General features: G+C 46.6%; 5 protein-coding genes and 1 pseudogene across 7 annotated transcripts in view; 4 read left to right on the top strand and 2 right to left on the bottom strand.

The window, feature by feature from the left end:
* Positions 1–2248, top strand: part of AVPR1B (arginine vasopressin receptor 1B) — a 2586-nt gene extending 338 nt beyond the window's left edge. Inside the window, exons 1-2 of the mRNA XM_036273608.1 lie at positions 1–602; positions 1923–2248. The exon at positions 1–602 is cut by the window's left edge and continues 338 nt beyond it. Coding sequence (XP_036129501.1) covers positions 1–602; positions 1923–2248 — 928 coding nt within the window. The remainder of the gene's footprint in view (positions 603–1922) is intronic.
* Positions 2249–9165: 6917 nt separating this feature from the next.
* On the bottom strand, positions 9166–26844 carry RHEX (regulator of hemoglobinization and erythroid cell expansion). 2 transcript variants are annotated; one of them, XM_036272819.1, is made up of 7 exons: positions 26736–26844; positions 13396–13521; positions 13087–13187; positions 11885–12025; positions 10416–10486; positions 9731–9941; positions 9166–9358 (listed from the first exon to the last, which is right to left on the bottom strand). In XM_036272819.1, exons 2-6 carry the CDS (start codon positions 13404–13406, stop codon positions 9741–9743), a joined length of 525 nt encoding a protein of 174 aa, XP_036128712.1. In that variant the 5' UTR covers positions 13407–13521; positions 26736–26844; the 3' UTR covers positions 9166–9358; positions 9731–9740. The 2 variants fall into 2 exon arrangements, with proteins under 2 accessions (XP_036128712.1, XP_036128711.1); XM_036272818.1 differs by lacking the exon at positions 9166–9358 and having other exon boundaries at positions 9650–9941.
* A 10652-nt stretch (positions 26845–37496) lies between these two features.
* On the bottom strand, positions 37497–59759 carry LOC118637734. The gene is made up of 6 exons (XM_036273288.1): positions 59629–59759; positions 41305–41552; positions 38936–38984; positions 38555–38661; positions 38020–38072; positions 37497–37743 (listed from the first exon to the last, which is right to left on the bottom strand). The coding sequence occupies exons 1-6, from the start codon at positions 59757–59759 to the stop codon at positions 37585–37587; spliced, it is 747 nt and encodes a 248-aa protein (XP_036129181.1). The 3' UTR covers positions 37497–37584.
* A 4376-nt stretch (positions 59760–64135) lies between these two features.
* On the top strand, positions 64136–81856 carry CTSE (cathepsin E). 2 transcript variants are annotated; one of them, XM_036272909.1, is made up of 11 exons: positions 64136–64171; positions 64841–64973; positions 67506–67687; positions 70325–70481; positions 70926–71043; positions 72142–72260; positions 75558–75757; positions 78069–78191; positions 79329–79470; positions 79571–79669; positions 81542–81856. In XM_036272909.1, exons 3-11 carry the CDS (start codon positions 67620–67622, stop codon positions 81704–81706), a joined length of 1191 nt encoding a protein of 396 aa, XP_036128802.1. In that variant the 5' UTR covers positions 64136–64171; positions 64841–64973; positions 67506–67619; the 3' UTR covers positions 81707–81856. The 2 variants fall into 2 exon arrangements, with proteins under 2 accessions (XP_036128802.1, XP_036128803.1); XM_036272910.1 differs by lacking the exon at positions 64841–64973.
* A 13053-nt stretch (positions 81857–94909) lies between these two features.
* Positions 94910–95573, top strand: LOC118637562 (annotated as a pseudogene).
* A 6476-nt stretch (positions 95574–102049) lies between these two features.
* RAB7B (RAB7B, member RAS oncogene family) lies at positions 102050–122348 on the top strand. The gene is made up of 6 exons (XM_036273126.1): positions 102050–102153; positions 107963–108031; positions 108524–108650; positions 109359–109574; positions 115260–115385; positions 121944–122348. Exons 2-6 carry the CDS (start codon positions 107979–107981, stop codon positions 122022–122024), a joined length of 603 nt encoding a protein of 200 aa, XP_036129019.1. The 5' UTR covers positions 102050–102153; positions 107963–107978; the 3' UTR covers positions 122025–122348.
* Positions 122349–142293: the final 19945 nt, after the last annotated feature.

Below are 142293 nucleotides of genomic sequence, written 5' to 3'. Positions count from 1 at the left end.
GCAGGCAGTCAGCATGTTCGCTTCCACCTACATGCTGTTGGCCATGACGCTGGACCGCTACCTGGCCGTGTGTCACCCCCTGCGCAGCCTCCAGCAGCCCAGCCAGTCTACCTATCCACTCATCGCTGCCCCCTGGCTGTTGGCTGCCATCCTCAGCCTCCCTCAAGTCTTCATTTTTTCTTTGAGGGAAGTGATTCAGGGTTCGGGGGTGTTGGACTGCTGGGCAGACTTTGGCTTCCCTTGGGGGCCACGGGCCTACATCACCTGGACTGCCTTGGCCATCTTCATCCTACCTGTGGCTATGCTCACAGCCTGCTACAGCCTCATCTGCTACGAGATCTGTAAGAACCTCAAAGTCAAGACACAGACCTGGAGGGTAGAAGGAGGGGGCTGGAAGACTTGGGACAGGGCCTCGCCTTCCGCCCCAGCTGCAGCCGTGAGGGGACTACCATCTCGGGTCAGCAGCATCAGCACTATCTCTCGGGCCAAGATCCGAACCGTGAAGATGACCTTCATCATTGTGCTGGCCTACATCGCCTGCTGGGCGCCGTTTTTCAGTGTTCAGATGTGGACTGTGTGGGACAAGAATGCCCCTGATGAAGGCAAGTGTGTGGTCGGGGTGAGGGGCTGGGGCAAGTGAGGAAGCAGGCAGGGAGCAGAGGAGGATCAGGACAGGGCCACAGTGCTTCCTAGCACGCCCTTTCCTGTTGGCGGCTGTGTCCTCCACCATGGTCAGCTTGTCCCTCAGTCCCCTGTGCAGTGATTTACTGCTTACCATGTGCTTCTCTGAGCAAGGAGTGCAGGAGCAGAGTGCTATCTTATACACAATGTGCTCCCTCAGAAAAATGGAAGCCCCTTGGGGCTCTTCTAGTTGGGCTGAGATCCATTTCTTTTTTTTATTTTTCTTTCTATACTTTGTTTTTTAAGTTAATTAATTTATTTTTGTTACAGATGTTTCTCCTTTCCCCCCACTGATTCCTCCCCCCGCCCCATCCCCAGCTTTGCTGCTGTGGTACATATACACAATGGAGTACTATGCAGCTGTAGGAAAGAAAGATCTCTTATCCTTTGAGATGACATGGAGGGACCTGGAAAGTATTATCCTAAGTGAAACAAGCCAAACAGAGAAAGACAAGTATCATATGATCTCACTTACTTGTGGAATATAATGAACATAACAGTCTGAGGAATGGGGTAGTCCCAAAGATGTGGAAGTGGGGTACAGACTGACAATCCCCAGAACAGGGGGTGGTGGGGGAGAGATAAACCACAGAACTTATATGCATGTATGCATGAACAAAGGTCACAAGATCCATTTCTTTAAACTTACTTTCCAGGACACCCAGTTCCCCTCCACAGCATACTGGCTTTGTGGCTTCCTGTCCCTGAGTCTTTGTCAGAGCCTGCCTGTCCCCTTGCCCCTGCCCCTGACTGTCAGCTGAGTTTCTGCCAGGACACAGCAGGGGCCTGTGACAGAATGAGTGGGACTGCCCCTGAGGGATCAAGGAGGACAGAACCCAGAAACCAGTGTGCACCCATATCTATGACATAAATGGGCATAAGGAGTACCCAAACTTGGCCTAGAATCATGCTTATTTTCCCTGCATGTTTTATAGAAGTTGCCTTATCCTAGTCTACATCCATTAGCAAATTCAAGGTCTAGGTTTGGAACAAAGGCAATATCTCCTATTTGGGCTGGTCCTGTCCACCCCTACAGTTAACTTGGAGCAAACTCTGTAGTTAAAAAATAAGTTAGTAAGGTAAGACTCTGGAGTCAGGAGTCCCAGGTTCAAGTTTTAGCTGTGCTCCTCCCTAGTTAAAGAACCCAGGCGAATCCCTTCTTTCCAGTGCTCAGTTTTCTCTTCTCTCTCAGACCCCTTCCAGCTGCCATTCTAAGGCTTCTGGTGTTTCTCTCTTGGCAGATTCAACCAATGTGTTTTTCACCATTTCCATGCTTTTGGGCAACCTCAGCAGCTGCTGCAACCCCTGGATCTACATGGGCTTCAACAGACACTTGTGGCCGCACACCTTGCGCCATCTGGCCTGCTGCGGGGGTCCTCAGCCCCGGATGCGCAGACAGCTCTCCAATGGTAGCTTCTCCAGCCGCCGCACCACGTTGCTGCTGACCCGCTCCAGCTGCCCGCCCACCCTCAGCCCCAGCCTCAGCGGGAGGCCCGGGCCTGAAGAGTCAGTGAAGGACTCAGAGCAGGTGGATGGGGAAGGCATCACTGAGATCGGCATCTTTTAGAGAACACTCCCTGGAGTCTGGCACTGCCCGTGGGGCTACAGGAGGGTCTCTGCTCATTTCAGCACTGGGTACATGCTAGGAGGGTCAGGGTTGAAGTCAGGGGAGCCCAGTTTGAGGCTGTGTGAAAAGGCCAGAATGGCTACCCGAGGTGTCTGACCTGCCCTCATTTGCTCCCAATCTCACATGCTAGGAGACAGGGATAATCAAACAGTTTGCTCCCTGATCCTGCCATATTTGCAGGGTGTCTGAGCACACAACCTGGGGCAGCTCTAGGAGGGCCCTGTCTGGGGCTCCACAGGTGACTGGAACTCAGGCTGGTCTCCTACCTTGGCTGCTTGTCCCCAAACCAACCTGACTAGCACACCCAGCCCAACCAGGAGAGGGGAGAAGTGAAAAACTGTGAGGAGGACCCTATTTGGATCATGAATTTTAAAATTACTTTATTTTTGGTAGAGGGAGGATTGTTTAACGAAGAAAAGTGAATGGGTCTGGGCACTTCGCCTGCTATGCCCACATGTCCACTGGAGGGTGATATAGTATTTAGTACAGCACCAGGAACTAGCATTAACTCTGCAAATTCAAATTTCTCTTCTCCCCACAGCACCCCCTTTTATAGGGTGGGGCACAGTGTATGTTTTCAGTGGTATTACCCACTGAGAGTGAGTGTGAGAAGAAGGGGAGGGGACGAGGGGATGAAAATGGTCACAAGAAAATTAAGAATGGAGGAAGTCTCAGATGCAGTGGGGGTTGCTCTCCCTCCTCTTTCCAAGGCGTCCAGACAGCTCCTTCCTCTGAGGCCGCACAGAGGGGACTCCTTTGAGAAAGTGTGGGATCATGGTTCTGGATTTACTTGAGGCTCTTCAGAGCTTCCTCATGAATTGTATACATGCTATGCTGAAGTCAGGAGCCCAGGATTTAAAACTCATCTCTGCCTTCAGGTAACCATATGACCTCGGGTAGTCACCTTCCTCTCGGGCCTCCGTCGCCTCCCCTGTAGAGCAGCGATGTACTCTACAGTCTTTCTCAGCTCTGACCTTTCGTGACTTTGCAAGACTGGAAATGGCATTCCCAAAGAGAAACACAAAGGGCACTCTAACCAACAGACTCTAGAAGAATTGTTGGATTTTCATGACAATGACATGTATACTCTTTGACTCGATTATGGTGTCTGTGGGTCCTTCCATGCCATACTATCCATTTTTGCCCTTGATTCTGTGATGCAGATGCCGGGAGAGACAGCAGGGCAGGTAGAATCTGGGGCTTTGCCCTGAGTTATCTCAGTGGGGTTTATATCATGGGGTAGCTTTCCTCCCTAATCCTGAGTCTAATCTCAGAGATGGCCTTGATGGTGGAAGGCATCAGCTAAAGTCAGGTGCACCGGGTTCTGAGTTCATCACATGCCGCCACTGATGACCAACACAGGTGAAATGCTTGCTCTCTCAGTTGTGAGGGTCAAGTAGGACTGTGGGTGTACAGGTGGTTTGTAAACCCACGAGCTCTACACTATGTAAGAGATTGCTAATCTAATTAGAAGCTCCTGAGAGTAGCTCTAGGAAATAGGTTCAATCAGCCCTCATCGCCTAGGGAGGCTTTGAGGAATAACTGTGGCTTTGGGGATACACTTTTAAGAGACCACTCAGCTTTGAGAAGCATCCTTAGGTTTCTTTTAAAGAAAAGAACTAAGCTGAGTGCTGTGAGCGAGCAAAGTATCCCAGTCCTTCAGTGCTAGAGAACTGGAGGGCAGGACACAGGGCCTAGTGGGACAAAGGCTCAGGGAAGACCCACAGTCTCGTCATTGCGCATGTGAGTCCCTGACACCCAACCACTTCTTCTGTGCCCGACTGCCTCAGTGGATGTGGGCTGAGGAGCCTCCCAGGACAGTCTGAGCTGTTGAAGTTGCTCCTCTTCTTGCCCCACTGACCTTAGTGGTCAAGTACCTGACCCTAGTGGTCATAGTAAGTACTAAGTAAATCTCTGCTCATCACAATGAACAGGAAATAGAAGGGAAAACAGTCTTGTAGCCCAAACACGTGGGTTTGAGTCCTGATCTCGCCCCTTTCTACCTGTATGAACTTGGGCAAGTTATTCAAGCTCTCTGAGCAAGAGTTTTTTTATTTTTATTTTTTACAAAGAAATAACAATGCCACCTTGTTGGAGGGATTTGGAAGACTGTAGACAATAGAACACTCTACTGATATTAGAGAAGATAATGAAAGCCTGGCTACAGGTTGCATCTGGTGGATAATTTCTAGGGCACTGGGCCCAGGAGACTCTACATTTCAGAAGGGAAGAGAGGAGGCTAGGAATCAAGGCTGGCCAGAGTACCTTCAATGTCTACTCTTGCTTTCTATAGCAAATCATACCACTATTATGTTTTTGGTTGGTATTGCACATGGGGGTTTACTTGTGATGGTGATTTGGGGGCCCTCACTCTTCCTTCCATGGAAAGGCTGTGTTTGATCTTTTTTAGAAAGCTGGTGCTGTCCAATGATGAGGGCAGTGAGGGGCAACTGGACACTGGGTTGGGGCCTCAAGAGCCTATTCCAGGAGGTTCCTGAAGGATCTTGTCTGCATCTATGAATGACAGCTTTTTCAGTGTGTAGAAAGTTCTCACAGATATTCTGGGACAGCACAGGGCCTTGGATAGGGTTCAGGAAGGTTGGCCTCTGTGGGAAGCAAGGAGGTTCTGTGCATTCTGGATCTATCTCATTTTTAAAAAATTGAGTTTTAGAGATAGAGGAAGGGGGGGGGAGAGAGAGAGAGAGAAACATCGATGTGAGAGAAACATTGATCGGTTGCTTCCCGTACATGCCCTTACCGCAGATCAAACCTGCAACCTAGGCATGTGCTGAGACTGGGAATTGAACCCACAACCTTTTGGTGTAGGGGATGATGCTCCAACAAACTGAGCCAGGGCTAGATCAAACTCAGTTTGTTGTTGTTGTTGTTAATCTTAACCCGAGGATATTTTTCCATTGATTTTTAGATAGAGTGGAAGGGAAGGAGCGGGAGAGACAGAGAAACATCAATGTAAGAGAGAGACACATCAATTGGCTGCCTCCTGTATGACCCTGACCAGGGCCGGGGATCGAACCTGCAACCCAAGTATGTGCCCTTGACTGGGAATCAAACCTGCGACCCTTTGGTCCATGGGCCAATGCTCTAATTGCTGAGCCAAACTAGCCAGGGCTCAAACTCATTTTTGACAGCTCACCCCAGGAGTCTAACTCGCTGTGAAATACAGTACCGCAGTCCCTTAGAACTCGTGTGGGAGCAGGGTGTGAGGGGGCAGGCAGGGCAGAAGATGGCAGGAGGAGGATAATTGGTTGACTGTGGGAATGTTTCAGAATGGCTTTTTATATAGTTTGGTACAGGCCAGTAATTTTCCAAAGGACTCTGTCTGTGCTTTGTATATAAATAGGTCTTTTAAGCGGCTATAGACAGCCCAGGCTGCAGCAGCTCGCTCCTGGGTCAGGAACCCAGAGATGAGGTTGAAATTCAACAATAAAATCCCTTACCAACCAGGAAATTTCTAGGCATCTTTGTTTCCTAGGAACAGTGATAATGGTATAGGCAAACTAAAGTAAAAATTTGATCTCCTTGAGCAGGGCAGGGGCAAGGGAAGGTGGAGGGGTGGGGAGCCACCTTCAGAAGAAAGAAACACAGTTCAGGAAGAAAATAAGAGTATTCTGCAATTTTCCTTGGAGCCGCACAGTGGCACTGTGGAGCTGAAAGTGGGTTTGAGGCAGTAATGACCATGAGGCAGGCTGGGAAAGTCGTCAGCCTCCCAGCTCTAAGGCCATGCCAGCTTTCCCTACAGTTCGGGTTGTGGTCTCTCATTTGAACCAGTTCTCCTGCATATATGTTTCTTTCTCGCTAAGCTCACAGAGGATGTATCTGGCAGGGAACGGCAAAGAGCAGGAGGTGAAAGACTGAGTGTGGAAATTCCTGTCTGAAAGAGTGAGTGTTTGAGGGAGCTGGTGGGACCACTAAACAAAAACCCCAGATAAGATGGAGTTGTTATAACGTGTTTAGTTTAGAGGCTAGGGCTTGGTTTAGAAGACTTCTCGAGAGCCCCCCTGGACCCAGAAATCTGTCCTGATCCCAGGAACAAAAAACCCACCGATGTTGGGCATAAAATACCTCTTTACTCTAGTGGGTCTCATTGGCCAGTAAGACAGTGGAATTCTGCTGAAATTCTATGGTGGGCATTTGGGTGCTTGCTCCTTTAGAACAAGAATTCACTGAAGACAGGTCACATTTATTCTGGTCTACTGTATATTCACAGTTCTTATCACATAATCAACCATCGGCTGGTTGCCAGCAGCAAATCCGTTTCTCTGTATCTTGTTATAAGATAGTTTGGAGAGGTTTTCATCCAGTTCTCACCAGCAGAGGAACCCAGAGTGGGGCAGCAGGATTGTTCCCTAGAGGTTCTGATGACATACAACACGGGAGAAAGGGACTTGACTGTACTAGAAACTGTGCTCCTTGCAGGGTGGTTACTCATACAGGTGACTATTCACACAGATTAAGGCAGCTAACCTTCTAAACTCACAGAAGTGTCACAAGCAAAAGGTCATTTTATTCCTGGCAACATGGCTAGCAATGACTTTGAGGAGCAGTTCAAATTGTTTGCTGGCTTCCATCATCAGCTTAGTGGCCCGAACTCCTTAGGACATGAAACCACACTCTTTACTTGCCAGGGCATCTGAGAAGTCCTCTGTCTCATCGACAGTCAATCAAACCTCTGTAAGTCACTTGGAGTCACATTTTCTTTTTTAAATTATTTTTTATTGATTTTAGAGAGAAAGGAAGGAAGAAGGAGAGAGAGATAGAAACATTGATGAGAGAGAACATCGATTGGTTATCTGCATGTCCCCACTGGGGATTTGGCCCACAACCTGGGCATATATCCTGCCTAGGAATCGAACTGGTGACCTCTTGGTACATGGGTTGACGCTCAACCATTGAGCCGCACCGGCTGGGCTGGAGTCACACTTTCAACTCAGTTCTTAAACAGCACTCTCCAAGAATGCCTTCCCCTTATAGGCAATCGGGGTGGGTGCTAATGTTAACCCCTGTGATATATTTATTTGCTATAAAATGTCATACCTTTGAAGCCAATCATAGTCAAGTTCATTAGAGACCTTAATGAGATGGTCAGTGACATTCAGGTCTCTGTTCTCTTTGACAACAACCCCCTGACCCAGAGTCTCTCCGCTGTCTGAGCCCAGGCACGGACATTTTCCCATGCAGTTCAGAGAGCCTGCGTCCAGTTAGGCCTGCTCACTTTTCTTCTGCCTCTTCTCTCAACAGATTTCCACCCTTCTCTCTAAACTGAGGTCAGAAACACCTCTCTCTGGGCTGTTTTCTCTGATAAGGTCCAGCTAATCCTCACACTCTTAGATCCAGTTTGCTTAACATTGATAGGTTTGGGTTTCCTTGCTCTGTGTTAATTCCCTTCTGTCACATGTCATTTTGCTCATGTCCTTGCCTGCCTCCACAACTAGGTCAGCGTTCTTTGACCCCACCCACCCAGCTGCTCAAATCTTCTTTTTATGGATGCTCCTCCCCACCCCCAGGGCGGCGGTGGTCCCCTCTCCTGGTGCGGGGACTGCCTCGGCAGTGTCCCTGTGCGGTCTCTAGAGTGCACCGTAACATGTCTGAACCTCTTCAGTCCTCTGCTTGTTTGTCTCTTTTCGAAAGAGATCAATAAGAAGTAGAGTTTCGCTTCTGGATGCTGAGACAGTATTGTTGTCATTGTTTATTCCTCATTCTGCCTCTCTGATCAATAGAATCTCTTTATCCACAAGAAAAGCTTTCTAAGGAGATAACTTAGTCCATTCTGGCTGCCATAACAAAAGACCACTGATTGGGTGGCTTATACACAGCAGAGATTTGTTTTGCACGGTTTTGGAGGCTGGAAGTCCAATATCGGGGTGTCAGCATGGTCGGCGAGGGCCCTCCTCTAGGCTGTAGACTGCTTGTGGTATCCTCACAAGCCGGAAGGGGCTCGGGGGCTCAGTGGGGTCCCTTTTATAAGGGCACCAGTCTCATTCACTTGGGTACCACTCTCATGACCTAACCACCTCCCAAAGGCCCCACCTCCTAATACTGACTGTCACCTTGGAGGTTAGGATTTCAACATACGAATTGGGGGGTGGGGCACAAACACTCAAATTGAGCAGGAGAACAGCAATGGCAGGCTAAAGGTAAAGGGACATGTAGATCAGCAAAAATTTCCAGCCCCGGAAACAAAGCCAGAGCAGATCTTCTTGCGGGAAGAGGGGCCTGGGAAGATGAAAGCCACCCACTGCTCCCAGTACCAGGGCTGCAGAGTCATTTACAGCCAGGAGGGGGAGCAAGTTCATAAATCGTCTCTAAGATCTGAAGGCCACTCTTCTGGGGTTTGAATTTGGCTGAGTGTTCCCAGGGTTTCTACTTTTGGAGATGTTTGGCTATAGCGAACATTTTTTTTTTTTTCATTTTCTGTCTCATTTAGCTGTTGGAGAAAGTATATTGTATATTTCTGTAGTCACTGCTTGCTGCATGTAATCGATTTTAAAACATTTTACGTTAATTCTCTCAGGTTTCCTAAGACTAGGATATCTGCAAACAATGACTAATGTCCTCCTCCTTTCCAATAGTTATAGCCCTTATTTTTGTAAAGTGTTTAATTGAACTGCTTAGACCTTCACGAGCAAGATTAGATAATGAAGAAAATAGCAAGTTTGTGGACATTCTTACTTTGTTCATGATCTAACAGGACTATGACTAGGACCTTCTCGTTAAGTATCACACACCTGCTCATTTCAGATAAGCTATTCTTCATCAAGTTAGGAAAGTGTCCTTTTACTCCTAATCGATGAGAAAAAAAAAAACAAAAACAAAAAACAGCAAACCAGGAATGGCTATAGAATTTTATTAGAGTAAATTTGGAAAGATCTTTCTTGTAATAACAGATTGGGAGGCTGGCTGGCATTTACCAGGCTCTTTGTCATCTCTCATTCCTAAGAAGCAGTGAATTCACAGGCTGGGTGCCAGTGGGCTCTCTGTGTTGACTACGGAAAGTTCTGAGGGCGAGGCAGGATTGCTCAGCAGACAGCTCTGGAAGAGGGACACATGCCGGTGATGGCCATTCTATTTAAAACTTTTAAGGAAGTTGTTTATTGCCAATAATTAAATAGCTCAAAGGGTAATTTAACTGTAAGACTGCCAAACAGGATCCTACTATAGCTGATAAAAATCTTAAAAAAATTTTTTCTGTGGAGACTTCATCACTTTCTTTACTGATAGCTCCGATGTTTTTATACTTGGCCTGGAAGGTCTTCCAAGTTGAAACTTTCTTGCTGAAATAAAGCCTATTCACCCTCCCTCCCCCCGCCCTATGTCTTGTTAAAAAACAGAAAGTAATTCCCCTGCAAAATAAGTACAAGAATTTGTAGAGAACTTTGCCCCATTAAAAAAAACCAAACATACAAACTAGGATTCACATGGCCACTTGAGAGTACTCCACTGGCTCAGAGAGAGCAGGGTTCACAAAAGTCCAGAAATTGTGCTTGTGGCTTTTTGGATTGACATTGACATAATCTGTCTCTTCCTTTACGTTCTCATAGTCCAGGGCAGATTCCGTTTCTAGTCCTCCGGTGTCTGAAAAGACCACCTGTGTATAATTTACATCCTTGGTGGCCTTGGGGAGAAAGCAGAGAAGTGTAGGTCAAGATTCCTACCCTATTTGGAGAAGGCAGGGCCCCAGGACTAAACTGTCACTCAGAGAGGCCTGCCCCTAGGCTGGAGGAGTGGGGGTCTGGGTTCCAGGTAGCTGTGTCTGAGAGCAGGGCCAGGGCAGTGAGGAAGATTGCCAATGACTTTGTTCCTCCTGTCTGCAGGGCGTGGATGGGTTTAAGGAAGAAAGATGTAGAGAATCAATTCAAATGAGGTCTGAACTCAGAGCAGTGGCCCGAGGACTAGGATATGGGGGGAAGGAGGCTTCCCATCGCACTTCCGTTTTCACAGCCACTTAGACCCACTTTGTTTGGGTGATCTGTGGGCTGTGAATGAATGCCCGATCACCCTCACCTAAGGATGCTGTAGTGACTCAAAAAGCTCCTTCCTTGCTTCCATCTCTGTAGCTGCATAAGGGGTCATTAGGAGTGTCCATTACCTGGCAGGTGGGAGGCGAGCTGCAGGCTCTGTTTGAGGTGTAGGAGCTCTCTGAGGATGTGTCGCTGTCACCTAGGGAGAAAATAGAAACTGTTCTAAAGAAAGCTGGAGGGTCTTAGGAGAGGATAGAGACAACGGAAGGGAGGATGAGACGAAGACAGAGGCAGAGCCAGCAATGCAAAGAGGAGGGGGAAGCGAGATACAGAGCTCCCAGAAGGGAAAGAAGGAATAGAAGAGAGGGGGAGGTGGGAGAGAGAGCCTCCAAAAATAGGCAGGAACATGACCAAGAATCCAGGCACTGCTGCTTTGTCCAGCTCCACCTGAAACTAACTAGGCTTGTGCTCGGGTGGAATAGCAGGGATTTGCTAGGCAGTGGGGCCCAAAGCAAACAGCTCTGGCCTCCCAAGTCATGGGCACAGGTTCTAATGTAACTTGTCACTAACTCTAGGCAGATTACATCCCTTTTTGTGCCCTGGTTTTGTCTCCTATAATATAATGTCAATCCAAAAAGAGTGCTGGACGATGACCTTTGAGCTCTCTGACAGCTAAAGAGCCGCGGACACTGGCCAAGCTCTGGTGCAGCTTTGGGGTCAGGGGTCATGATGAGGATAGTCCTCTCATATTCTGCTGAAAACACTGAGTTCATGTGAGTGGCCTCTTCTGGTTCCCATGTGCTCTGAGGCCTTATCGCAGTGCTAGGAAGCCTGACAACCAGATCTCTCCAACTCAAAAGATCAAAGTTAGAAGGATGGAGCCAAATCAATCAAGAGATAAACCAACGGAAAGAGTATGATCTCTGGGGGGTGCACCGCCAGGGGGGATTTTCTCACTGCAAGAAGCAACACTTTCCACTGTGTCAACAGTGACCTGGTGGGTCTCCCAAGCCCTGAGGTGGAAAACAAGAAGGTGTTGAGCCTGTTGATCTACTTGCCAGAGGCAGACATACATTTGAATTATCACCAAGTCTCATAGTTATTAAAACACCCAGATACACATGAGGATCTAAGGCAGTAGAGAAGGAGCCTCTGGGAGTACAGCTGAGTCAGCTCCTGGGACCAGCCAATGCCACTGCCAGATGGCATGATGCATAGTACCAGCCGTGGCTGGAGGCAGGCAGAGTCACTCAAAACCTTGGCTCCACCACTCACTGGCCAGGTGAAAGAAAAGATGCCTTAGTATTATAGAGACAGGAGCAGAAACAGCCCCCAAGCCCCTCTGCTGTTGTTCACACATGACCAAACCCAGGAAAGAGCTTAGACCCACACAAACCCAAAGAGGTCTGCCCCACACGGCAGGATGAACACCTTTCTGAAAAAGGTAAGGTAGCAAGGCCGTCACTGGGGTGGGGGTGAGGAATCTGGGCTGGCTTTGGGCTGGCAGGGACAGCCTTGGGCTGCTCTGGGTGTCCAGACAGAACAAAATACACTTTATGACCACTACCCGCCCTCCACCCTCCGCCCCACTACTCACTCTTGTACTGGGGCTCAGACACAGGGGTGCTTCTCTCTCCCCGAGTCTCGTTCTTCTGGGCAGCAGGTGAGTGGTGGTGGGCAGGTCGGGGCCGTGGGGCCTGGAGCTTTGCTCTTTTTAGTAACTGTTCATTCTCTTTGGCTAGAGGGAACAGAGCATGAGGGGCCAGGGGAAGCTTCCTGGGGTAGGCACATCCCCTTTCTGAGCACAACTCTCACTAGAGAAAAGCGTTCAGAAGGATCTTAGCACTCCACTAAGTGCCCTTGTCTCACTTGGGGAAAAAGCCAACGTCCAACCCTGAGGGCTCCCCATTGCCTCCTTTCTGTCTGGCTTCACCTTCTTCTCTCACGCTGCTCCTGGGCTCCAGCCACCCCAGCCTCTGCCATGTGCTCCGGCTGCAACATGCTGAACACTCTCCTGTCTCGGGCCTTGGCAGGTGCAGCCTGCTCCCTCATTTCCTGCCCTCCAGTTTACTCTCAAATGTCAGCATCCCAGCGATGCTGGTAACCATCCAATTCCTATATCCGTGCCTCGCTTTTGTTTCTCCCTAGCACTTACCATAATCTACCCACGTCTTTACTTATTTGTTGTCTGTAACCCCATGGAATGTAAGTTACCTAAGGGCAGGACTTTTTTTGGGTTCTCTATTGTATTATATTGAATGAATGAATGACTAGAGAAGTCTATAGTTCCTTTACTGGAAAAACCTTCATAACATTATCCTGCCCAATCTCCTGTTTTAGCCAAAGAAATGTTTTATTTCCCCTAATTGTAATGTCTTCCCAGGACACAGCTTCTCTACTTTCCATTGTAAAGCAGTTCAAGAATTAAGGTGATTTCTTAGTTCAACCTAACCATACTCCCTTCTGTTGCAATTCAAAGCCATTTCTTCACATTCAGTCCTTTGGTGGTGACGAAGAAAATTAATTAGACCCAGGTTAAATGAGGCCACCCTCACGAGCATCAAGGCTTATCTCTGGGCAGAAGGTCCAGGTAGTGGAAGAACTCTGGGCCATCATTCCCAACCAGAAATAGGTTGGTTCAGAGTGGGGATTACCCAGTCAGGATGAGGGGCCATCTGGCCAGTGAATCCTCAAGATTTTCAAATGATATTCAAGGTCTCCAAAGAGAGCTGGTCTTGCTACAGGCTTGGGAATTGTCCCTGAGGGTAACCAGAAGGGAGAGAACACTGAGTCAGTTACCCATGTGCCTGCTGAGCAGGTAGTTGATGGCTGTGAGGAGGCAGGCCTGTAGGACAAGGGACACGACCGCGATCACTAAGCCGTGCCAGAGCTTCATGTCTCTGTTGGGAAAGGAGAGGGGTCAGAGTTAGAAGTTGCAGAGATGCTAATGCAGCTGCAAACCCCTCTCTGCCCGAGCCAGAGGCAGCCATCTGGTATTGCTGTGTGTCTCGGGGCAGGTCCCGTTGCTCTCTGGACACGGGAAGCCAAGGAAAGCAGTGCATGCTTGCAAGCCAGCTATCCCAGTAGCCTGATTGGAACCTCGCTCACTCTGTCAGCATGGCGAGCTCCTGGCAGGGCAGCCGAGAGTTGTGAGTGGGCTCTTCACGGTGCAGCAGGAAGAGACTCGGGCACCTCGTTTCCAAGTAGCAGTGCCAGCAGAACCATCCAGGAGACCTGCAGGAGGCAAGGCAGCTGGTCAGGTCTCCTGGCCTCACATGAACCCAATTCTCCTCGGGCAAACTCGGCTGCTTGGGGGTCATGTGCTCTCCTCTCCCCAGAGGTCAGCTTTTGAGTCTACAAAATAGGCAGTAGCACCCATTGTTGAGCCCCTGGCCCATCTGCCACCCTACCCAATTCACACACTCCTGTGACTTGGACAGCACTGCCCTCCTTGTGTACAAGCACTGTGAGGCTGGGAGAGTTGAGGGACATGTTTAAGGTTTCACAACTGGCAAGTGGCCAGGCCTGAATTTGAGCTCTAAGTTCATGCCTGCTCACTCAGTCATTCCTCTCTGCTCCTGGAGAACCTTAGCCTGAAGCACCGAGGGTTCCAACGAGAGCAATGCACTGGGAGAGAGTCTTTGAAGTCCAAACCTAAAATACACACACACACCCACACACACACACCCTACACGGCTTCACTGGGTTCTAGGAACAACACTGTGGTTGCTATCACACCTCTAGGAATAGGTTTAATTAAAAAATTAGCTTATTGCCTGGCTGGTATGGCTCAGTGTTTGAGCGTCAACCCATGCGCCAAGTCACCAGTTCAATTCCCAGTCAGTACACATGCCCAGGCTGTGGGCTGAATCCCTGGTAAGGGGCATTCAGGAGGCAGCCAATCGATGTTCTCTCTCATTGATGTTTCTATCTCTCTCTCCCCCTCTCCCTTCCTCTCTCTCTAAAATCAATAAAGAAAAAAAATTTTAAATTAGCTTATGAATTCCATCAACATGTGCTGAATATGGATTTACTACGAGACAAAGAGGATAATGCAAAGGCTTTGAAGTGGTATTTGCAGAGCCCTGAGGCGGGGCCCTAGCACTGTCTACTGTCCTGATGCAGACTGAACCTTAAACAGCCTTACTGCCATCGAGGTTGGTTTTCCCAGCCGGCGTTTCCAAGTGCTAAGGGCAGTGTGGAAAGACTTGCACATTTTGCTTCAGTTGTAGTCCTCACACTGAAGCTTTCTAGGATCAAAATTTGGAGTGAGAGTCTCGAGAGCGGGAAGGCAGCGATGGGGAGACAGGGTGTGGAGTGGCCACCACCACCTCTCCAGGCTGTGGGTGCTGGCTAGCTGGAAGTCTCAGAGAGAAATGCCACCGTCTCCCCCACACCCTTCACAGACCAACAAGCTAGTCCTCCAGATGACGTTTCTGTGCGTGTGTGGGGGCGGAGGGGTCAAAAGTTGGGAGCAACACTGACTCGATTTATTTATCCCAATTGCTGAAGCCCTCTTTCTTGCATCATAAATTCTAGACACTTCTCTCAAAGGAACCCAACTCTATCTAGGCTTTGCTTTTCAAGTTAAATGAGCAAAGTACACCTAACGTGATCATTCCCAAAGAATCCTGTTTAGTTTGATTTATAAGGATGGATTCAGGATCCAGGCATGATTTGTTTATTTTGTTTAGATGTGGCATGTGAGATGGGTGAGGAGTCGAGGCGCGGAGTGGGAATGTTCTAGATGAGAGAAGGCCCCTTCCTGCGCCAGAGTCCTCCCTCTGCTGGTCCTCGCACCCACCGCTGCGGCGCCAAGAAGCACCGGAGGGTGAGCACCAGGGCTTTCTGGTTCCTGCTGCAGGAGAGCCGCCGATTAGCTCACTGCGGTGCAGGTCGGAAGGGACCGAAAGGAGGCCAGGACACTGCCCCAGGTGGTAGCTACAGAGGACTTCACAAAGTTACCAACCTCCCACCTCCCGCAGTCTGTGGACAAACAGGCAGAAAACCCAGTATTCCCCAGTGATCGGCAAACGCCAGAAAGCAAGCTCAGAGTGACTACGCCGAATTAAAAACTGCAGAGCTAAGTAAGATGCTGGAAAGAAGACACGGAAATGATCCGGATCAATCAAGAGTGACTTTTCAGGAGGAAGAATGATCTTGAAGGATTTGGTGACGTGATTGAAAAAAGCGCATAGATATGTTTTAGCACGGATACTTACTTCTTGAGCAAATTTCAGTACCAGACTTATTTCTGGGGCATCTGCAAAAGACTGGAGTTGCCCAGGAGAGCTTTATTGTGCCACAAAAGACACAAAAATCATGGAAAACAGCCGAAGCCAGGCAAGCGTGTGCGCGAAATCAACAATGTTCCATTTTTAAGGCCCTCTAATGCTTTAGTATTGATTTACTTCGTGTTGGATGTCTCACTTGTCCTTCCTCACGGAAATCATCCTCCCTCTCCCAGATATCTACCAGGGCTGTGTTCTGATACCACACTCAAAGTTTTAATTTTTCAAGGCTCCTCTTAACCTTTACTTATTAAAAATTAAACAATGAATAGATATTTATTGTAGAAGAATTAAAAATACAAATAAGCACAGCATTTTATAAAATCACCTCAATTGTTATTCCATGAAATTGTCTCCATATTTTCATAAATATACTTGTATATGTATATATCTACATACAAAATCTTTCTAAAACATGGGAACAAAAAACAAACTAACATGGGAACATACTAATTAGCAGCTTTTTCTCTTCCTTTAATACATTACAAATATGTTTTGAGCCCGGCCGGTGTGGCTCAGTGGTCGAGCATCGACCCAGGTACCAAGAGGTTGCTGCTTCGATTCCCTGTCAGGACACATGCCCAGGTGGTGGGCAAATCCCCAGTGGGGGGCATGCAGGAGGTGGCCAGTCAATGTTCTCTCTCATTGATGTTTCTGTCTCTCTTTCCCTCTCCCTTCCTCTCTATCTAAAATAAATTAAGAAAAAAGATGTTTTGAGATCAGAAAACCCCCTCTTTTTAAAAAGCCCAATCTGGGGGCCTATAGACCGAATCTGGTGCCTAGGTGATTTTGAGGTGCTTTCAAGATTTAGGGACATGTAATCTTCAGCACCTGGATGATACCCGAGGGCATTTGAGTTTGCCACCCTTGACTTTATAGAATCATTTCAGATTCCCATTGTTCCCCTTTGTCAGTGTTTCTTCAGTCTCGGACATTTGGCACCACTGGCCAGAACTGTTTTGCACACTGCCAGACATTAAGCATCCTGAAAGACCACCAAAGTAGCAGGTCAATGCAGCAACCCAGTGACCAAATATGACCCCACATATTTCCAAATGCCCCCCTGAGGCAGGCTCTGTTGCCCACAATTGAGAATCACTGCATTAAAGAAATGTTCCATTATTTTAGACCCGATACCTTATTAGCTCCTTATACAAAACTAGGTTGCCTGGACTTCATTCCATCATTTTAAACCTATTTTTTTAAATTAATTTTTTAGAGAGAGAGATAGACATAGACGTGAGAAACATCAATCTGCTGCCTCCTGCACGCCCTCTACTGGGGATGGAGCCTGAAACCCGGGCATGTGCCCTGACTGGAATTCGAACCAGGACTGCTCAGTCCATGGAACGATACTCAATCCACCGAGCCACACTGGCTGTACCATTCCATCATTTTAATGTATTATGAGCATCTTGCTAGCCAAATGACACATAGTCCCTGTGTCAGTATATAGCATTAGAGTCAAACAGGATGAAATATGGATCCAAGTTCTGTTCCTTTCTAGATGTGAAGTACTGAACTTCCCACTGACTCAGTTTCTGCACCTGTAATGTGGGGAGAAGGATAGTATCTGCCTCACAGAGTTCTTGTGTGGGCTTAGTGAGTTATGCTGTTGGTAAAGACCTTTATATAATGCCAGGCATGAGGAAAACACTCAATAATTATTAGGTATTATTCAATCCTAAAACACTTCACCAAAATGGCAACTAGAGTAGAGCTGTTAAAATTAGCTATTTTAGCCCTCGCCGGTTTTGCTCAGTGGTTAGAGAGTCAGCCTGCTGTCCAGAGAGACCCAGGTTCAGCTCCCGCTAAGGACACATACCTCGGTTGCAGTTTGTTCCTGGCTCTGGTTGGTCGTGCGGGTGGCAGCCACTCGATGTGTCTCTTTCACGGCGATGTTTCTCTCTCTTTCTCCCTTCCTCCCTCTCTCCCTCCCACTCTATCTGAACAAAAAATGAAAAAATGTCCTCGGGTGAGGATAAAAAAAAATTGGCTATTTTAGAAAACTTACATATTCGTTCTGAGTAGAATTTGGAGATAAGATCCAGGACAGGATGATGTATGAAAATGATGACAAATGTCATTATTTTAGTGGCTGATGGCCCCTAACCACAGTGAGCCGGTTGTTCCTTGGGGTCTAATTGCAGATTGCTGATCAGACAGTCAGCAGAAACATCGGCTCATTTGCACACACCCACAAACCAAACACCTTGGAAAGGAGCAATTTAAGGTAATTGTGTTGTGAAAACCCTCCTGGACCATGTGACAGTTGGCATACCTCGTTCTGCCATCAATATGGGGACTGTCCTGCCCTCTTTCACATTGCTGAGTTTTGACACCCAGCCCCACACAATGGTAGCAACCCAGCAGGAGCCTCCGATCCACACTTCAGCAGAGTGCTAAGAGCATTTCTTCTGTTCTCTTTATTTTATTTTTTCATCCTCACCCGAGGACATTTTTCCATTTTTTGTACAGATAGAGTGGGAGGGAGAGAGAGGAAGAGAGAGAGAGAGAAACATCGATGTGAAAGGGACACATCGAGTGGCTGCCACCCGTACGACCAACCAGGGCCGGGGACAAACTGCAACCGAGGTACATGCCCTTAGCGGGAACCGAACCCGGGTCTCTCCGGACCGCAGGCCGATGCTCTAACCGCTGAGCCAAACCGGCCGGGGCTCTTCTGTTCTCTTTAGACCTGGGTGGAAATCCTGAGACTCCCAGTTCGGGCTGGATTCCATTGTAGTGTTTCCCTTCTACTGATAAAGGAGCTCTCTCATGGCCTCTCTAGTAACGAAGTATTAACATCAGAGGTGAAGTAATAACGCACATTTCCTGCCTAACACCTGCTTTCTTTGGATGCATTCATTCTAGAGAGAGTGGTTTAAAACAGGGCACAACCGAAGATGATTTACACGAAAATCACACGCACTGAAGTAATCGCAATCAATGTTGTTAAGCTGACTTTATCAATCTTTTAAAATTAAGTAGCTTTAACATTTTTAAAAGCTTTTATAAAGATTACTTTGAAATCTTCATTAATTTATTGTTTTAAAAATTAATAATTTGCCCTGGCCAGGTGGCTCAGTTTGTTGGAGCATCGTCCCGTCCACCTGAAGCTGTTGGGTTGATACCCGCTCAGAGCACACACCTAGTTGGGTTAGATCCCTGGTCAGGGCGCATATGGAAGGCAACCAATCAATGTTTCTGTCCCACATGGATGTTTCTCTCTCTCTTTCAAAATATCAATAAACATAACATTGGGTGAGGATAAAAAATTAATAATTTGAACTATAACACGGCATATGGTATAGTGGAAAAAGAGCGAGACAGGGAGATGAGAGCCTGGCTTCTGCTGGCTCTGTCACTTGCTAACTGTGTGACCTGGGACAGGTAAAAGTCCATTCCAGGCCCAGCTGAATTAAGGGGCTCAGCAAAGTACCCCTATAGCTCTTTCCAGCCCTAAGCATTCTGTTCTTTAAAGACCAGGTAGGGTAGAGGAAGGGGAAAGGGAAACGAAGGTGGATGGAAACAGAATATTTTTTAACAGAAAAAAAACAACTGTTTCCATTTTATAATTTTACACATCCTCCTCCACATTACTAGACTTTTCTCTCCTAATTTAATATACAGTTTTGAATAATCAAGAAAAGGAGAAAACATAAGTAAACCAAACTAATAATGAATGAAGATAACCACAGAAAGAGAGAGAAAAAAATGTGAGACTACTAAGGAATTTTAAAAAATAATAGAATCTTAGCCCTGGCTGGTTTGGCTTACCAGTTAGAGTATTGGCCCTCAGACTGAAGAGCCATGGGTTTGATTTTGGTCAAGGGCATGTGCCTGGGCTGCAGGTTTGATTCCCGGCCCTGGTTGGGTCCTTCACGAGGCAACCAATAGAAGTGTCTCTCACATCGATGTCTCTCTCTCTCTCTCTCTCTCTCTCTCTCGCCCCCTCCTTCCCTTCCCCTCTCTCTGAACATGCACACACACGAAAAAATCTCCTTGGGTGAGGATTAACAACAATAACAACAATAATAATAAATAAATAAAATCTCAGTAAAATTAATGATTTCCTAGAAAACTATAAATTAGAAAATTGATTCCATAAGACACAGAAAACTTAATCAGATAAAAACCAAAACGAGTCCGGCCGGTGTGGCTCAGCAGTTGAGCGTCAACCCATGCACCAAGAGGTCTCCAGTTCAATTCCCGATCAGGGCACATGCCCAGGTTGTGGGCCCAATCCCCGGTTGGGGGCATGCAGGAGGCAGCCAATCAATGTTCTCTCTCATCGATGTTTCTATCTTTCTCTCCCTCTCACTTCCTCTCTAAAATCAATAAAGGAAATAAATAAATAAATAAATAAATAAATAAAAACATTAAAAAGAAAAGAGTAAGAAAGAAGTTTGGGAAGCAGCATGGTATCTTGCCGTTAAAGGCAGACAACTTGGAGTTGGACAGCTTGGGTTCACATCTCAGATCATTCTCTGCAAGAGTTTGGTCTAGCTATTTACCCTCTCAAAGCCTCAATTTTCTTATCTGTAATATGGGAACAATGATAATTGATTCCCAGATTAATACACATGACACCTACTTCTAAGGATGAAATAAGATGAGGTGTGTGAAGTGGTCACATAGTAGTAAGTATCCAATAAATGACAGCTTTATTATTTAGAAATGGGAAGCATTATCAGAATTATCTACTAAAAATTTGTATCCATATACTAGTTTTACAAATTAATTATTTGAAACCTTTAAGGAGCATGTGATTCTTATGCTATATAAGCAGATCCAGGGTGCAGAAAAAGATGAATACAGAGGTAAATAGAGAATAATATCAAGAAGTTACTCCAGAGATACCAGGATTCAATTATTACAATGATGAAAATGAATGCTGAATATTTTCTGCATGCTTTTATCCTCTTGCTGTACAAGAATAGACGTAATCACCATTTCCTAGACAAGGATACCAAGACTTGGCGAGGTTGAGCAACTATCTTGGCCCCCACTCTGGAAGAGTCAAGTTTCAATCTCAAGTCCATCTGACTTAAAAGCCTAACTCTCAATCATTACAAGGAACTGCCTTTTATATGATATAAATACAGCATCAATAAATCAAATTTAAAAATAGAGATCTCAGTAAATGCCAAAAAATTTCATAAAATTGAATACTCCTTATTTTTAAAGTAAAATAAAAATATGAGGATTGTTTCTTATTCTAATACAGAATATCTCTCCTATACCAATAATCAATATCTTACCAAGTGGTAAACTATTTTAGCAGTTATTTGAGGAAAAGGATGTCTGCTGTAACCATTTGTATATGTATATATATATTTAATCCTCACCCAAGGATACTTTTCTATTTATCTTCAGATAGAGTGGGAGGGAGGTAGAGAGAGAGAAACATTGATGTGAGAGGGACACATTGACTAGTTGCCTCCCACACGACCCCAACCAGGGCTGGGGATGAACCACAACAGAGGTACGTGCCCTTGACTGGAATTGAACCCGCTACTCATTGGTCTGTGGGCTCATGTTCTGACTGCTGAGCCAAACTGGCTAGGGCTGCTGTATCCATTTTTAAAAGTTAGCCCTGGGAATTCTAATTCCTGGAACTTTGAAGTTCCTCCAACATCCAACCTATGATAATAAGGATATTGAATATTTATTAAGCATGTTCTGTGTGGCAGACCCTCATCCGAGTCTCACAGCTACCCTAGAAGGTAGATATATTATTATTTCTATTTCACAGAGGACAAAGCTAAGACACAGAGAAGTTAAGTACTTGCTCAAGATAACGAGAATTAATGGGGCTTTGTGCCTAGGTGGGCTGGCAATGGAGCCTGAGTTAATATCTGATACAGAAAAGTGTAGTCTTGGGCAAGAAGAAGTCAAATTCATTCTTATTTGCAAAATATGTGATTTTATACCTAGACATCCCAAAAGAATAGATTGAAAAACTAGTGAAATTAATGAGACTGCTCAGGGAAGTCCTCGGGGCATGATAAATATTCTAAAATTCCCAGCTATTCTTACCATTATTCTACTAATAGCCAGTTAGAAAATAGAATCGTGGGGAGGGGGAACCATAAGCCGTAGCAACGATCACAATAGATCTATCTAAGCATAATTTTAACTAGAAGAAAGTTATTTTGAAGGAAATCGGAATTTACTGAGAAATATAAAAGAGTTAAACTAATAGAAAGACAGATTGGAAAACTAGAAGACTAGAAATAAAATCAAATTGAAGTTGATTTCTTGGTTTAATTTAATTCCAATCAAAATTACAGTAAGAATGTTTGATAATTCGAAGTTATTCTAAAATCCATCCGGGAAAAAATAATAACAGTTAAGAAGAGCTAAAATACATTTGAAAAGGAATTGTGATGACTACCACTTCTTAAGAGTAGTGTAGATTTGAAAAAATATGCCAGTATGTACAATAAGCATAAAAATGGTTCACAAAGCAAGGGGAGGAAAGGAAAGGGCTATTTAAGAAATGTACATAGGATAATGAATTAGCTACCTATAAGGAAAGAGAAAATAATTTACATCCAGACATACGGTAACAACATAAATTTCAAAGCAATTAAGGAGGTAAATATTTTTAAATTGAGACAGTAAAATTACAAGGAAATAAGATTGGCTATTCACACATTTAATAATATTTACTAAATCCCCAGCTGGGAGAAAACGTTCTCAGCTTATGCAATGGAAGAAATTGCAAAGCAATACAAGAAAAATAGATTGGGCTCCACAATATTAAAATGTGATATGTTAAAATGAAAAGTAAAGGCAAACCAAAAAAAAACTAGAAAAAGTATGCGCAATACATAATTTTAAAACGTTTTTACATATTTTTTAAACAAAAACTAGACATGCGTAAATGGTGTGGAACAAATGATAAATGGATAAATGGCGTGGAACAGACAAATCATAAACAACCTGGAAAGAGAACAAAGCTACTATTGCAAAGCAACCATACCCACTGTTGATTACTAAAGTAAAACATGGGCAACAATCTAACTGAAAAGCAAAAATTAAATAAATGAGGGTGAAGATACAGAATGGAATGCATATAGACATATAAAATTATGTTTAGGAAAAATAAGTCTGGGGAAGAAATCTGTTCTGTGAAAAAGTACAATGCAGCTATATTTCGCTACATATAATCTGATCACAGCTCTTTAAAAGTAAACATAAAAAGAATGAAAATTTGTAAAGAAAGAAAACTCTGGGTCGTTAAACATTTTGTCTATCATATGAGTTTAGTAATAACTTTCCCCAAATCACTTGATTCAGTTCAACAAATCCAGAATAGTTCATTGACAATAACTTTGCATATAAAATATAGATTTATTTACATATACATTAATGGAAATTGGAGGTCTTATTTAATGTACTTTGTTCAAAAAGGGAAAATTGAAGAAAATATGCCTAAATGTTAACAAAACTGGGTATTGGGATTGTGGATGATGTTTTATTTAATTCTTTGTCCTATCTGTTATTGTCAACTTTTTGTGCAATTAACATGTATCTTTTTTCGATCAGGAAGAAAATATTTTAAGAGTATTGAAACAAGTTCAGAAATTCTATGTGGCTTAAATTAGCATAATACCAAAGTTACCTATATACAAATTTATTTACATCTAAATTGTATCTCACCATGTTAATAGAATATTGAGATAATCAGCTAAATGTCTGTATTTCAATCAATCAAATATTTATGGAGCGGTCTATGTACATGGTCCTGTATGAAATGCTCTGATAGACCTGAAGGAGAGAACATCATCTGAACACCAGCTTTCAAGAGCTCATGTTTTACTCAGAAAATCAAGACATTGATGTGTAAAAAAGTAAAAAAAGCAGAAGAGATGCCACAACATAGTGGATGAATTCTCGTAATATGTACAATTTTGGGGGGAAACGAGATCTCCACACAATAGATTACTCAGAGGGGGGGTCACTGAGAGGGAATTATTTGAAGAACGAGTAGGTAATGAATGGATGGTGAGTTGGGGGAAAGAGCAATCCAGCTGAAGGTGTCTCCTACCGTTGACTGTAGGGGACAGAGTTAGTGAAATTGATAGTCTTCTACAAAGATTGAAACAGATTCGATACACATGTGAACAAGACAACGTGGGAGACAGCTGAATACACCCATGGCAACCACACAAGTATGTGCAGGAGAATGGTGAGGGGCAGGGGCTTGGTGGCCCGACAGACCGGCTCTGGAATTTCAGCTGTGGCCTCCTCCTTGTGATTTGCTTTCTCTCCAGGCCTCAGGGTTTTAGCTGAGAAGTGAGGGTGACTCGTTTCAGTTTTCTTCACTCACGCACGTTGTGCGCTTACTATGTGCCAGCATCGTGCAAAACACTTTGCATAAATGACCTTACTTAGCCCTTGGAATAGCACCTTTCTGAGGTAGATGCTACTGTTGTCCCCATTGGACATATGAGGAAACCAGGCTCTAATCCCTCAAGAGGAGAAAGAATTTAAACCCAGGCTGTTGGGGTCAGAGACTTTGTCATACTGTGCACGGCATTTAAGAAATGTAGTCAAGAGTTTGGCATATACAGGTGACCCTTCAACAACACAGGTTTGAACTGTGTGGGTCCACGTATAGATGCATTTTTTTTTTTTTTTTTTAAATCCTCATCCGAAGATATTTTTCCATTGATTTCTTCAGATTGAGTGGGAGGGAGGGAGAGAGACAGAGAGAAACATTGATATGGGAGAAACACATAGATTGGCCGCCTCCTGCACGACCCTGACTGGGGCCAAGAATTAAACCCTCAACCGAGGTACAGGTGCCCTTGACTGGGAATTGAACCCGAGACTCTTCGGTTTCTTTTTAAAATAAATACTATAAATGTATTTTCTCTTCCTTTTGATATTCTCAATAGTATTTTATTTTCTCTCAGTTGCTTTATTGTAAGACTACATTATAGAAATAACATACAGAATATGTGTTAATCCACCGATTTTTAACAGGTGTGCCATAAGAATTTTTAAAACTTGCAATACCTGACTAATTAGTTAGGGGCACTGACCTCTTTTCCCTTTGATTGTGAAATGAAAAAATGACAACAACCAACACAATAGTAGCTGCCCAGTGTGAATGAATCAAAATTATACCTATTTTTTTGTCAGATCAACAGAAAATATAGTATATTTTTTGGTGTGCCGCACAATTTTAGTAATTAGTTTATGTGTGCCATGAGATGAAAAAGACTGAAAATCACTGTGTTAATCAACTGTTTATGTTATTGATAAGGTTTCAGTCAATAGAGGGCTATCAGTTTTTAAATTTGGGGAGTCAAAAGTTATACTTGGATTTTCAACTGCTGGGCGTGGGAGTTGGCACTCCTAAACCCTATGTTGTTCAAGGATCAACTAACTGTATAGGTGCTCAGACCAGAACAGAGAATTCAACCCCAAATTGGCTTAGCTGTATAAATGCACCCATATCCATAGGGCCCTGCAAAAAACTGGGCTCACTCCTGATTTCCATTTCCAATGTATAAAATCATACGGTCCTGGGAACTCTCTGGTACCAAACAGTCTCTGACCCTATGACCCCATGTCCACCCACCCAGGGACAGAAAGGTGAAAATATCCAGTCATGAGAGGGGAGGAGTGGGGTCTGCCAAATATCATGGGAAAGGGGACAACAGAAGGTTAGGGTGTCACCTTGGTTCTGGGTATCAGAGAAATCCTGTTCGGATTTCCTTTTGATGCTGGGCACCATGGCAAGGACCTCCCCGCAGGTGGTTGGGGCACATCTGGGAGAACATGAAATGGGAATCTATGTCAACATTCCTGTCTTAAAATTCAGCCACTTGGGGCATGTCACTTCCTCTTTCTGAACCTGTTTTCCTGTTTATAAACTGAGGGGGATGCGCTAAATAGATCTAATTGCTGACATTTTGTTCTAGAATTCCATCCTCCTAACATGGACATAAAGGATGATACTCAAAGTAACCAGAAACAGCAACTTTGAGTTTCAATCCAATAGGCCTCATCTCTAGTAACATATTTCTAAGTACAGGCACTGACAATTTTTTAGGAGGAAAAAGAGTTATCTAAAATTTCTAATTAGTAATTTGGGGGAAGCAGTTTTGCAAGAAAAGTACCAGAGGTGAATGCACCTTGGTAATTTGGGGGAAAGCATTTTTACAAGCAATTACTTGAAATGAATGAAACCTTGAATGCACCTTAATTCTAAGACGAAGTCAGCAAGAATACAAAGACTTGCCAGCAGCTTAAGCAGTAACTCATGGATTCCTTTTGTTCCCACAAAGCCCCAGGTGAATTGGAAGGGCCAAACTGTTCTGTTTCATTGATTGCCAACTAAATTTCAGAGAAACTAAGCACCTTCTACAGATTATGCTGTTTGTGAGTACTTTGGTGGCTGAGACCAGGTCTTGTCCATATTTTGCACTCCACCATACGTAGACATAATGTGGGGGGAAAAACACTTCTTAACATTCTATACACACTGCAATGAAATCCATTTGCATGTAATAAATACTGTATAACCTTGGGGGAGCCACTTAATGTCCTTGGGTCTCTAGTTCCTCCTCCATTAATAGGGAAGTCAAATGTCTCCCTCACAGAATTTGTCAAGAAGGGTAAGCGAGACCATGGAAACTTCCAGCACTGTTCCTCCCTCGTTGGGTGCCAAGGCCCAGCTTCATGGCTTTCCTTTTGAGGGCATGCATTTTCTGACTCCCATTCATGACATTTTAAAATTGCCAAGCTGGTCAGCTTCCCTCCACATAGCCCAGTCCTTTGCAGCTCAGAATGGATCGTAAGGAACCAACACCTGCAGGAAGATATTCTTGGGGATCTGGTTCCCAGTTAAAAAAGAGTAACAAATTAATAGCTACTACTGGCTCTAGTTCTGTCTGGATCCAAAGTCCCGCACCTCCTAGCCAGAGCCCTGACAGCCACTGCTGCTACTGCAGCCAGATCTCTCTTGGGAGCAAGAGATTAATGTCATAAAGAGCAAACTGTAATTGAATTCCACATCCTGTAATGTCAACACGTAAATGGAGAATCCTCTCTGAAATCTCTCTATATATGTTCACAGACAGACACACATTCCTCAAAATCATTAAAAATCCTACCTGCCCAGACAATACTTACCTACGGGACCATGAGCAAGGTCTGATCCCAGCCTGTGTTTCAGCAATGTCCTCATGGAAACATCTCCCAACCACCCCCAGACCCACCCGCAAGCTTCTCAGTTACTGGAGGTCAGTCACAAATGCTTCATCATTTCCAATAGGGTGGGTGCTGCTACTCAGAAGATAATGATCTAGCTCAGTTGAGTAGAGAAGGGTGAAGCCACAGATAACACCTCCTCTTTTAGCAGAGCCCTGCCCTGCTCCTTCACGCAGGCAGTTTACTAGATGGAGGAGATTAATAGTCTCTTTCCATGTGAGCTCACATTTCAATACTGCAAATATGCATACCACCGGGTAGAGTGGAAGAGCACTGGAGGAGGAGTCAAGAGGCCTAGGTTCAAATTCATCACCTCTGGCACAAACTTGCTGCATGAACTCAAACAAATCACTTTCTGATCAGCGAACTCATGTCCTTCCTCTATAAAATGAAGAAGTAGATTTCTAGATGTTAGCAAAGGTCCCTTCCAAATGGGCTCATCTCTAAATTCGTGAGTGATGCGACTGTAGATTGGGACAGTGTGTATGGGACATGGCAACTAACAAGGATAATTTTTCAAGGACAACCCCTTTGCCATTAAACGTTGAGTCAGGCCAACCTGAGATGGCTGTTGCAGCTGTACAGAGCGACTTTCTAACTGGGTTGTCTGTATCCTCTGGGTTTGCCCTGCCAATACACTCTTCTCTCTGCTTCTAACTCTGCCATGGCCTCTAAGTAATTAACTCTAGCTACAATTAACCTATGGGAATCAAGTCAAGATTCATGACTCACTACTTCGATTATCGTTCTACACGAGTCCAGTATAGACGTGGCAACAGCTAGAGTTGTGGAATATTCACACTGCTCTGCACGTCTGTGTGGACCACTCTTGGATGAGAACTTCCCATGATGGCACTCCAAGGCTCACAATATCAGGTAGCTGTTAAGGATCTTTGAACATGACATATTTTGGGTCTTCCATGTGTACTCTCATTAGGATAATGTTGTAACAATAGAAAGTCAACTTGACTTGGACCTAGTGATCTCGAGATCAGAGGCATTTGACCTCTCTGGACTACATTTTCATCACAAGGGGTTTTGATTAGATCATCCATGACTCTGCTGTAAATAGTAAAGTAAGAATTATTGATGGTCTAAGTCTTTTTCTCTCTACCTCTGGCTGCCCAAACTCTGCCTATGCCTGGTAAGTGCTCAACAAATGTTTGTGGCATGAATAAATGAGTGCATGAATATAAGTGCTCTGTTACAGCGGATGGGGGATGCCTGCATCTCACACACTGCTGAACGTCATGCACTTGCTGAAGATGAGACGATTCTCACAAATGCACTTAGCCGGCTCCTGCTGGAGGCCACTGGGAATGGATTCGCCCTGGTGCTCCTTGAAGACCTCCCCCTCCAAGGTCCATCGGCCAAGCCCTGGGTGATGTGGCCCTCCTCTCTCTGCTTAGAGCTAACAGACTCCAGCCTCAAAGACAGGATTCAAGGGGAGATCAGAACAGTGATAAACGAGGTTATAATATCTGTAACATCAACAGGAAGTTATTTTTATAGTTTATCACCTGATGGCGAAAGAGCAGCTAATGGAGGTAGATAACACACTTTCACCTCCCAGCCCCTACCCCCACCCCACACGTTTCTAAGAACATATCCCTCCCAAATCCTTTTCCCTCTACGCAATGTCTCCAACATTTGTGGGACATGACGTCTTCCAGAGAACGCAGCTACTCTCTGTAGGAGAATTACTTCTGAAAATGGTGTGGCAACAGCATGAGGAATTTTTGAAAAGAGCAGGAAAAAACCCTACTCTCTATCCAATCACCCTAATACATTTTTGCATAATGCTTTCCCTGCATAGTTTTTTTTTTTTTTAAATACAGATTTCCAAATTGTTTTCCACATAATAATGAATGAGCTTTTAAAATCCACAATTCTGGTTATGTCACTCTCTACTTAAAATTCTCCAGTGGCTTCCCATTGCAGTTAGCATGAAATCTAAGACCCTGAACAAATCTATAAGGCTCCTGCTATCTGGCAGCCACCTACCCTTCTAGCTGTATCTCAGTCACTCTGCCGGCTTTTCTCTCTTCACGCTCTTCCAAGCCTCCTCCCACCTTAGGGTATCTGCACATGTGGGTCCCGCTGTGCCCAGCAGGTTTCATGGTACCTTTAAGGGCTGCCTACTTTCCCATTTGCTGATATCATCCTAAATTCCAAACCATCCCTTGGATCGTCATTAAGTTGTTTCCAGTGTTTTTACTATTGGAGACACCACTCTGATGGATAACTTTGTACACACTGATTTTTAAAAATTTTTGGCTTATCTTAGACTATTTCTTTAGGCTTAAGGTCCAGGAATAGATCTCTAAGTCAAAGGAAGGTATTTTATGGCTTTTGCATCATATTGACCTTCTGCTTGAAGAACATGTATTCCATGAGCAGTATTTGAGCCTGTCCATTTCACTACAGTCTGGATAGCAATGAATTATTATTTTCGATAATTATATATTGATATTCCCATGGGTGTTTTAATTTATTTTTCAAGTCTGTTACAAGTTTATTATTAGTAATAAAGTGTTTTGCTATTTATTAAGCACCAATAAGGGTACCAGTTGTTTCATATACACTAGTTCATTTAATTCTCACAACTTACAAGGAAGATACTATTTTACAAAGAAACCGAAAATTGAGATAACTTGCCCAAATGTATAGAGTTGTAGTAAATAGCAGAGTCAGGATTCAAATTCAGATCTTTTATTTATTTGTTTAAAAATTTTTTAAAAAAAATGTTTTTCTTTATTGATATTAGAGAGAAAGGAAGGGAGAGAGGGAGAGAGAAACATCAATGAGAGAGAACATTGATTGGCCACCTCCTGCATGCCCCCAATGAGGATCAGGCTCACAACCTGGGCATGTTCCATGACCAGGAATTGAACCGGTGACCTCTTAGTGCATGGGTCAACACTCAACCACTGAACCACACTGGCTGGGCTCAAATTCAGATCTTTTATTATTATTTCAAAAGCCATTTGCTTTATGCAGTATTTTTCTATCTTCTGTATCCCCCTAATTGACTTTCTGCACCAGTTATGAGTTATGTAGACACTCAACATGCAATGCATTAAGGTATAGTGTAGCGCCCTAAGTTCATATGAAAACACATATGAAGCACCCAGTCTCATTCCTTTCAAGAGTTGGCAGTCTACACCAACCCTCCCCTTCCCTTCAGATTAAATTTCTTTTTAAAAAAATGATTTTAGAGAGGAAGGGAGAGGGGGGAGAGAGAGAGACATCAATATGACAGAGGCCTATCTGTCGGTTGCCTCCCTTACATGCCCTGACTGGGGATCAAATTTGCGACATTTCAGTGCACAGGGCAATGCTCCAACCTACTGAGCCACACCGGCCAAGGCTCAGATTAAATTATTTATTAATTAAAGGTTTCACTCCATAAACTGAAGTTTAAACTTAGTAATAGATGCATTAAAATGCCCACCTCACAGAATTGTTTAAGAATCAGTGAGCACACACATGAACCTCTCTGTTCACTGTAAAACACTCTACCAATGTTAGGTTTATTAGCTTTTAAAAATAACATAGGGAGAAATGAAGAATGCTGGGTTTCTTCTGGGGTGGTAAAAATGTTGTAATATTGATTGTAGTGATAGTTGCACATCTCTGGACATATACTAAAAACCATGGAATTGTACACTTTTGAATGAGTGAATTGTATAGTATGTGAATTCTATCTCAATAAACCTGATATTTCAAAAATATTCTATAAAGTATTGAGGGCTTTGCCACTATGGCCACTATGCTGTTCCCTTCAAATGGTTCTGCCATCATTCGTTCATTCATTCATTCTACAGTTATTTCTTGGTAGGTCACAATGCATCTGGCTAAGCAATTGGGATTACAGTGGTGAAGAGATAGACATGGTCCCTATTCTCATGCAGTTGGGATCACGGACTTCAGATAAAAAATTATACAAAGGTGTGATGAGTGTTATATTATGGAAAGTGAAAGGGAGCCAGGGAACATACAGCAGAGGGGCTCATTATAGTCTTGGGTCAGATAAGCCCTCAGCTCTGACCTAGGGAGGCTACAGGCAGAGGAAAGTGTGTGAGTGGAGGCTCAGTGTGGGGACAAAGAGAACCAGCCAAGACAAAGGGAGAGTGGAAGTGGGGGAGGAGGCAGGGAGTGACGGGCAGAGAGGTGGGTATGGGTGGAATCACAGAGGCCTTGTAGGCTTGTTAAGAAGTTTGAATTTATCCAATGGACAACAAGAATCCATTGATGGTACATTGATCAATTGAAAAGATCAGGGTTTGTTTTTAGGAGAGCCCTCTGTGTGCAATGTGGAGATTAGGTTGGAGAAGAGAGAAGAGGCAATTAAACAGATTTTTAAAATATGTAGGAGGGCCTTGGATGGTTTGGCTTAGAGCATTGGCCCGTGGACCCAAGAGTCATGGGTTTAATTCCAGTCCAGGGCACGTACCTCGGTTGCGGTTGGTCCCCAGCCCTGGTCGGGGTCATGTGGGAGGCAGCCAGTCAATGTGTCTCTCTCACATCAATGTTTCTCTCTCTCGCTCCCTCTCTCCCACTCTAGCTAAAGATAAATATAAAAATATCCTTGGGTCAGGATTTAAAAAAATAATAAAATATGTAGGAGGTAGAAGTGATAGGATTTGTTGAGTGAAATACTTAGAGAGGAGGAGGGAGGGGGCAAATTTCAAGGTGATGTGTAGATTTTTAACTGGCAAGTGGGTGACTGAGGGGATGGGGAGCCACAAAGGAGCAGCAGGTGCCTCCTGTTCCTGATGCAATGAGGGAGAGGACACAGCGTCCAGTACTTAGTGGTTAAGGACCCGGACAAGGAAGCCAGACTGACTCAGCTATCCTGTTGCTGTTACCTAACTTTTCTGTGACTCAGCTTCTTGGAGATGAAAATAATAACAGCTTTCTCAAGCGCTATTGTGAGGACTATATGAGTTAATACACATGAGGCACTCAAACTATGTCTGTAAAGACTATATAAGTGTTTACACATTGTAAAGATGACACATGTGGTGTCATTATTATCATTATTGTTATTATACACCCAAAAGGTGAAGTGTGTGAGCACTTAGGTGTGTGTGTCTGTCAGCAGTTAGAAGGTATAGTTTTCAATGGCAGCAGCAAGCAAATGTCACTGAAATCTGTGGGAGTGAAGTCAGAGGGCAAAGGGCCAGGAAAGAGCCCCAGGTGCTCCAATATCAGCGGGATGTGTGGAGCCTGCCAAGGGGACCCAAAGGGCATGGCAAAGACACAGGAGAGCACAGATGTTAAGCCTTAAGGAACACCCATTTAACTTGTTGGGGCTTCTGGCTGTTCCCACACGTTCATTGCGTAGTCAAGATTGCACTAGCTGGAGTGTATCCAGGAGACATCAGTGATTTCAGTAAGCCAAGTTTTAACATCTATGCCCAGAAACACATTTCCAGAGTATATTAAAGGAGTAAACTATTTTTACAAAGCCTGAAATACAACCTCCTATAAAAACAAGAATCCTTTGGGAATAAGGACCATCCCTCCACACTCCTCACTTTTGTAAGTTTGAGTGTGTCCTTGGCTTCGTCTCTGCTAGCCTACTTTGCACACAAATTTTCTTCTACTGTTTTGTGTCTGTTCCCACTCCCCACTTGGATCATTGGTGTGTCCTAGGAAGTGAAAAATTAGGGGCCAGTGATTGATTGATTTTGTTGAGTTCCTGTTTATGAGGAACTGTTGCCAAATGATACTTGAAGCAAGTTCTCAAAGAAAAAAAATGTGTTAACTGATAATGACCATTATCTTCTAAAGATGGCAAAATAATCCTGCTGATCTAGTCCATTCAACTCATCAGTGACAAATAACTCCTTATAACATAATCAGTTGTTATGTAATCAGTTGATAATGATTCTTTTATTTTTATCCTCACCCAGGGACATTTTTGCATTTATCTTCAGATAGAGCAGGAGGGAGAGAGGGAAGAAGAAAGAGAGACACATTGAGTGGTCGCCACCCACATGACCCCAACCGGGGCCAGGGACAAACTGCAACCAAGGTACGTGCCCTTAGCGGGAACCGAACCCAGGACTCTCTGGTCCGCGGGCTGATGCTCTAATCACTGAGCAAAACTGACCAGGGCAATAATGATTCTTTACATTTTCTATAGCAGAATATTGCAGAATATTCTTATCATTAGATAATACCTATCTATGAGGTTGTCATAATTATTTTTGTTTTATAGATGAGCAAACCTGGACTCAGGGAAATTTCTTAAGTTGACAAAAGTTTAACGTGGTAAGTCAACGGCCAAGACTGATAGCTGATGGGAACATGGAGAAGGGGTGGGCAGGTGGTGATGGGGGCTTCCTGTGCACCCTGGAAGCATGCATTAAAGGGATGCCTTGTCTGTAGAGGATTTAAAATAAGAAAACCAAATAAAGGCTGTCTGCTTTTTTTTTTTTTTTTAAGTTTTTTATTGATTTTTAGAGAGAGGGAAGGAGAGGGAGAGAAAACATTGATGGGCTGCCTCCTGCACGCCCCCTACTGGGGATTGAGCCTGCAGCCGGGGCATGTGCCCTGACTGGGAATTGAACCGGTGACCTCTCAGTGCCCGGGATGACACTCGATCCACTCAGCCACACTGGCCGAGCTAGGCAGTCTGCTTTTTACTCTCACCATGCACCAATAATTCTAAATAGTCAGCAATAAAGTACCCCTCCCTGCTGGGCACTGAGAAGCTCGGCTTTTCTATCCTCTGACAGAGACGTTAAGAGAACAAGTGAGCCTCATCTTCAGTCCACAGAGATTTCTCTCAGGACTTTGTAAAGCATTTCATGTTCCAAATCCCCCCCTTTGTTAAAACATATACCGCGTTTGGGGGCTGCTCAGAGCCTTGCCGAATTATGTGTTCCCGGGAGAAATAGCTGCCACATGGCCAAATGTGGAGAAGCACCTCAGCCTACTTAATGGAATTTTCCAAGAATCTTCTAGAAGAGCAGTATTCATTCACTTCTTCAGCAACACGCACTGAGCATGGTGCAAGCAGGAGCTGTGGCGCAGGTCGCTGGCCAGGAGAGGAAGACAGCGACCCCCACCCGGGTGGGGATGTGGACAACTTCTTTTGAGGACGAGCTGGGGGACTTTGTCTAGTGCCCAGACCTGGGCCTCCTTGAAGTGTACAACTCACTTCCCTCTGGGCTTTCGCTGGAAATGTCCAGAACTCTCCCATCCTGACTTGGAAGGGCAGCTGTTGGCTCTAGAACCACCGAGGCTAGTTCACTGTCGGAGAGGCCGAGAGGGTCCTAGCCCAGACCCAAGGCTTCCCTGGAACCTAGAGCTCTCAGTAGTAAAGGGGACAGTGTCAGGCAAGTCAGGATGGTTGGTCATCCCTTCTAGTGGCTGAGGTTTCTTAATCATTGTGTGGTGCTCCTTTTACCGCCGTCAGAGACACCATGGCACATGGTGCCTGGGCAACATCTTCTAGTATCTATAGGAGCCAGCACTGGGGCAGGCTCACAGGAGCCCCAGGAAGACCCTTGAGTGTGGTTCCTTTGACATCCGATGCAGGGTAATTCTATTTGGGGGCGGGGTGCTGTCCAGTTCATTGTAGAATGTTTAACAGCATCTCTGGCCTCTACCCATTACATGCCGGTAGTCCCACCCTGTAGTGACAATCAACGGTGTCTCCAGATATTTTCAAAGGTACCCTGGGGAGGGGAAACACTGCTCCCAGCTGAGCTGCTGCCCCAGAGAGATGTCTTTTGCTACCTCCCTAGGAATTTGGGGCTGTTGAGCACAAATCAAGGCTGGTAGAGGGGGCTCCTGGCTTCAGGCTGGGCCCACCCACCCCATTTGTCCACATGAAAGCCTAATGGCTATTCTGCACCCTCCCTGGGAAGAAGCAGAGTTAGCCTGGTCACTGGGGTCCCCTTGGGACAGTGCCGCCTGGGCAGGTGTCCCTGAAACAAGCTCTTCCCACTGGGTGTAACAGGACTACTGGGTAGTCTATGAGATGCTCTGTGGAGAAATAAAAAGGAGTTTCAAGAGTAATAAATACATGTCTATTCACAAAGTGCATTACATATTGAGGGCGCGGAGAAATCTTGTGATAAGGAAAATTGTTTACATTTTACAACCTGGATTTATGCTGAGGTCAAACTATCCATTCAAATGGAAATACACTGGCTCAGTCTCCAGACTGCAGGTTATTTGGAAACTCTGGTCCCCTCTCTGGGGCTTCTGAGCATTTCCAGAGGGCGTATGCTCTTGCAGTCACTTTTGGTTCTGAGTTCAGCCTCCCTCTGAATTGTCCAACTCATTCATATGGCACCTCTTCCCACTTCCCCCTTATTTCTGCTCTATGCTGACCAAGATGTGGATTTCAGTCTCCTTTGCATGATTTTCCCTTCCCCTAAATACCTGCACTGACTGCTGAGGTTTGTAGCAGTGGGAGTCTGTTCTGTGATCTTAGGCCCGTTTTCCTTAGAAACTTCCCTAGTTATCTCCCCAGCTCGTCATTCTTCCAGCCTCCTCGCCTACCCAGTGCCCTTCTGCTGCTTTACTGTACCGAGCACCGCTTTCCCTTCCTTGTTTGACCTCTCAGACCGACTTTGGCACTTGCAAAGCCTTGTTAACAGGTGACCACATAATGTAGTGTTCAAACTATGATACTTTTGAGAGTGAAAGGGGACCTTGTAACAATTTTCCCAGGACAACAGGCATACTCCAGGAAAGTCCCCAGCAAACCAGGGCACGTGATCACCATACATCTCCGCTCAAACAAAGGGCTCTCTATTCTGGGAGGTGCCCCTTATGAACACACAAAAGGTGGCAGAGGCTTGGAAATGGTCGTGTTCCCTTCCCACCTTCTCCTTCCCTAGCCAGTCCCTCTAAGTGGATGGACCTATAGGGTATGTGTTTTCTTATTGGTAGTGGCTTCCATCAGCTCTGGTTGGAAGTGAAAGCTTTGTTTTTGTTGTTTTTTTTCTGTGGGAGACCATTTGCATGGCATCCATCTTGTTAAAGTCTGCTCTGCTGTCTCCGGCCCCAGGGCGGGGGTCTCTTTGAATACAGTGTCTGCATTCCTCTAGATAATTGTTTACTCCATTCTTTGCTTATTTGTTCCACCTGGGGTATTTACTGGAATTTGCTTCAGGTGGGATCCTCATTAACTGTTTCACCTGTTTTTCCCCTATATATAATGTGAACTCCCCCTGAATAAACGAGACTTGATCAGAATCCTGTCTTGTCTCCATTTCTCGTGTCTCTTGTCCCTCCTCATCTTCACTCCCCCTCTAGAGTCCTCGTTGATCGACCTGCGGGCCGGGTCATTTTTCTCCATTACTCTTTGCTTGTTCATATTCCCCAAACTTATTTAGCCATAGATCTCATTTAAGCTCTTCATCCCAACACCCATGAACATCGCCCATAACTAGAAGAACACACTTTGGGGAACATTGAGTCCAGAGGGAGGGAGGATTGTCTGTCTATGTTGCCACTGAAGTTGCCTTGGGTGATGACCGGAGTAGGGTGGAGTGGAGATCAGGAATCTGGCTTCAATAAAAGAGAAATCTGGAGATTAACAAGTGAGAGTGGCAAGGGTACAGAGAGTGGTACAAGCAAAGGCACAATCTCCAAAGGACCAGGGGGCTCTGCACTAACATTCCACAGACAATGCTATGGGAAACTGCCTTGGATCATTGATTCCCAAACTCTGGAGCTGATTTGCTTCGCAGATCTCATCTTCCTATGCTACCCCCTCCACTCCAGACACACTCACCTGCTTGCTATTCTTGGACCATGTAAGGCTCACCCCACCTCAGGGCCTTTGCACTTGCTGTTCCTTCTTCTTGAATGCTCTTCCTCATTTATCCTCAGGTCTCACTCTCTCACTTCCTTTAGGTTAAATGTCTGTGAGGCCTTCCCCAACCATCTAATAGTAACTCACTCCCATCCTGCGGGCCCCACCTGCTAGGACTGGCTCTATTTTTCTCCTTAGTACATGCCACCATCTGGCAGTCTGTGTATTTGCTTGTTTATTTGGTCATTGCTTGTCTTCCTCTCCTAAATAGTAAGCTCCATGAGGACAAGGATTTGTTTGTTGGGTTCACTGCTATAGTCCCAAAGTCTAGATTATGGTGGTGTTTAACAAATGTTTTTAAATGAAGGGAAGGAGTGAATCAACTGCAAAGTTCAGACATCTCCCAAAGTTCCCGCGGGTGTTGTCCCTCGTCATTGGTGACATGTAGCCCACTTCCACTGGGTACTCCTTCCCCAACTCCTTCCCTAGGTGGGAACTCACTCTTTGTGCTCATCAAGTCTCACTCCCTCAGTAAAGAACATCCCTCCACTCGGTATATTATCCAGACATTCAAGGTATCAGCCATTCACGTCTCCACAGATATGGCATGACTCGTAATTAACTCCTACAGGGTGCTAATTCCTGTCAGGGCAGAACAGGAGAGGCAAAATCCAGAAGCTGGGCCCTGACTAGTATGAACTCCCTCCTTAGCCCTAGCCTGAAGTGGAGCAGGAGCTGGAAAGGGCTCCTTTGTTGCCCGGTCTGTCTCAGAAACCTGGGGTTGGGAAGAGCACGTCCCTTGTCTCTTGCGTCACTCCTTTCCCTTAGACATGTACTTGGCTTCCAATAAATAAGAAGATACACATTGACCTCCATCAGAATATTTTTATGCATTTTTTAAAGTGCGCGCACACACACACCCCTAAAGCAAAAGCAGTATCGGGGTCCAGCAGGGCACAGGTCTGACTCTCCATCGGCTTCCCATCAGTGGAATACAATGGAGGCGTATTCCACTTGGTCTGGCGATGTCCTCCTGGGGCCATTAAAAGGGGGCATGTTGGCATAAACAGCGAAGTTATCCTCTTTCCAGGGAGCCAGGTTGATCACGTTGGAATATATGGCGTCAGCATGGCAGGAAAGGTCCTTTAGAGATAGGAGACCTGTTAAGAGTCACACGGCTGGGCACAAAAGACGCCCAGAGACAAAACCCGCTACGAGGCTCCCTACAGGACAGCAAGTGGAACACTGGGGTGTTGCTGAGCAAGGCCTGGATCCCCCTTGATTTTCAAAAGCATTTCTTTTAGAGCTGTTCTCTGCCTCACCTCACCACCCCCTGTCTAGGGTCTATCTCAGACAGAGCATGGCATCGTGGTGGAGATGACTGGGAGCCTTCTAGGTAAGACTCAACGTTTTCCTTACCGAGGATCTGTGGAGAAAGTCGGTCTGATGCCTCAGTTGTTTCTTAAAAAGTCCTACAAAAATGAATAAACTCAGAGTCAGCCTGAGTTGGGGCAGTTACTATCATTACTTGATCGATTGCTGAACTTAGGGTTGAACTTGGAAATTCAAAATCCACCATGTTCAATCCATTGTTCCTCTCTGAGACTGAGCTAAATGCCCAAGAAGAGCCAGGGAGAGTATTGGTACACTTCATAATTTTGGTTATTATTTCGATGAGATTATTTGGCATCAATATTTCTTTTAGTTGATACACATAAGAAATAAGTGTATATGCAGATTGCTCATATATATGGCTTTCAGCATAAGAAATTTGTGTCATAAATAAATCTTACTGCTACATGCAGAGACCATGGCGACTCCAAAGAACAGACCCCAGAGCTTACCCACCCTTCCCCTTCCCCAAAGCTGCCCCACAGGAAACACACCCCCATCTCCAGCCCCAGTTCCCCCCCTTTCTACATTTCCAGATCCAGGGCCAACTCATTCAACTCACTCTCATGCTTCCATTTCTTCAAAGTAATGGACAAGAGACCCACTAGGAGCAAGACGAGGGCCATAGCACCAATGGAGATGCAGACAGCTGTGGTTGCTGTGCCGAAGCTGAGGGAAGCGAGTAAGAGAAGTGAGGACACTCTAGCTGCCCTTCTAGCTTTGGTGGTGATCACCGGCAAAATCGCCCTGGGGCCTCCCCGCTCCCGTAGGAGCTCTCCCACCTCTGGGCTTCCATCTCCTGCCTCCACTTTGAGCCTTTCATCTCGGCCCCAATCACCATGGTCATGGTCCCATTCACACCAATCTCCACATGCAGGTCAAGAAGACCCTTTCTCCAAAATCCTCAATACTCCTCCATAGGTCCAGCCCTTCCCTCACCTACCTGTTATGTTCTTCAGGAGGAGTCTCTGGCTTCAGGGTGGTGATGTTCTCTGAACAAAGGGACAGAGAGGAAAAGAAAAGGAGATTTGGGAGTAATTTTTACACACAGGCTCTATATTGAATGTTTGTGTCCGGCCAAAATTCATTCATTAAAACTTAAGCCCAATGTGATGGTTTTAGGAGATGGGGCTTTTTGGAGATGATCAAGAGAATGGACCTCTCATGAATGGATTAGTACCCTTATAAAAGAGACCCTCACATTAGCCAGTGTGGTTCAGTGATTAGAGCATCGGCCCATACATCAAAGGGTTATGGATTCAATTTCCAGTCAAGGGCACGTGCCTGGGTTGCAGGTTCAATCCCCAGCCCCAGTCAGGGCATGTGCAGGAGGCAACCAATTGATGTCTCCCTCACATCGATGTTTCTCTCTCTCTCTCTCCCCTCAATACCTCCCTTCCACTCTCTCTAAAAATCAATGTAAAAAATATCCTTGGGTGAGGATTAACAACAACAACAAAATAATAAACATAAATAAATTAAATAAATAAATAAATAAGGCCCTGGAGAGCCCCTTTCCCCCCTTCCACCCAATGAGGACACGGTGAGAAGACAGCTGTCTATGAACCAGGAAGTGGGCTGAATGTGCCAGTGCCTTAATCTTGACTTAATCAGCATCCGGAACTATGAGAAATAAATTTATGTTTATAAGCCACCCAATTTACAGTAATTTGTTATAGCATCTGAAACTGATAAGACAACACACATGCAAATGACCTCTACAGGATCCACATGGATCTTTATTGGGGACTTAATATATGTTGGGCCTATTTATTATCTCACTTAATCTTCATAAATAGGCAATGAGATAGGAATGATTCTTATTCCCATCTTACAGTAAAGAAACCAGCTCAGGGTCATAGTTGGACTTGAACCCATGTCTCTCTGACTTAAAATTGTGCATTTAAGCACATGACACATTGCTACCTTTGTGTGAATGTTTTACTCTTGCGTTCTATGATTCTTGCAAAGGGGTGAAGGTTTCTATACATGACAGGATGTCCAGAAAAAATAAAACCAAGATGGCGCAGCTCTTTGGTACCCTGGAAAGGTATGTGAGGGGGTGGAAAGGGGTCAGGACATCAGCTAGTTGGGCTGGAACTAGGTGGAAGAGGCAGGTGCGAGAGCCTGCCCATGCTCTGGTGGGGGTGGGGCTTCTATTATTCACACTTTGCAAAAACTTCTGCTTCGGGGGATGGAGACCCCAAGCCCACCCCCTCTCCAGCCACGTCTATCCCTAGATTTGTAGAGTTAGAAGGAATCTTATAACATATCTAGGTGAACTCTCCCACTGTACAGGTGAGGAAGCTCAGGGTAAGTCACTTGTCCCAGCTAAGTGCCGGATCCAGGACTTGAGTCCATGTTATCAACTCCAACCCAAAAGCTCTTTCCTTGACTCAGGCCTCTTCCGATTTCTTCCCCCATAACATGGAGCTGTGTGGTTCAACACCCCACAGCAGGCCAAGGTGGGGTGAAGGGGACATACAGGGTGGCGCAAAAGTAGGTTTACAGTGGTTCATATGGAAAATACTACAATCATTAGTAAGTAATGATACAAGAATACACTGTTTCAAGTACTCACAGCTGTAAACCTATTTCTGCCAAACCCTGTTGTACAGGATCTCTAGGGCAATCTGACAATAGATAGCAGTCAGGGGAGGGAGCAGTAAGAATGACAGCCTCCTGCGGCACTAAGGCCAGATGGAACTGTGTCGGGCACCTAATGGCTCACTTCCTCTCTGTCTCTTTTCATGTCCCGCTTCTGAGTAAGTTGGCTGACCTCACCAAGTTTCTCTTTGACAGCTCCTGCCCACCTTCTGTGTGAGGAGTAGGGGGGGACCTTAGAAACCAGATCGTCCCAGTGCCCACAGCACTGACACCCAAGATGAGGTATCAAGTCACAGGACTTGATGGGGGGGGGGGGGGTGGAGCAGGGTGGGGAGAAAGATGTCACATGTAAGTCTGGAGCAATGAGAGAGAAGTCTGGGGCACCAGCTGCGAGAGCTGAGTGGGGTAGGGCGCACCTGTTCACAGCAAGAAGTACAGACAGCATGAGAATGTCTGTCCATGGTCAGAAGACAAGGACATGCCCTGGGAAGGCAGGAGGGTCAGTGGGGGTGAGATTTAGAGTCATGGGTCTCAGGCACTTTCTAACTGTGTGATCTTAGGACAGTCACTTAATCATCTGAGCCTCATTGTCTTCATCTGTGAGATGGACATAGCATGAATACCTACATTGCAGGGTTAAGACCTAAGTGTTCAAATGATTATTTAACAGTAATAGCCACTTTGCCTATTTTCAGCTGGTCTTACCCAAGTAGAGCAGTGGGGTGGGGTTGGTCAGGGAGGCATTGCTGGCTCTGGAGTCCTGGAAACTAGAATTGGTCCAATTCATTTTGATAAGAGGTCCACTTAGGAGGTTCTTGTCCCAGGTACTGAGGTTCCTGGGACAGGTGGACCCCTTTATGTGAAAGCAGAATTTCTTAGATGTGTCTCGCAGCAGCTGGCAGACGCAGGACCCCAGGAAGCTGGCACCCCTTTTTTCTTCCACCTCTTTATCCCTTCACAGGAACCTGTTGGATGGGGAGAACGTTAGAATCGCACCCCCGGAGGGGAGGGCCTCGAAAGGCATTGAGACAGCATTCCTCTCTTAAGGAAGGCATCTTCGGATAGAGCTTCCCCAGCACGTGAGCCCAAGGCAGCTCCTCAGCCTCTCTGCCACATCGCCCTCTGATCCATCAGTAGATGGATTTACCTGGATCACTCATTCGTTTACTTCATTATTGTCAGACTCTCTTCACAAGAATGTAAGCTCCATGAGAACAGTGCGTGTCTGTTTTGGTCATCACTCTGTCTCCATTGCCTAGAGCAATGCCTCACGCCATGAATAGGTTCCATGTACGTGTGATGAATGAATGAATGAATGAATGAATGAATGAATGAATGCCAAAGACTCCTTTACAGCACCCTGACCGGGGCCCCTCAGCCTCTGCCGGATCATGGCGAGCCTCCGCCACAGACTTCTGAATCCCTTGGTTGTTGGCAAATCTTTAATCTCTGAAGAAGTGAATTCGAAACAACTGAAAGTCACTCTGAATCAACCAAATTATGTCATAAGGTAAGAAAATTGAACTGGGTAATGCCACTTTTGGAGAAAGAGGAGCTGTACCTACCAAACAGAGCAATGTCCTGGAGGATCCTGGAGGAGGGGCCCTGCCTGGGCATGTGGGTGGCCTGGGGAGAGCGTGGAGAAGGTGCAGACCCAAACCTTATGTCCTGCCGTGGCCTACAGCCTCTGCTTTAGGTGGGAGGTGAGGAGAGAGGTGTGGTTGAGACCAAATGAGAGGATCTGTCCTCCTCTGTCCCCCCAGCCCCTGTCTCCTCCTATACACACACAAAAGATATCTGCAGGACCCGTTGGGAAATCCCTGCCCAACACGAGCCCAGATGATTTGGATAACTCATCTGGACCCCGTTTTCCTATTTGTGAAGCAAGGCAAGAATGAGAAGAATAAGGCACGGTTACAAAAACGACTAGTTCTTTTAGCATATGTGTCCCATTCTGTCCTAGTGTCCCTTTGCACGTCACCCTATACAGTGTACATTTCTTCTGATAATCGGACGATTCCTCAAGGACTACTAAGAACACTTTTTGGGACGATAAATGTTAGGAATTGTTTTTATTTTTAATTTTGGGAGAAGGGGAACTATCATCATTTTTTTCAGTTTGGGGCTTCTAAACGTGTTTTTTTTTTTTTTAATTAGGTACCATTCATCGAGTTCAGAATGTAAAAGGTACAGAAGGAGAGTCTTGAAAAACTGCTTTTCCACCCTTTACCCCAGCCAGCTGATTTCCCTCCCTGGAGACAACAGCAATTCGAATGTACATATGTACATATGAGCAAACACGTAGACACGCACAGACATACAGACACGTACAGAACACAGTTTTTTTCCTACAGATAATCGCATGCTATATACATTGTTCTGCCTCTTGCTTTTTCACTTAATATATCTTGGAGTTAATTTATTATTAATATGTACAGAACTTTCTCATTTTTTTTCCCAGCTGCTGACTGTTTTATTCTATAGATGCCTACGGTTTATTTAATTGATCTCCTGGTAGTTGACATTTAGACTGTTTCTCATTTTTGCCCTTCAAATGATGGTGCAATTATTAAATATGTACAAATATCACTTTGCACATATGTGAATATATGTGAAGCATTAGGGGAATTGTTATTAAAGTAGTTTTGCAATTTAAATTGTAAGAAGTCAGTGTTACTTTTTAAAAATCTAAAATGGACTACTCATCTCATTAACCAGCTCTCACTCTAAATGGCCTTTGGCTGTTTCCAAAAGGCAACATGATCCTCCAGGGTCAAAGATCTGAGACCTCTGAGGGGATCCCACAGGACCGCCAGCCCCCTCCAGGCTGTCCTCCAGCAGAATCCAAATGCTGGCGGCAGCAGCAGCGCTAGAATAGGGGGTTATGTGTCTGTGGCGGAAGAGGGATGGCTGGGTGGGAGGGAATGGGCACGAAGAGTAAAGGAGGCCAAAAAATAGTAAATAAATAGAATATAAGAGCCATGCACGGACCCATGATGGCAGTGCCACCAACAGAGGAGTTTGAGACTGAGAAGCTAAAATTAAGGGGGAAAAATCCAATCCAGCCAGTGTGTGTGTGTGTGTGTGTGTGTGGGGGGGTAATCCAGCCAGTGTGTGTGTGTGTGGGGGGGAGGGTAATCCAGCCAGTGTGTGTGTGTGTGTGGGGGGGGGGTATGTACCCAGCAGGGTAAGGCTGCAGAGGTAGAGAGAACCTGTACATGGGCCCTGGGCTCAGAGAGTGCTCTCCCACCTCACTTCCCATCCTAGCCTATCAGGGGAGATATCCATTGACCCCCAACAGCTGTAACAAAAGGCAGGTGTATGGTACGTGCTAAAATGAGGTACAAATAACTATTGGATCGGAAAGAAAGACAAGTCATTTCTAACTTGGGTGATAAGGGAAGGCTGCATGGAGGAAGTGGCATTTGTGCTGGTCCTGAACAACGGGAAGGATTCCTATGGGCAGTGCTGAGACCATGGACATACCAGGGTGCTCGGGGTGCTATGAGACAAGGCACAGCAGTTGGAACATGAAGTCATCTTCTCCTGAATGAACATCTGGTATCATTGGTAAAAGACACACTGGGCACCTGAAAATGAAGGGAAGCTGTCTCCTTGGTTGGCAGAAGTAAGGAGGGACAGAACCTTGGGAACACGGTACAAGAAAGACTGTTCAGAAACCAGACTTCAAGAGTTCTGTGTGAACCAAATCATGTCTGATCGGACTTATCGTTCCAGCACAGAGGCCAGTGCCTGGAACGTAGCAGGCCCACAGTAAATGCGTGATGGATGAGTAAAAGGTTGGCTACTCCCTGTTCCCAGGCTGGCCACACAGATGGACTGCTGTAAAAGCAGGGCCATCGGGAACGGGGGGAGGAAGATGTTCAAGCAAACTTCCTCTTGGCTTCCTCTGAAGTAAACATTCTCACCATCTCTGGGACTTTAAATGTTTTTCTGGTTGTTTTTGCAAGATTTCATTTCTCAAAATAGAAACACTGTGTTTATAAACCTCTTGAGGTTTAAAACAGAGTCATTTACTGGTTGGAGGTTGCTTGAAAAATCACCTTAATGTTTTCAGTTTTCACCGTGGCTTCTTGGCAGCCTCGAACAACTGCCTTCACATTTAGCTTCCTAAGAAAATCAGAACGTCAGCCTCTTGGGCTCCTACAGGAAAGGTCACCCGTGAACATGGGAAACTAACAACTGTCCAGAGGTGACTTAACAGGAACTGATCCCAAATTTACCAGAATGACGACCCGGTACTGGCCCTGCACGTATACGTCATTCGATTTGGAAAATGTAATACAATTTTTTAAGAAAGCACATTTTTTTACATTAACTTATTTTTTGTTACAAATGTCTCTTTTTCCCCCATTGACACCCTCCTCCCCATCCCCTTCCACCCCTCCCCAGCTTTGTTGTTCATGTCCATCGGCTATGCGTACATGCATATAAGTTCTGTAGTTTATCTCTTTCCTCTCCCCTCTCCCCCCTCTTCTGAGGGTTGTCAGTCTGTACCCTACTTCCATGTCTCTGGGTCCACCCTGTTTCTCAGACTGTTATGTTCATTATATTCTACAAATAAGTGAGATGTGTGATACTTGTCTTTCTCTGCTTGGCTTGTTTCACTTAGGATAATACTCTCCAGGTCCCTCCATGCTGTCTCAAAGGATAAGAGATCTGAGAAAGTATTTTATCAAGTGCCTAATAAAACCTCATGCACATCTCTTAATTCCATTCACTGCACAGAACTGGGGACATCGCCTATGGCCTCCAGGTAGCAGTTGGAAGGGTTAGGTGTAGTTATTCCCATTTGTAGAAGAGGTGACTGAGAATTCCCAGGGAGAGGTGAGTAAATCACCCAAGGTCGCAGCAAGTAGCACGAGGAGCACCCGAACACAGGTCTCACGATGCCTTAGACTTTCCTCCATTTCCTCCACAGATTGTTTTCCATGTGCTTGGAACCACGTTTTAACTCTAATGGCCACACAAATGTTTAGATTAGCCAAGGACAGTTATTCAGGTTGTTTATTGCTTAAGGACATGACATCTAAGGGGACTACCCATATCATAGACTTTGTTATTATTTTGAAATTTTTCCACATTTTTATTTAACTGCTAACTAAAAACATAGGTGAATTATATCCTTATTATAATAATTTTATGGCACATAACAATAAAATGTCTTATCTAGCAAAAACTTATTTATTATAACTTGGTGGATAGAATAAGACTTTTTTCTAACAGTGTTGACATTTACTTGCTTTGTAATTTGAGGCAGAATGAATTTGATAAAGACCTTGCTGATTTATTTATTTTTTTAAACTTCACCCCAGGACACTTTTCCATTTATTTCAGACGGGGGTGGGGGTGGGGGGGGACATAGATGTGAGAGAGACACATCAACTGGCTGCCTCCTGCACGACCCCAACCAAGGCCAGGGACTGAACCACAACCAAAGTACATGCCCTTGACTGGGATCGAACCTACAACTCTTTGGACTGCAGGCCGACGTTCTAACTGCTGAGCCAAACTGGCCTTGGCTCAAGACCTTGCTGATTTAAAACATCTTATAGTAACTAGTGCTTCTAAACAAGGAGCTGCTTTTCCATCTGTTGTTTTGATTTTTACCTAAAATTTTTAAAGATCCTCTATTAGTATTTGTATACTGGTTAACTTTGAAATCTTGCATTATAATTCATACTGTCTGCCGAAAGGGTAGCTCAAAGTTTTTCATTTTAATCTATCAGATTTTTATTATGATGTAACTCACTTTTGTAGTAATTAATGTCCATTACCATTGCATATCCACAAAGTAATTACTTTATATTCATAAATTAGAGACTTCTATGTAATGAACTGTTAGTTAAAGCATAGCTATTGTTTATGGATTGTTAAAATTTTCTTCAGGACAAATTAACTGCAAATAAATTTCATAGATTGTTACATATTATTTTTTAAAGTTACAAATTCTAAAATTAAATATTAAGCTCATATATTATTTCTCCCAAGGTATTGGAAAGAGAAAAATATATCAAACCAAAAACAGAAAATGAAAACTTGCCTATCAAAGAAATGAAGGAATCTGAAATAAACATCAATAATAGTATTGTATATCCAAATTTCAAATCTGATTTGAAATACATGTAATTATTAATGCCATAAAACAGGAAAATGAGAAAAAGATTGGCATACTCTTACTGAATACATGACAATTTTTTGACAACATATATATCAAAATAAGCAAAAATAAAAATGTACACAATGCCTTTGAAACCATCAATGGGTTTACAAAACTCGGGTAAAATACAAAGTTTTCTCAGTTCATTAAACACAGTTTATGAAATATGTATTATTGATGCTAAACAAATTTTAGGCTCTTGACATTGATGCCAACTTCTCCAAAATAGAAACTACTAGAAACAGGAAAGAGAAAACTCATTTTAACTGTGAATCCTATGACAAGTCCTTTTATAATCCAAAAGCCAATATCAAAATATTATTTTTTCTGCATTGGAAACAGCAATATCTCTTTTTAAGAAGAATGGTTTATGATACGCAAAGGATCTCTTGGCTTCTTTAGTATTCTAGACAACATGTGTAATTTGAAAAATTATGATAAACATGAACTTCTACAATCACTAAAAATACATGATTAAGCCCTGGCCGGTGTGGCTCACATGGCTGGAGCATCATCTCATATACTGAAAGGTTGTGGGTTGGATTGCCGGTCAGGGCACATACCTAGGTTGTGGATTCTATCCCCGGTTGGTGTGATTACGGAATGTTTCTTTCTCCCCTCCCCCCTAAAATCAATAAGCATATATATGATTGAAATTGAAGAACATGGAAGAAAGTGCCATAATGATAAGACATTGATGTGAGAGGGACTAAAATCCTTAAGCCGCTTTCTCAAGTGTAGTTGACTTGTGTAGTGCCTCAATCTATTTGCAGCAATAATATATCAGACATTTTACTAAATCCATTGCAGCTCTCAGGATATGTTAACCTTGGCAGTATCAGCTACTACTGGAAATTGTAGCTTTTCACATTTAAAATCAATTTTAAAACTACTTAATATCCACAATGTCAAAGAAAGACTGTCAAATGTAGTGACCATTTCTACCGAAAATAAGACATTGGAACAAGAAGCAAGCATTGAAATTAGCACAGAAAGTTTGGTTTTCATGAAAATTATTTTGTGACTGAAATTAATTTTCTTTTGTGAAGAAATCTTACGACAAATTGTTATATCCCAGAGATACTGTGTTCCTAATGATTGTGACCAAAAAACACTAATTTTATACTATTTTGTATTCAACAATTCTATGTATATAATTTACGTAGAATCAACCTACATTTGCTTTGTTATTATTGAGAAGTACATAATCTACTAACTCAAAAAAATTTTACTTGAGAAACGGAACTTTGTTATTTCTACAAATGTGCCATAAGGGCCAGCAGTAACCCTGCATCTCCTAGTGATTTGTGAAAAAGTGACTGGGATAGCCCTGGCCAGTGTGCTAAATGGTTAGGGCACCAGCCCCCCACACTGAAGGGTTGCAGGTTCAATTCCCAGTCAAGGGCATGTACCTGGGTTGCAGGTTCAATCCCTGACCCCAATCATGCAGAGGCAACCAATCGGTGTCTCTCTCATATTGATGTTTCTCTCTATCCCTCCCCCCGACCCCCCCAACCTTCCTCTCTCTCTAAAAATCAATGGAAAAATTATCCTCGGGTGAGAATCAAGAACAACTGGGGTAGAGGTCAGCCAGTGAAGCATCTAGTTCTCTCCGAGGAGCATGTTGCCTCACGTATATTATTATTGTGCATAAATCTGCCTGACTGTGGCCAACGACTCGCAGCCTGCTCAGGGTATTGTCCCAAAAGCCTTACACATCTGTAAAAAGCTTACCATCAGGGCCCTGCCCACTTCCCAGCCTTGTCTCTTAGCAGTTCCTCTGTACTTGATACTATCACCAACTCGAACTTCTTACAATTCTCTAAAACCTATGCTCGTTCATGCCTGTGCACGGATCCCAGGACACCTTTCCCTGCTCCTACTCTGCCATGAGGACTAAGTTGAGATGTTCCCTCCCCCAGGACGTTTTCTTTTCTAGTCCTCACCTTTCAAGGTCACTAGGCTGGGTGATGCTCCCACACAGCACATTAGACCGCAGCACTTGTCACACACAGCTGTAATCTGCTGTGACCTTGCCTGGCTTCCCCACTAGACTGCTGCCCTCCAGGCAGGAGCCATGTGTGAGCCTGCTGCTGGAAACCCAGTCTTTGGCACCTAACTGTTGCTCAATAAACGTTTGAACAAAGACACCTGCAAATGGCCAGATGCATACATCTATAAAATGAGTTCCATCTCACTAACAGTTCAGGAAATTAAAAACAATTTAAACCCATTTTGAAAACAGATGGGATTTCATCAAACTAAAAGCTCTGGATAGCAAAGAAAACCATCAACAAAACAAAAAGACAACCAACCAAATTGGAAAATATATTTGCAAATGATATTTTAATAGGGCTAATATCTAAAATAGAGAAAGAACTCATACAACTCAAAAATTAAAACAACAAACAACCTAATTAAAAACTAGGCAGAGTATCTGAACAGACATTTTTCTAAGTAACATAAACAGATGGTCAACAGGTACAGGAAGATATGTTCAACATTACTAATTATTAGGGAAATGCGAATTAAAACCGCAACGAGATCTGACCTCACCTCACACCTGTCAGAATGGCTTTTATCAAGACAAAAAATAACAAGTATTGGTGAGAATGTGGAGAAAAGGGAACCCTATTGGTGTGATTGTAAACCGGTGCAGCCACTATGGAAAACAGTATGAAGATTCCTCAAAAAATTAAGACTACAACTACCATATGACCCATCAATCCCACTTCTGGGTAGTTATCCAAAAAAATACTGAAACACCAATTCAAAAAGATGTATGTACCCCTATGTTCATAGCAGCATTATTCACAATAGCCAAGAATGGGAACAACCTAAGTGTCCATTCATAGACAATTGGATGAAGAAGATATGGTACATATATAAGTGCAATATTACTCAGCCATAAAAAAGATGAAATATTGACATTTGTGACAACATGGATGGATTTGAGGGTATTATACTAAGTGAAATAAGTCAGATGGAAAAGGACACAAATCATGCAGAATATAAAACAAAAAAGGAGCAAACGAACAAAACAAACTCATAGATACAGACAAGAGAATGGCTACCTAAGGGGAAGCGGGTGGGTGGAGGGCAAGTGAGCAAAGGGGGTCGAATATGTGCTAACGCTCGGAAACTAGACTTCTGAAGGTGAGCACACAACAGAGTAGACAGACTTATAAAGTTGTGTTCTGAAAGTTACACAATGTTATCAACCAACGTTACCTCAATAAAAAGATATAAATATGGCCCTGGCTGGTTCGGCTGAGTGGTTCGAGTGTCCACCTGTGGACCAAAGAGTCTCGAGTTTCGATTCTGGTCAAGGGCATGTACCTCAGTTGCAGTTTGGTCCCCGGCCCTGTTGGGTTGTGTGGGAAGCAGCCAGTCCATATGTCTCTCTCATATCGATGTTTCTCTTTCTCTCTCTCTCTCTCCCCCCCTCCTGCCCTCCCTCCCTCCTGCTCTATCTGAAGATAAATGGGAAAATATCCTCAGGTGAGGAGTTAAAAAAAAGTATGTGTGTGTGTGTGTGTGTGTGTGTGTGTGTGTGTGAAATAAATAACAAAACCACTTTTTAAAAAAAGAATGGCAATGTTCAGCCCAGCAGGGGTTCTAGGGACGAACACTCAGGCAGGAAGGCAAACTGTTACATATCACCAAATCGCACTTCTTAAAGATTGTATCAGAAAGCCCTGAAAATGTCCATCCTTTGCCCCAGCAATTCTATTTAGAGGAATTTACCCTGAGTAAATAGCCAAGGGCATGTGTGGAAAGTGTCGCTGTAACATGAGGTGGCTCGAACCATTTACAACAGTGCAGTTGAGAAACACCTTTAATACCCAGTAATGGTGGACTGTTGTGTCAATTTGGGGACATCCATAAAGTGGATAGAATTAACCATTACATTGACTTTGGGAAACACATTTATTGACAGGGGAAAATGTTCACACATATTATCAATCAACAAGAGGCAGGTAATAACAGCATGTCAGCTCAGAGGCAATGAAATCGCCAAAGACAGTCTGGGCACAATTTGAAGCTGCCTGTGACCTCAGCGGGGGGTGGAGGGGGGGGAATCTCATGACAGTAAAGCTTTTTTTTTTTTTTAACCACCCTAGGTTTTCCCTTCTATTTACAGAGAATTCGTCCTTGCTTCTAACAAATCTCGTAATTTGTCTTGGCGCTCTGACCTCTTTCTAGTAACATCTGCTACTTTCAATGTAGGTCAGTGAAGCAGCTTTGCAAGCACCTGTTCTTGTGCCATGACTCTATTTTGATATGTGACGGGCACGGGTGAGACTGTCTCCACTTTCCTGGGCTTCTATTTTAAAGCACACTTCAGTAAATGTCACCTTAATCTAGTGCACCCAGCGCCTGAGCCTCATTACAGTCACTTTATATTTAGCTCATTTTGAAATTCAGTGCCCTGTGCAGGGTAGATGCTAAATAAATACACGTGCAAAGTAAAGAGAGCCAGCCAGAGTCTGCTGCCCAGAGCAAGGACGCGGGGTCCCAGGCCCAGATCCTTCTGCCCTCCTCTCTCCAGTCCGCACTGCCCCCCCCCATCACCTGCCGGACATTCCAGCCAGGTTTCCTTGGACTTTTCTATTCGTGCCACTCGTAGGAAGGGCTTCTGGATCCAACCATGGTCCTCTGGACACCTTATGTCCAGGCCCTTCAGCCCCGTTGGCTGCAGGGAAAGTGCTCCCCCTCCCAGGAGCTCTCCTCCCTCTGTTCCCTCTTCTCCATTCCCTCCCTCATCTTCATTCCCCTGCTGGGCACATCCCAGGGCAGAACTGCCACCCCTGTTCCATCAGGAGCCTTAGATCCAAGAAGCAGGAATGGCCCTTTGCCTTTAAGAAGGGGTGTTTGGCTTTCTCTCCGGCTGTTCCGTTGACCACTAATGGGCATGTGTGTGTGTCCCCCCCCCCCCCCCTTTCCTCTAAGCTCCAGGGGAGGCAGGGCCCTTCCAGGTGCTTTAGGGCTAATCAGAGTGGCAAGTCAGCAAAGCTGGCTCCTCACCACGCCCTGTTTGTTTTGCATTTATTGAGTGCCTACTATGTGCTCCCTGACTTGAAAGGCTCTTGACCCAGTTAAAAGTGCACATACAGCCCAGCCCACGTGGCTCAGTGGATTGGGCTTCATCCCACGGACTGAGAAGTCCTGGTTCAATCCCCAGTGAGGGGCATGCAGGAGGCAGATTATCGATGTTTCCCTCTCACATCCATGTTTCTATCTCTCTCTCTCCTTTCCTCTTTAAGAAAAGTGCACATACATTTGCCTCCATAGTTTCTGAAAGTGCCACACTGTTCCCTGGGGTAATGACATGTCCTTAGAGCCTTATTCAGATTAAGGTAATTTTTGCCTTTGTTTTTTTCAGACATAACCCCCATTTCTGGAGGTCATGGTCTTTTAGGCGGGCATAGAGCTTTTTTAGCAAAACAGAAAAGCATCTTTATCTTGTTCTTCCCATCAAAGCTGCTGCCTGCAAGGTTCGGCTACCCTTCAATGGGTTTTTCTTACGGATTTTCACAGAAAAAAATTAATTGGAAGGTAACTTGCATGCCTTGACAACTCCGTTGTCAACATGTTCAAAGACCTTTAAAAGGGTTTGCTCTTTGTTTTCCAGAAGTACCTTAATAGGACTTTTGTTCATATAAAAATTTCCCTCCTTTGATTTACTGCCACACAGTGTTAGTTTAGGCAAGGGTCCGACCAGTTAGTAGTCATTAAACAATAGACAGACACTTATGCTAATAAGCACATTAATAAAAAAAAAAGGTTTTCAAATCCTTACTAACAGTTTTTCTGTCCCTTTCCCCTACCCCACCTTGAACGCAAGAATCAAGGTTCAAAGGGATTCAGATAAAGGATGTATTCACTGACTCATTTTTTTTAAAAGAAAAACATCAAGGTGTCAAAGACCAGCAGTGAATTAATTTATGGCTGTTCCAAGTTGGACAGATAAAAATGACCATTCGCTCTGAAATTCCTTTGGAAGAACTAACTACCGCAGGACACCTTAATTTACACTCCAGACACTGAGAAAGAGGAAGGACAACTCCTTTGGAAAATTTAATCTTCACAGGCCCCTTAGCAGCAATTAGTGGGCACTGAATGGAGAGGTTTGCGTCAGGCCTGTTTTGGGGAGGGGTGTGGGGCTTAGGGAGCTTATCTGCCTGTAGACTAATGGGAGCAGCAGCTGCAAGAGCCCCCGGGGTTGGGCCTCACTTCTCTTTACATTCAGCTTTGAAAAGGGGAGAGGCTGTCAGGGTCCTAAAGAGTCCCCCACACACACACACACCCGCCCCAGGCGCCTCAGCTTTGATGCTGCTCTTATAAAAGGGCTTTTCAGGGAGGATTAATAAGCAGGTTTATGAAGCGACAGGGCATTCCTCTTGGATCTGCTAATCAGATAATGAGGATTTCTAGTCATTAGAGCAATGATACCAGATCGAAATTCCCGAGGCATGTGCTGTATGAAGCCGAGTGGGCATCAGAGCCCCCTAAATTCTGGAAAGTGGACTTGCGGTTCCCTGCTCACTGCGTAATGTGAACTCCCTTGTCTGGAATTTCGTTTCCAACACGTTCAGCAGAAATTTGGACATGAGGAAATCACAGGTTCTCAGAGTGTTAGAAGGAAAATCCTATTTGGAACAAAGTTCTCTAGTTCCAGGTGAAACCCATTAGGGATTCAGCAGGAGGGCAGCCTGATTCTGTTTCTCCAGCCAGCAGGTTTGGGATTGAAACTGTAAAGGTCCTCTCGTTTCACAGGGGCAACAGCTGCTTGTCCTGGGTAAATTAGGGCCCACGCCAGGACTAGAATGCAAACAGGTGTTCTGAAGACCAGCTCTGGGCTCGTTCTTCCCACGATCTGGAAATCTGTGGTGAAGAATAAATCATCCAGGGTCTCCTTAATGAGCCCCTTCCACGTGAGTCATAATAGGACCTAAAATAACTGGGGAACCCCTGTAGACTCATTTTAAATGAAGCCGCATGCTACTGCTGGTGGTGAGTGGGGGGTGGGAGAGACTTGCCCTTTAGCCAGGCACACCAGGGTTCGAGTTCTGACCCTGTACCTCTTACTAGACGGGTGATCTTGGGTAAGTTATTAAAGCTCTCTGAGCCTCAGCTTCTTTATCTAAAAAAGTAAATAATACAGAGCTGTCATGAAAATAAATTTGAAGGTGATAACATTTATAAAGCTGGTAGCCCTGGTGCTTAATAAAAGTTGGTCCCCCTCCTATTTGCTGCCACCTGAATTCCTTTATCTAGAACAAAGGGTGTGATTATAGATTACTTGGCATGAGTAATGCCTTTGCTAAGGTGTAATCGGTGATTCAACAAGTATAAAATACACAGGAGATCCTACTCTGGCCAATAAAATATTTCTGATGGTTTTAAATGCCCAGGGAGAAGGGCATCGCTGGGCCGATTAGACAGCTGAGGGACGGGAGAGGGTGGGAGAGGGTGGGAGAGGGTGGGAGAGGGTGGGAGAGGGGGGCCAGGGCAGTAAAGACCAGAGACGTCCACTAGAGATATAATGCAGGCCACACTGTCATTTAAAATGTACCAGTAGCCACATTGAAAAAGTAAAGAAACAGGTAACATTAATCTTAGTAATGTACTTTATTTAACCCAACATATTGAAACTATGACCATTTCAATCTGTACTAATATAAAAAAGTATTAATGATCTAGTTCATGTTCTTTCTTCCTATTAAGTCTTTGCCATCAGTATGTGTTTCACACCCACAGCACATCTCAATTCAGACTAGCCACACTGTAAGTGTTCACCGAGTTGGACCACACAGGGATAGGCAAATCCCCATGTGCCAACAACCACTGTGCCAGGTTTGGAACCAAAAAGTTGACACTAGAGCACGGTTCCTACCCTCAAGGTGCTCACTGTCTAGTTTGGGATCTTGGACAGATGGGGGAAATTTTATCTGACAATATATATTCACTGTAGGTTCCCGAACTACTTATCATAAGGCACTAAACCTGTAGGTCAATCCTTCTCTAAGCCTTAGACATACCCCAACCACAAGGACAATATTCCTCCCCATTGTCTGCATAAACCATAAACCATGATCATACTGGGCCTCTGAGTTGGAGGTTGGGATGTACAGCACCCTAGGAAGCAGTTTAAGGGAAGGGGGTGCCTTGTTCTCCCATTCCTTAGGCCACAGCATGCCTGCTTTACTGGGGCGCCCAGATTCCAGACCAGGAGCAAAGGAGCTGCAAGCCAGGCATCAGCCCTAGCGGAGCCGGTTACCTGTCTCGGGGAGCAGCCGAAGCGGAGCCGTCCAAGTCGAAGAGGCAGCTCTCTCTACGGGCAGGCTGCACGCCGCCAGCCCCAGCCTTTCCTCGCCCCTCCCTTGAGAGCCCTTCATTTCCTCCAAGGCCTGGCTGGGCTCAGAGGGAGATTCACCCCGACATGAAAAGCCAATGGCTGAGGCTGCTTGCAGAGCAATCTCTATGCCCTGCAGGCGTGTGCCTCAGCAAAACCACAAATTGAGATTTGCTTTAGATTCCCTAGCTTGTTTGGAAATTCTTTCCCCCTTTCTGCACCCCCCCCCCCCCCCCCCCCCCGTGCCTACCCTAGGGTCCCTCCTTAACTACTCCTGCACTCCTGCTGACAAACTAATTCATATCAAAAAGGTAATGACTCAGTGGGCCATCTTTCATGGGGTTATTTACATTTTTATTTTATTTTATTTTATTTTATTTTATTTTATTTTATTTTATTTTTTTAATCCTCACCCGAGGACATTTTTGCATTTATCTTCAGATAGAGCAGGAGGGAGAGAGGGAGGAAAAGAGAGAGAGAAACATCGATATGAGAGAGACACGTTGACTGGCTGCCACCCACGGGACCTCAACTGGGGCCAGGGACAAACTGCAACCGAGGTACGTGCCCTTAGTGGGAACCGAACCCGGCTCTCTCTGGTCCGTGGGTTGACGCTCTAACCGCTGAGCCAAACCGGCCAGGGCGATATTTACCTTTTTAAAGACAAAATAATAATCAAAAGAATGGCTAAAATTTATTGAGTGCTTACTATGTTCTAGGCACTGTGCTAAGAGGGTAAGGCCTCCCTCCAGGGAATGACTGAGCAATGACACTAGCTGGAACAGAGCTGCTTTTACAATCATCCGTAGTATACACTTGAATGCAACCCTACCTATGAGGAATACTGTCAGTGGAGACTATAGGAGGCCTGCACTGTTTAAAAATAATAATAAATTTTATAGCCGTCACCTTTGTTGAGGGTGGAGGGTACAGGGATTTTTTGTTTTCATTCATTCACTCATTCATTCAACAAGATTATCGAGTGCCTACTCCAAGCCAGTCACTGGCGTGCTGGGGACACGGCCATAATCCAGACTTCCAGAGATCTGCTTTCAGAGCTCACAGCGAGGGCAGACAGGTAGTAAAGAAACAGTAAGAGGGATTTATAGCCCTGGCCAGTTGGCTCAGCAGTTAGAGCATAGGCCCGTGGACTGAAGGGTTGTGGGTTTGATTCCCGGTCAAGGGCATGTACCGGGGTTGCAAGTTTAATGCCCGGCCCCATTCAGGGTCATGCAGGAGGCAACCTATTAATGTGCCTCTCTCACATCAGTGTTTCTCTCCCTCTCTCCCTCCTTCCCACTCTATCTAAAAATCAATGGAAAAATATCCTTGAGTGAGGATTAACAAAAAGAGAGAATTATAGATGTGCTCATCCCTGCAAACAAAATGGACAAGGGCATGTGATCCAGAAAAACTGGGAAGTGGGGTGGGGACTCCTTACATCTAGGCGGTACATTGGTGTTCCTACACCACCGCCATGCTCTTTGTCGGCCTCTTCTGCTCATTTTTTCTCTTCCACCCACCTGTGGGCCTCAGAGCACAGCCCTGGGGTTTGTGCTCATCTACATCCCTGCACTTTTCCTCAGTGCTCTTGGCCAGTGTCCTAGCTTCAGCCCCCTTCTATATGCTGATGTCTCCCAAATTTATATCTCCATCCCCAGTAAGTCTTTTGAGAGCACCAGACCAACAGACTCAGGTGTCAATCTGATAGGGCCTCTGGAAAGTCTACCAGCGTCTAAGAATTAATGTGCCTAAAACACACCTCAGTTTTCCACCTCCCTCAACCTGTTTCCTCTGATTCTCTGCTCAGTAAGCAACACCACTCTGCACCCAAGAGCTCAAATCAAAAGTTTGAATTTTTATTTTTTCTTTATTTTAAAAAAATTTTGAATAGGTCATTGTGATCGGCAGGATAGCCCCCATAGATGTCCAGATCCTAATCTCTGGATTTGGTGACTGTGTTACCTTACATGGCTAAAAGGATTTTGCAAATGGTATTAAAGTCCTTGAGAGCTGCAGATTATCCTGGGTTTACTGGGTTGGTCAAATCTAATCACAGGAGTCCTTAAAAGCTGACAACCTGTCCAGACTGTGGTCAGATTTGACTATGGAAGAATGGTCAGAGACCTGCAACATTTCTGGATTTAATGATGGAGGAATGGGCCATGAGCCAAGGAATATTGGCAGCCCCTAGAAGTTAGAAAAAGCAAAGCAACAGATTTTCCTATAGAACCTCCAGAAAGGAGCACAGCTCTGCTGACACCTTGATTTTAATGCAGTGAGACCCAGGTCAAATTTCTAACTTACAGAACTATAAGATAACAAATTGCGCTGTTTTAACCACTGTGTTTGTGATAATTTGGGATAGCAGCAATAGAAAATTAATAAAGTAATATATCACATGATTCAAAATTCAAAAAGTACAAAATGACACACAATGACAAGCTTCCTCTCCCCCTGCCCCCACCCCCTAATTTCCCTCCCAAAACATACCCTCTGCTACCAGTTTATTGGTATAACCTTCCAGAGATATGTTATGCTATATAAGTGAATGAGACTATATATATTTTCTTCCTTTTATTTTATACAAATGGTAGCATATTGTATATACTGCTATTCTTTTTTTTTTTTTTTTAACCCAACAATATATACTAGAGGATTTCTTTGGAGCATTTTTATTGTTTTATTATAGTGTGAACAAAAAATTTAAAAAAAATAAAAAGGGAGGGGTTCTATGGAAAGTAAACTCAGGGTGATCTGATTATAAATTCCTAAATAGACAGGTCAAGGTCCTGTCCCAGGCCTATAACTTCTTTAGTAAAAGGTTTATCTTTGCCTTAAGTAAGCCCTGTCCATTGTTTCTGTGCACCTTTGAAATGCCTCCTTTCAGACCCCAAAGAAAAACTACCCTCGAGAGAGCACAGGATCTTGTCAACTATCCTATAACCCAATCCCCACCTTGTTTTCTCTGACCTACAGATAATCTTCCTTGTGTTCTCTCTTTAATTCCAGATGCATAAAATAAGCTGCAAACTGTCATTCTGAGAAGCAATTTCTCAGTCTGCTGAGATCTTGCTTCCAGGAGTATTCTGTTTGGCTCAAATAAACCATGGCCATCTCACTGTTGGTACCAGGAAACCGATTTCCTTGTATTAAGTGCACTTCATGTATTCTAATAAAACGACTTTCCAGAAAGTGAAATTTGTTATGTTCTGGCTTTTAAAAGGTGAAATATATTCTCCAAAGAGGACACACAAATGGCCAGGAGACATAAAAAAAAAAATGCTCAACATCACTAATCATCAGAGAGATGCAAATTAAAACGACTATGCGGTATCATCTCACACCTGCCAGAATGGCTGCCATCAACAAATCATAAAACAGCAAGTGCTGGTGAGGGTGTGGAGAAAAGGGGACTCTAGCACACTGCTGGTAGGAATGCAGACTATGAAAAACAATATGGTGCTTCCTTAAAAATGAAATTGCCATTTGATTCCACTTCTAGGAATATACCCTAAGAAGCCTGAAACACCAATCAGAAAGAATATATGCACACCTATGTTCATAGCAACGCTATTTACAATAACTAAGATCTGGAAATAGCCCAAGTGTCCATCAGTAGGTGAGTGGATAAAAAAAAGCTGTGGTACATTTACACAATGGAATACTATGCAGCTGTAAGAAATAAAGATCTCTTACCCTTTGAGACAACATGGAGGGACCTGGAGAGTATTATGCTGAGTGAAATAAGCCAGACAGAAAAAAAAAAGTACTACGTGATCTCATTTATTTATGGTTTATCATGAACAAAACAAGCTGTCGATCAAAACAGATTCAGAGTCAAGGAAGTAGGGAACAGACTGATAAACCTCAGAGGGATCGGGGTGAGGAGGGTGGGGCTGGTAGTAAGAGATAAACCAAAGAACTTTCATGCATATATGTACAACCAATGGACATTAGTTTGGGGAAAGCAGGAGGGGGAGGAAGGGGGCAATGGGGGAAAAAGGTGGGACATCTGTAATACTTTCAACAATAAAAAAAAAGTGAAATATAAGTAAATTTCCTAATTTATCAAAAATAAATAAAAATTCTCTACAAGTTTGTGCATTGTGATGTTGACAATGTTTCTACAGCAATGCATGCACGGTACTGTAATTATTTAGCCAGTCTCTTCCTGATGTCTATTTCCAAGTGTTATCAAACCCAAGTTCGTATGCTCAGCATTTTAAAAGGCCAAAACTCAAAATGTCAGAGTTTGGAGTAAGGAAATGTTTATTGGTGGAGAAGGTGCCAACCAAGAAGATGGGAGACCTAATAGTGGCTCAGACCCATCTTGCTCAGTGGACTAGGTCAAGGGCTTTTAAGGGGTTAGGGGGAACACGTTTACAGAAGCATTGGTGGAGCAAATTTCAATTGGGGAACCTTGGAACTTGGCCATTTACGGTAAAGGGCGTCAACACCAGATCTTCTTGGACAACGGATCCCTCACCTCTGAAGGTTTCCAGTGTTCAAGTTCTGGTTATACCCCTGTTCTTTGGTTCCGTGGGGGGGCTGGGATGGGGGGTGGGAAGACTTTAGTTCCAGGTGCGGCTGGAAGTCAGAGTTCTCTTTTCTGCGCATGTTTCTGTTGCATGACTTGCAGTTTTGTTCCGTTGTCTCTGAAAAGCAACTCATTATCTTGTTAAAGAGCTGGTTCTGCGGTTACAGGACTTTCCTATCACAGACAATGCTCAATGGCTAAATAACCTTGAACCAGCAGCATTTTTCACAGGACTGTTTCTGTGGGACAAATTCAGGAGTTGTCCTTGATTCTCCCTTTCCTTCCTCCCCATCCAATTCAGTACCCTGTCCTGTGGGTTCTAGCTCCAAAACAAACCTCAGCCCACCACCTTCTTTCCTAGTACTCCACCTCCACTCATTCCAAGTCCCCACCATCTCTTTCTGGGGCCAGACCAGTGGACACGTCCATGTGAGAGGCTGGTGTGGATGAGACAGGCCAGTGAGCCAGGACAAGTGGAATAGGGAAACTGAGACAGACAGCTGAACACACTGAAGGAGCAATTTCCAGCAGATACAGAAGGTCACCTCCCTAGAGACAACATCAAGGTCTCCGTTGTATGTCAGCTCCAGACCCAGAAGAGCAGCAAAACCAGGTGGGCGACACCAGGACCAGCTGCAATGACTAACAACCCCCTGCTCTGACAATGACCCATCAGTGAGGACCATGACCTGAAGGAGCACACCTAGAAACTGATGAATGTTCTATTGAAACTCTGCTGAGAGCTCCCCTAAGATTCCCGCCTACAAGAGAGAAATAAAAGCCTCAAGACAAAGGCCCCAGTTGGAGCTCTCCTTCCCAGGAGCGTGCCCCTCCTCATGTCTTCCCCCACAGGCAGCACCTCCTAGACTCTAAGGGACCCCGCAAGCCTTGCAACCGGGGCAGCAATGGGCAGTGGCAGCTCATCCCAGGCAAACCCCCTGAACCTGTCCCCAAGGCCCCTTTTCTGACTCCTTAGTCAGCCAAAGCAGACCAGCCTGGGTTCATTCCCCATCCTTTCTTGTTTCACTGTCCCCGGCTTTAATGTGTCCTCTAAAATTCACCTGGACTCATGTTGTAAAACTTCTCCTGCACGAAGTCAAGAAGCCACACACGACCAGCCCAGCCCGAGGCAGACCTGTTCAGGGCCAGGTCCCCTTTCTGGTAACATGGAGGGCCTCAGCTTTCTGTCTTTGCGCCTTGCCCTTTGGGGGAAGAGCTTTCTCGGGGCCTTAGATTTCACATTTTTGCAGTAGGATCTATGAGACCAGGCATCCTGATTTTTCTGTAAATAAATCATGGTGTTTGCCAAGTCTTTAGTGATGGGGCTTCATTTGGAGGCTCTCAGATAAATGAAGCTTGTTAAACCTGGAGGGAAGACCAGACAAGTACTTTGGTGCCTGGGAATGGCCATGATCTTAACTGCATCGTCAGTACGTGTTTTCCTCCTGTGGTTTCCAAGGCGTTTAACGGAGCAGGAACAAGACAGGAGTTTTTAGACATGGAGACAAATTCACTTTCTTTTTTTCTCTCCAATTTTTATTAATTTATTTTTTTTACAGATGTTTCTCCTTTTCCCCCCCTAGACCTCCTCCTCCCCTATCCCGCCCCCACCCCAAGCATTGTGGTCTATGTCCATTGGTTATGCATACATGCATATAAGTTCTTTGGTTTATCTCATCCCTCTCCCAGCCTCCTTCCTCTGAGGTTTGTCAGTCTGAACCATACTCCTTTCTATGTCTCTGGGTCTCAACCCCATTTTAGAGATAAGGAAACTAAGGGGCAGAGAACATTTTCATTTTCTAGCCTTTATTTTTTTTATATATATATTTTTTTATTTTTTATTTTTAATCCTCACCCGAGGACATTTTCCCATTTTTTTGTTCAGGTAGAGTGGGAGGGAGAGAGAGGAACAGAGAGAGAGAGAGAAACTTCGACGTGAAAGGAACACATCGAGTGGCCGCCACCCGCACGACCGACCAGGGCCGGGGACAAACTGCAACCGAGGTACATGCCCTTAGCGGGAACCGAACCCGGGTCTCTCCGGACCGCAGGCCGACGCTCTAACCGCTGAGCCAAACCGGCCAGGGCCATTTTCTAGCCTTTAAATTGTTGAGTCCTTGATTACACATCAGGAGCTGAGGTCAGATGGAAACCTTGACCACTTTCCTAACAATTAAAATGCATATCAAGGTAAATGATCTCCACAATGTATGTTAGTCAGTTAATACATACAGTGACGTACATAGAAGCTACAGACAGCAACCTACAGTTGTGTAAGATCAGACTCTATAGAGAAACTTCCTGGGGTCAAGCCTGATTTCATCATTACCAGTTGTGTGACCTTGTACAAATTCCTTTATCTCTTTTGGACCATTTACCTTAAGGGTTGTTGAGAAAATTACATGAGCAAAGATAATTAAAATACTTAGAGCAGTGTGTGGCATAAAGTGGGCACTCAGTTAATGGCAGGTGCCTGCCCTGGTACCCATGCTTTAGCCAGGTTCCAGTACGGAGGGCTTACTTGATATCAAGTGCTGGGCTGAGGAACATAAAAAGCATTCATCTTGAGGGTGGTCTCCTGGAATCCTCACATCGTCCTGCACGGCAATCATTCTTTGTAAGTCAGGGAGCTGAAGCTCCAAAACTACCCAGATGTCACCCATCCAGTTAAGGGGCAAGGTTGAAATCCAAACCCTGCTTTGTGTGCTTTCAATACCTGGGCTCAGTAACAGCACAGAAGCTGGTGGTGTTAGTGCGCGGTCGGCGCTCTGGCAAGCCGGAGGCATGAGCGGCTCTTCCTGCTTGTAGGTGCTCTTCATGTACAGCAGATGTACGCACAGTATTCAGGTGAGAAACCTCCCCATACCTGTGCCCTCTGTTGACTGGACTGCCACGATTTCTAGTCTGCAAGACACTTTCCCATGGTATGGTTGACAGTGGTTTTGGAAATGACTCAACATAAATGCATTCTTGACATGGTCAGATGCTGGGGACATTGGGTCCTTCTTATTTCCAGTTGCAGAAAAACAAGAGGCTTTGCCAAACCAAAGCAGATCAAGCGATGGGGAAAATTTGCATTTGTGCCAGTTATGCTCTCTTAGCAATAAACAAGTGGTTTGATCGCCTTAAACTTTTTTTTTATATATGACTCAGTACCTGGGTGGGGATAACAAGCAGAGGGGTGTATGGGAGGGGGATTTTTACACCTGTCAGCAATACAGTAATGATCCTTGCTGATCCCTGAAGGCAAAATAGAAAATCTTTGCAAAAATGAGCAATGACAGGATTTCTCATTCCACAGTTCTGCGCCACCACACTCCACCCTGCACACACCCTGGTCTCTCCTTACCATAAAAAGGCCTCAAATTGTCCACCATGCAGGACATTATTCTTGCTCCTCCTTTCCCTCTTCTCCTACCTCTCACTCCCTCTGTCTTTCTCTTCCAGGAAGACATTCTTCAATGTCAGGAAGACATTCCTCAATGTCAGACCCTAGAGGTCATCTAACACTTTAGAATCAGGCAAATCTGAGTTTGAATTCTGGCTAGGAAACCTTATGAAAGTTAGTTAAACCCTCTATGTCTCCGTTATGGCATATGTAAAATGGGCTTACAAATAATACCTACCATAACCTGGTGTGAGGGTTGAACGAGCTACTGTTCTTAAGGTCCTTAGCTCAGAGCCTGGCACGTGGGCTGCGTACTCACAAAGTTTCTTGTTGCTATCATGTACTCCAACCTCTTCATTTTACAGACGAGGTAACTAGCATCAGAGAAAAGTGATTTCTCTGAGGTCATATGGACAGTTAGAGGCAGCCGATCCCAGTCCTCTTTCTACTGTACCACACACAGCATAGCCGATTTTCCTGCAGAAAATCTTCAAGCAGAATGAGGTCGGGACATTTTCCACTTGGTCCTGTTCACGCTGAGCTGGTAATGTTTTCAGAGCCGGGGCCGAGAGCATCCTGGACTGCTGGCTCCCTGTGATCAGCAGCCAGCTGAGCACAAAGGGGAAGCAGCTGCTCTTGTGCTACATCGGCACGGTCTCGGGGCTGTCGAGCCCTGATAAAGCTGATTTGCACAGAGCACTAAGCAACCGTCCTCTCATTACAAATTTATCTTTTGGAAGCTGAAGCTCTGGAAAAGAGAAGTTGATTGGATAGTGTTACCAACCAAAATTTTCAAACGTTTTGGAAACAGACAAATCTTTGTGTCCAACCCACATCCCAGAGAGTCTCTCTCTCTCTCCAAAGCTCTTCTCCCAGTGCTGAGAGACTAAATCATTGCCTATACTATGCCCCTCTTAGGCAAAATGGCTTCTGGTGCGTGACGTGACCGATGACATCTTAAGAAGCAAGTTGCTATCAGTGACGGCCAGTTCACTGAGATATAGTCTCCGGGTTCCTGGAGACCGTATATATATATCAAGCCCCCTTCCCCTTTTCTGGTGGGGAGATCCAACATCTTGCTGTTGCCCAGGACTGCTCCTGTCTGTAAGTTTCTTTAATAAACTTTGGTTTAATTCTGGGGTTGTCAGGCACTTTCTCCAGTGGCTCCGCCCTATATCCTTTGGAGATCGGTTCCAGGACACCTCGGAAATTTTTCACAACAGCCCTGTTTTTGCCCACATGGTACAGTTTTACCCCAAATGCTCCTCCCTTTCCCTTTCTTTTTTTTATCCTCATCTGAGGACATTTTTCCATTTTTTGTTCAGATAGAGTGGGAGGGAGAGAGAGGAAGAGAGAGAAACATCGATGTAAAAGGGACACATTGAGTGGCTGCCACCCTCACGACCAACCCGGGCCGGGGACAAACTGCAACCGAGGTACGCACCCTTAGTGGGAACCGAACCCGGGTCTCTCCGGACCGCAGGCCGACGCTCTAACCACTGAGCCAAACCGGCCAGGGCCCTTTCCCTTTTCTTAAAGGACACACACACACACACACAAACACACACACCATCACACATGTGCCCACAGGCTTTTGTTCCCTAGGGAAAGTATTTAAATTGTCCACAGCAATGTTTAATTCCATCATAGGAAGACCCAGTAACCTACAGCCAGGGCAGGTCCAGTTCCTGATGTTTCCAGAGAGAACAGAACCCATTAGTTCAGACAAATGTCCTCACGCTCCTGCCTCTATTCTTTCCAAAACCCAACCAGACCCTGGAGCTCCTCACAGACCGTCCAAGCTGTCTCTGCACCAGTCAGTAGCTAGGAGGCCCACAGCTGCCCAGACCAACCAGCTGTTTTTCAAGCCTGAGCCAGCCAAACCCTCTACATTTAGTAAACAGAGGTAAGGAGGACCTGGGGAGGGGCCTGCAAGATGGGAGAGAAGGGAGGGGTCATGTTATGCTCATTTCAACAGGTCAGTGATAGTGATGATAATTCCGCTGAAAGCTCACTGGGCTGGAAGTGAGGAGGCCTGAGTCCTAATCGTGGCTCTGCCACTAAATGAACCCCGTGCTCTTAGGCTGGTCACGGTGCCTCAGTGTTCTGTGTTCTGTGAGCAGGTTTGCCTTCATGGTCTGGAGGGAGTCTCCTAGCACAAGGTCTTTATAGTGACAATCTTCAAAATCTATAATGACACATTATAGTTGTTGTTTTTTTTAAAATTTTTTTCTTTATTGATTTCAGAGAGAGAGGAAGGGAGAGGGAGAGAGGGATAGAAACATCGATGAGAGAGATCATTGATGGGCTGCCTCCTGCATGCCCCACACTGGGGATCAGGCCCAAACCTGGGCAAATGCCCTGAATGAGAATTGAACCAGCGACCTCTTGGTGCATGGGTCAATGCTCAACCACTGAGCCACACCAGCCAGGTGACACGTTACAGTTTTTCAAGTCCTTCCACATACCTTATTTTATGTATTTAACCCTCCTTAAATCTCAACAATGTAGGTAGGGTATTTGGCAAATGAAATTAAGGTACCTATTGGTTGGGCAAACCATGGCCGAGCTGAGTGCTAAAATGAATTATTTCAACTTCCAGCCCCTGTGGCTCACGCTGTGACAGTCACAGCGTAGACTGTGTCCCCAAGGAAAGGTCAGAGAGGAGGACTCCTTGTAAGTGGGCAAATGCTAAAGAGAACCCTTGTTCTCTTAGGGTCAGGGGTCAAAAATCTGGGCTATTCCCCGAGCCCATTTGATGTCCTTTTAACATTTTTGGAGCCCAAGACGGGGTTCAACTCAACTCCAAACTCTAAGTTTCTTGGGCTTCAGAGATAGAAAGCAGAGCTGATCCAAACCCAGGTCCCCTACCTCCTAATCCAGAGCCCAAAATATTGTCACGCATGACAGCAATGTCGGCCTCTGCTGCCCTCACTCAGAGTGTCCCAGGAACTTGGGTTAGGGTTAGAGGCAGGTGTTTGTTCTGGTCCCCTCCATCTCAAGGAAATAAAGTCCACCCTCTGTGTAGTGGGTGGCATGTCCACAGAGATCAGCGCATGCGGAGGGGTCTCACATGCTGGGATAAGTAAGTGCTTTTACCTGCCACCCCCCAACCCCTGGCCTAAGTCCCACTGACAGACAGGATCCTGCTGCTCTTTGGCACGGTTATGGGCTAAAATGTGTCCCCCAAATTCATATGTTGAAGCCCTAACTCCCAGTACTTCAGAATGTGACTATATTTGGAGATGAGACCTTTTTTTATTTTTTATCCTCACCCAAGGACATTTTTGCATTTATCTTCAGATAGAGCGGGAGGGAGAAAGGGAGGAAGAAAGAGAGAAACATCGACATGAGAGAGACACATTGACTGGCTGCCACCCACACGACCCTAACCGGGGTCGGGGACAAACTGCAACTGAGGCACGTGCCCTTAGTGGGAACCGAACCCGGGACTCTCTGGTCCTCAGGCCAACGCTCTAACTGCTGAGCCAAACTGGCCAGGGCAAGGAGATGGGACCTTTAAAGAGGTGATTAAAGTTAAATGAGATCCTGTGTGTGGGTCCTAATCCAATATAACTGGTATCCTTTTAAGAAGAGGAAATCTGGACACAGACACGCACAGAGGGAAGACCGCGTGAGGACACAGGGAGGAGAAGGTGGCTCTTGACAAGCCCAGGAGAGAGGCCCCAGGAGAAACCAACCCTGCTGGCACCTTGATCTTGGACTTCTAGCTTCCAGAATCATGAGAAAATAAATTTCCGTTGTTTAAGCCACCCACCCAGTCTGGAGTATTTTGCATGGCAGTCCGAGTAAACTAATACAGGTCCCTGCTACAGAACCCCTCACCCTCAACATCTCCCTGCCCTCAAGGGCTGCCTGTGTTTTCTCCTCCGAACCTCCCCCTACCCTTAGCCCTGGATTCATCAAGTCCTTGGGATAAAACAACTGGCTCCATAATCCACAGACAAATCTTCCCACTTCAGGGGCTTTGGAGAGCTGGTTTCTGTTTGGAAGTGGACCAGGGACGTTAACTGCCCTTGGGGCTCCTAAGGGAGTGAGCAGCGAACAGGAAATACAGACAAAACAAGCTGATTAATATTGAGCTAGAAGCCTGCCCCACCAGTGACAGACAGATGAGCTTCCACCCCCCAGGAGTCTTCAGACAGACTCGTGGTAACAGTACAGTGGGTCCCACGCGTTCAGGGGCAAGGTGCTCCTTCAATCAATTAATATGGGGCTTCTTGAGATCAGGATGGATGCCAAAGATTCTTGGAGATGCTGAGCTTTGGACAACTCTCTTAGAGGGCACACAGATCCCCACGTTCCACCCCAGATTTCCCCTAGGAGCTGAGAGCTGGACGGGGAACGCCCATTACACACTCTGTGTTTGCTCTGGGCCTGGCCATTGACTCCAGGGGCCTTATCACTGTGTCCTCAGACTGGGCTAGGCACGTCTGCGTGAGGCGACCGGTCCCACTGCCCTGTGGTGCAGAAGAAAGGAGAGGCGGAGGGAAGGCCATGACAGAGTAAGAAGGAAGCCGCTGGCTGTACAATGAAAACATTCATTCTTCTGCTGCTGGTGCTCCCGGACCTGGCACCAGCCCAAGGACCACTCCACAGGTGAGGCCATGTCCCCAGCACTGTCCAGTCGGGGCTGTGCCCTGCTCCCGAGCTTAAGGCTCCCCTGGGAGAAGAAAGCTGATGGGGACATAGAGAGGTGGAGAAACTGAGGGCTCAGAAGAGGTTTACCAAGTGGCCACCGTGTGTTAGCCTTAGTCTCCATGACAGCCACCCCTTGCCTCCACCTCTGATGGGCTGCCTGCCGGAGCCCCAGGGGCCTTCTCATGGAAACAGCAGGGTGGTGCAGCTGTGATTTACAATTCAAAGGACACAAGTACTTCCCCAAGGGACTGACCACTGCCCCCAAGAGTTTTTCAGTCCCTTTAAATTAGCCCCTCATGAGGTTCATGTAAAAGTGCAGACCATCCCACATCCCCATCTTCCCAGATCTCGAGGAGCCCATCTCGGGGAGGGAGGGCCACTGCAAGTCTAAAAGTATGAGAGTCTAGTATGGACATTTTAATGATGTTAATTCTCCCAATCCATGAACAAGGTATGTGCTTCCACTTTTTTATATCTTCCTCTATTTCTTTTTTCAATGACCTGTAGTTTTCTGCAAATAGGTCTTTTATTTCTTTGGTTAAGTTTATTCCTAGGTATCTTAAATTTTTGGCGCGATGGTAAATGGGATTGTTTTTTTAGTTTCTCTTTCTATGAATTCATCATTGGTGTATAAGAATGCCGTCGATTTCTTGACGTTAATTTTGTATCCTGCTACTTTGCCAAATTCATTTATTAAGTCTGATACATTTTTGATAGTCTTTGGGGTTTTCTATGTATAATATCCTGTCATCTGCGAATAATGACAGTTTCACTTCCTCCTTTCCAGTTTGGATCTCTTTTATTTTTTCTTCCTGTGTGATTGCTGTGGCTAAGACTTCCAGTACTATGTTAAATAAGAGTGGTGAAAGTGGGCATCCTTGTCTTGTTCCTGTTCTTAAGGGAAATGCTTTTAATTTTTGCCCCTTGAGAATGATGTTGGCTGGTCTTTCATATATGGCCTTTATTATGTCGAGATATGATCCCTCTATTCTCCGATTGCTGAGCGTTTTTATCAGAAATAGGTGCTAGATTTTGTCAAATGCTTTTTGAGCGTCTATTGATATGATCATATGATTTTTATGTTTCATTTTGTTTATGTGGTGTATCACATTTATTGATTTGTGAATATTGTACCAGACTTGCATCCCTGGGATGAATCCCACTTGGTCATGGTGAATAATTTTTTTGATATATTGCTGGATTTGATTTGCTAGTATTTTGTTCAGGATTTTGGCGTCTATGTTCATCAGGGATATTGGCCTGTAGTTTTCTTTCTTTGTAGTGTCTTTATCTGGTTTTGGAATTAGAATTATGCTAGCCTCATAAAACAAGTTTGGAAGTCTTCCTTCTTGAATTTTTTGAAATAGTTTGACGATAATGGGTATTAGTTCTTTGAATGTTTGGTAAAATTCCCCCATGAAGCCATCTGGGCCTGGGGTTTTGTTTGCTGGGAGAGTCTTGATTACATCTTCAATTTCTTTTGTTGTTATTGGTTTGTTCAAGTTTTCTATCTCTTCCTGGTCCAGTTTTGGGGGACTATTTGTTTCTATAAATTTGTCCATTTTACTTAGATTGTCGAATTTGTTGCCGTATAATTGTTCATAATATTTGTTAACAATCCTTTGTATTTCTGTGGTGTCAGTATCACCTCACACCTGTCAGAATGGCCGCCATCAACAAATCACCAAACAACAAGTGCTGGCGAGGGTGTGGAGAAAAGGGGACTCTAGTACACTGCTGGTGGGAATGCAGACTGGTGCAGCCACTATGGGAAACACTATGGTGTTACCTCAAAAAGTTAAACATTGAACTGCCATTTGACCCAGTGATTCCACTTCTAGGAATATACCCTAAGAAGCCTGAAACACCAATCAGAAAGAATATATGTATCCCCCATGTTCATAGCAGCACTACCAATAGCTAAGATCTGGAAACAGCCCAAATGTCCATCAATAGACGAATGGATAAAAAAGCTGTGGTACATATTCACAATGGAGTACTATGCAGCTGTAAGAAAGAAAGATCTCTTATCCTTTGAGATGACATGGAGGGACCTGGAAAGTATTATCCTAAGTGAAACAAGCCAAACAGAGAAAGACAAGTATCATATGATCTCACTTATTTGTGGAATATAATGAACATAACAGTCTGAGGAATGGGGTAGTCCCAAAGATGTGGAAGTGGGGTACAGACTGACAATCCCCAGAAGAGGGGGTGGTAGGGGAGAGATAAACCACAGAACTTATATGCATGCATGCATGAACAATGGACATGGACAGCAAAGCTGGGGACAGGGTGGGAAGGGAGGGGGAGGGGGAATCAGTGGGGGGAAAAGGAGAAACATCTGTAACAAAAATAAATAAATTAATTAAAAAAATAAAATAAAATAAAAAAATAAAAGTATGAGAGTCTACAGGAGTAGACAGGAGGCTGGGCAGGCTGGGGCAGGGACACAGATTCTGGCTAAATCCTGGCATACTACCTTGCAGATCCCCTCCTGTGAATTTCCCTATTAACCTGGAAAAATGGGGTGGGGGGTGGAAGTCAGAGCGGGGCAGAAATGCATCTCTTCCTCACACGGGGCTTTGTCCTCAGGGTGCCCCTCAGGAGGCATCAGTCCCTCCGAAAGAAGCTACGAGCCCGGGGCCAGCTCTCCGAGTTCTGGAAATCCCAGAATTTGGACATGATCCAGTTCACCGAGACCTGCACAATGGACCAGAGTGTCAACGAGCCCCTCACCAACTACTTGGATGTGAGACATCGTGGGGCAGGGGCTGGGAGTGGGGACAGGGGAGGAGGGCTCAGCTTGGGCCATGGCTATTGGGCAGTTGCACTGAAGGCCAGTGTGGATTTCTCCTCCAGGCTGACCCGGATGGCCTGATCCTCTGGGTGCCTGTGGACTTGGCCCAATAACCCTCAGTGCACCTGAATGTGTGGACCTCTCTGGGAGGAAAGGGATGAGTAAGGCAGTCCCTCTGCCTTTCTCACAATGATTCACATAGTAATGAGAATCAGGATAATGATTTGATTTCCTCCCTCTCAGCCCTTTCTCTGCTCCTTTTACCTCTGATTGGTACTTCCCGGGGTCTACAAGCCCGTCTGTGCTAGCCCAGGCACTGGCCCCACAGAGCTCTTCCTGGGTCCCTTGCCCCTCCCCAGCACCCACACCCTGTTTCCTTCCCTCCCTTGCCTGCAGATGGAATACTTTGGTACCATCTCCATCGGCTCCCCACCGCAGAACTTCACCGTTATCTTTGATACCGGCTCCTCCAACCTCTGGGTCCCCTCAGTGTACTGCACCAGCTCAGCCTGCAGTAAGTGGGCCTGGAGCCCCAACAGGGACTAGCTGGAGGCCGGTCCTGGGACCCAAAGCCTGGCACTCTGCAGGAAGTGGTGGGGTTCCCGTAACTGGCCATCCTTGACAGCAGCCTCCTTTCTCCGTCTCTGGGTCTGCCCTGGGACAGCCTTCAGCAGAAACAGGCCTGGATCAGGAAGAAAGCTAAAATGTGTTTGCTAGCCAAGCTGACAACTTCCATACTGACCAGAATTAGTAGGGGGAAACTCCGTCACCAAAAAAATACAAAATTTTGAATAGGTGGTGACTCAGTGCCTATGGAACAACTAGAAGAATGTAGGGAGAAGTTCCATTCTAGTGGCTATTTCTGGGCAGGTAGGTGGGTCAGATTCCAGTGAAGACTGTTCACCTGCTTCAAAGAGGCTTGGTGACCCACCTGCCATTATACCAGAGGTGGGCTGGTGGGACACAATTGGTGAACCCCTGTACCCAGAGATAACTCAGAGGTCTTTGTGAATATTGGAAAAGGAAGAGCTAAGGACAGATGTCTTAGTCTATGCAGGACAAAGTTTAGAGACAGAATGTCTCAGGAAACCCAAGACTAGGTGTCCATGGGTTGGACAAGGAGTTGGGAGTGATTTCCTGGAATGGCCATTGTTTATCCCTGAGTTTCTTTTGAATGCCAGGCTCTGACCCACCGTGTTTGGCAGAGGCTGCTGCTGGTGCCTGATACCTGGCATTTTTTGGTGTGCATCATGAGCTCACAGGGACAACTATTTGGTCCCCTGTTAGCCCACTACATATGTCCAGAGGGGAATGCAGTAGCTCACTTGGAGGACCATGGCTGACCTTCCCGGAGGCGCCTGCTTATCATTGTGTCCTTGGACTTGTCTGGGCAGGTCTGAGTTAGGGAGATTTGGTTCCACTGCCCTGTGGGACAGAAGAAAGCAGTGGCAAGGTAGCTGAGGCAGAGTGAGGGCAAAGCTGCTGGCTGGGCCAAAGGCTGGAAGTTGAGGGGAGAAACCCTATACTTTAGGATGTCAGGGCAGGGATGAAGGATGAAGGATGAAGGCAACAGGCTGATGGCCGAGGCAAGAGCGGCATCCTTGCTTTCCAGAGACACATGCCAGGTTCAACCCTGCCCAGTCCAACACATACAGTGCAGTGGGGAGCCATTTCTACATTCAGTATGGGACCGGCAGCTTGTCTGGGATCATCGGGGCCGACCAAGTCACTGTGAGTATAATCCTTTCATTTTTTTCTCTCTTGGTCAGAACTTGGGAGATAGAACACTGTTCAGAGCCCTTAGGGGAGCAGTTTCAGGTCTGCCCCAGGAAGAGGTAAAAACAAGGAGCTGGCTTCTAGGGAAGGGGGGAGGCCTGGCCAGATGACAGCAGGCCTGTCTGCTCAGTGTGCTGGGTCCTAGAGAGGTGAAGGGGGACTGCAGCGGGAACACGGTGCACAGGGCTGAGAGCCGAGTGGCAGGGTTCACAGCTGGATCTCTGGCCCCAGGGGCACCAGGGAGACAGCACTAGGCCCCCATCTTGAAGGATAAAGATGTCCAAGCTGGGACTGAAGGTGGAAACTCAGTTGCTGAAATAAGACAACAAGGTAGGACTGGGAGTCCAATCAGGGAGACAAGCCAGAATCCTAGTTGTCAAAACAAGTTCAAGGTCAGCATTGAACTCCATACTGAGCTCATGAGCTGCTCCTTAAAATCCTTTGACCAAAGGTCCTGTGGGCCCAGAGCTGTGGGAACCTGACCATTGTAGGGACAGAGAACCAGGAGGGCCCTGGCCCTGCCCTGTCCGGGTGTATGGGCACTAGTACAGTAGTACCCCCTTATCCACAGTTTCCCTTTCTGTGGTTGTAGTTATCCTCAACCAACCACACAGTCAGAAAATATTAAATACAAATTTCTAAAAATGAACAATTCCTAAGTTTTAAACTGCGTGCTGATCTGAGTAGCTTGATATCTTACACCATGCCTCTCTGTCCCACCCAGGATGTGAATTGTTCCTTTGTCCAGTGTATCCACACTCTATATGCTCTGCCTATTAGTTACTTAGTAGCCAATTCAGTTATCAGCTCAGTTATCAAAGAGAGAGAACCCACATTTAAGTAACTTTTATTACCCTATATTGCTTTGTTCTATTTTATTATCAGTTATTGTTCATCTCCTACAGTGCCTAATTTATAAATTAAAGATCATAGGTATATATAGGGGGAAAGTATATATAGTGTTCAGTAGTATCCTCGATTTCAGGCATCCACTGGGGGCTTTGGAATGTTTACCCCTTGAATAAGGGGCGACTACTGTATACGCATAGTGGTAAATTCTTCCAAACATTTAAGGAAGAAGTAGCACCAACCTTATACAAATTCTCCTAGATAATTGATAAAGAAGGAACACTTCATAATTTATTTGTGAGGCCAACATAAATTTAACAACAAACTTGAGAAGGTCATTATAAGAAATAAAATTTGCATACCAATCTCTTTCCCATGAATGTAGATGCAAACGTTCTGAACAAAATGTTAGGAAATAAAATCCTGTGATGGAGGAAAGGATAAGGTATCCCACCCAAGTGTCCTTTTCCCCTAGGAATTTATCATCTAAGACAATAAAAGAAAAAAAAATCATATAATCTTCTCTATTAATAAAATTCAACATCTGTTCATGACTTTAAAAGCTCTTATAAAACTAGGAATATAAAGTAACTTCCTTAATCTGATAAAGAATAGACACAAAGAAGCCCACAGCAAACTTTAGACTTAATCACGATTTACTGAGACACTTCTCTCTGAGATCAAGAGTCAAGGATGTTTACTCTCAATGCAATAAGGCAATAACAAAAAAAAAAAGAAATTAAGAAAGATCTACTTAAATTGAAGCTAAACCATGCTTATAATTCAGTATTATAAATAGGTCACTTTTTCCCAGATTGATCTATAGAGTCAATGTTATCTCAATCCAAACAAGAACAACTATTATTAGAAATTGACAAGCTAACTCTAGAATTTATATAAATATGTAATACACAAAGACAATCTAGATGAAGAAAAATACTGCCAAATATTAAGACTTATTATAAAGCTGTAGTAATTTGATATGTGGTATTAGCACAGGATAGGCAAATAGACAATTGGAACAGAATAGAAAATTCATAGGCTACTCACACAGTCACCTGACTTAATATTGAATATGATACTGCAGTGAAGGAAATGATGGTGTCATTATTAAATGGTACTACGTCATCTGAATATCCATATAGCAAAGAAAAAATGAACCTTGACTCCTACTTCACACATTAAAGAACTTCTCATAGACTATAGATACGAATGTGGAAAGTAAAACAATAAAGCTTTTAGAAGAAAACATAGGAAAATATCTTTATGACCTTAATGTAGGCAAAAATTTCTGAAACAAGTTACAAAACTACTAATTAAAAAGAAAACAATTGATAAATTTGACTCTATTAAAATTCATATCTTAGGTTCATCCAAAAACATCATTAGGAGAGTAAAAACACCAGCCACAGTCTGGAGATGTTTGTAATACACATAGCCAACAAAGGACTTGATTCCAATCAATAAGAAATATGCAGACAACCAACCTCGCAGAAGAAGATATCCAATGTCCAATTTCCTCAGTCATCAGGAAATACAAATAACAACCAAAGGTACCCCTTGCATCTCACCAGAAGACTGAAACAGAAAAGAAGGCAGCATCCAGTGTTGGTGAAGATATGGAGCTACTGGCAACTGGAACTCTCTAAATATTAGTATTGAAAACATCAATTGGTACAAATCACTTTGGAAAATTCTGTCAATATTTATTCAATTCTGTCAGTATTTATGCTTACCCTATGATCTAACAGTTTTACTCCCAGGCATATAGCCAATGGAAATATGTACACATGTCTACCCAAGGACGCATACAAACAAGGACACATACATTATTAGCAATAGTCAAGTACAGGAAACAACCCAAATATCCATCATGGTAGAATGCATAAATAACGATGACATATTCATACTGTGCAATACAACGACAATGAATGAATTAGAACAGCATGCAACAAGCATAACGTTGAATGACGGAAGCCAGATACCAAAGAATTCATACTGTATGATTCCATTTATATAAAATTCAAAAATAAGCAAAGCTAAAATATGCTGTTAGAAACCAAGAGACTGGTCACTCTTGAGGAGAGGGGCAATAATCGAAGGGGCTTCTGGGGGATTGCAACTTCCTCTTTCTCAGCTTGGGAGCTTGCTCACGTGGGTGAACACAGTTAGTGGACACTCATTGAACTGCACACGTACAATTTCTGTATTATACTTCAATAAAAAAAAAATGTTTACATTAAAAAAAATTGAATGGGACTATGGCAAAAATTGTTGTGCTCATTAAATCAAGAAGAGTTGAGTCAGAGAAAAATTAGCTTCAGGACAGAGGGAGAATCCAGGAATCTGAGACCCTTTGCCAAAGATCTCCTGTGCAAGTTTCCTTTGGCTTTCTCCCCTCAGGTGGAAGGACTGACTGTGGTCGGCCAGCCATTTGGAGAGAGCGTCACGGAGCCTGGCCAGACCTTTGTAAACGCAGAGTTTGATGGAATTCTGGGCCTGGGATACCCCTCCTTGGCTGTTGGAGGGGTGACTCCAGTGTTCGACAACATGATGGCCCAGAACCTGGTGGATGTACCCATGTTTTCTGTCTATATGAGTAGGTAAGACCCATCAAACACGCCAGGCTGAGGTCAGTTATATCTCCAGGGAGACAACATGGTGCAGCTGAAAGAGAACTAGATGCAGCCATCACACACCTGGGTTGGCTCTCTTGTTTGTCCAGCTGTGTGATTTGGGGCAAAATACTTAACCTCTTTGACTATTGAGAAAATAGATTTGCCTCATAAAATCATTGTGAAGTCACTTTGTAAACTGTAGTATACTGGACTAATTTAAGAAATATCTGGAATTAGATATTTATTTATGCAGCAAATAAATACTTCTCAAGCCCCTATTATGTGCTTAGCATAATGCCAGGCACTGGAAACACAATGAAACAAGAAAGACAGTCCCCGTCCTCAAGTTTAACCCAGCTGGGGGAGGCAGGAAAACATTTTAAAGTAAGCTGACAGTAAAATAAATACATGTTAATGGATGGATAAAAAAACAAAACATGGTATATACTTGCAATATATTCAGCCTTAAAAAGAAAGGACATTCTAATACATGCTACAACCTGGATGAATCTTGAGGATGTTATGCTACATGAACCAAGCTTGTCACAAAAGGATCACTTGTATGATTTCACTTATATAAAGTACCTAGAGTGGACAAACTCGTAGAAATAGAAAGTAGAACGGTGGTTGCCAGGAATTGGGAGAAGGGAAATGAGAAATGATTGAATGGTTGTAGAGTTTGGTTTTATAGAATAAAAAGGTTCTAGAGACTGGTTGCACAGCAATGTACATTACGAAGCTGTACATTTAAAAATGATTAAGATGGGTCCTGGCCAGTGTGGCTCAGTTGGTTGGAGCATCATCCTGTGCACCAAAGAGTTTCGGGTTCGATTTCCAGTTAGGGCATATACCTGGGTTGGGAGTTCAATCCCTAGCCGAGAACATACAAGAGGCAACCAATTGATGTTTCTCTCTCACATCGATGTCTCTCTCTCTCTCTCTCTCTCTCTCTCTCTCTCTCTCTCTTATTTTCCTCTCCCTCTCCCTCTTCTTATCCCTCTCCCTTCCTCTTTCTCTGAAGTCAATAAAAACATATCCTTAGGTCAAGTGTTTTTTTTTTAAGCCAACTATTATTATTATTTTAAGATTAAGATGGTAACTGTTACATTATGTGTATTTTGGAAAAGGTCATAAGGCTCATCTGCCTCTGGGCACTCTTGCCTGGGGTCCTGGGAGGGTCATCTCACCTTCCTCCCCTTACAGGGAAGAAAACTTCTTACCTTTCTGACTCCTTCCCAGTGAGACCCAGCCTGAGCTTCCCTCATTTTTAGCATAAGCTCATTTCCTTTGTTTTCTCTCCCATGTGGAGCATCTTAAATGTCCTCTATCAAGTCTTCCTCTCCAGCATGGCCCAGGCAGAACTGTAAGTAGGAGGCTGTCTAGATTCCTGCCCTTCACCCTTTCAGAGGCTCCTGCTCCCTTCCAGCCTGGGAAGACGTGAGCTGTGATGGGAAATAGCCAATGTTTCGCAGTCAGACTGACCTAGATTTAAATCCTACCACTGACGTTGCCTCATCTCCCGGAGCCTGTTTCCTCAAATGGACACAAGGTTGGTGTGAGAACTGAACAAGATTAGGCAAGTAAAATTCCTAGCACAGTGCCTTGCATAAAGGCCATCAACAAACGTTGGCTCTTTCTCCCTTGCCTCTCTCAAATCATTTCCCACAGATATCCAGCTCCCGACTCCTTTATTACCTTGCCTTGCAATGCCCCAAGTTTTGTATTTTTCTGATCTTTTCCTACTGAAAGTGAATCAGTTTTATGTTCTATTTCTCCACAATCCTGTTAGGTGCCAGAACATAATATGAGAAATCACCGATAAAAATTAATAAATATTCAAGCACTAATAAGTCATGTTGGGTTCACATTAGCTTCTTTGCCTTAACACAAAAGACTGCATAATGTGGAAACAAACTCCAGGCACAACAACAGTGGAGAAGATACCTGGGGGAAAGGTGTCTTTGGGGGGTGCCTCCAGTCACATGGTGTGTGCACACCTCAGGTGGTAGATTCATGCATGACCAGACTCATTGTCCCCACTTCTCACCTCTGTACCTCATTTATCCAAGAAGCAGGAGGACATCCACAAGTCATTGAGCAGAGCTGTCTCTCTTCTTTTGCCCAAAAGGTCCAGACTAACCAACTCACGGTAGTTCGAAGTCCTGGTCTCGAAGCCCAGGCTTATATTTCTGCCTGTCTAGGTACTTGGTGTGAGTGATCAGACCAGAAGTCTGAAGCTCGTTCCTAGGGTTTTCCAGTGGTCCTTCCTTGGCAATCTGCCTTTCTCTCTCTGTAGTGACCCAGAAGGTGGTTCAGAGAGCGAGCTGATTTTTGGAGGCTATGATCACTCCCATTTCTCTGGGAGTCTGAATTGGGTCCCGGTCACCAAGCAAGGCTACTGGCAGATTGCACTGGACACGTGAGTAACCTTCACAAAGTATGGTATTGAGGGAAGAACTCATAACAAACACAACTCAAGTGGGATGAATTAAATTGACCCAAATGAAAGTGCTGGTGACTGGGAGAGGATGCCAGGAGCCTGCTGTGCGAGGCTAGCGGCGTGGTGGTGCTGAGGAGAGGTGCAGGAAGGAGCATCAGTAACCAGGGTAACAGGCACCTGGTACCAACTTTCAGCTTCCTTCCTTGTACAAGTGGTGTGCCTTCAACTCAACTGATGGTATATACAAACACTCAACCAGCTGCTTCTTGTTCACTCAACATTAATGAACACATAGACAAGGGCGGAGTGAGATGGGGGTGCAAAAGTGAATTGGACTCAGATTTTGCCTTCACAAAGGATGTAAAGAAGATGCGACGTACATACAAAAGACTGCCTGTAAAGTGGTCAGTGTTCCATGAGATGTGCCTCCAAAGTGGCCCAGCAGGCAAAGCAAGACAGCTTCTACCTGAAGAAATTCTCACGGGCTTCACAGAGGTGGCAGCATTGATTGAGCCTTCACACACATGCGCACACGCACACGCACACCTGAGCATGCAGCAGTTGGGGAAGTGGGACTAGACGCCTGACACATTCCTGGCTCTGTAGTAGACAATGTGGAAATTCAACAAAATGTAACTCGAGTGTCAATTCAGCCAGGAATAAGCACCTGCAAGGTTCACTGTCCATTGAGGGTTTCTCAAACCACAGGGATTTATCCATTTATGGATCATAACATCATTTTAGGGGATCATGACTTACATTTTTTAATGAAATAGAGTAAAATAGAAAAGAACAGAGTGCACATCACATATTAAGGTCAAACACTGTTTCATGAAATTTTTAGTGTGTGTGTGTGTGTGTGTGTGTGTGTGTGTGTGTACTGGGCCGGGAAGTAAACGTGTTTCCTGCTAGGATCTCAGTCAAAACATAAATTGAGAAACACTGATGCGGTGAGAGAGACTGAAATGGAAATCGTTAATGTGCCCCAGGTATCAGAGAGCCCAGCAGGGGGTGAGAGCTGCTGGGGAGCCAAGGGATGTTAGGGGCGAGGAAAAAGGGGACAAGGGGACAGGAAGAGAGGAGGCGAGGGACTGCTGCTACTTCCTTTGCCCTCAGAATCCAGGTGGGGGGCACCGTGATGTTCTGCTCAGAAGGCTGCCAGGCCATTGTGGACACGGGCACCTCCCTCATCACAGGCCCCTCGAATGAGATCAAGCAGCTGCAAAAGGCCATTGGCGCAGAGCCCATGGATGGAGAAGTGAGCACCTGCCTGGGAAGGGGAGAGGTAGGAGCAGGGGCCCTGGGCCTCTCTTGGGAGATGAGAGATTTCTAAATGGATGCTCTGTGTTGTGTTTTAGTATGCTGTGGAGTGTGACAATCTCAATGTCATGCCGGATGTCACCTTTACCATCAATGGAGTCCCCTATGCTCTTCAACCAACTGCCTACACCCTGCTGGTAAAATTGTTTTCTTATTTGGGCTAGTGAACACACAATACAATATATAGATGGTGTATTATAGAATTATACATCTGAAACCTATACAATTTTATTAGCCAACAAATACATTCAACCAAAAAAGGGGGGGGGGCACTCACATCTATACAATATACCAGAAAAGAAAAAGAGGAAGACTGATCCTCATTCTGCAAGTCACAGGGCCTTTCCCATATACCTGCCACTTCCCCTTTCCAACAGTCGCCCGCACTCAGGACACATTTACCCAAGTCCCCTCCCATCTTACCCTGCACTGAAGTGGCATTTCTTCTGCAAAGGACGCAGCCACCTATGTGTGGTGGAAAGACCACCGGGTGGTTCTCTAATTTCCTGTTCTGCCATGAAGTAGCAGCAGACCTGGAACAAGCCATTCAGTGAGGTTTTCCAAAACTGTCATTAACCACAACCACCAAACTCCTCTTAACCACCAAGTCAGACTGAGGATGTTGTTATCCTGTTTTGTAGACTGGGATTTTGAGACCCAGAGAGTTAATGGTTGTAGATATGAGTTGCTTGGGGGTGGGAGGTACAGAATAAGGTTATATCTCCACTAATATATGTTCAAGTTAACATTCTCCTCAAACCAGAAACTGCCTTGGTGTAGCAGATGCCCAAGTGTGAGGGTGAGGTAGAAAGGGAACTCCCAAGGGTCTGAGAAATCCATGACCACTTCATACCACAGTCGGCCCAGATTTTCAGTATCATAGCTCTTTGGTGACATACTTTAATGCACTAACTTTGCCCAAGAGTCGCCCACAGCATCAGGGTGACTGCACAGAACTGAGGTCTTTAGGGCTTTACCTGCCCCACACCTTGGTCTCCATTAACCCCTTCCCTAAGCCACCAGATATAAACATACAGTAAAAGTCAAAACAAATTCACTTTAAAACACAGCTTCATGTCAAGTTCTCTAAACTCTTCCAACAAAGGAATTCTGGAGCTGGCACTGTGAACTCCACACCGAGGACAAGCTAGACATTCCGACTGCCCAGTTCATCAGTCTGGACACCCATCACCACTCCAGCACCCCCACACCCCCACCTTCACCCTACATGAGTCCCTGCTCACCCCTGCCCCCTTTCCCGTACCCAATATGGTGCCAGCAGATTTCAATCAGAGCCACTCAACCTTTCTCAGATGCTGTAATACCTTTGCCTTTTTATCCCTTCCTCTTAAGAAGGCTCTTCAGTCCTCTGCAAATTTTCCCACTCCCTCATCAGCAGCATCGAACTTCAGGTGGTTGTTGGAAAGACCACCCCTGGCTGTTAGATCCAACTCTTTGCCAAACTATAAATGAAGGCTGGGGAGGTTACACTCTTCTCACAGAACAAGGGATGCCTTCTTGCCTTCTATGTAAAAGGAGCCACTCAAACAATTCTTCCCAGAACAGGAAAATAGCAGTGGCTAGCCCTTTATATAGAGCAATTGCTCTCCCTTAAAAAGAAATTGAGTTGGGCTTCTCTAGAAACTAAAGAAACCAGGATTTAAGTCAGGATGTTTTAATGCCAAGCCCTTCGCTCTTCCAGCCACGCATCAAGGTTTTGGTTTCCCCAACTGTAAAATGGTGTTGAGGGGTGGGGGCATGTAATAGGTGAACAATTCTCAAAATTGTAGAACGTAGAAGCCCAGGCCCACATCTATGACATTGTTCAAACACTTTATTGAATACATAGGTAGAGGTTTGTGATGTAGGAGGAAGAACCAGTCAACCCAAACTGTGAAGCAGCTGTCTCAGGCCGTTCAGTGTGGCCGTCACCACTACACAGTGTAGCTCCAGGACACACTACTTCCTTCTTGCCCTAATGCCACTTACATTCTTCTTTTCAACCCCAGGACTTTGTAGATGGAATGAAGTTCTGCCCCAGTGGCTTTCAAGGTCAGGACATCCCGCCTCCATCTGGGCCCCTCTGGATCCTGGGCGATGTCTTCATTAGACAGTTTTACTCCGTCTTTGACCGAGGGAATAACCGTGTGGGGCTGGCCCCAACTGTCCCCTAAATAGGGGCCTTGTGTCTGTGCCTGCCTGCCTAACTCCCTTTGGAAATACAGCTGGGCCTGTTAGGTTGGGGCATTATTCACACCTGTCAAAAAGTCATTTTCAATAAAATGCATGTTTCAGAACTGCCATTTGAATTAGGACCAAACATAGCTTGAGACCACACACATACACACACACACACACACACACACACACACACACCCTCACAGATTTTGATATACCCACCACCATCATGATAGAAGAATTAAGTTGTATGCCCATACCTTTTATTGCTTTTTGCTAACATTTTACTATGGAAATCTCCAAACATGTATAGAAGCAGATTATAGTGCAAAAAATCCCTGTGCACAACCCAACCGCACATGGCCAGGACTGTTTTATCTGCACCACCATCCACTCCTCTCTCCAGGCCCACATACTTGGATTATTTTGAGGCAAATTCTTAGCATCACATCATAAATCATCACACCAAGGATTTATCCACAAATCCTTCTAACTTCCTAAATGTGCAGTCAGTGTCCAAATGTTTGGTCATGTTTACAGTTGACTTGTTTGTATCAGGATTCCCAAGTCCACAAATTACACTCATTTGAAATGTCTCTTATCATCTGTAGAGTTGAGCACATTCTGAACTCTGCTGGTTGAAATCCAGAGGTGTCATGTAACGTGGTTCTCTGGGCTCATCTTTCCTATAAATTGGTGGTTAGATCAAGATGGTGCTGGGTACACCCCACTGTAACCCATCAGAAGACAGGTAATGCCTGGCACTCCTTATTCAGAGTGTTAGGACTGGTGAGAGGGTCCCGGAGTTCTTGGCCTCATCTATCCATTTATGATGAATTTCCCTTTGGTATTTTACTTCAAGGTTTTAGCAGCCATTGATGATCAGTGCTTAGATCCACATTGTCATTAAGGGATGCAAAACAGGGATTTAAAAAAAAATTCTGGTTTTCCTCTTGTACTTGTTAGCTGGGATTCTTCTATAAAAAATAACTCAAGCTCTGGCCAGTTTGGCTCAGCGGTTAGAGCGTTGGCCTGTGGACCAATGAGTCTTGGGTTCAATTCCACCCAAGGGCACATACCTTGGTTGTGGTTCGGCCCCCAGACCTGGTTGGGGTCATGTGGGAAGCAACCAGTCGATGTGTCTCTCTCACATCGATGTTTTTCTCTCTCCCTGCCATTCTATCTGAAGATAAATAGAAAAATATCCTCGGGTGAGGATTTAAACAAAATAAGAATAACTCAAAACTAAACAAAAACACCTCATTTACTCACAGACACAGAGAACAGACTGACGGTTGCCAGAGGGGACAGGGGTTGGGGGACTGGATGAAAGATGAAGGGCAAATTGATGTCACAAAATAGTCACAGGGATGAAAAATACAGCTTAGGGAATATAAGCAATATTGTTGTAATAACTATGCATGGTGCCAGGTGGGAATATAGGGGGGACACTCTGTAAAGTATATGATTATCGAGCCACTGTGCTGCACACCTGAAACTAATAGAAAATAATACTGAATGTAAACTAGAACTGAAAAATAAAAGGTTTGTTTTTGCCTTATTTTATTATTTATCAACTATTTGCTCACCATGAAGCACAGGTCATACAGAAAAGGCAGAATTCCACCCCCCCTTATACCAGTTTCCAAATAATGAGTTTTCAACTTATTGCAGTTTTTTTAATGCTCAAATCACCCTACCTTTATGTAGCCAGTGGGCCCCCTGAACTTTTGACTTCACACCACGCAAAGAGTTTTTCCAGGCCCATTTTCCAAGGAGCCCCGGTACCTTGTAATGCGTTCACACGTTTGTGGTAAATGGAGTATTTCATAGTATGGGGTGGGGTTGGAGGGAAAGAGATTGGGGGTCGGATTGCAGTCCACAGAGCGAGGCTCTGAATGAACCGCCCTCGGAGCGCTTGGGTCGGTCCGTCCCGAGGAAGCAGACATCTGGTATCCGGGTCTGAGGCCATCCCCACTCCGGTGCAACCTGCTGCCACCAGAAACAACGTGGCTTTTCTTTCTTTCATTTTGAAAAAAGCAACAATGAAAGAATCTTCTCCTCTTCTTATTATAAAACCTATGAAAGTCCTTCATGCTCCTCTCCCTCAGAGACCAGCATAGTCGACAGTTGCAGTTGTTTGATGCAGACCTGTTTTTGCCCACAGAAACAGAGATGGATGTTGGAAGAAAAGCTCGTTCGTTCTTCCAAAGCAGGACCCGTAGCCCACACACTCGTCTCTAAACCATTCCCCACTGAGCAGCAGGCTTCGAGTCAGTACAGACAGCTCGTCCCTTCTCGTATCCGTACGGTGTCCATTTATTTGTCAAAGCCTATCTTCATGAACCTTAAGTTGATTTGGGGTTTAGTTCAACCCAATCCAATAAACACTGAGTGTGTGCCTGTGCTGAGAGAGGCACTCTGAGCTCAGCGAGATGACGGTCGCTGGCTGTGGCTTTGGGCAACAGGGGTCACGGAAAACACACCAGGCTCACGGACAACCGAGATGCACATTTGGGCTCCGCCTCTCACTAAACTGGTGACATTGTCTAATGACTTCACATCGGTCAGATCCACCTCCCAGAGCTGCTGGGAAGAGTCAAAGGGCTGGCATCCTGTCCCCTTTGAGTATCCCAGTCAAAGTAGATCATGGCTAACGCGTGTACACACTTGTTTTGTTTTTACTTATTTTTTTTTTCACTGAATTGCTTTAAAAAAAAAAGATGTTTTATTGATTTTTACAGAGAGAAGAAGGGAGAGGGAGTGAGAGAGAGAAATATCAGTATGATAGTGATACACCGTTTGGCTGCCTGCTGCACGCCCCTACCAGGAACTGAGTCCACAACCCAATCATGTGTCCTGAGCAGGAATTGAACTGACAAACTGGACGATGGCCAACAAACTGAGCCACACCAATCAGGGCTGAATTATTGCTTTTAGATGTAATTGAGAACAGCCTGACCCAAATAAGCTCTCAAAGTGGTATCATAGAGTGGTTAACAACACGGGCTCTGGAGTCAGACAGGCTCCTGACACAAGTGTGAGACCTCTGCACCTCCGTTTCTCCATCTGCACAATGGACATGGTAATAATAACTACCTTGTGGGTTATTGGGAGGGGTTAATAACATGATGTATGTGTGTAAACATTTAACTAGTTTATATACTAGTGCTCGCCCAGGGACCTGACTGACCTACACTCCGCATATGCAAATCATAGAAAAGGCAAAAGCCCTGGAGTGAAGAGGCTTAATGACTTTTCCTCTAAAATAAAACACTCCAAGAACCAAGTAGGAGCCAACTGTTAGCATCCCTGCAGGCTTTCTCCCCGGGTGATTTCTGCAGGGCCTTCAGTCTCCCTGGTGTGTTGAATGTGCCGCCTGGTGCCAGGAGCTTGAGTAGTGGGGGCCTGGAGTAGGAAAGTGATACTTAAACCACATGCGCAGGCCCTGGCCGGTTTGGCTCAGCGGTTAGAGTGACGGCCCGCGGACCAGAGTCATAGGTTCAACTCTAGTCAAGGGCATGCACCTTGGTGTGGTTCGTCCCCGACCCTGGCTGGGGTCACATGGGAGGCAACCAATGGACGTGTATCTCTCACATCAATGTTTCTCTCTCTCTCCCTCTCTCACACTCTATATAAAAATCAATGGGCCCTGGCCAGTTTGGCTCAGCGGTTAGAGCGTCGGCATGCGGTCCGGAGAGACCCGGGTTCGGTTCCCGCTAAGGGCACGTACTTCGGTTGTGGTTTGTCCCCGGCCCTGGTTGGTTGTGCGGGTGGCAGCCACTCGATGTGTCCCTTCACGTCGATGTTTCTCTCTCTCTCTCCCTTCCTCTCTCTCCCTCCCACTCTATCTGTACAAAAAATGGAAAAATATCCTCGGGTGAGGATAAAAAAAAAAAAAAAAAAAAAATCAATGAAAAAAATATCCTCGGGTGAGGATTTAAAACACAAAACCACACGTGCAGGAAGTGAAAGCACACTCAGTCCCAGCCTGCCCTGACCCACTTCCACTCTGAGCACACTGGTCCCTCAAGGCAGAAGTGACGATTTCTGTCAGCATGAACTAACTCCCAACGGCTGCGTAAACCTACTTAGCCCTATTAGTTGCTGTGGGTTTTCCAAAATTTGTGATCTTCATATCAGTGGTGTTCGCCCTAATTTCCAGGTCCTTGTCCCATGACCCGCGTCTGATTCTAGCTAACCAACCTCTCAGGGATGGACCAAGAGCTTTGGCCAAGCTTCACTGTGCCATGGGGATTGCCCGAGGATGCTGTATCAGTTTCCCAGGGCCGCTGTAACCAAGTACCACAGATTGAGTGGCTTGAATCAACAGAAATTTATTGTTTCACAGTTCTGGAGGCGAAGGCCCAAGATCAAGGTGTCAACTGGGCTATTCTGGCTCTGAAACCAGTAGAGGAGAATTCCTCCTTGGCTCTTCCTAGCTCCTGGTGGTGCCCAGCAATCCTTGGTGTTCCTGGCCTCATAGCTACAACCCTTCAATCTGTGCCTCCATTGTCGCATGGTGTCCTGTGTGTCTGTCTCTGTCTCTATGTCTTTTCTCCTCTCTTGTAAGGTCATCATTACATTGAATTAAGGTCTACCCTACTCTAGTATGAGCTCATATTAACAAACTGCATCTTCAATGACACTATTTTCAAATAAGGTCATTCTGAAAAACTGGGGGTTAGGACTTCAACATATCTTTTGAGAGAGACACAATTCAACTAGCAGGTGCTTTGCTAACTAACTGCTCTTATATTTTAACTTTGGCTTCTTGAAGTCCTTTTAAAAGTTTTTTGATATTTTTTGTCTTCTCCTGCCCACCCCCTCACAAAAAAATCTGTGAATTAGACAGAACAGGTTGTATTGCCCAGTTTTTTAATAGGGAAATTGGAGTAAAAAACAATGAAACAGTTTGTTAAAAGTAGACGTGACCATAGAATCCATGTCTCTTGACACCTAATCCATAGTTTCTAATTCACACCCTTCCCCCAAGCCCAGATATTTGTCAGCTCAGGGTTTCTCAAATACCGGGATGGCAGGTAGATTCTAGTCAGTCCCCAGAGTAACATTTACTTTTAAAAATAAAGATGCAGCCCTGGCTGGTTTGGCTCAGTGGTTAGAGCGTTGGCCCTTGGACCAACAACTCAAGGGTTCAATTCCAGTCAAGGACATGTACCTTGGTTGCGGTTCATCCCTGGCCCTGGTTGGGTTCGTGCGAGAGGTAATCAGTCAATGTGCCCCTCTCACGTTGATGTTTCTCTCTCTCTCCCTCCCTCCCTCCCATTTTATCTGAAGATAAATGGAAAAATATCCTTGGGTGAGGATTAAAAAACAAACAAATAAAGATACATTTGCAACTGAAAGGTCAATGGTTGCTGATCCCAAGAGGATCCGAACAGCTTCCTCCTGTCTGCTCCAGTAGAGAAACAAGGCCCTGCTAAGAGAATTCCAAAAACCCTGATGTTGTGTTGGGCCTCGCTTCCTTAGAGGAATTGTCCCTCTCCTGTTCCATGTGAGCCTGGTGGGCTAACAGTCTTAGGCTCCTGTCACCACCAACATTCCAGGGAAGAACACAGGCCTTAAGTTACACCCATCAGATTCTCTCTCCTGGCCATTGAATGTTGAGTGGGCCCCCACAGGGAAGACAGGGCTCGGAGCTGAGTCATGCGTGGCAGGCACATGGGGAGATAGCTCCCAAGTCGCAGTGCTGAGACTGCCAGGACTACTCAGCTCCTGTCCTCCCTACGCCTTGTTGCTCATCTCTTCCCATTGTTCGCAACTGAAGAGCCGGCACATGGCTCCTTCTGTAGGAGGGAGACCAGATGACTGTCCTGCCGTGGGATTCAGCAGTCTCGGGACCGTGAAGTCTGATCCCTCCTCTAAGTAAAGCTTGAGAACATGGCTCAGTGACTTCGGCTGGGGAGCTCATAAAAGAACTTGTGCTTAGAAGGATGGTATAGAGAAGACATGTGGAACTTAATACCCCACCGACCTGGGCCCTGTAGAAGATACCAGGACTTGGAGCTACAAGTTCAGACCTTAGGACCATAATAAGCTCCTACTCTGCATTTCAACATCTGCCTCTTGTTTTCTCAACTCCTGTAACAGATAAACCCCCAAATCACAGTGGTTTAAACAACAACGGTTTATTTCTCATTCATGAAGAGTCAGTTGAAGCAGCACATGATTCAAAGACCTGGGCTCTTCTGTCTTGTAGTTCCCCTGGGACCTCAGAGTCATTTTTTATGTCCTACAAACTGGGAGAGAGTGTGGCAGATCCTGCAAGAGGTTTGAACATGCCAGGTCTGAAAGAGGGTTCAAGCAGGGCATTTCCTCTGCATCTACTCGACTTGAGCTCCATGAGGACAGGCACTCTGTGTTGTTCACCATTCTGTCCATTCACTGAAACACAGTCCATGGTCACGCCTATCTGCAGGGGCAAGAAATGCAATCTAGCTGTGGCCAGGAGGTATAGGGGGCTTTGATGAACACCAGTAGTCTCTGCCTCACAGATCTCCGTGGTTGTCTTTTTCTTTCTCCTACTTCTTAAATGTGAGTGTGTCTCAGGTTCTGCCTCACCTCTCTTCTTTCTCTTTGTCCCCTGCCCCTCTTGCAACTCGGAGAGGAGGTACCTCTCTAATCTATGGAGACAGCCCTCACGCTGACATTTCTAAATAGTCATTGGAAAGCTATGAGGCTTTCAAAACAACTCCTGTATCTTTGTTTCTTGTCCTGCACTCTCTAACCTGAGGTCTAGTCCTGCCACTCATTCATTTAGCTAGCAAATATTTATTGAGCCCTCTCTGGGTCCCAGTTCTGCAAGGGAAAATTTTTTTAAGTGCCTGAGTCAGAAGCTTACATTTCACATATTATTGAGAAGTCAATTCAAAGGAAGCAAGAGATGAAAAGGGGGGAGTGAAGGAGATAGAGAAGGGGAATAAGTACAAGGAGATGAGTTTCCAAGCTGACTACAGATTTGCAACAAATGCAGCTGTTGCTCAGACCAAGGACATCTCCAGCAAGGCCGTGTGGACGTGTGCAGCTCAGAATGGTCCAATGGCAGGGGGGCAGGGTGTGGGGTAAGTTTGAACTTCTACTTGCTGGTTTCTTTTTTCTCTCGTCTTAGTTGATCAGAGCCTTGCCTGTAGGCATTTAGTCCCTACACTTCTTTTTTTGTTATTGTGAATCCCTTTTCAACATTGATTTTTAGAGAGAGTAGAAGGAGGGTGGTTGGGAAAGAAAGAGAGAGAAATGTCAATGTGAAAGAGACAGATCAATCAGTTGCCTCCCACATGCACCCTGACTGGGCCAGGGATCGAACCTGCAACCCAGGTATGTGCCCTTGACCAAGAATCAAACCCACAACCTTTAGGTGTGCAGGCTGACACTCTAACCACTGAGCCACACCAGCCAAGGCTTCTGCAATTCTGATTTATATTCCTATATTCCTGGCCTCCTCAGGCAGCTACTGAGAAGCTAGGGTCCCTGGAAGACCACCAGCGCAGTGCAGGCCCAGCACCAGCTTCCTCTCGGTTGGCTCCCTACTTGTGGGCTCCTTGGCCAGGAAAACAGCACAAGCCATCACCAGAATGGGCAGGAAGCAAGACAAGGGGCTGGGGCTGGGTGGGGTGGAGGGAGTCAGGGCCAAAGCGTGAAGCAGTGGTCTGGGGACAGAATCGTGAACAAAACAGCTCTCAGTGAGCTTACTTAGCGTTGTGGAAATGTCCTGCTGGTACATCAACCTCAGTTTAGAAGAAATAGGAGCTCTGTAAGCCCTTCCCCCTTACTGTGTTTCCCAGCTCAGCTAGTGGCATCACCGTCCCCTTGGCTATGCAGGCTCCGTCCTCCATCTGCCTCACAGTCCTTCCCACTCCCCCAACACACCCTCGGGTTCAGTTACTATTTACTGAGAGCCCTCGAAATGCTAGACGTGCAAGAACAAAGGATGCCTTGCTCCCCACCAAAGACACAGCCCCCAGCTCAGGGCGTGACACACAGTAGGTTCTCTGTAATAGCTGCTGAATGATTGAACAGATCCGTCATTTAATCTTCACAACAGCCCCGTTGGTTATGTCACAAAATCACTTCTGTGACTTGTTTTCTTGTCCCCGTGCCCCTAGTCATTACCTTTCACCAGGAGTATTTCAAGCACATCTTGGTGCTCTGATTCTGGCCTCTCCTCCTTTCTGAAACTTGGCTCCACGCATTTCCTCCCCTGCTCCAAACTTCCCACCGGCGCCCCACTGTGCACCAATGAAATCCGAGCTGATGGACTTCCAGGGCTCCCCAGGGCCTTGCCTCAGTTTGACCTTCGCTCTTCACTCATCTCTTCCCCCCTGCACCCAATAAAATCACCCCCATGTTCTCATTTTCACACTATTGCTCCGAGGATCCATTCCACCCTGTTCACCAGAGAAGCACGCTTCCCAACACGACCCCTTGTCAACGATTGTGAAGATCACAGTGAAGAGATGCCAGACACAGTGCTGAGAAAAACCGGGTGGAAACCTCAGCCCCGTGGGGTGCGTTCTGTGAGGCAGTCTGCCCCCTGTGGAGCCTTTCTCGTGCACTGTCTCTTGTGCCAGGCTGAGATTCAGCATCTCCTCACCACACCCCAGGTCACTCCTGGTATTGAACCTGACTCCCACCTCCACTTACCACACACCTGCACAGGTTTAGATCCTTGCATCCTTCTGATTCAAATCCCTCCTTTCCATAAAGTCTTTCCTCCTCTAGAAATCTTCTAAATCCCTACAACCCTTTCTCACACCGCTACATCTCACACTCCTTATACCAGTACTAGCACCATGTTTACTTCCACTGATAAAATGTAAGTATCCATTTTGTGTTCCCCAAAGGGTCTGACAGACTCAGATAATTAAATGACTGCTGCATGCAAGAGGGAAGGAAGGAAGGACATTCGATGAATGCAGCGTCAGGGCCTCCCTCGCAGGGTGGAGTCTGTCCATCATTCTCCACTGGAGCATTGGTCATAGGAAGAAAAGGGAAGTTGCTGACTCTAGATTCACGTGGACAGAGGAAGTGGGGACTAGAGTCTAGGATGGTTGGTGACTTGGCTGCCAAAGGTGTTAATGATAGTTCTGCAAACATCCCCTAAAGGTGTAAGTTTCAGTCCCATGTGCAGAGGCTGAGGACCAGCTGAGGATAGCACACTTCCCCTACCCTAACTGTAATAGGCAGTTAGACAGATGTGAGCAGAGCAAGGGTGATGGGCCAGGTACAGAAGGTCACCAGGGCAGAAAATCCTGCATGCCTAGCAATTGGAAAAGCTGGGAGAAGAAGGACCTTGCCCCAAGGTAACCTTTCCTCCCCTAGCATATCACTGGTCATGCAGTTTGGATCTCCTGACTTTTTTTCCCCTAAAGATAACATCTAGGCCTCACCTATATTTCAGCTCCAGGCCCAGAAAAGCAGCAAAACCAGACAAGTGAGGCTGTGGCTGCCCCAGGATCAGCTGCAGTGACTAATAATCCCCTGCCCTGGTGCCAACTAATCAGCAGACACCAGGACCCTTATAGAGCACACCTGAAAAGCTGATAGTCCATTGAGACCCTCCCCTGAGATCTCCCCTACGATTCTCACCTGCAAGAACGAGATAAATACCCTCAACACAAAGGATCCAGAGCACACTCCCCACCAGGGGAGCATGCTTACACCATTCCCTTCCCCTGCTTCTTCCCTCTAAGGGACTCCACAACACTCGAAACCAGAGGAGCTTTGGGCAGTGGCAGCTCATCCTAGGCTAACCCCCTAAACCTGCCTCCAAGGCCCCTTCTCTCTGATTCCCACTGAGCCAGAGCAGCCCAGCCTAGGCTCGCCCATTGCTGCTTCTCGTCCTTCCTTGTTTCTCTGTCCTAAGCGTGTTTTCGCTGAAGCCAATAAATTCTTGCTTGCTTTGCTGCTCTTTGTCTCTTGACTGAAATCTTTCTTTCAAGAAGATAAGAACCAAGGTCTTGTCAACTCACCAGTAACATGTTTGATGCCATAACTAGTACTGTTTTGTGACTGGTAAGCCAGTCGTCCTTACCACCTTGGCTTGAAGGACGTGACTGTGTTTTCTCCCTCCTTGCATTGTTTTATCTGGACATGAGGTACTCTCTCTTTCTCTCTCTCTCTCTCTCTCTCTCTCTCTCTCTCTCTCTCTCTCTCTCTCTCTCTCTCCAGATTACACTGTGCGGGCACAGGACGAGGACTTAAAACCTGTTAGGGTGCTCACTGCTAGAAGACTCCTGTAACAGGATGAGTTGGTCATGGAATGGAGAAGTGTGCACTAAGCACCCTGCTGACTGCAAGACAGCATCCATGGACCCAGGAACACTGTAAAATCACACCACGCCCTTCCCTGTGGCTCTCCCCTGTCAGGTTAGTAGTTCCAATGGAGAGAGAGAGGTCTGGGGCCCTTTGGCTGGAAGAATGTTCTTTTCTTCCCTTTTTCTTCTTTCCTTTGAGTCTGGAGTTTAATTCAGAATGACTTTCTTTGAGTTTTTTTTTTTTTAATCCTTGAGGTGGAGCTAAAGGTTAAGGATTGGGAAGAACCTAGACTATAGATAAGGATTGAGATAACTAAGAACAAGAGAAACAAAAATAGATGGCTGGTTTTAAACTTTGGCTTTTTGATTGGAATTGCTTTTTGAGGGTCTGAAAAAAAAAAAACTGTTAACTCATAAATGAGGGCCTAAACTTGTTTGGCTTCAAAGACAAGGGGCACTTCCTCCTGCCAGCTTGAATTTCGGGCATACTTAGGTGACTAAGAATCTTTGCAGAGGATTCCCCATAGGGAATCTCAACTCAACTTTAATTAAATATTTGACTCATCTGAGGACACACATATAAATGTTGACTACCTAGTGTTCAGAGTCCTCACAACTGTATTAGACAGTGGGTAGAGAAACCAAGACACTTAAGGTTTGAGATGACTCAGGACATAAAAGCCCCTTGGAGCTCAACCCACAAACAGCACACTTCCAACCCACTCTGCAACATTACTAGAAAATGTGTGCAGAGCCTGCAAATCCCAAAATAAAACTAAAATCAACAAGTGAAATTGTGCCTCCAAGGTTGGAAACCCCCAACCTCCAACCCCCTTAATACTTCTGCAGCTATACAATTAATAAAAAGCTTTTACTTTCAAGTACTTACATAAATGGGAAGAATTAACTAGAAGCAACTTAAGATAGCCAAAATATAGCTCTTTTGATGCCTAAATTAATTTTTGCATGCAAAATTAGAAAGAAAAAAAAAAAAAAGCCAGCTCTAAAACTAAAACTGAATGAATGAGAAGCTTTTCTTGATTTGAAATTAGAGGCTACTAGGAGAAGCACAGGTAGATTGCACTCAGGATAGAAGAACCAGCAAGACCAGTCTTAAGCAAGAGGGGAGACAAGAATTGTATACATTCCTTGTATTAGAACAGAACTAAGGAATAGGTTTGCAAAAAAAATTTAACTTAACTGTTAGAGAATATGGCCCTGGCTTTTCTGACCTATTCCAATTAATATACCTACTGGTTTCTGGGAGCAAAACAACAGAATAACTAAGTAGGGTGTGCTGGAAGACTGCTGGGGGAGCAGTCTGTTTTTACTGTAGAGAGCCAGGTCACTTTGAGAAGGGTTATAGAAAACTGGAATGGAACAAAAGAGAGCCCCTGGGCAGAAAGTGACAGAACTTCCTGCACACTGTTAGTCATCTCCAATGGGTCCACCACTTTTGGGGGGAATTACAGAAATTAATGAAAGAACAACAAGTCAGATCTTTATTCCTGATGTCAGGAGCTGCCCGGCTAAGCCTCCTTATGCATCTTGGGGAATGAGAAAGTTGAGAGATAGACTGGCGGGCTCAGCTACTCAAGGCTAGGGTGTGTACCCAAACCCCAGCAACATGGGGTCGGAAAGGAAGGAGATGCCATCATTGAGTTTAGAGACACTGTCTCCAGCACAAGACTGGGGGTGGATTATATGGTAAAACTAGCTGAGTCTGAAAACCCAGGCACTGAGCAGGGGATGCTCTCCTTCAAGCTCATTATAGGTGAGGGAAAATGGAGATACCTGTTCTTCCCATACTCTCCTCCTCTATTCTCTTCCAGATGGGAAACTAACCCTCCATTCCTCTAGGATGCATCCTCAAGAACTGATCAAAATCTGACCCCCAAAAGCTAAAGAAAAAAATATTAGTTTTCTTTTGCAATACAGCATGGCCCCAATACGAACCGGGGAACCAGGAGACCTGGCCCAAGAATGGAAGCCTTAATTACAATACCATTCTCCAGCTAGATCTGCTAGATTTTTTCTGCTGTTGTCAGGGCAAATGGACTGAAGCCCCATACATCCAAGCCTTTATGGCCATAAGGAACAACCCAGACCTTTGTAAGACTTGCAGCTAGACCTATTTTGCCGGTCCCAGGGAAATGGATGGAGGTCCCATATACCCAAGTCTTTATGGCTTTCAGGGATGACCCTAACTGTGTACTACCTGTAAACTACGTCTCTCTGTAATTGCTACAGAGCCTGAAAGAAAAATATACCCAGATGGAGAAAAACAAACATTCCAAAAATGAGTGAATAAATTTGTCAATTCTTTGCCAACATTTGGGTGGCAACCCAGTTCTTTAGATATTACAAACAACTGTCCTTGTTTTACAAATGAAGTCTTTATAGGGCCAGAGGTAGGGCTCCAGAAATAATTCAAAGGCCACCAAATTTTATCTGGGGCATCTTTTAAAATGCAAGTTTCTGGGTGGCAATCCTTATTGAAAGGGGGAAAAAACCCTTAGCCATCTGAGCAAATCAAATTAACTTATTTCAGCTGGTAAATATTGATTCTGGGCAAGCCTAAGTTCACCTACTTTTGGCCTTTTATTACAAAAAAGCTAGAAAATAGATTTGGATCTATTAATAAATAGCTTTATTAGATGTGTCTCTCAAAGGTACGAGCGTGCTTGCCAATGGAAGAGCCTATGTTTCTAGAAGTCATAAAATATATTTGCCCATATAAATCATGCTAATTGCTTACTTTTTAGTTGTCACTTAAAATTTAAGGTTTCTAAAAGTTAAGAATTTTAGGGGGCCCGAGAAGGGACACGCCAGAGTGAGGCCGCAGGGACTGAATGAGTGACAGACACTCTACACGCAGACGCCGTGGCCACTTGGGCCTGCACGGACCCTTTGCCCGAGTGTAGAATGAGCCAGGGAGACTCAAACCCAGAAGCCATCCCACATGCAGCGGAAGATATTCAAGGAGATGACAGATGGAAGTCTCAGCACAACAGATTTGTCCTGGATTGTAAAGACAACGAGCCTGACGAGCTGTTTGTGGGGGACTCCACGGTGCAGTTAATGCAGCAACATGAGAGATGGCGAGAGCTTTGGAATTGGAGGAGATACAACAAGACATGTTTTGTGGAGGCTAAAGAATGGAGAACTGGAGAATATGAAACCTAAGGTCATCGTTGTCTGGGTAGGAACACACAACCATGAAAATACGGCAGAAGGGGTAGCAGGTGAAATCGAGGCCTTCGTACAACTTATCAACACAAGACAACCACAGGCCAAAATCATTGTATTGGGTTTATTACCTCCAGGTGAGAAGCCCAACCCTTTGAGGCAAAGAAATGCCAAGGTGAACCCACTCCTCAAGGTTTCCCTGCCAAAGCGTGCCGATGTTCAGCTCCTGGATACAGATGGGAGCTTCGTGCGCTCGGACGGTGCCATCTCCTGCGGCGGCCTGTTGGATTTTCTGCATCTCACAGGAGCAGGCGACACAAAGATCTGCAAAGCCCTCCACGAACTCATCGTGCAGTTGTTGGAGGAAACACCTGAGGAGAAGCAAACCACCATTGCCTGACTGGCTCCCATCAGTGTTAACTGCACCCGGCTTCCTCAGATCAGTTATGTCACTGGCACTACAGAGCCCTTCTCTTTCTTACGGCACTTCGCACTGTCGAATGTTCCTGGATGTTCATATCTAGTGTTTGAAAGGGAGGAGGGATTTAAACCGGGCCTGTACATGGGTTTGTTTGACACAGGAGAAAAATTAGTCAAGGGAGATTGTTTAAATTTATTTGAAACCAGCCCTGGCCTGTTTGCTCAGCGGTAAAGCGTCGGCCTGCGGTCCAGAGAGACCCGGGTTCGGTTCCCACTAAGGACACGTGGCTCGGTTGCAGTTTGTCCCCGGCCCTGGTTGGTTCATGCGGGTGGCAGCCACTGGATGTGTCCCTTTCATGTTGATGTTTCTCTCTCTCTCTCTCTTCCTCCCTCTCCCTCCCACTCTATCTGAACAAAAAATGGAAAAATGTCCTAGGGTGAGGATAAAAAAAAAATTTATTTGAAACCAGAAGGGGACTTTTTAGTTGTATGTGTGACACACAGTCTTACCTAGAACAACATCGAGCCTAAGTACTGAACAAAATGAAGATTCTTTTCTTGGCCTTTCTTTCTATGGATTATGTCATATATAATAATGAACAGAATCATACCTGAAAAAAAAATTTTATTCAGTTGGCAATAAATTGTATTGTTTTGGTAATAAAAAGTAAAATACGAAACTGTTTTTGAAGGACAAGGATTGAAAGTGAGTTGTTGTAAAGCTGGGTATCTCTGAATGAGTAAGAAGATTTGTGACCCTCCCTTCTCCACCTTCTTAAAAGCTATCAAAAGCGTATGAGAAAAATCTTGTGCCTTCTCTACAAAAATTAGTAATTTGAATTATGTGTATGGTCTCTAGGTGACATGTATTTGTCTGTGTGCTATATGTGGTGTGTTTTCTGCCTCCACATAGCATAACTAGGGCATAATATTTATCAGCCTAAAGAAATTAAATACTTATATACATTAAGCAGGTGGTCTGGAAAAAATGTTTAATATTAAAACCAGTTTAAGTTTGAGTAACGCCTTTTAAAGTTATTTCCGTAAAATAGATGTTTGTTTTACCTGGGTTTACAAAAAATTATATTATGATCTTTTGGTTAAGTTTGTTTGACAACCTTCTCAAAGTTTAAATTTTAAGATACTTTTTTTAACTGAAAAATAACTGAGTTATTCCAATGGGCCCCTGGAATGCCTCAAATATTTTTTTTCTCTCTTCTTATAAAAGAGAAGTTTTTGAACTAATTAGTCCTATTTAATATGCTTGAAATTACATAGGGAGCTTTGCCAAATAATTGAAATAATTTTAACTATGTTCTACTTGTATACATATATTTTTATTAAAATGGATGTTCTAGAAATTTCAGCCTGCCCTAGGAAAGAATTTACAAAGATTCAGAGCCATGTTCAAACAGGAAACTCTCAGAAGTAGCAGGTGTCCTGTCAGTGACACCAGCCAAGCCAAGAGTGATGCTTCTCCATGGGGGCATCCGGCAGTTGTACTCCAGGTGTTCATGGTCCACACAGTGGAAATTTATGAATTGTTTCCAATGCATACTTTGGATAAACGATGTGCCGCATTTTCAAATCTCGCATATTATTTGTTCTTTATATAATGACATTGTTTAAATCTAAATATGTGGGTTTTGTATTAATAATTACTATGAAATGACATAAAATATTTACCAAGAAATAGTTATCTTGGAATGTTATCTCTTACAAAAAAGCAAAGTTCTTCATCAATTCATTATAGTCAGATCTATAGCCATATCATTTTTTTTTTAAATCCTCACTCAAAGACATTTTTGCATTTATCTTCAGATAGAATGGGAGGGAGAGGGGGGGGAAGAGAGAGAGAGAAACATCGACATGAGAGAGACACATCGACAGGCTGCCACCCACACAACCCCAACCAGGGCCGGGGACAAACTGCAACCGAGGTACATACCCTTAGCAGGAATTGAACCCGGGACTCTCTGGTTCGCAGGCCGATGCTCTAAGCGCTGAGCCAAACCAGCCAGGGCTATAGCCATATCATTTTTAATTGGGACCTCAAGAACTTGAGGGATCCACCCACACCTATAGGTATTGCAGGCAAAGCCAGATGGCAACTGTGTGGTTTGGCTTCTGTGCCCTAGGAGGCTAATTAAAGTTCAATCTAAAAATTCCTTATGAGATTCCAGCAAAGCAGATTTAAGAGAGCCTATATGATCAGTTGCTATTCTTGTGTTCATGCAAATCAGGCCAAATTGAAACTAGACTTAATAAAGTAAATAAATCGGTCTTAATTTGGCTCTGATAAAAAATGAGGATGATTTTGGAGAGAAAAATTGTGTTTCAATAGACTCCATAATACACAGTTGTGGATATTAGACTGTAGCTCAGCTAATTGTCTTCAAAGTTTTATTTTCCACCCAGGAACTAAACTGAACTAGATCCTGAATTTTTCTAGTTTTCGTAAATATTTGACTACAATCCTGCAAACTAATGTTTCCTTTGTCTCCCATCCTTTGACTGGGAATTATTATGAACTAAAACTTTTCCTTTTATCAGACCATTTGTCATAACTTTTGTCATTCTAGCTTTTGCCCCAGTAATACTGAAATTTGTAACACAGTTTGTCTTCACCAGGTTCCAAGCTGTACTCGTACCCAGGAGGTACACCACCTAGACACCATCACAACCTCCTTTTGTGCCGGGCCCCATTACCCCTCTGACAGAGAGCAAGCATCTCTTGGCTCTGAAGGAGAGCATCATTCCTCTTCAGCAGGGAGCAGTTACAGAAGGGACCCTGCACCCCTTTTTCTGAAAGAATTCAGAGTCCAAATCCTTGAGGGGGGATGTAATCGGCAGTTAGACAGACATGAGCAGAGCAAGGACGATGGGCCAGAGTGTCACCAGGGTGGAAAGCCCCAGGTACCTAGCAAAAGGCAAAACAGGGACCTCGCCCCAAGGTAACCTTTCCTCCCCCAGCACCAAATGGGTTGTTGGTTCAGTTCCCAGTAAGGGCACATGTCCAAGTTTCAGGTTCAGTTCCTGGTAGAGAGAGTACAGCAGGCAGCTGATCAACGTTGCTCTCACATCAATGTTTTTCTCTTCTCCTTTCCTTTCTCTCTCTCTCTCTCTCTCTCTCTCTCTCTCTCTCTCTCTCTCTAAAATATCAGTGAAACTATACTTAAAAAAAAAAAAAAAAAAAAGCTGGGCTGGTGTGGTTCAGTAACTTGAGCATCCTCCCATGGACTGAGAGGTCCCAGTTTGATTCCCAGTCAGGGCACATGTCCGGGTTTTGGGCTCAATCCCCAGTGAGGGGCATGCAGAAGGCAGCCAGATGATGTTTCTATCTCTCTCTCCCTAAAAATAGATGATAGATAGATAGATAGATAGATAGATAGATAGATAGATAGATAAAAACATATTTAGCCCTGGCCAGTTTGGCTCAGCAGTTGGAGCGTCGCCTGTGGTCTGGAGAGACCCGGGTTCAGTTCCCGCTAAAGGCATGTACCTCGGTTGCAGTTTGTCCCCGGCTCTGGTTGGGTCATGAGGGTGGCAGCCACTTGATGTGTCCCTTTCATGTCAATGTTTCTCCTTGGGTGAGGATAAAAACTAAAAGTAAATAAATAAAAACATATTAAAAAAAAAAAAGATAATGACCTGGCCAGTTTGGCTCAGCAGTTAGAGTGTCGGCCTGTGGACTGGAGAATCCCAGGTTCGGTTCCCGCTAAGGGCATGTACCTCGGTTGCAGTTTGTCCCTGGTCCTGGTTGGGGTCATGTGAGAGACTCGGTGTGTCTCTCTCACATTGATGTTTCTCTCTCTTTCTCCCCCCCCCCTTCCTCCCATTCTATCTGAGGATAGATGCAAAAATGTCCTCAAGTGAGGATTTAAAAAAAGGGATAACATCTAAGCCCTAGGCCTCACTTGCATTTCAGCTCTGGGCCCAGAAAATCAGCAAACCCAGTCGAGTAAGGCTGTGGCTGCCTGGGAACCAGCTGCAGTGACTAATGAGTCCTTGCTCTGGCGCTGACCAATCAGCAGAGACCACAACCCTGAAAGCGCACACCTGAAAAGCTGATAGTCTATGGAGGCCCACCCCTGAGACCTCGCCTAAGATTCCCACCTGCAAGAGAGAGCTAAATGCCCTCAACACAAAGCACCCAGCATGCACTCTCCTGTAGGGGAGCACACCCACCGTGCCATTCCCTTCCTCCATTCTTCCCTCTAAGGAACCGCACGAGACTCTCGCAACCAGGGGAGAAGTGGGCAGCAGCAGCTTGTTCTGACCAACCCCCTGAACCTGCCTCCAGCCCAGGCTCGCCCATTGCTGCTTCTCATCCTTCCTTGTTTCTCTGTCCTAAGTGTGTTTTTGCTGCGGCCAATACATTCTTGCTTGCTTTGCTGCACTTTGTCTCTTGACTGAAATCTTTCCTTCAAGAAGATAAGAACCTAGGTCTTGTCTTACTGGTAAGAAAAGTATCCACAGTAGCAGGCTCTGTGACAACTACTACATGTTCCCTTAAATAGGCTCACATGTATCTCTACAGCTCTAGAGGCTCTGGGTCTCTCTCTCTCTCTCTCTCACACACACACACACACACACACACACACACTCACACACGTTGTTTAAAACTTGGTCTCAGAAAAGTAGAAGAGCGGGGGTCGGGGATTCTATAGGGCAACACTTCAAGAACCATTCCGCAGGCATAAATCAGTGGTTGTCCTGAGGGTGGAATGATGTACCCTTTCCCAAGTAAGCAACATAGACTATTTGGGGAAAACATGCTCTGGAGTTTTTCCAACTTCAGTGGAATATTATTAAATATTAAAGTCCAATATTACATTTCATAAAAATCATTGCACTCCACTCCAGGCATATTTGCTAATTAGAATAAGAAAAGGACCTTCAACTAGAGCTTTTGCTCTATCAAAAACTCCACTCCAAGGCCTCTACCTGGTGCTGTGGCTGAGTGTGAGGTTCAAGTTTACTAGCTCTGACCTTGAGGAATGTGTAGTCTAGTTGACAAGAAAGACTTAGACTTGTAGCAAATTAGGCAGCATCAGAGATTCATATTGGACACAAAGGAGATAATTTTGACAGTAAAGATTATTAAACAAAGAAATGGGCTACCAAGGAGGAAAAATCCCATCTCAGAAGGAATGGGGGGTGGGAGGTGGGTAGAAGGTACATTGACTGTATTGAGCCTTAAGGGGACCCCCTGGGATCTGGTGACCCAGTTAATTTGGGTATGTCTAAACTCACTTTGTTCCCCTTTTATCTGAGAAATAGAGTGAAGAAATAAAATGGAGTCACTATAGTCAAGCTGCTCAATTACTAAAATCAAGTAGGATGAGACATGAGGCAACAATTCTATTCTTGTTTTAACAACCTGAGAAATTAAACTTTTGAACTTTCTAATCCTTCATCAATGCCTGGATATACATCAGACCTCCTGGGTATACATCATACCCCCCGGGAGACTAGGGAAAGAATGTTCCCATATCCAGACCACCTGAATTCCACTATCCAGACCACTGGTCATCTAGAAGATTACCCTCTCAGACCAATCCAAAGGCTAAGAACACAGAACTGATTCTTCTCAACAGTGTGCTTTCTACTATAGAAACTGTTAGCTTTCCTTTCTTCTTTGGAACACTCTGAGTATTGCCTAGTTGTGTCTCCAGTTTGCAAACCCTAAGACCCTTGAATAAATCTTTATCGTTTATCTCTAGCCAAAGCCTCCATACTCTTTTTGAGTTTGTTCGATATGTCTGCCAACCATAGTTACCCAAAGCATGGTTCCAGGCAACTCAAAGAGAAACCAAAATTAGACTCACAGTAACAGCACTTTAAATTGCTGTAGTCTCCTGACTACTTCAGGTTGGGTCACACATCCTCATCTGAGAGGCCCAGGAAGATGTCAGGACTTGCCTCCCATAAGCATGGGTGTGTGTGTGTGTGTGTGTGTGTGTGTGTGTGGCGGTGTGGTTTGAGGTGGTGTGTGTACAGGGCGAAGAATCAGGACCAAAACTTCTCCTGACCAGGCTAGTGGTGGTGCCAAATTTACTACACAGGTGAATCTAATACTTCAACAAACAAAAGGGCCCCTTTGCTGAGTAGCTTCTAGCAGCAGAAGCAGAAGTTCCTAAAACCAGGCTTTTTTGGTGCCCACAAAGGCATTTTACCTTCCAGGTCCTCCTGTCCACTTTCCCCCTCAAGCCTTCCATTCCTCATTTCCCCCTGGGGACAGAGTCCCTGTGAACTGAATTCTCACAGGGTCCCAAACCAGTCAGCTCCGAAGTCAGGCTTTTCCATTCTCCCCCACGCCCTCCACCCACACAGCTGCGGTCACTGGGCCCAGCCTCTTTTGCAACTTTCCCAAGTCGGTGCATGAGAGGGAGAGGAGGAAAACTCAGGAGGAAGTCACTTGGCCAGCAAGCTCTTTTGTTTTTGACTCCTAAAGCCTTTTTCTTCTGACCCGGCTGAGACTGTTGATAAGACGAGACCCCCAGACGCAGAAAGAACTCTCACCTGGCCCGGAGGCTGGATGCTAAGCAACCACAGCTGTAAGTGCCCTGGAAGGTTTTTGTTTTGTTTTTTCTTCTCTTTTGGTTCTTCTGTCTGTCCCGGCAGCCCCCAGACGATTCTGTGTTTGAGAGGGGAGGAGTGGAGGCAGGCGATACAAGGATAAGGCTTAGAATCTGGCAGCTGAGGGCTTGGATCCAGCCCACAGACCCTCACACAGGAGAGACTCCCGGGCATGGCAGAGAGCCAGGCAGAAAAGACTCCCCATCCAGCGCAGGGAAGTGGGGCCCCGCTCGGGGCTCTGCACAGGCCGACGCAGCTGCTGGCACAGCCAGGGGAAGGACAGCCAGAAACTAGAGTCTCTCAGGAGGGCTGAGTCCCGCTAGCACGGGGACTCATAAGTCCCCTGGGCACATCCATAAACTACCTTCTGGGATGAAACCATCTCATCCAAAGAGTCTCATTGGGAAGGGGAAAACCCTGCAGTAGGAAAGTTTTCTTCTTGTTCTAAATCTTAAATATGTCTCTTAGCACAGCGCTGCCATGCTAAGTGAGCCAAAGAACCATCAGACAGACCTGGGTTCTAGTCTCAGCTTGCCTCAGGAATCCACTGGGCTATGATGGCATTTTGTAGATTGCAAAGTGCCCTGTAATTGCTAGGCATTATACAGTAATAAAAATAATTTATTTGGGCTTATCTATCAAACCCACCACACAAGTCCCATGGAGAGAGTACCTTGTCTGTACCCTCAGTCTTATATAGTGCTGATGAATACTAGGCCTACAGTACATGTGCTGGACAGACAGACAGATGGATGATGAGTGGGTAGATAAATGGAGATGGATGAATGAATAGAAGGATGGACAGATGGATGGGTAGATGGAGATGAATGGGTACATGGACAAATGACTTTTAAATGAAGATTCAACATTCCCAGCATGGGTCGGGCTCTTTGGAGGGATACAGAGAGGCGTGAGGCACTGTCTACTTTGGGAGCCGGACTAATACTCCCAAGGAACTTAAAGAACGGGAGTGCTGAGCCGCTTGAACCCAGCACTGCTGGTGCACTTCCCGGAGGGAGCAGGTCTAGACCCGCTGGGGTTTAGGGGGTAAGGCAGAGTCATGAGCCTTCCCGGGAAGCCATGAAGCCCTGTGCTCCCCAGATAGCCTCTTCTCAAAGACACACTTTACTCCCAAGGTTGCAAATCCCACTATATTTTAAAGTGGATGCAGCTGTCATTTCCAAGGCATAGGAGCCGGGGAGAGGAAGCCCGGAGAGTGGTATAAGATAGCACAAGGGAGTGGAGAAACTGCCTTAATTCTCTCCTCCCCTGCTCACTGGTCTCCCTCCTCCCTCCCCCCTGCCAGCAGAAATACCCCTCACTCAACACGAACAGGCAGAAGATGCTGCCCAAGTCCTGGTCGGCCCAGTGGGACAGGAAGAGAAGGGCATTTGTGAGAGCGCAGCAGGTCCTAGAGTTCCTGTATGACTTGCCCCAAGACCTAGGGCTTTTTAAAAAAAAGTGTGTGTGTGTGTGTGTGAGGTGGTGGGGGGCGGAGAGAGAGGCATCAGCTCAGTCTTCCGTACTTCCCCAGGGACCGAGCTACCCCAGAGCTTTGGCAGATGGGCAGGGCCAGGGCTCCAGGCTTAGAAGAGCTGCCAGGCAAGAGGAGGAGAAGAGTTAGTCACATGCGATGGAGAGCGGTGGCCCGAGTCTCTGCTCTGTGTGGACATGAGCTGGCCAAGGCGGGGCCCTGCATTCCAAATCTGCTTTTTACTATAATCTAACCATGGAGGGTGATGACTCAGCCTGGCTGGAAGATGCCCAGGTTTGAAGCAACCGAGTGATCTGAATGGGTGGGAGGAGGCTTAATGCCCTTCCTTGCCACAGACACGGTCCTGGTCACCCTTGTGTTGCTGCCACTCGTCCTGGGCCCAAGTACCAGGCTATTTTAAAGGGCAACCTCAGCACATCCCTGCCCTTCTGGAAGTGGGGTCAGGAATCTGCTGTGGCAGCTCACTTTAAGGGCACATTAGGGGAAGGGGACTGGGATGGGATGAGCGACGAGAATCTGGAGAAGAAAAGACTCAAGTAAAATTCAAAGACAAGCCTTTAAACCTCAGAAGGGCTGGCATGGAGGGGAGTATTTTGTATGCACCCCCCACCCAGGAGAAATCCACCCTTAGTGGGGGGAAGAGCTCTGTGGAGGCGGGTCTGGCTCCATCTTTCCGTGGAAATGCAGATGGCTCACACTAGGTGGGAGACTGGACTAGATGGCCTTCCTACAGGGTGCTGGGTGGAGCAGGCTCCCCTGGGGTTTGAAACAAGCCATGTGGGAATATTTACACCGTAGAAAGTGTCAGGCACAGCGAATCCGCCGCCTCCTCGCCCCACCCCACGCCCAGTTGTTACTCATTTATCTGGGTCTTCCCCAATTCGGGGAGCCAGTTCTGCTATGAGAACATGACACGCGCCACTGTGCAGAAGAAGCCACAGGCATGAGTGATGTCCATTCCACCCACGAGGGAGCAGACTCACCAAGGTTAAGTAGCCCACGGCAGATGTAGCACTGAGATGAGAACTCACGAGCACTCCGTGGGACTAGGCAGCTTCCCTCTCCTGCCCGGGCACAAAACGCTTCATCCTTACAGAGGTCACACTGAGATGACTTTGGACTGCTATCCATCTATGTGCTCTATTCAGAGAAATGCTGTCTTTATTTGACAGTTTTTAATTATAATAATTTAAATATAAGACATATAAAACAATAGCTCTAACCTCTAACCTACCTTTCCCCACCTCCTAGCAAGTATTTAGTGTGTATCCATCCATAGCTTTCTGTTTATTTATAAGACAAATGTAAATATAATATTAAACAGTCACACATATAGGGTTGCTATTTGTTTTTATACAATGAAGGTCATACTGTACAAAACTTTCTTTTTTTAAACTTATCATATCTTTCTGCTTCATTACTACTTCGGTCCCTGTTCCCTCCAATCCCACTGTACCTCTTGTCACTTTGGCTGTCTTTCTCTCGATCTCCTCCAACTCTACTAGGGTTTTGTTACACTCACCAAACCTGAGCCCAGTGTCCTGGATCCTGTGCATACAGGTGTTATGGGTTTATGCTTAGGAGGTGGGGAGGCTACAAGGCACAGCTGGTCCATGTGCTCCCTGGGTGCGCCTGGATGAATGACCAGTGAGTTGGCTTCTTGGAGCCTCGGTTGCAAGCATCTCATAAGGCTTTTGGGAGGACTCCCTAAGCTCCACAGAGGATGCAGAGCGGCCCCCTGCAGGTTTCTTTCCCACTTCTCTCTGCCTCCCTTTGGTTCTGACTCCCTTTCTAAGGCACAGTATTGGCTTTTTTAAAACTTAGTTTTACTGTTGAAAGTATTACAGATGTCTTCCTTTTTCCCCGTTGACCATATTTGCTTCTGAAGCTAAGTTTGCTCGTTGTAGCAAAGCCTTTAGGGAAGAGCTCATGATTGATGCTGTCCCCCTTCCCAGTGGTAACTGATGCTTAGAGGCCTGTGTCTTTCAGGAGCTCCTGAGCTGCTGCTCCCTCGGCTGGTTTCCCTGTGGGCAGTGGCACCCATGACAAATGCCAGCCCCAGTCAATAACTTGAATTCTCTTCCTCCCATGTCTGGAGCATAGGAAGTGTCTGATGAATGAATGAACGAACGAACGAACGACAGGATCCTTGGTCTGATATTTATGACCCCTCAAGCTTGCTCCCTCTCCAGGCTTTCCTCTCTCCATACCTTTCGCCTCATCCTTCCCTACTTTTCACCTCCACCTTCTCCACTCCACTGTCCCCAGGTCATTCCCTTTCAGAGGATCACTCCCTGCCTCTGAAATATCAGCCTCCAGCCACGTCTCATTTCTTCAGGGCCCAGTTCAATTGCCGGCGTCTCTGCTCACTGAATTCCCACAGCACTTCCTCTGTGCCTCTGCTGGGGCACTTGGCACTTTCCCTCTGGCGTAATTGCTCATCCCTGTCCTCTCTGCCCTGATGACTCCATGGTGGGAGGGTGGGAAGTCCTGTCTGCTTCATCTCTGTGCTCCTCCAGTGTCCAGTGCAGGGCTTTGAATGCAGTAGACATGTAGGCACTTGCTGAATGAATACATGAACCACCAAGAAGATGTGTTGCCCACCACACCTACCCAACCCTTCTGGGTAGAAGGTCCAGTGCCACAAACTCTGGCTTCTGGGACAAACAGCTCTGAGCAAAGCCTCAATTTACCCTTGGGCCATAGCATGACTCGTGGAGGGACACTAACAACCAGAGGCCTCTAAGGGTTTTCTATTTTAACTTTGCGCTTACTAAGTGTGCCCAGGCAGGGCTGCTGTGGCCCGGTGAGTTACAGCTCCAGTAGATAAAGCGTTTTTCCACCGGAAGGGACCTTGAGTCTTTGGGACCCAGCTGGCTCCTTCTCTAGATGGAAAGCCAAGATTCAGAGAGGAGAAGTAACTGGTCCAAGATCACACAGTAGTAAAGTGAGAACTAGAACATCCAGTGCCTTGGGACATCCAATCTAGAGCTTTTTCCAAGTACCAGGGGAAACTCAAGCTGGCCAACTTTCGACACTTCAGCCAGGCAGAGTCAGATTCAGGTTTACTCAGTATGCCTCGTGCATCCAAGGATAGAAGACCCAGGAGTTGGGAATAGTGTGTGTGTATATGTGCATTTAAGGGTAGAACCAACAAGCCAGTTAAGAACAATCCCCCATAATAGTTTTGCTTTATCTTGTTAAATTAAATAAAATGAATAAACATATATAAACTTATATATAAATATATATATAATGCACACAAGTGCGCACACGTATTTTTCTCTTATAGAAACAATACGCTTGACATGTTTATTGTAAAAAAAAAAAAAATGGAGCATACTAAAAAGCATAGAGAACAAGATTAAATTAAATCATATAATTTCCCACCACTCAAAATTAAACACTTAAATATTGTTATATATTTTTTCGGAACTTTTGCTATGCAAGTGGGAACTTATTTTAATATTCGGGGTGGTATTGTTTGTACAGTTTAGTGCCTTCTGTTTTTCATTTAGGTCTTAGGCATCACTTTTCTACGTTATTATCATTTGCTCAAAAACTCAACTTGCACGACTGCTTCATAATTCATTGTGTGCCATGGTTTATTTAACCACTTCTTCATTGTTGGATGTTTATAAATAATCCTGTGAAGAACATTCTTGAACCAGAGTCTTTGCCTGCATTTTGGATTATTTTCTTAGGACAAATTCCTAGTAAGTGGAGGGCAGGAACATGTTTAAGACTCTCACTACTTGCTGCCAAGTAGCTTTCCAGAAACATGTACCAATTACAACCCGACCAGCTGCCTCAAAGAAGAGCCTTTGATTCTGCAATTGCAGCAATACCTCGGGCTGGGGGAGGGGCACTCTTTCATCCAAAGCCTCTTGGGTAGTCCTGACAATGGACCCCTTGTCCTGCCCCCATCTCCTCTTCCCATACTGCCCTCCATCCCTGGCTCCAGGCTTGACTGTCTGTGAGGCCTCTGTTCAGTCCCCTCTAGCCTTCCTGGCACCCCAGGCTGCCTCAGAGATCAGGGCTGGTAGAGCAGAAAGGTGAGAGATGCAGCCGTCCTGTGGGGTCACCGCCCTTCCAGCACGGGAGGAAACCCCCAGGGGAAGTGAGGGGAAGGTGTGTAAGGGCTGCTGAGTCATTCACCTGTCAACCTCACCTAAGTCCCCAGCCTAGGGCAGTGACCTGCACATCTAGGAGACGCAAGTAGAAGCCAGCCTTAGTGACAACAGCCACAAGGGACTCTGGCCAGCTTGTGGATGTCTTCTGTTTCCCTCCAGGCTCTGAAGTCCCTCCATGAATCCCCGGAAGAAGGTGGATTTGAAGCTCATCATCATCGGAGCTCTGGGGTAAGCCAAGCTCAGTTTGGGTTCGAGGGTTGGGAAGCAGGCACCTAGCCAAGGGTAGTGAGAGCTCCTCATAATGTTTCCACCTCCCCTGGGCACCTTTCCGATTCAGTGTGGCACCAGAGGGGACATTCCACCCAAGGAAGGGAGCTCAGTAGGAGAAAGAGGCTGGGAGTCAGGCTACCTGGTTTCTGATCCAAGCTCTGAGGTAACAAATCACTTAGCATCTATCTTCCTTCCCACATGCCACGTACAGAGAAGACCTGACCATTGCTTTGGGGCACCCAGCTCTCTTCAAACCTCTCTGCTCACTGTGACTGGCCCCTGCTTCTAGAAACCTTGCGACTCAAAGTATGATCCTTGGACCACAAGTGTTTGAAACTCAGAATCTCAGGGAGAGACAGTGGCGAGAGGTGCATGATAAGATTTTGACAATAGTATATATGTGTGTGTGTGTACATTCGTGTTCACATGTGTCTGGCTTTCTTCCCTCAGTGTAGGAAAGACCTCCCTCCTCCACCAGTATGTGCACAAGACGTTTTATGAAGATTACCAGACCACGCTAGGCGCCAGTATCCTCTCCAAGATTATCATACTGGATAACACAACTTTGAAGCTACAGGTGAGCAGGTCTCCCCTTCCCTCTTCAACATGCATACCTGAGAATCACCCCACATGCTCTGGATGGCTACTCACAGCAATGTGTACCAGACACTAGAATGATTCAGAGCAGACATTAGCAAACTTCAGCTAATGGACCAAATCTGATCTCTCACCTGCTATTGTAAATAAAGTTTTATTGACACACAGCCATGCCCATTTGTTTACTGATGGTCTATGGCTGCTTTCACACTAGAGCAGCAGAGCAGTTGCAACAGACAGTATGGTCTGCAAAGCCTAAAATATTTACTATGTGGTCCTTGACAGAAAAACAAAGTGCTGTCCTCTGATCTAGAAGGATGAGCTCAAATCCAGGAGTCAGGAAGTCTTACTTCTAGTCTTAGGTCCCTGGAAAACTTGGCGAGGGACCTCGGCAAATCACTCTGTAGGTCCAAATGTATCTGATGGGAATGATAACACCTGCCCTGATGGCCCAGGTGAAGACAAGAGAGCAGATATGAAAGTATTCTTGGATGCTAAATGTGAATGCCAAGATACTGCAGTGTACAAGGTGACTGGGTCGAGATACTTGTGTGTGAGAAGAACACATGCACCTGTGCCAGGGCTGGCTGCTCCCTGCCCAGAGACAGCTTTGGCATGATGTCATCCAGGTAGGCCAAACCTCCAGCCACTCACCCCAGCCCTGTGGGACGGCTGCTTTTTCCTCCAGATCTGGGACACAGGTGGACAGGAGCGGTTCCGCTCCATGGTGTCCACGTTCTACAAAGGCTCTGATGGCTGCATCCTGGCTTTTGATGTCACTGACCTGGAGTCCTTTGAAGCCCTGGATACCTGGCGGGGGGATGTCCTGGCCAAAATCATTCCAGTGGAGCAGTCCTACCCCATGGTGGTGCTGGGGAACAAGATTGATCTGGACGACCGGCAGGTATCATTAATTTATTTATTCATTCACCCAACATTATGTGAGCACCAACTAGATGCCAGACACTGTGTAGGTCCCACACATACAAAGCTGAATCATAAACAGTCCTTGCCTTAAAATTTTTACAGTCTAGTAGTGGAGAGAGGCACTTTAAAAGGTAAATATGATACAATATGGTAAATGCAATGGTAGAGACAGACCTTGGAAATTTGAAGGCCACAGTGAAAGCTCATTTACTAAGGCCAAAATCTAAAAAGGGCTTCCTGCCTGGCTGGTGTGGCTCAGTGGATTGAGCATCGTCTCATGGACTAAGAGGTCCGGGTTCGATTTCTGGTCAGGGCACGTAGCTGAGTTGCAGGCTCGATCCCCAGTTTGGGGCATGCAGGAGGCAGCCGACTGATGTTTCTCTCTCACATAAATGTTTCTCTCTCTAAAAAAATAAGTGGGGAGCTTTCTATAGTAGGTGGCATCCAGGCTAATAAAACAGCATGAGCAAAGGCAAGAAATAGCATGATATGAGCTGAGAATTGAAGACAATTTTGTCTAGAGACAGGAAGTACAAGAATTAAGGCACCAGAGGTAGGCAGGTAGAATTTGAATTTACCTGTAGAACAGTATTTCTACCCAGGGGTCAGGTAGAGGGTCTGCAGTTATAAATTCTTTTTTTTTTTTTTTTTTGGTACATGCTCCTAGCAGGAACCGAACTCGGGACTCTCTGGTCCGCAGGCCGATGATCCAACCGCTGAGCCAAACCAGCCAGGGCATAAATTCTTTTTAAAAATATATATATATTTTTATTGATTTTTAGAGAGAGAGATAGAAACATTGATAAAAGAGACACATCAATTGGCTGCCTCCTGCACACCCCCAATGGCCGCGGTTCTCAACCTGTGGGTGGCAACCCCTTCCACAGGGGTCGCCTAAGACCATCGGAACCATATTTCCGATGGTCTTAGGAACCAGGACACCGCTCTTCTGTCCGTCTCCAGGCGGAACAGGGGCTACGAGAAGAGGGTTAAAGCCAGGGGCTGAAGTGGTTGAAGTGGAAGAGCAGGACAGAAGGAATGAGGACGTGAGGAGCTGGAAGGGAAAGATGATTGTGGTCACGGAGGGAAGACCAGGTTTAGTATTATTTACAGAGGTCCTGGGGCTGGCCCTGGACAGAAGAGAAGGTGAAGTCTGTTGGAGGGGAAGGAATTATGAAGCTCTCGTGAGGGGTGGAGGCTAAGGGTGAGGCGGAGAAGAGATTGCAGGAGTTCAGTGGATGAGGGGGTACTGGCAGGGTGGGAAGCAAAGGGTGGAGGGGTCCAGTCCAAGCTGGGGTTGGACATGAGCTTTGCTCTGCAGAGAGAGAAAGATAAAGGCTTGAAAGAAGCAGCAGAGCCCCAGACAAGCCCAGCCCTTCTCTGGGACATGTGCGTATAGTTACATCCAGCCTCTTCATCTGTGAAACGAAGGCCAGACACAGATTTCATGAGGTTGTTTGAGGATGAAAGAAAATGATGCCTATAAAGCACATGGCAAGCTTAATGGGAGTGGTTGTTATCCTTATTATCTCCAAGGCATGGGCTGGGAAAACACTGGAGCACCTCCTCCTCAATAAAAACAAAATAAATAGCGCCCTGGCCGGTGGCTCAGTGGTTAGAGCACCGGCCTGTGGTCCCGAGAAACCTGGGTTGGGTTCCCGCTAAAGGCACGTACCTCGGTTGCAGTTTGTCCCCGGCCCTGGTTGGGTTGTGCAGGTGGCAGCCACTTGATGTGTCCCTTTCCTGTCGATGTTTCTCTCTCTTTCTTTCTCTCTCTCCCTCCCACTCTATCTGAACAAAAAAATGAAAAAAATGTCCTCAAGTGAGGATAAAAAAAAAAAAAGAAAGAAAATAAATATTTAAAACTCTGCTGCTGGAGTTTAAGAAAAAGTTCTGGAGATGGATGGGGGAGATGGTGGCACAACAATGTGAACGTACTTAATGTCCTTGGACTGTGCACTTAAATAGAGTTAAAATGGTATATTTCATGTCTGTGTATATTTTTTTCCACAACAAAACATATATATTGCCAGAATAATTTTAAATAAATTACTAGATTTTTTTAAATCCCTACTTTTTTCTACAGAAGGTGATAGAGTGAAAAAAAATATTAGTTTGTTTTAAAGAACATCTCTGCCAGCACCTATGTTACAAGAAGTGTATTCACTGCCACGTGAATTCTTTGCTCTGAATTCGGTAGGCGCTTTGGGACTCGCCACTGATGCAGAATGTTGGGATTATATTTTCTTTATTTTGACAGTGATTTAAGATGTATTGGACACGCTAATTTTAACACATATAATTGATCATTTTAAATGTATATGAGACCGAAGAGCATCATAAATAAACTGGAATCGTTTTGTCGAACTTTTGGGTTCTGATGAACCATCAAAATTGAAACAGGAGCCCTGGCAAGTGTAGCTCAGTTGATTAGAAAGTCGTCCCATGCACCAAAGGGTCGCAGGTTCGATTCCCAGTCAGGGCACATGTGCAGTTTTGAGTATGATCCCGGGTCAGGGCTTGTATGGGAGGCAACCAATCGATGTTTCTGTCTCACATCGATGTTTCTCTCTCACGCTGATGTTTTTCTCTCTCTCTCTCTCCCCTTCTCCACTCTTTCTCTAAAATCAATAAAAACACATATTCTGGTGAGGACTAAAAAAAAAAATTGTAACAAGAGAAGTAAAATGTAAGTAGTATACTGTCAGCCAGAAGCAAAATTAATAGAAGTAATGCTTCCAAAGTTCTCATACTTCCCTTATCCCCAAGTATCACACCTGAGTTTATTTCCACAGTCAGAGCCTAAGTTATAAATAACCATTATTTCATAAACAAAAGGCAAAATGATTTTTTTTTTTTATCCTCACCCAAGGATATTTTTCTATTTATCTTCAAATAGAGTGGGAGGGAGAGAAAGAGAAACATCGACGTGAGAGTGACACATTGGTTGCCTCCCACACGATCCAACCAGGGCCGGGGACAAACTGCAACCAAGGTACGTGTCCTTGGCCGGAACTGAACCCGAGACTCGGTCTGTGGGCCGATGCTCTACCTGCTGAGCCAAACCGGCCAGGGCAAGACAAGATGATTTGAAAAACCATGAAACTGTAGCTAGAATTAGAAAAGGAAGGTGAACGGTGCTGTCTGCGCTGTTTTCTTCCCAGGCCAGCTTTCTGAGGTTCAGTGGGACAGGTTCTAGGAATAGAAGAAGAAGGCTAATTTGCAACACAATCTCCACTGATACTTTGGAGTTGTGTGTTTAATCACTGCGTGTAAACAGAACTGAGAAAGGGTGGAAAAAAGGAAATACAATATCTGTCATAACCTGGTCACTGTCCAGTAGGAGAGAAGGGACAGCTGAGATCAGCCAGCTAGGGTCACAAACTTCTCTTCCGAGCTCTGTCACTGGGTGACCTTGGGCACCAGTCCTGGCTTCTGCCTCTTGTGCCAGAAAATATAAAGAATCTCCCGGCCCACTGGAGAAGCAGAGGTACTTGACTTCATTGCTCCACTGCGACTTCTACTGCAACTCCTGAGCACCCGTGATGGGCCCAGGAAAATGCTCATCGCCTGGTGGGGGCGGGGCCGGGGCCGGGGGGTGGGGGGTGGGATGTAAAGAAAACAGGAGCGCTCTGGCCGTTTTGCTCAGTGGTTGGAGCATCTGCCCGAGGACCAAAGAGTCACCGGTTTGATTCTGGCCAAGGGAAGGTATCTCGATTGTGGTTCGGTCCCTGGCCCTGGTCAGTGTCGTGTGGGTGCGGGAGGCAACCAATTGATGTGTCTCTCTCGCGGATGTTTCTCTCCCCACCCCCCTTCCTCCCACTCTATCCGAAGATAAATGGAAAAATATCCTCAGGTGAGGATTTAAAAAAAAGAAACAATCAGCAGGGTAAATGTAGTCTTTGTCCTCAAGGACTTTAAAAGATACAATGCCTATAATATTGTACATCAACTGTAATTGAAAAATTTTAAAAAAAATTATCTTTAAAAAAGATACAAAACCCTTGTGTCCCTAAGATGCCATCCAGGTATAATGTGTTAATTTCTAATGAGTATTTATTTGCATATTACTAGTGAGGATAACAGTAATTGGTAGCCTGGCCATCCTTGATTCTTCCCCAAAATATAGTTCAGGATTTTCCCTAAACTATAGGCTTCTCGGTGACTCACCGGGACTTGGTATCAGTGCTCCAGAGAAGGAGCACGCATGGCCAATTCTGGGGCGCCTATCCCCCAAGGCAGGAGGATCTTAGAGGTCAGAGGCCAAGACCAGGGCCTGGGGTTTCTCCCTGCTCTGCTCAAGTTCAGCAACAACTGGGAGACTGACTAGGCAGAGCCTGGACAGGGAAGGTAGAGGTGTCATCAGGCTCCCCAAAGGGCAGGCTGCTTAGCCGACCCCAGTCTCTACCCTCCAGTGCCAGGTAGCAAGCTTCACAATGCCAGAGCAATGCCGGGCACAGCAGAGGCACGGGAAAGAGCCATGAGCCAGGCCTCTGGTGCCGCTGCTGAGACCAGGGACACAAAGAGCAAAGGGACAGCAATGGAACCTTTCATCTCAGTAAGATGATTCCAGACCTGCAGGAGCAAGCGAGGCAACTCCCTGCCACTCGGTGTTCTGGGAGCGGGGCACAGTGGTCCTTTCTGCATGAGAAAAACCTTGGCTCCCTTAAAGTCCCAGGTACAGCAAGTGTTCACTATATGGTCATTTCCCCCTTCCCGAAATAATTAGACATTAAACTCAGTAGTACCAATGTCTTTGAAAGTAACTTGCAAGCTGCCAGAATATTTTCCAACCCAACATCCTCTGACTGGGATCAGCCACTGGCGTGTGGGTAGTGATATACTCAGTCAGCCTGCACCGAGGGGCTCACGGCACCAGGCCAAGAGCTAAAAAGACCCTGACCCTGAGCTCAAGGAACCCACAGTCCAGTGGGAGAGACAGGAAAGCAGCATAGGTCTCATGCAGTGTCCTGCACAGGGCAACTCAGATGTCATGGGAGCACTGAGCTGGGTTTCATCTAAACTCTGCCTTTCTCAGCTGTGTGATCTGAGGCAAGTTGCTGAACCTCTCTGAGCCTCTGTGCCTTATCTATAAAGTAGAGCTAATAAGACCCATCTCACAGGGTTACTGAGGATTGAATAAGTCAATATGACAAGATATCTAACACAGTGTCTGGCCCATAGTAGAAGCTTATCAACTGTTCTTAGGACTCTACCCTGGAACAAAAGGGTTAGCAGGGACCAGAGTCTCTGCCCAGCAACAGGCCTCCTGGGTCATCCAGCTCACAGAAAGAGTCCTCCATCCCTGGCTAGTGTCTGTCATGCCCATCTCCCTCTGAAGGACTGAAGAAGGAGCCAATGGCAGGGAGAAGCTCCTAGCGTAGGCCTTCGGACAGGAGCACCACGCAGTGGGGTCGAATTCGACCGAGCTTGTGTTCAAATCCTGCTCAGCCCCAACAATCTACACACATGCTTTTATTCTCTAGTCCTCGGTCTCCTCATCTGGAAGATGAAGCTAACAATAGCCACCTCATACATTTATGTCGAGAAATAACATGTGTACAGTTATGGACATATGGAAGGTTCTCAATAAATAGCAGTGGTGACAGGGATAGTGGTGAGGACGATACAGAAACAGTGACCATTTCCTCCCTTCATCCAGGTACCACAGGAGGTAGCCCAAGACTGGTGCAGAGAGAAGAATATTCCCTACTTTGAAGTCAGTGCCAAGAATGACATCAATGTGGTACAAGCCTTTGAGATGTTGGCCAGCCGGGCTCTGTCAAGGGTGAGTGGCTGCGGCGGCAGCACTGGCCGGACCGCCCGCTGGCTTGGGGCAACTTGGGAGCTTCCAGAAAAGAACATATTGGGCACAGGTGGGGATGTGGGTGGAACAGAACTGCTCATTGTCTTAATCCCTGAGGGACCCCAGTTCTCGACCACAGAATGCCAGAGGTACAAAGCCCCTTGATCTAGTCGGTGGTCCCCCATCTGGTTATCAAAATCATTTGTGGCGTTTCTAAAAAAAAAAAAAATACCGTCCAGGTCCAGTACCCCACAGCTGGAGAGTCTAATTAGTAAGGGTTTGAGAAGTGATTAGTTCAGTCCTTCTCAGTGGGAGAGAAGCCCCATGGGGCTAAGTATTTGTCCAAGTAGAAAATCCAATGTGCAGAAGTTGCTGACATTTTCCAATAAAAAAGATGGATGGATGCAGACCCCCCGAGTGACATTCAACAAGCATGTGTTGAGGGTGTCACAAGTGCTAGGCACTGCAGGGCTCGGAGGCCCCTCACTCTCAGGGGGACAGATAGGCATATGAGTGGTTTCAGCATAGGTATTATAAGGTGGGGAAGGCCTTAGTGATGGGGTCCCAGAGGAGGAGAACACAGCCTACACTGTGGGGGGCAGGGGAGGAGAGAAAAATCAGGTAAGGCTGCCTGGAAGCAGTGGTGAGGTTTTAATGTCATTCTGGTGTGGAGTTTGGAGACTCTGAAGAAGGCTCATGAGATCCTAGCATGGGAGGGGCTCAGCTTGTTTCATTATTCTGCTGCGTTTAATCAAGGTGGGCTTCTTGGAAGAGGGGAGATCATTGCGGCAATGATTTTGAATTAAGGAAATGCGTAAATGAAGGTGGGAGATGGGAGGCTTGTCCTATGTGGAAGTGCCTGCCACCCTGTGGGACACCAGCCTGCCTGGCCCTGCTCTGCCAGCTGCGCTGGAGAGAAGCCTAGAGGTGTCCATGACGAGAGAGGCAGCAGCCCCTCTAGCAGCTGCCCAGGGACAAGGCTCGAACTTCTATCTTTTTCTTTTTCTCCTCACCCGAGGACATTTTTGCACTTATCTTCAGATAGAGTGGGAGGGAGAAGAGGGGAAAAGAGAGAGAGAGAAACATCGATGTGAGAGAGACACATCGAGTGGTTGCCACCTGCACGACCCCAACTGGGGCCGGGTACAAACTGCAACCGAGGTACGTACCCTTAGCAGGAACCGAACCCGGGACTCTCTGGTCTGCAGGCTGATGCTCTAACTGCTGAGCCAAACCGGCCAGGGCTCGAGCTTCTATCTTTACACCTCAGAGCCTTCATCCCAGGGTTTACCCCCTCGGACTATTCTCATAGTTCCCCTCCCAGCCCCCCGCACTCACTGTCTCAGGTTAAAGGGAAAAATGGGAGCTGGGGGCGCAGTGGGGGGTGTCCATCTCTAGCGCACAGTGGAGAAGTGTGGCTCTATTACATAGTCCTTGAAGTTGGCCTCTAAAATACAGACTTGCTGCTCATGCCGTTCCCCCCGAAGGCAGAGGAATGTTGCTTGACTTTGTACAGTGATACACGATAAATGACCCTCCACAAACAGAGCAATGGTCACCAAATGCCCAGTCACAGGGAAGCTCCATTGGTCCCCAGGCAGGGTCTGTATGAGGCTAGTATTTGTCCTTTCAGGAGAAGGACTGTCCTTTATTCTTGAAGTTATGTCCCTCCTGCTGTGTCACTTTTAAGATGTGGTCTAAGTAGAGGGCAGCCTGTCTGCTCGGTATGTAACACCCTACTTGGCAAAAGAATCGATTGGCAGTCCCATGTTTGTCCCTCATCTTAACGAGGGGAATTTACTGGTGAGAAGTCTGAAAGTCACAAGCGTGGTGTCTGCAGTCAGACCGACCTGGATTTGAATCCTGCCCCGGTGCTTTCAAGTGGGCCCCTGCGCAAGACACGTGGCTTCTCTGAGCCTCAGTGTCCTCATCTGTGAAATGGAAATAATTCAATCCCATGAACATTTCTTGAGTTGTCAGGCTAGGGCTGGAGGTGTGCACCTCAGTGTCCCCAAGGTCAGGCAGAAGGGTGACACAGTCACAAAGAGACTGTCGTGGAGTGGGATAATGCCACGGGGGGGAGTGGGCCAAGGCGCCGAGGGAACTCCTCGGAGGCACTGGCAGAGAAGGTGGCGAGGGTGGCGAGGGTGGCGAGGGTGGCTCCCCAGAGGCCCAGCAGGTGAGCCGGTGTTGAAGGACAATGTGCAGTCTGCAGGTGGACAGGGTTGGCCACTGCAGGAGGAGCAGGAGCAGCAGAAGGTGGAGGGAAGGGGATGGCCAGAGCCCAGGCGGGAATCCACGGGGCTTATGTAGGAACCAAGGGCGGGTTCCGCCTGTAGGAGAAGGAAGTGCGGCCCGCCGGGGAGCAGGCTGTAGGGCCTTGGCGAGTAATGACGTTCACAAGGTCAGTGGCACCAGATCACAAAGGCCCAGCGACCCCAGCCGGGACTCCAGACTTCCAGGCTCTTCACAAACAGCAGGCCCTTGTTTCCAGGGTGACTGCTGGGCCCCAGGGCATGCGGCGGCTCCCCTGGACCCCGAAACCCGACAGGGCACGTCTTTCTTCAATGCCTCTATGACTCAGACATTTGGAGGAGGAACATTTTCCCATTGAAATAACCACACCTACTAGGGATAGAATGTAAAACTCACATGGATTTTTTCACTTGAAACCGGAGTTTGCAAATCTATATTTTAAGGTCAAACAAGAGTTTCTGAAGACTCTCCAAGGACCTCTCCGCTCCTTCCCAGGGAAGTTGTGTGCTCATTCCCACTGGCCCAGAGTTTTTTCAGAGGAAAACGTGAGAGGTGCTCCTGGGGTAGGGAAGGAATCCCCAGACTGGAGTGGGAGGAGCTGGGGCCCTGAAGCTGGATAGACCTGGCTTTAAATCCTGGCTCACTGTGTCCTTGAGCCAATAAAACAGCATGGTAGCAGAGAGAAGGCATGAAATACAAAGTAAGTATTTTTAAATGAGAGCTATCTATAAAGGTTTTTAGCGGGGCGTTTCGTCTGCAGAGAGGATGGGCTCTCTGTGGTTGAGAAGGTACTGCCACAGTGCAGGCATGAGACGTGAAGATGGCGAGGTGGTTAGAAGAGACTTTGGAGGGAGGACCATCAGGGGCTGGGATAGGAGAATGCAGGAGAGAAGGAATCGGGAGCTGTTCAGGTTAATGAGCAGGTTTTTAGCTTGGCAAACAGAGGGACGATTCACTAGGGATGCTCTGGACCAAGACAGAGAAGAGAGGAGAAAGCAGGAGCATCCCAGGGAGCAGGGGTAGTTCAGGCCTTTGGAGCACGTGGCATTCAAGGGTCCCTGGGGCTCCTTGAAGTGTCTGAGTCCTGCAGTGGGCTCTGGACCGGAAGAACGATTTGCAAGTGGAGCGCCTTTGGAATAGGTACTCGGTTCATATTTTGAGAGGAAAGAAAGTAGGAAGTTACTTTTGGGTCCCGCTCTGGCCATTTTCAAGGATTAGGATGGTTATTGTAAAATATAATTAAGAATGCCCTCATGATCAAAGAAGGGGCACCCACATGTTTTGCTCTCACCAAGTTGGCAACACCTGGGCTGGCAGGCCTGGCTGCAGTGGGACACATGGGCCGCAGCATGGAGGGCCAGCTCCCTCCAGGCCAGCGGAGAAGGCAAAGCTGCCATGTCCAGGAGGGAAGCGGGTATCCTTGCTGAAATGCTGGACCTTTCTGAGGTCCTCAGGACACAGGATGTGAAGGCAGGGCCGTGGAGGTGACCAGGCTCAGAGGGACAGACATTGCTGATCCCACCCCACCGAAATGATGCGTGTATCTGGATACTCCGTGCGAGTCGACAGTGAGATGCACGTATTTGCCAAGAGGATCCGGGCTGGAGAAAAGAATCGCACAGAAAATCTAACGATGGCCTGCCAGTCACTTGGACATTTTACAGGGACTCTGAGGAGCGAGGTGATGTCATATTGAGTGAAACGATGTCGTACATGGGGAGCGCTCAGGGCTGACTTGGACGTGGGAGGATGTGAATGTAACTGGGTGGAGAGAGCTGACCTGAAGCCCTCAGCTGTGCCAGTGGGTGCGTGAGGGCGTGTCTCACACCTTCCGTCCGGGGCAGCATCCTTCATTCCTAGAATAAGGTGAAAGGCGCTCAGGAAGCCCCAGCTTCTCCCAGCCAGACTCTCCTTCCACGCTGGCAGCGTGCACAAGGGCGCGGGGGCTCTGGGGTCCGGGGGGTCTTGCATGGACATGAAGGTGGGTTCCAGCAGGCCCTGCCCCTCGGCACAACAGACTCAATTTACAAAATTCCTGATCCTGACCAAGTCTCTTTGGCTGTCAGGGCGAGAGAGGGACCAGGAAAGGACCGTAATAGGAGAATCCTGTCTTGCTGGGAGAAATGGATCATCTGGTGTTAAAAAAGGGACTTAAATAACAACAGCCAGCTCCTCCCTGTCCCTCACTGTGAGGTCCAGGAATGACAGGGTTTTAACTGCAATTAGCTCAGTGGAGTGAGCGGGCCCGGCACATAGCCGAGGGGCCAGCTGGAGGACCGGACAATGCCCCGGCCTGGGCGGTGCTGGGGACAAGGAGCTACTTGGCCCGTTTTCTCTCCTCGGGCACCTCAAGGTAGAACTGTTCTCCCTCAGGGTGAGCTGGGGCAGCCTGGGGCGGGTCTGTAAGGAGGGGGCTCAGACCCTCCCCAGGAGAGGGGACACTCGTGACTGACCTGAGGTGTGGAGACGGCTCCAGGGGACAGGCTTTCATTCACAGAGACTTCCTCTCACCCCCACAGTAGTCCTGCCTGTTAAATTATATACATATAATTTAAATTACATACATTTAACAGGCATATATGTCCCATATATTTTATATATCATATATATATAACACAAATAAAATTCTAATAACTCAAAAGAATTTGTTGAGGGGTAGCCGAGGCCCACCATGCAGGCTGACTGAGGGCGGCTGGCCCCAGGACCCTCTCAGGGAGGGGTGAGAAACGGGGGCTCTCCATGACACAAGCCGTGTGGGGAAGGGCTGGACCCCCGCCAGGGCTGCGAGCTGTGTGCCACCAGCTAGATGACTGCTCGGTCAGGGCGTGACAGCAGGCATCAGAGGACCTTCTCCTGTGTCTTGGGGGCCACCATCATCAGGGTGCGGCACGTGGGCCTGACACCATCTCCTGGGGTCCAGGATCATGGGCGTTAGGGTTTGGTTGACATTCACCATCTGGGCACCCAGCTGGAGCCGGGGAGCCATGGAGGAGAAAAAAGCAGAATCTTAGACGTTGTCCCCTCTGAGAGGAGCACTAGAGACAGACACCAGGCACAGGTGCACCTGCCACACAGGAGGCTCTGCCCTCTCGGGCCCACACTGCACACAGGAGGGCGCACCTGCCACACAGGAGGCTCTGCCCTCTCGGGCCCACACTGCACACAGGAGGGCGCACCTGCCACACAGGAGGCTCTGCCCTCTTGGGCCCACACTGCACACAGGAGGGCGCACCCGCTCACTCCCCTCACACATGCCACACCCGCGGGGAGAGGAACATGAACTCGGAAGCTCGGGGATGGGAGCAGCAACACAGGAAGGAGATGGGATGCCTTTAAGAAGAAACCTTTCTGCATGCAGAACCCATCTTCTAGCCCTGGCCAGTTTGGCTCAGCGGTTAGAGCGTCGGCCTGCGGTCCGGAGAGACCCGGGTTCGGTTCCCACTAAGGGCACGTACTTCGGTTGCAGTTTGTCCCCGGCCCTGGTTGGTCGTGTGGGTGGCAGCCACTCGATGTGTCCCTTCACGTCGATGTTTCTCTCTCTCTCTCCCTTCCTCTCTCTCCCTCCCACTCTATCTGTACAAAAAATGCAAAAATGTCCTCGGGTAAGGATAAAAAAAAAAAAAAAAATTATTTGGAGAACCCATCTTCTAGAAAGGAAGGCTCCCCACCCTCCACCCCCCACCCCCTCCTGAACCAAGCAGGGTGAGTCCCAGGTGGGAAGTGGCCAGCTGGGTGGAGAGGGGCTCCTCAGGCTAACCAGGGGCTTTCTCTGGACCTTGTAGGGACAGGAGAGTTCGGGAGGGTGGGCAGACAGGCCAGAAGGCCCAGTAGAAACATTGAGTCTGTTTAGGGAGGCCTCCCGGGACATGGGAAGAACAGAGGACTTGGTGGGGGGGGGGGGGAGGTCTTGGGGAGAGAAGGTTGGAGTGCAGGATGTTTGTGGGGAGAAGTCTGGCAGAAATGAGGAGCAGGCTGCCATCATCTCTGCTGAGGACAAACGTCACTTCAGTTGTCCCCTCTAGAGGATGGAAAGTTATGGAACCTGGTTAGAGGTCAGGAGACCTGCATCCCTGACCCAGCCACTCAATTGCTCTAGGTTCCTGGAAGAGCCTGGAGGAGGTGAGGAAGGAAGCGGGTGATGAGACCAGCGGCTTCCCGCTCTGGGCCTCAGTTTCCCCACGGCACAGTGGGGAGGGAACAACAGGCCCAAGCAGGGTCTGCAGAGACAGGCAGCCGGTGCTCTGTGCCGCTCAGGTGTGAACGCGGCTTCTCTTTCCTTCCCAGTATCGGGACATCTTGGAGAACTACCTCACAGACTCCATCAAGCTCTCCCCAGAGGACCAGTCCAGGAGCAGATGCTGCTGATCGTCCAGACTCCCTCTCGACACCGGACACACAGCGCGCCCTGCGCCTGGTCATCGGCGTCTCCCACCAGCCCCACCACCTGCCGAGGCGCAGCCTGGGCTCGGCCCAGCCTCTATGGCAGAGCCCCTGATCCCCGTGTCTGTGCTGGGCCCAGAATCAGAGGGCAGCCCCTCCCTCGGGCGAGTGAAGTGAGCACAGGGCTGGGTCCTCAGGGGTCCTGATGAAACTCAGACTGTCATAGTCAAAGCCTGGCCCGGAGGAGTCACAATTCCTTGCTGTTTCCAGCTTTCCTGCACTGCCCTCCTCAAACACGCTCCTGCTCCAGAATGCTCATCTCTGCAGACAGACAGGCCGCTGCCTCCGGAGTGCTGTGGGCGGGTCCCCCCCCACCCCCACCCCCACCCCCACCCCCACCCAGCCCTCCCGGCCCTCCGGCCCAGCCTCCCCCAGCAATCAGGGCCAGGAAATGTGGGCCTGGACCTCCAAGGGCCTGTCTCAACCCATGGCCCAGCTGTTCACTCCTGGGACACCCTTCTGTCCCCTCCGGAGTATAGGACTGAGGGAGCCCAGAGAAAGCCAGCAGGGACTGGCTAATTCTTCCTTGATGGGTGCTCAGGCAACTCCCATAAATCTCTCTGAGCCTCAGCTTGTTCATCTGTCACATGGGGGTGGCATATGTCTGGCCCATATCAGAGTGGGATCTTGAGAACCAGAACTCCACTTAAATCTCAGTCACCTTGTTGATATGCATTTATTTATTCCTCCAACAAGTATTTTTGAGTATCTACTACCTATGATGCACTGAGGCCCAGTGACAAACAAAACAGGCAAGGATGCTGTTTTCCTGGACCCTACTTTCTGGTTAGAGAGGCAATAGACAGAATTTACACAGATATATATATTTTTTTAATCCTCACCCAAGGATATTTTTCTACTTATCTTCAGATAGAGTTTCAGAAAAACATCAACATGAGAGGGACACATCAACTGGTTGCCTCCCACACGACCCTGACCAGGACTGGGGATGAACTGCAACTGAGGTACGTGCCCTTGACCAGAATCGAACCCATGAGTCATTGGTCCACAGGCCAACGCTCTAAGCGCTTAGCTAAACTGTCCAGGGCTACACAGATATTTTCAAATAGCAAGTGAGTGCTTGAACAAAGTGAAACAGGGTAATAGGACAGAGAGACACAGGGGCTGCGTTTGAGTGCTGTTTCCGACAAAGTGGTCCAGGAGGGCTTCTCTGAAGAGGTGATATTTGGTCTGAGGGCTGGACAGTAAGAAATGGGCTGCCACCTGAGATCTGGAAGAACATTCGGGAGAGAGCAGCAAGGGTCAAGGCCCCAAGGCGAGGATAAGCTTGCTGTGTTCCAGCAACAGTGAAAGGACAGTCCTTTACCTGAGCACTCAAAAGCTGCTGTCCCTGAGACCGCAAAGGGAACCCGCCTCCTGGATGGTTCCTCCATCTTCCACTAACTGGCCACCAGAGGGCAGCAGTGCTCTTCTCGCTCAAGCTGAGTGAACAGTGGCTGTTCCAAGGACACTTGAAGAGCGGGCTCTGGGTTGTTCCAAGGACACATCAAGATTTGTGGGGCAGGAGAATCTCAGTGGGCAAACACTGCAACAGTGATTCAAGCAAGAAATCCACCTCAGTAACAATAGGCTGAGGGGCCTGAGAGCTCGTGGATTCTCTGTGCCTACAGGCTCTGAGGCTATAATTTCTTCTGGCTACAGACAGCACATTCTGAGGGGGTGGACAAGATGACCTCACGGCCGCAGATGTCTCCTGTCTGCACAGAAGTATCCTTCCTGAGCTGTAAGCAGAGCTGGGGATGTTAGTGACTTCTGAGCATCACCTGACTCTGAGGATACACCTAGAGGTGTGTGTGTGGGGGGGGGGGGTCAGGAGCCCCTCTCTCCTCCCCAGCTGTGGAGTAAAAACGGGCTTGTCCTGGGCAGCAGCATGGACCTGGCACAGGAGCAGGTGGCCTGGAGCACAGCTGTCTCTGTGTGTGGCGTGGGCTGTCCTGGGAGTCGTCGGACTGGGGTGGGATGTACGGAGCTTGGGAGCGTCCGCAGCAGCTTGTGCGCCACAGTGGACATGTGGACTGTTTCTAACCGTGTACAATAAATCATGCATGTGTCCTTTGTTTTTAGCCTTTGTGGGGTTTAGTTATTAAACAAAAAAGATACATCTCCATGTTCAAAATTCAAACGATACTAAAGGGAAGACAACAAAAAATAAATAGGCCTGGGCCAGTTTGGCTCAGTCGTTAGAGCATCGGCCCACAGACCAAAGGGTCATGGGTTTGATTCCCGGTCAAGGGCACGTACCTGGGTTGCAGATTTGATCCCCAGTTGGGGTCATGTGGGAGGCAACCAGTAGATGTGTCTCTCTAACATCAATGTTTCCCTCTCTCTCTTTCCCACTCTATCTAAAAATCAATGGAATAATATCCTCAGGTGAAGATAAAAAAAAAAAAAAAAGTAAATAGGACCAGCTATGTAACTGGTGGGGCCTGGCACAAAATGAAAATGCTCAGTCCTATTCAAAAATTGTCAGGAATTTCAAGACAGCAACAGTGAATCATGGGCCAAGCACAGGGGCCTTCTGCGTGCAAGCTGCACCCTGTGACGCTGTCCCTGAGCGAGGGACGATGTTTTCAGTGCCTCCAGGATGACAGCCCTGGCCAGGCCCCCTGGGCTGCAGACGCACAGTAGCTCGCAGGCAGGAGGCTGCCTTTGCGAGAGCCCCGTGGAGATCCCACCCCGGCCCAAAGCACCGACGGAAAGTTCCACGTGGAGTTGGAGAGTGGAGGTCGGAGGGCCCACAGCACCCCTCCTCATGACGAGGGGATACAGGACCCATCCGCAAGGCAGAGGGAGCTGACCCGACAGACTGCAGACTGTCGCCACTGTCCACTCCACACCCACCTCTGAGCGGGAGATGGGCCCTGAGGGGCAGTAGGGGCAGTGGGGACTCCTGCCGAGTGGAGCCCCCTGGGGCCTGGACGGGGTGGGGCAGCACTTCCAGGGTCCCATCGGCACCATCCATTCAGAGAAGACAGATTACCAAGGCGCTCTGACCCGGCTGCTCTGGGGTCCACCAGAGCCCTGCGCTGAGGGCAGCTCTGGGAGCTAATAAGTAACAGGAGCCGGGCCAGGGCTCTGGGTGGCACATGCCCTTGAGGCTTGAGAGAAAAACAAAACCAAATCTAATCACCAAATGTACCTCGATTGGGCCAGGCTGGATGCCACATGCCCGCGGGGACTGGGGAAACGCTGACTTTTTCTGCTGTGTGCTCCCATCCACCTGCCAGGCAGCTCCCAGCAGGGCAGACGCATGGCTGGCAACCTCGGTGCCGTCTTGTTCCTAGGAGTGCACAGACCAGCGGTGGCCACGGGACAGCCATGCAGGCGGCAACACCCACAGGGAACCAAGACCAGATAGCAGGCCCAGCTGTGACAGTGGTCCGACATGAGGACCCGCCTGCTCTGTGCACACCTGGACACTGCCTACAGGATGTGTGACGAGGGAGGGAAGGAAGGGGACCAGGCGAGTGGGCAGTGTAGCTCAGTAGCAGGCATTGGCCTGCACCAGGACTGTGTGTGTGCGTGCATGTGCATGTGTGTGTGTGTACTTTGCGGTGTGTGCCTGGGAGGTGTAGGGTGTTTGTGGGTGCAGTTTGCTTGTGTGTATAGTATGTGTGTGTGTGTATGCATGCTGCAATGTATGTGTGTGTGTGTGGTGTGTGTGAAGGTGGTGTGTTGTGTTCGTATGTGGGCTGTGTAGTGTGGGGTATGTGTGTAGGGGTGTTTGGGGGGGTATGAGGTATGTGGAGTGTGTGGGGGCTGTGTAGATAGTATGGCACATAGTGTAGTGCGGGTGTGTGTAGAGTATGTTCCGTGTTTGTATGGGATGTGTGTGTGTGGTGTGTGTTTGTATGGGGGGTATGGGATGTGTGTGAAGTGTGTGGGGGGAGGGGTGTTGTGTTTGGGATGTGTATGGGGGTGTCTGTGGGGGGGTGTGGGATGTGTGTGAGGTGTGTTTGTGGGGGAGGGGTGTTGTGTGTGAGGTGTGTGTTTGTTGTGTTTGTGTCTGTGTGCTGGTAGGAGTAGGGACATAGAAGGTCAGACTGTAGGGTTCCCTTCTTAAAATTACCAAAAAATTATAAATATGCTCATAGGTTTAGAGAACAAAAGAACAGGAGCAGGGGTGCTGAGGGTCAGGGTGGGGGGACAGAGCTCTGCTGAGAGGCTCTCTGCACCCATGAATCCGCAGCCCAGCCCCCAGGAGGGCATTAGCCTCGCTTTCCAATGAGAAGACGGAGGCTCCCTCTCCCTGCCCCTCACACCTCACCAGACCCTGTCCATGGCTGCCCATTTCCTTCCCCACCCTCCGCTCCACGGGCCCTGGGAGCCGCACACCTAGGCCACTCTGCCTCCTGCGGGCTCCCGCCTGCCCGCCCTCCCATCCTTCCCAGCCTTCCACTCAGCAGCCATCCCAGTGATGTCCATGGAGATAAAATCCTCCTTGTGGTCCACAAGGCCTTCCCCCATGGGCCACCACCTGCTGTCAGGCCTCAGGCCCCTCCCCCGCTGCGCCACATCCAGGAACTTCCCTGGGTCCCCAGGGTGCTGACTGCCTCTCCCCGCCTGCCGCCTGCCGTGGCCGCAGGGAAGCTCCGTGGAAAACCCGGCCCCCCTCTGGCCCTCCGCCTGGTGCATCCCACCTTAGCTGTTAGTTATGGGATGTGTGTGTGTGGTGTGTGTTTGTATGGGGGGTATGGGATGTGTGTGAAGTGTGTGTGTGGGGAGAGGCTTCCTCCAGGGAGGCCTCCCTGATGCCCAGACCACGCTAGGGGCCCCACCGTTAGACTGCAGTCTCCCTGAAGGCAGGGTCTGCTTTCGGCACAGAGGTTAGTGCCCAGTAGATGATAAATGAATACTGGGGAACATGACAGAATACTACACGGCTGTTTTTAAAAGAAGAGTGATGAAATGGTCCACGTGGTGACATGGGATAGACAGATATCTGAGGGGCGCCATTACGTGAAAAGGCAACGGCAGAGCCCGGAGTGTAGTCGGCTGTCTGTTCTGTAAGAGGCTGCCTCTCACATTCACTGCTACTTGTACGTAAAGAAAACTCTAGGACAGTGGTTCTCAACCTTCCTGATGCCACAGCCCTTTAATACATTTAGTTCATGTTGTGGTGACCCCTGACCATAAAATTGTTTTCGTTGCTACTTCATAACTGTAATTTTGCTACTGTTATGTCTTAGGTGACCCCTGTGAAAGGGTTGTTCGACCCCCAAAGGGGTCGTGACCCACAGGTTGAGAACCACTGCTCTAGAAGGATGGATAAGAAATAAATAAAAGTGCTTGCCCTCCCGGCGATTCAACCTCTGGGAATTTATCCACAGAAACCTGAAACACTAATTCGAAAGAATAATATACATCCCTATGTTCATTGCAGCATTATTTCCAATAGCCAAGATTTGGAAGCAGCCCAAGTGTCCATCAGTTGATGAGTGGATAAAAAAGCTGTGGTACATCTACACAGTGGAATACTACTCAGCTATAAAAAGGAAGAAAAATTTACCCTTTGCAGCAGCATGGATGGACCTGGAGAGCATTATGCTAAATAAGCCAGTCAGAGAAAGACAAGTACCATGTGATTTCACTCATATGTGGAATTTAATGAACTAATTGAACTACCAAGCAACATAGAGACAGACTCAGATAGAGAGCATGCAGACAGCTCTGGTGTTGGGCAGGGGCTTGGGGATGGAGGGAATGAGCAAAAAAGAGAGAGAAGTCATGGCCCTGGCCAGTGTAGCTCGCTCAGTGGTTAGAGCATTGGCTCATGCACCAAAGGGTTTTGGGTTTGATTCCAGGTTCGATCCCCAGCCCTAGTCAGGGCTCATGCAGGAGGTGACCAATTGATGTGTCTCTTTCACATCTATGTTTCTTACTCTCTTTCTCTCCCTCCCTCCTTTCCATTCTCTCTGGAAAAAAAAAAAAAATCATTGGAAAATATATCCTCGGGTGGGAATTAACAAAAAGAGAGAGAGAGAGAGAGACCTCATGGACATAGACACAGTGAAGTGGTTGTGGAGGGCACGGAGGGGGCTGGGTGGAGGTGGAAGAGGGCATAGGGGGATAAATGGTGATGGAAAAAATAAAATAAAATCATTTTTAAAAAGTGGTTGCCTTTCACGGGGCAGTGCATGTCAGGAATGGGAGCAAGACGTTTCCTTATATAATTTTACACTTTGAATTTTGAACTCTTTGACTATTACGAAATCACAAATGTATAAGAAGGAAAATGAATATTGGTGGAAGAAAGAGAAGGAGGAAGAACAGGCAGGGGCAGAGGAGGAACTCCAGCCAGGACCTAGCTGCCTCCAGCCAGTTACACTCCCGGCCTGGAACTCAAGGCTGACAAATTTGGATTCTGTTGCAGACGGACACGCACCTAAGATTTACCCCACGCCCACATGCTCTGGCCAAGATGCCAAGTCTCCCGGGTGGGGCAAGATCACCTTGACTTTTCTTTGTTCTCCCACGTGCTAGAGGAGAATCCTGTGACCTGGGATGTCAGTCAGTAACTGGGTATTTCCAATCTCAGAGGCTCAGCTCTGGAGATAAACTATCAAGTGTGTACATTGCTCTGTGAATTACCATGTGAATCACTACATTTGGGGGTTGGTATTTCCCAAGGTTATTCACAGGGTCAACCAGTGAGTCAACACTCTGGAGACCCCTTTCCTAAGCCCACCACTGATCCCTGAAAAGATCCTCCTCCAACTGAGGGCTTCATGGTAAAGAGACACAGGCTACTTTTTGGCTATCGAGTAAAAGGTACCACATACAGGCCCTATGACCCTGCAATTTCACCCCTAAATGTATGCAACCCTCACTGGTGTGCATCAGGGGGCACGATCAAGAATTTTACTAGTAGCATTGTTTGAAAAACAAAACAAAACTGGAAATGACCTAGGTGTCCTTCTACAAGAAATTCAATACATAAAATGTGGTATATTCAAACAGAGGAATTTGACAGCGGTGGAAACGAATAAAATAAAGCCGCATGCTTCTTGGCCAGGTGAATCGCACAAGCATATGGAAGACAGCACGCCACAGAAAAAGACATGCTGTATACCATCTATGCAAAATTCAAAAGCAGGGAAACTAAGCAGTTTACCCTCACACATGTTTATCACAGTGCAGGTGATGAAACAACAAAAATCATACAAACAAGGGGATGGTGAACCCCAAGTTTAAGACCCTGGATGGAGGAAAATGGAACAGGGACCAGATGCTCAGGCAACTGGGCCACACTGGGAATGTCCTCTTCCTCCAGTTGGGTTGTGGGAACACAGACATGCATTTTATTACTACACTTTGCATCTTAGATATATGTTACACATATTCTTTTTATGACTCATATATTCAAATTAAAAAATTTCCAGCACAGCCTGAGCGCTGGAGTCAGGCTCCCTGGGTTTGAATCCTGACTTTCTTTTCCATAGCTGTGTGACCTTGGGCATGTCACCTGACCTCTCAGAGTTTCCACTGTCTCCCTTGTACAATGGGGATAATAATGCTTTTACCTCGAAGACTTCTAGTTATGTATGTATTGTGCCTAGCTCATAGTAGGTGCTCAATAAATTGGGTCAGGGGCAGCTGCAGGAGCGTTTATTTTAAAACTACTGGTGAATAAATGTGTAGGACTCTGGGATCCCCACTGTAGGCTGAGGGCGCAACAAGTGAGAATTAAATGAATGAACAAGTGAATGAACAAATGAAAGAACTCATGAATTCTTTTCCTACCTCCACTGCTCTTCCCTGAGTGACCTCCGGGACTCAAATCATCTGCTTAGCATTGTAGTTGCTTAAAACAAAATTTAAAATACAGTTATCTCACCTACCCGGAGTTCCTGGAAGCAGACAGCTGGCAAGTTTATTCCCAGGAAGATTCCACCTTCAGTTTCCAAATTGCACCAAAGGTCCCTGTGGGAAGAACTCACCGTGCCGTCCCTGCCCCCATGACACCGGGCACCATTCTGGGACCACAACAGCTGCTCATGAAGATGCTGCTCTTTCAGAGGAGAGACCTTTGCTCGTCTGGGAGCCATTGCTCTTGAACCTGTAGGAGTTTCCCTCGACCTTAAAGTCTTCGTAACAATCATCTTATATCCAATGACAGCCTATGATTAGAGGAAATTGAGTGGTTTCCAAACCCTGAAAATAGGACAGACTGATATTTATAGGCCTTCTGAGAATCTCTGCCAAGTCTCTGATTTTTTTTTTTTTTTTTTCCTGTTTCAGGTTAGATCTGGGGGAGGAAATTATTTGTGGAATCTTGGACCGGTCATATATTTAAATTCAGATCATCTTAATCAAGGTCATATATTTGAAGTCAGATCATCTTTGTGTGAGCTCGAGCCAGTATCATTTTAGCCTCAGTTTTCTCTCCTGTAAAATGGGGACAATAATTCATTCTTGCTTATTTCACATGGGTGATATAAAGGTAAAAATAAAATCTTGACTATGTTGTTGATTGGGGAACTACACAGCTCTACATCACATGGTGAAAGAATATTGGATTTGCAGTGAAGTCTGTAGAGAAAGAATACTGGATTTGCAGTGAAGACTGTAGAGAAAGAATACTGGATTTGCAGTGAAGACTGTAGAGAAAGAATACTGGATTTGCAGTGAAGTCTGTAGAGAAAGAATACTGGATTTGCAGTGAAGACTGTAGAGAAAGAATACTGGATTTGCAGTGAAGTCTGTAGAGAAAGAATACTGGATTTGCAGTGAAGACTGTAGAGAAAGAATACTGGATTTGCAGTGAAGTCTGTAGAGAAAGAATACTGGATTTGCAGTGAAGACTGTAGAGAAAGAATACTGGATTTGCAGTGAAGACTGTAGAGAAAGAATACTGGATTTGCAGTGAAGACTGTAGAGAAAGAATACTGGATTTGCAGTGAAGACTGTAGAGAAAGAATACTGGATTTGTATTGATTGGTACTTAAATTACCAAATACGTATTGAGGCTTATTATGTACCAGGCACTACTCTGACTGCTTTATGAATGTCGACTCATTTAGTCCCCACAATGATCCCATGAAACAGGTGTTATCTTATTATCCCTATTAGACAGATGGGGAAACCAGGGCACAATTAAGTAACTTGCCCAAGTTGCACACTAGCATGTGGCATCGCTGAGACCCAAACCCAGGCGATCGGTCTCCAGAAGCTGGCCCTTCACCAGCTCTTGTGCCTGCTGCTCGAGACCTTTGAAGCCTAGCTCTGCCACTCACAGTTCTTCCTTCTGTCCTCCAGCCCTTCATCCCACACAAACTCACTGTGTTCTGTGTGTCAGGCACTGTTCTGGGAGCCGGGGAGGGAGCGGGAACAGAACGGACGTCGTGGAGCGTGTGTTCCAGTGTGGGAGATGGCCCTGCGCGAATAATCAGCGAAGGTGTTCAGAGGGCCAAGCGCTGTGGGCAAAGAACACGTGGGAGTCTGAGTCCGTTCGGGCTGCTGCAACAGAACACCGTATAGCCTGGGTGGCTAATAAACAACAGACATTAGTCCCTCACAGTCCTGGAGGCTGGAAGCCCAAGAGCAGGGTGCCAGTGTGGTTGGGTTCTGGTGCGGGCCCTCTTCTGGACTGCAGACTGCTGACTCCTCACTGCGGAAGGGGCGAGGGAGGCCTCTGCCGTCTCTTTCTTAAGGGCACTAACCCCATTGGCAGAGGCTCCACCCTCATGACCTAATCACCTCCCAAAGGCCCCACTCCTAATAACATCACCTTGGGGTTAAGATTTAAAATGAATTTGGAAGGACACGAGCACCAGGGCATGTGACTTTGGGCTAACAGTGTCACCTGTGTGAGCTTCTGTTCTTACATACACCGTAAAATGCCATTGCATTAGGACTGCAATTTGTTGTTCTCGCCTCTCTGTTCCTCTGGTACTCGGTTCCTAGCTTTCTTTAGTACGTTCACCACTGTTTCGGAGTTGGCCATGCAGGTCTCCGCGTCTCTCAATAAACGGAATCAGTGAGGGCAGAACAGATCCATGTATGCATTGAGTAAGAAACAAAGGTATAATTATTCATATCAATAATCTCTATTTAATGAGCCCTTACCGGTGTCAGACACTTATACACGATGCTGAATTCAATCTTCAATATATGTAATTACTGTCCCTGTTCCCAGAAGAGGAACAGAGGCTGAGAGAGGTGAGTGATTTGCCCATGGCCATTCACCAGCGGGTGACAGAACCAGGATCAGAACTTGCATTTCTCTGACTCCAAAATCTATGATCTGTTACCAACCCCGCGCTATCATGTTGATGTTATTATTCATACTTATCCGTGCATTCGATGGATGTTTTGTGAGCACCTACTATGATCTAGGTGCTTGGACACATGGAGATGGAAAAGGCCGGTGAGGTTTTTGTCCATATGGGAGACAGAAAGAGTCAGTTACAAATAAATCGGACAAACTGATTTGATACACGGGGGGTCCTATGAGGGCGGAGGAGGGTCTGTACATGGGGCGATGTGGAGAGGGAGCGGAGTGTAAATGAGCTAGGAACGTTCTCCAAGCAGGAGAGAGGCCGGTGGACCCAAAGAGACATGGAAAGGGGGACAGTGGTGAGAGGTGAGGAAGGAGAGAAGGCTGGACCCACATCATGCAGGGCCTTAGAGACCGTGGAAAGAAGCATGGGGGACCATCTGAGGTGTCCAGGCAGAAGGGATGTGAGCCGATTTGTGCTTTAAGAGAGATATTATTATTAATAATAATTATTTAAATAGCATTGAAATTTTCTAATAATAATCATAACAATGTTTTTTTTAAAACTTGCTTAGAAGATGAGAGAGTGAACAAGAAGAGGGCCGGGAAGGGAGGTAGGCTGGGAGAGAGGACATCATTCAGCCAGCAAATGACTTTTGCAGGGGTTTTAACTTCAGCTGAATTAAGCCTTATTTATCTTATATATAATAATAATGGGCTGTAAATGAAAATAACTAAGTAGATTGCCAGGGCGCTGCTGTGAGAGGTATCAGATTTCTTCCCCTTCTCTTCCTACCCCAGGGAGAGAGGTGGCCAGAACCCTGGGGGGAGGGAACCCATTTGCTGCTGGGTGGAGTTCGGTGTCTGATGAGCAGATGCTTTTGGAGGATGCTTCTAAACCAGCCCCTTCGATCCAGGAGCCAGGTTCTTAATTTCTAGATGCAGTTCAGTCTCTGCCAGAACGTGGCCTGGGAGTCAGGCCCTCTGGGTTCTTATTATTTAGCTCTGGCTGCCCCGTGGGAAATGGCACCCACGCCCAGCCTCATCCCTCTACTCCCATGGACGGCTTTGAGAGAGCATCCCACATGCCTCGGGATCCTCGAGGTCCTGGAAGCAGGAGTTGGAAAGGGAAGAGGCCCTGCTGGGTCCCCATAGAGACCTCAGAGGTCTGCACTGTCTGTCTCTCCCTCAGCTCCTCACCATCCTCCTAACCGAGCCCTCTTCTCCCGGCTGCAGAGGGAGCCGTCTGCATCTTAGGAAGCCGGCAAGAAGCAAAGGAAAGAAAACCCCTCATACAAGAAAGAGGAACTTTTAGGAAACAAAAGGATTGAATTTGAGAATTTCTGGAAAACTGAGTAATCCCACTCATGCAAATGACATCGAATTATGCAAATTGTAATGTGAATTAGCACACCGTCACATTTCCTCCCCATCATTTCCAGCCCCAGCCTCTGAGCCTCTGGAGGTGTTGGGGTGAGGGTATCCTGGCAGAGCCCCCTGTGGTTATGCAGAGCTTGGAGAGGTGAACTTTCCCCTCCCTCTCGCTCAGGGGTTCCAGATTTCCTACTTGGCTCTTTCCCTCCATTCCCAAGGCACCCCTGGAAGGGACCTAGCCAAAGCCCCTTTCCCAACTCCCTTCCCCTCTCCATCTCAGACTTCCCTCGTCCTAGTGACCGGACAGACATGTGTGTAGCATGTTCAGAGAAGTGAGGAGCTGAAAAGAGACTCATACAAACAAAGTCTCTTTATGCTAATGATATGCAAATACACCCTGATTCCCTTCCTTGGCCCCCTGGAGCCAAGAAATGACTTGTCTATGTGCAGTGGACCAAAAAGAGGCCGAGAGAGAGTGAGAGACGGAGAGAGAGCTGGAGAGAGGCAAAGGGAAGAAAGAAAGGTCTGAGATCCCTGGCTGACCCCCCAGACTCAAGTGACCCCCTGGGCAAAGGACAGCTGAAGAGGCAGTCCAAGCCACCTGGACAGAACTGCAAATTCTGGCCACAGAGCTTGGGACAGGTGGGGGAGTGTCTGCTGTGTCCTGAGCTTTCAGGACAGGTGCTGTCCCCCTTCATCATACCCCCACTTCCCTCCACCTGTGTAGAGATTATCTCCCTCTGCGCTATTATCTCCTACAATTGCTCATAAATGACAACACCCCCAGCGGCCTGCCCAACACTTGAACCCCTTCTGACCAAGGCCGCTTGCCTGCGGATTAACTCCTGTTGGGAGCACCCACAATAGCTCTCATATCCTTTGTGCCTCTGTTTGCAGCAAATATTGAAGCTCTCTCCTGAAACCCATTACAGGCCGTGGGGACAAAGGCTTTCCACGATCTCCAGGACAGAGCCAGTGCCAGGATGTTCCTGGCTACCGTACCTGCCGCTTCACCTGCCTTGTCTTCTCCAGTTACCCCCAGAGGGAAATAATCTGCATTCACACCAGGCACCTCTGTGTCAAGGCAGGGGGCAGGGGGGTGCAATGGTGCCCACACCTGGGCCTGCCCACTGGAGGGGAAGTAGAGAGCTGGGCTCCTAGGAGTGGGAGAGGAAAGGATGTGGGTGAGGACCCTGGGGTGGGGCTGAGGACATGCTCTCCTTTGCCATCGGGTCTTCCCCAATGCTGTTACCTCTCCCTGGAACATTCCTCCCTCCCACTAATTTTCAGAGGCTACTTGTATTCACCCTTCTGGTCGCAGCTTAGACTTGGCCTCATCACCTCTTCCAGGAAGCAATCCCTGCCTCCCACTTGGTATTCTAAGTGCCTGCTCACTGCCAGCTCCCCGTGTCCCTCTGACACCTCAGCCTCTGCACTCCCGGGGCGTTCATTGTTGCACCCACACACGGCTCATCTGCTAGAGCGTGGCAGATACAGATGGTTAAATAAATAAATGACTGAATGAATTAACAAGGGTGAGCTGTGTCTGGTACTTGAGTCCTCAGAGTTCTTACTGAAGTGGTGTTGAGTCACGAAGGTGCTGAGGAGGGAAGTACCCAGAATCGCTCCTGGTTTTCTGCGGAGACCCTCAGTGTCGTGCAGAGTGCTGGGCTGAAAGTCCACCACCAGGGTGCGCAAGTCTCTGATCCCAAGCCTCAGTCCTCTCATCTGGCCAATGGGAAGAATAACACTGGGGAAATGGAGGGAGAGAATGCTCTGAAAACAGCAAAGGGGGGTGTGCGTGAGCCGCACACAAGGCTGGGAAGGACCCTGGCTCCGGGGGGCGGGACACCACGGAATACACAGGACGGTCCTCGGGCAGGTGGGGAGCTCCGGCAGTCACTCGGCTGCCCCCGGGGACGGTGCCAGGTGGGCAGACACAGGGGTTCTGCTGCCAGGTCTCTGTGTGGAAACCAGGAGGCAACCCCAGGGCCTGCGGGCTGCTGACCCTTTCCCTCTGGTCACTGTCACGAGCCTGGCCAGACGGGCAGGGGCTGAATCCAACCACCTAGTGGACATTCCTCATTTCACTTTGCCTCAGTTTCCCTTTCTATAAAGTAGAAGTCATAACAACGTGACTGCTTGGATTGCTGAGAAGCTTCAATGCGGTAACCATATAAAATACTTAGCAGTGCCCTGGCCGGTTTGGCTCAGCGGTTGGAGCGTTGACCTGCGGACCAGAGAATCCCGGTTCAGTTCCCGCCAGGGGCACATACAAAAATAAATAAATAAAATAAAATACTTAGCAGTGTTACCGGCATGGAACAAGTGCCCGATAGAAACAGTCATGGCCCAGCCTGTCCCTCGACTCGCCATTGCCACTTTACGGGGGGAGAATCCAGCGGGGTCCTGGACTCGCCACAGGTTACTGGTGACTCAGGACCGAGAGCTGGACACAGACCCAGGGGGCCCTGTTTCTACTCCCATTTCCTTGTGGTTTTGGACTGGAACCATTCTCTCAGTATTTCATGTGTACAAACCCACGCCACCCTCGGAGGCAGAGACAGAGGTTTCGCCTGGGTCCCTCTTACCCCTTGGCAGTGCTGGGCTATAGAAACCCTCGAAAAATAAACAGTGGACTGGCTGATGTGTTGAGAGATGGGTGCAGAGCAGAAGCAGTTCCCTGACCCCTCCTGGCTCCCCAGAGAAACCTGAACCACACTGAGGAGCCCAGCACGGATCGGGGTGTGGGCGGGGCGCCTCACAGGCCTGGCATGCAGGGCTGGGGCGCTGGCTCCGGGGGCAGCTCTCCCCAGCAGGACCGTCAGAGGGCAGGGCGGGCTGCCAACAGGCCTTCGGTCCCATGGACGGAGGCTCCTGTGGAAAGGCGGGGACATGCTTGAAAGCTTGAAAGCTGGTGGCTGGCCGAGTCTAGATGTTTCCCTGCAGAAGCAGTGGGGGCCGTTGGCAGGGGTGACACCCCAGGGGAGGGGTTTCTTCACAGGGTGGAGGGAAGCACGACAGAGGGCATCTCAGCCTTCCCCCCCTCCCAGCCTCACCTCCTAATCCCCCGCAGGGATCCCAGCCAGGCGGGCTGTTTGGGCAAAAACCACACCCTGCCCTGCTCCCCAGGCTCCCCAAGGAGAAGGCTTTCCAGGCAGGAGGGACTTTCCACCTGACCTGGCTCAGAAGGGCAGGGGCTGTGCATCCCTGTTCTTGGTTCTCCTTCCTGCACCAGCAGGTGCAGCAGGCATGTCTGAGGGACAACTGGACGACCTGCCCTCAAAATCCCCAGCACAGAAGCGTCCACGGCTTCTTCCTGGACCCGAGTCCTCAAAAGTCCCTTCCTCTCATCTCACCTCAGTCCTTTCCGCTGGCGTCTAATCTCCCGTCGTGGGGTCAAGAGTCTCATAAATAAGGCTCTCCACGTTCCTGGGTGGAGATAAGTACCCCCTCAGCCTTTTCTGGAATAAGTAATCCTAAAAATATCTTTCTTCACTTCCTTGGCGCTCCTCTTGGCCCATCTCCAAGCCCTTCCTCGGGTTTCCTCCTTGGACCCGACGCTGGATCCTGGCGGGCCCAGCGGAGGGAGCGGACTCTTGTGTGAAGAAGTCGGAGGCTGGGGCGCATGGGGGAGCTTGGGGGCGGGCACCGGGGGGTGAGAGAGCAGTTTTCCACTTCAAGGGCCTCCAGCCAGGGCACTGCCTTCCTGCCCGGGTTTCTGAAACTCGGCTCATTCAACCGGTCTTATCTTACCGCCACCAACCCAGACTCCTTCCTGGCATCCCGGGAGACCAGCCCCTCCCGCAGCTACGGAGAGATGATCTCAGGGGTGGCTCTACCCTTCCTGTTTCTGAGAGCTCCCCAAGGGAGCCTGTTAGAGATCCCTGAGCCCCATCCTCAAAAATTCTGATGGTCAGGATCAGAGGTGAGGCCCAACCAGCTTATTTTTAACAAGACCCCTGGATGCTGATGGCCCAGGAATGCTGCTCATGGAACATCTCACCAAGAGACCAGAGGATCAAATGAGAGGTGGACGACTCCTGTAGGAGGCAGAGAGCAGCCATGCTGCCCACGTCAGACAGGAGGCAGATGGAGAGAGGTGGACCTTGGATCTGGCCACTGAAGAAACTGGAATCTCTACCACATCCCCAACCAGGGCCCAGAGCCAGAGGAGACAGGGCCAGGAAGGCCCCAGAAAAGAAAAGAAATGACACTGTCTAGCCAAGCGGCTTCTGCAGTGACAGACGGTCCACCTGGTCCCTAATGGGCAGAGACTGGCTGGCTGGTTGGTGATGAAGTCTGATTGCTGGGTGAGGCCCACAGTGAGTGGTCCCTCAGTAACCTGTAAGGCTGGTCAGTTGTCCCTCAGGTCTCTGCCTCTGTTTCTGAGGGGTCTTTTTAGCCCCTGAAACTGAGCTCAAGGATTCTGAACTTCCCCCAGCTTAAAGATGAGCAGCAAACACCCCCCTGGTGCCCTTCACCCCGTCCAGCCTTGGGACCCACACCACAGTCCTGCAATCCAAACCCCTAGATTCAATCAGGGTCTGTGAGGGTCTGCTGCCCACTGATCCCACCTCAGGGAAGGAGTTCTGGGCAGCCCGATCAGGACTTAGGGTTGGGAGGAAATTCTGGGGCTTCTGGGCCCACCACTAACTAGCAGAGTGAGCTGTGAGGGCTCCTGGCATTTCTGAGCCCTGGTTCTATATTTGTACAGTGGGGCCAGCAATCCCCACGTCCCAGGGTACCCAGGAGGGTCCAATAAGATCACCAAGCACAGGTACCGAGCATGAAAACCTCACTTTGAAAGCTCTGTGTCCTACCACAGCCCTGTCCAGGGAAACAAGAAAAGAGACATCTATTTAGCTTCTCTGGTGTCCAAGGAGGTGTCTTTCGAAAAAAGACGCCCTCACCAACGTCCTCTTTCGGGTGGTATCTGGTACCCTCCGGAAGGTAGTGTTGATGGATCCAGTGCATGCTCTGTTAACAGACGTGGCCTGCTCAGCCTCAGCTGGCCTGACCTTGTCACAGACCTCAGGAGCCCCACCCTCTGCACCCTCACACGCCCGCCCTCTACATACCCTAATGTAAGCATTTCCCAAGCCCGCAGACTCCACCCACACTGAGCTCTTTCCTCACGCCCCAAAGCAGGCCCAGCGGTGAGTCCTCAATCCCCAGCTGACCCCACACTCCCCAGAGCAAACGCTAGGACTCGCCTGTTTGATCCCAGCCTTGAAACCCATCGCACAGGCCATCGTCAAATCTGTCCTCCATGGGGACAGAAGCTACCTGAGGCTTTTGCAGCATCAGGTGACGCCACAGTGGCCCCGCACAGAAATCCGGGGTCAAGGGGCATTCCAATTGGCCTGCTGGTGGCAGTACCCACTGTTCCTGTTCAGGGGCTTTGGTGAAAGAGAGACCCTCCCCAGTAGTGCTGGCCACTGGCCAAGACCTCTGTGAATGCGGTCAAATGATAGTATGAGGAACTGGTTTATTTGTTTTTTTACAGTACATTTTACTTTGAACATAGAGTGTTAGAACTGGAAGGGGACTTGGGGACCACGTAGTCCCACATCCCCCCCCCCCCCCCCACTGCACAGACGAGGAAACAGGAAGTGGCCTGCCCGAAGTCGCCTTGGGACGAGGGCCGAGCTCAAGTCCAGGTTTCCTAGCACCCATTCCTCTGAACACCTGGGTGGTGGCTGCTGCTGTTTAATTTCCATTTACAGAGCGCTGTAACAGCCACATTTCATTTAGTCTTCTCTCGTCTGTGAGCGAGGGATTACTAGTGGCATTCTACTTGTCCTGCATTGGAAGGGGTCTCAGAAAGGGCATGGCACCTGCTTCATGTCACGCAGCAGGGCCAGTCGTGACGAGCTGTCAGAGACCTGAGTTCTCTGTGTCTCACTGGGCACGAGCAGACGAGCCTTTTGCCTCCTACGTGGGAGCGGGAGCTGGGAGGGAACTTCGCTTCGGAGATTCTTACCCTCACACATCCTGAGCGGGCCGTCCCCAAGGTTACACAACTACTGTACGTTAGTGGCAGATCTTGGGACCAGGCAAAAAGGAGAGATGTCCTCCTTCTGGGTGGTGGCCTCTCTGCACACAAAAGTCCCCTGCATATGGAAGTCCCGTGGTGGAGACATCGGCTGTGACCCAGAACTTACTCATTCACTCACTTGCTTATTCCACAAACACCTACTGAGTGCCAACAGTGTGCCAGGCCATGTGCCAACGCTGAGAGTACTGAAGCGAATACAACAGTCTAACAGAGCCAGAGGAGACAGGGCTCCTGTGGGGCTGGGGTCCACCCGGGCCCTCACCTCTTGGCCATTAACCTCTGCTCTAGTGGGGGAGCAGGACACATCAACAAGGAATTGACCATTCACCGTGCAGGGACTCAAGGAGCAGAGCGAGGAGAACCTGGTCCAGGCTGGGGTGTGACAGAAGGAGAACGTGGGCTGAGTTATACGACTGTGTAGAAGTAAGACCAGCAGAAGAAAAGAAAGGGAATTCCAGGAAGCAGGAGGAGACAGTGTGAGCAGAGGTGTGGGGAAGCAAAGAGCACGGCAGGTGTGCGCTCTTTGTACATGCTTAGAGAAAGATCTGGAAGGGTGTATGCACAACTGCTGTGGTTGGTTATCTCAGGAAACTTTGATTATGGAGGCTTTTGCGTTCTTATTTGCACATTGCTGTTTCGTTTGACATTTTTACAATGAGCAAGAATTACTTTCATAAGCGGAAAAAAAAATCACTAATATACAAGAAAGAGTGTTCTGTGCACGAGGAAACTTTAAGGAGCATGGTATTGGGGGAGCGTGACGTTGGAGGGGGCCCTACTGTAGCAGAGGAGAAAAATCCAGGGAGCTGTGCAAAGTCCCCCAGGTCTGGAGAAACAGTGGGTCTGACGCTAGCCCTAGGCAGTGTCTGGAGTGCTCATTAACTGGGCCAGTCCTTGCCTGGGAAGCCGCAGGGCAGCCCAGGAGGAATGTCCATCAGCTCAGGCTGATGTATTCCAGCTAGAGTTCCTGGGGTGAGCAAATCCCAGGGCGCTGGGGCCTTCCAGTAATGCCCTGCTTTCCTTTAGGCTGGGAGCCTGCACAGGTGAGGCTGAGGGGCTTCCAGGCTCCTACTCAGGGGGTTACTCTTGGCCCCTGTCTCTGCCCCACCACCTCACGCCCACCCTGGACCTGGGCTAGATTGGTGAAGGACAAAATCCCTGAAGCTCTTTGGACAAGGCCATTTGCAAAAACAATACATTTGACCTTACTGAACTTTTAAAGGGGTTTTCTATAAATTTCCATTTTTTTGACACCCTTAGTATGAGCAGGATTTTTCTCTATTTGTCCTTTGTCAGAGAAAGAGGAAATAACTTGTAAGATGTAACGTAGGTGAATCATTCAAACAAACACACGTTTACAGTTTGTTTGTCTATTCAGTAGGGTCTGTAGGAAGTGGCTTGAAAATTGAGGGTCACCAGCAAAGTCCCCAATCCGGAATAAGCTTTCTTTCACTGGTGTTGGAATTTATCTAGGAGTTAGGCATGGCCCACCTTCTTCTATAGCTTTCTTTCTTCCATTCGTTCTTTCTTCTTCCTCTCTCTTTTTCTTCCTCCCTCCCTCCCTTCCTTCCAGGCTCCTACTCAGGGGGTTACTCTTCCTTCCCTCCCTCCTGTCCTCCCTTCCTCCCTCCCTCCTTCCCTCCCTCCCTTCTCCTACTAGGAATGCCCTGGAAAGGTTAGGAGGAGTTCCATCTCAGTAATTTATTTCAGGTTTTTGGTGCATATTTTCCTCTATGGAGATCACAAACCAAGATAGTATTATCCGTTCTGTGGCTTAAATAGCTCAGAAAGGGGATGGGGTGACTGGGGATAGGTTGGGGGTACTGCTTGGTGGTATCAATGTAAGAAACATCCAAACCTGTCGAGAATTTTTATGAGTTATTTGAGCCAAAATTGACAACAATTGCCAGGAAGCAAGATCTCAGATGCTTCAGAGAAGAGTTTTGCAGTTTCTTTTATTTGAAGTTAAAAGGGGACCATAGGGAAGAGTCCATAAAGGTGGGAGGAAGCAAGGCAGGGGTTGGGTTACAGGACAGTTAAGATTATGTGCTCTCCTGAGGGTGTTATGGCTTATTTCAAAGGTGTGTTATCCCACAGAAACAATGCTTAAGGCAAAGGTAAACCTTTTACTAAAAGGTTGTATAAACATAAGAGTGCATATATTCCTTCTGACTGGTGTTTCAGGCTTCTTAGGGTATATTCCTAGAAGTGGGGTCACTGGTCAAATGGCAGTTCCATTTTTATTTTTTGAGGAAACTCCATATTGTTTTCCATAGTGGCTGCACCAGTCTGCATTCCCACCAGCAGTGTACTAGAGTCCCCTTTTCGCCACACCCTCGCCAACACTTGTCTGAGGATTTGTTGATGGCGGCCATTCTGATAAGTGTGAGATGATACCTCATAGTTGTTTAAATTTATATCTTTCTGGTGATTAGTGATGCTGAACATTTTTTCATATGTCTCTTGGCCATTTGTATGTCCTGTTTGGAGAGGTGTCTATTTAGGTCCTCTGCCCATTT

The sequence above is a fragment of the Molossus molossus genome, unplaced genomic scaffold (genome assembly GCF_014108415.1).
Source record: "Molossus molossus isolate mMolMol1 unplaced genomic scaffold, mMolMol1.p scaffold_m16_p_20, whole genome shotgun sequence".
In the NCBI taxonomy this organism is placed as follows: domain Eukaryota; kingdom Metazoa; phylum Chordata; class Mammalia; order Chiroptera; family Molossidae; genus Molossus; species Molossus molossus.
The sequence above is the reverse complement of the archived record's forward strand: the minus strand, read 5'-3'. Positions and strand labels throughout refer to the sequence as shown.

Coding starts and splice junctions, on each gene's coding strand:
- RHEX (XM_036272819.1), bottom strand. Junction 12,026..13,086: donor CCTGCTCAGCAGGCACATGG/GTAACTGACTCA, acceptor TGTTCCCTCTAG/CCAAAGAGAATGAACAGTTA. Junction 10,487..11,884: donor GTCTGAGCCCCAGTACAAGA/GTGAGTAGTGGG, acceptor TTTTCTCCCTAG/GTGACAGCGACACATCCTCA.
- LOC118637734 (XM_036273288.1), bottom strand. CDS start 59,759: ATGCGCAGAAAAGAGAACTCTGACTTCCAGCCGCACCTGGAACTAAAG. Junction 41,553..59,628: donor AACACTGGAAACCTTCAGAG/GTGAGGGATCCG, acceptor GTTCCTGTGAAG/GGATAAAGAGGTGGAAGAAA. Junction 38,073..38,554: donor GAAGAAATGGAAGCATGAGA/GTGAGTTGAATG, acceptor TCATTTTTGTAG/GACTTTTTAAGAAACAACTG.
- CTSE (XM_036272910.1), top strand. CDS start 67,620: ATGAAAACATTCATTCTTCTGCTGCTGGTGCTCCCGGACCTGGCACCA. Junction 72,261..75,557: donor TCGGGGCCGACCAAGTCACT/GTGAGTATAATC, acceptor TTCTCCCCTCAG/GTGGAAGGACTGACTGTGGT. Junction 79,670..81,541: donor CAACTGCCTACACCCTGCTG/GTAAAATTGTTT, acceptor TTTCAACCCCAG/GACTTTGTAGATGGAATGAA.
- RAB7B (XM_036273126.1), top strand. CDS start 107,979: ATGAATCCCCGGAAGAAGGTGGATTTGAAGCTCATCATCATCGGAGCT. Junction 108,651..109,358: donor ACACAACTTTGAAGCTACAG/GTGAGCAGGTCT, acceptor TTTTTCCTCCAG/ATCTGGGACACAGGTGGACA. Junction 115,386..121,943: donor CCAGCCGGGCTCTGTCAAGG/GTGAGTGGCTGC, acceptor TTTCCTTCCCAG/TATCGGGACATCTTGGAGAA.